General features: G+C 42.1%; 4 protein-coding genes and 2 pseudogenes across 5 annotated transcripts in view; 3 read left to right on the forward strand and 3 right to left on the reverse strand.

Annotated features, from left to right (window-relative positions):
- The first annotated feature begins 10,241 nt into the window (after positions 1-10,241).
- Positions 10,242-12,096, forward strand: LOC136393143 (mitogen-activated protein kinase kinase kinase 3 pseudogene; annotated as a pseudogene).
- A 7,379-nt stretch (positions 12,097-19,475) lies between these two features.
- CCDC184 (coiled-coil domain containing 184) lies at positions 19,476-21,883 on the reverse strand. Its single transcript, XM_066368835.1, has one exon. The coding sequence runs from the start codon at positions 21,278-21,280 to the stop codon at positions 20,690-20,692; it is 591 nt and encodes a 196-aa protein (XP_066224932.1). The 5' UTR covers positions 21,281-21,883; the 3' UTR covers positions 19,476-20,689.
- Positions 21,884-35,869: 13,986 nt separating this feature from the next.
- Positions 35,870-50,500, reverse strand: LOC136391540 (ERO1-like protein alpha; annotated as a pseudogene).
- On the forward strand, positions 50,476-61,169 carry ASB8 (ankyrin repeat and SOCS box containing 8). Of its 2 annotated transcripts, none has more exons than XM_066368838.1 (4): positions 50,476-50,610; positions 54,040-54,203; positions 55,635-55,739; positions 57,907-61,169. In XM_066368838.1, exons 2-4 carry the CDS (start codon positions 54,075-54,077, stop codon positions 58,537-58,539), a joined length of 867 nt encoding a protein of 288 aa, XP_066224935.1. In that variant the 5' UTR covers positions 50,476-50,610; positions 54,040-54,074; the 3' UTR covers positions 58,540-61,169. The 2 variants fall into 2 exon arrangements, with proteins under 2 accessions (XP_066224935.1, XP_066224936.1); XM_066368839.1 differs by having other exon boundaries at positions 50,482-50,610; positions 54,044-54,203.
- On the reverse strand, positions 60,789-86,054 carry PFKM (phosphofructokinase, muscle). The gene is made up of 23 exons (XM_066368837.1): positions 85,924-86,054; positions 82,345-82,437; positions 76,037-76,110; positions 75,138-75,215; positions 72,766-72,955; positions 72,377-72,542; positions 71,592-71,636; positions 71,026-71,134; positions 70,814-70,909; positions 70,479-70,571; positions 69,319-69,444; positions 68,117-68,181; positions 67,562-67,625; positions 66,656-66,805; positions 66,187-66,257; positions 65,745-65,832; positions 65,506-65,658; positions 64,847-65,011; positions 63,751-63,812; positions 63,077-63,188; positions 61,712-61,811; positions 61,527-61,632; positions 60,789-61,289 (listed from the first exon to the last, which is right to left on the reverse strand). The coding sequence occupies exons 2-23, from the start codon at positions 82,427-82,429 to the stop codon at positions 61,145-61,147; spliced, it is 2,343 nt and encodes a 780-aa protein (XP_066224934.1). The 5' UTR covers positions 82,430-82,437; positions 85,924-86,054; the 3' UTR covers positions 60,789-61,144.
- Positions 86,055-104,507: 18,453 nt separating this feature from the next.
- Positions 104,508-144,179, forward strand: part of SENP1 (SUMO specific peptidase 1) — a 60,949-nt gene continuing 21,277 nt past the window's right edge. The window contains exons 1-11 of the mRNA XM_066368836.1: positions 104,508-104,586; positions 108,273-108,320; positions 110,564-110,694; positions 111,908-111,992; positions 117,152-117,311; positions 121,624-121,795; positions 133,398-133,501; positions 133,585-133,868; positions 135,609-135,663; positions 142,797-142,835; positions 143,649-143,733. Of these exons, the coding sequence (XP_066224933.1) occupies positions 108,317-108,320; positions 110,564-110,694; positions 111,908-111,992; positions 117,152-117,311; positions 121,624-121,795; positions 133,398-133,501; positions 133,585-133,868; positions 135,609-135,663; positions 142,797-142,835; positions 143,649-143,733 (1,119 nt within the window). The 5' untranslated portion in view covers positions 104,508-104,586; positions 108,273-108,316. The remainder of the gene's footprint in view (positions 104,587-108,272; positions 108,321-110,563; positions 110,695-111,907; positions 111,993-117,151; positions 117,312-121,623; positions 121,796-133,397; positions 133,502-133,584; positions 133,869-135,608; positions 135,664-142,796; positions 142,836-143,648; positions 143,734-144,179) is intronic.

A 144,179-nucleotide genomic window follows, 5' to 3' on the forward strand; every position in this document is an offset into this window, starting at 1 on the left:
GGCCGAGGCCAGGCAGGTCCACATTGGATTCAGGAAGATGGTAAAGAAACTGTGGAGCCAGAAAGGGTTGGGTTATTCCGTTTAACAGAGTTTCACAATGGCAAACAAGCAAATAGGCAGGGGAAAACCATTCTCAGGCAAACAGCAAGAATGGTCCCTCACAGTGGCAGGTGGGTGGGCAGGCAATTTGCCACCCACAATCCCCCATCTCTCTGGAGCGCAACCACCCACAGCCTTATATATGCCACACACACGTGGTGCAGCCACGCGCTCACACACCAGGCAAAGGTCTTGCAGCCTATACACCAGTGAGCAAGCCTAACACAGCTGCCCCACACCTGGCAACCATTAGTACCATGGGACACCACCCCTCACCATTGCCACAATCAATGCAGCTAAGCTAGATAAATTAAGTCCTCTTTCCTGGGAATTTGGAATTGGTATGCAGTGAGGATAGTCATTTCTGGGCTGAAACAGGCAGACACTCAAGCTGTGGAGCAGTTATCTTTCCCCATGTATGTGAAAAAGCAAAGAAAGTAGGCAGGAAAGAATAGGTTGAGTCAGGACAGAGGGCAGCAGAGATAAAAGACCATACGTATCTCCAAAGAGCCAGAGATAAAGGCTGCCCTGGTTTCAGTGAGTCTCGGAGCCCAGCTGCATTCTTGCTTTTGGGTTCTGTGAGATAACCTTGCAACCTTATAATCAATGGTGGGATTCAGCCAGTTCGCACCAGTTCAGCCGAACCAATACCTAATTTTTTGTTGAGTTCAGCAAACTGGTTGTTGAAATAGCACTTGCAATCCGGGTTCTCTCTAAGGTGGGTGCCTGAACAGCCACCCAACATGGAAATCACAAATTTACATTCCTTAATCTTTTTTAACGTTTATCTGCGCAACAGCACATTCTAAGTGCTCATAGTAATGTTCATTCCATCCATAGGTGAAAAAAATTGCAAGTGAGGATGCCAATCAAGAAGCAATATGGAAATATCTTTTTTTTTATTTTTTTTTAAATTTATTTATTCATTTTAGAGAGGAGAGGGAGAGAAAGAGAGAGAGAGAGAGAGAGAGAGAGAGAGAGAGAGAGGAGAGGGGAGGAGCTAGAAGCATCAACTCCCATATGTGCCTTAACCAGGCAAGCCCAGGGTTTCGAACCAGCGACCTCAGCATTTCCAGGTCGACACTTTATCCACTGCGCCACCACAGGCCAGGCTGGAAATATCTTAAATAACAGTTTTATTGTGTTTTTTGTCAGGTATTATTTAATTTTTTTCAATATTTTTAAACTCTCTTATCTAGTTTTGTGCACCTCTTTTATTGTTCTTATTTAAGTATTAAATGCATGAAATAATAAACTACCTTTCAGTATATCATTCTTTTTATACTTAAAACGGTCATTAGGGCAGAGAATCAATTGTTCAATTATTTGAATCCCACCACTGCTTATAATAAAAAATTTTTACCTCAAAACTATTACAGATGGTTTTTTATTTTTTGAAATCAAACAAGTCTTAACTAAGACAATATCTACCTCAATATCGTTATAAGGACAATGTCATTAAATTAGTGTTTCAAACATCTAAATCAGTGCCTCTGAAAGTGTTACTTTCTCCTTGCCAACTGTAAACAGCAACTTACGTGCCTTGAGCTTCAGATTTTCTGTTCTTTGTACTTTTTATTGGGAATAATCCAATAAGCAAAATAAACCCATTTTGCTGTCAGTATTTTTTTGCAAGTTTTTCCTCATTTCAGTTTTTCCTTTTCTAAGTGCTGTTCATTCTAGGTCAAGGGTCGGGAACCCTTTTGGCAGAGAGAGCCATTAACGCCACATATTTTAAAATGTAATTCCATGAGAGCCATACAACAACCCTTGTACATTACACATTATCCAATAAAAATTTGGTGTTGTCCCAGAGGACAGCTGTGATTGGCTCCAGCCACCCGCAACCATGAACATGAGTGGTAGGAAATGAATGGATTGTAATACATGAGAATGTTTTATATTTTTAATGTTATTATTTTTTTATTAAAGATTTGTCTGCGAGCCAGATGCAGCCATCAAAAGAGCCACATCTGGCTCGCAAGCCATAGGTTCCCAACCTCTGCTCTAGGTGCTGATATATTTGTGTTTGTGTTGCTATGCTTTGTTTTGAAGTTTCTGTTCCTCGAAGGATTGGGTTAATCACACTTCTCAGTTCAGGACACACCATCATTGGTCCCTACAAGAAAGGCCCTCTTGTTTTATGTCTTTTTTTTAATCTTTATACCCTTTATTTCTACTCTCATTACCACTCCCCCCCATAATAGGTAATTTTCTAATGGCATTTAATGTGTTATTTTTGTTTAAATATGTTCTCATAAAATAGTTATTTTGTAGGCATCTATTATTTTCTTCTTTTCCAAGTAAGAGGAGGGGAAATGGACTCCTGCATGCACCCCAACTGGGATCTACCCAGCAATCCCCATCTGGAGCTGATGGTCTGCTCATCTGGCGCCATGCTTGCAACTGAGCTATTTTTAGCACCTGAGGTGGAGGCTCCATGGAGCCATCCTCAGTGCCCGGGCTGATGTGCTTGAACCAATCAATCCATGGCTGTGGGAGGGAAGAGAGAGAGAGCAAAAGGGGAAAGAGAGGGGTGGCGAAGCAGATGGTTGCTTCTCTTGTGTGCCCTGACCGGGAATTGAGCCCAGGACATCCACATGCAGGGCTGATGCTCTACCACTGAGCCACCAGCCAGGGCACAGGCATCTATTTTTTTTTTTGGACAGAGATAGAGAAAGTCGGAGAGAGGGATAGATAGGGACAGACAGACAGAAAGGGAGATGAGAAGCATCAGTTCTTCATTGCGGCACTTTAGTTGTTCACTGCTTTCTCATATGTGCCTTGGCTATGGGGCTGCGGCAGACCGAGTAACCCCTCGCTCAAGCCAACGCCTTTGGGCTCAAGCTAGTGAGATTTGCTCAAACCAAACAAGCCCGTGCTCAAGCAAGTTGGCGACCTCAGGGTTTTGAACCTGGGTCCTCTGCGTCCCAGTTCGACGCTCTATCCACTGTGCCACCTCCTGGTCAGGCAGGCATCTATTTTTAAATGTAGTCTACAGCTACCAACCTATGTCTCATTCTGTCTTAGTTCTTTTAGTAAGCACTGTTTTTCATCTCCGTCCATATTGCCAGCTGCTAACATTTAATCTGTTACTTCACATGATGTCATAGTATTTCATGATGTATATTCATCATGTAGTACCTATCCACTTTTGCAGTGATGAACACACACATTGCCTCCAAATCTGTGCCACTACAAATAACCCTGAAAGAAACATCCTTGTATTAGTCCCTTCTGGACTTGTAAACAATTTGTTTTATATTACTTAAAAGAGGAATTGTTTGGCTATAGTGTATGAATCTATTTAATGTGCTCAAGTAATGCCAGATTGCTTTCCAGCAATGGTATAAGTCTTGCAACAGTGTAATATTCTATATTTCCACATTCCTAACAATATTTGTAATTATCTAGACTTCTAATTTTTGCTGGTTTGATAGGTATAAATTGATATCTCATTGTTGGTTTAATTTGCATTTAATTACTAATGGTTTTGATTAAATTCCATATGCATTTTAGCATTTATCTACTCTATAAATTGCCTGTTGATTATTTGCAACTTTTTTTTCTATTGGGTTAATATCTTTTTCATGTTCAATTGCAGGAGTTCCATGTATATTCTAGGATGATATTGCATCCTTGTCAGTTTTAGACAAAACAAATATCTTCTTCATTCTGCCATGTACCTATTAACATTGTCCTTGCTGCCATTAATAGAACATAAGTCTTTGTTTTGTAATAAAATTCCTCAGTTCTGCCTTACAATTTGTGCTTTTGAAAGTGTTAAAATAGCCTGACCAGGTAGTGGCGCAATGGATAGAACGTCAGACTGGGATGCGAAGGACCCAGGTTCGAGACCCCGAGGTTGCCAGCTTGTGCATAGACTCATCTGGTTTGAGCAAAGCTCACCAGCTTGGACCCAAGGTCGCTGGCTCGAGCAAGGGTTACTTGGTCTGCTGAAGGCCCATGGTCAAGGCACATATGAGAAAGCAATCAATGAACAACTAAGGTGTCGCAATGAAAAACTAATGATGATGCTTCTCATCTCTCTTCGTTCCTGTCTCTATCCCTATCTATCCCTATCTCTGACTCTCTCTCTGTCTCTGTAAAAAATAAATAAATAAATAAATAAATAAATAAAGTGTTAAAATATGTGCACTACTCTCTTAGTTATGCCTACTCTCTGCCTGACATCTCTAGATCTGAGTTCAATGGAGAGGTCCCTGTAGTCATTCCACCTGCTCCTCTTCATTGGGCTCCAAACTAATTGCACGGACTGAATTTGATTCTTAAGAGAATCCCATCTTTTGAGCCTTTTCTCCCATAGAGTCTCAGGCTATGGAAATCATATCTTTTAGCTCTTTGATGTCAGGCTTTTTATAGCCCTCATCTTATCCCTCGGCTATCAGGAAGAACCAAAATGGCATACTAACTTTCTCTCAAGACTTTTCTCACTCCCATTTTATTAATCAATCCCATCTTGTGGGTCAGAAGTAGATCCAGAATTGCAGCTCTGCTCTGCCATCCTCTTCCTTCTGAAGGATTATATTACATTAAATCAATCTTCCCCTTACTCATGGGATCTATAATCTAGTTTATGTTTTGGCACACTCTCATTTTTACAATGATAGCACTACTTTTCTTCTCTTTTATTTTCACAAATAATTCCTTTCTTCTTTCCACTTTCAAGTCTTCCACACAAGATTTCTATCTTCGTGATAAAAAGTGGTACTCTGTTTTTCCTTCTATTATTTTCTTTTGTTTTTTATTTTATTCCTCCCATTTACTTTTGTTTCTTTTTCTTTTATTCCCTTTTTCCTCCTCCTCTTTGAATTGTGGAAATGCTGAGGACAAGGGCTGACTTTGTGTAGATCACAGCAAAGAAGCTACTTCTGTCTCTGAAGCAGGTTCCCACAAATATATGGTGTGTGTCACATGACTGGCAAGTCTTTTCCAGTTGACAGTTCTGTTTCTTTGAAACAATGTACTGCACCTTTCTTCATTGCATGCTTCAGGTGAAGTCCCATCCTTCTAAGTTTCTTTATACCTGTGAGTTTTTATTTTCCTCTTTGTATAAAGGCTCAAGTTCTATTTATGTAGTTCCTGTAGTCTGTGCATTAGTGTAGAGGCCATAAGCGCTTTCCATGCCCCCAACCCCTTTTTACTTACTTTTTCCAGAGAATTACAGGAGACCATCTCTGCTACTGCTTTTCTTACAATGTCATACTTGGTGTAGTGTAAAATTTTGTGGGTTTTCTTAGCATTTTTAAAACTTTCATCTTATCTATTTTCTCTTGTCACCCCCACCTCCTGGCCCCCGTGTGCACACACACACACACCATTCCTATTTTAAAATTAAAGTGGCTTTAATTCAGTTAAAAGTGCTAACAGAAAACAGAATTTACCTTCAATATTCTGAGAAGCACTCTGTCTCAATTCAAGAACATGCCATTCCCTCATCATTAGCTTATGAGCAACTAAGGCGGGTTCATGATTTCTGGGAGTCTGCCCCAGTGCCTAACACCTTTCATGAGATGTAGTAGGCAGTTGGTAAATATTTGCTGGCAGATTGATTCAGTCATGGTTCCCTTCTTGGATGTCTTTTCTCATCATGCTTGTAAGAATTGTCTGCTTTAATAGAAATTTTTGACTTTCTTTATTCCCAAAGCTGAATGCAAGCAACCCTGAGCTTTCCTTAGCATATTGAAACCATTTGTAGCAGAGTAAGGTGTAGTGCCATTTAATGGGGCGGGCACTGATTTATATAATTTAAATGAACAGGGTTCTGGTTCTATTGCTTTTATTAACTATGCAAGCTTGGGCACATCATTCCATCTATTTCTTTTTTTTTTGGTCATTCTGTTTAATCAAGTCTCACAAGTGCATGGCAGGAGAAACTGCCTCTCAGGCTAACAGACAGCAAAATGGCCCCTCAAAGTGGCAAGCAGACAATCCGCATATCCGCAATTCCCCCACCCATCTTGAGCTCAACCACCCATACCCTTACATAGGCTATGCACACGTGCCTCTGCCAGGCACTTACGCACTAATCAAGCAAAGGGCTTGCAGCTGGCACACCAGCGAGCAAGCCTAACACAGCTGCCCTACATTCTACCCCTTTAGGGTTGCTTGCCTCACATTAGGTATGTTACATCCATTCCAAAAATGACAAGTACAAAGGTACCCTTCACAATGTCTCCCTGAGCACTCTGCCCAGGGAGTTAACTGGAGGCCCACCTCCAAGTCCCCACCGCATGGTGCCAACAAGGCCACCCAACTTAGGTGGGGGGTCTGTACATTTTAGGGCCATGTCCATTGAAACAGCAGTGTCCTGGGTGCATCTCTCCACCTGGATAGGAACAGCTACCTGGTGTAGGAAGGCTTCCACAGGTGCCACAGCCCCCCTCCCATCAGGGTCTCTCATACTGTCCAAAGGCAGCATGTCCATCTGCAATGCTGGTGGCCAAGGCCACGCAGGTTCACACTGGATTCAGGCAGATGGCAGAGAAAGTGCAGAGCCGGAAAGGGTTGGGCCATACCTGTATCCTCAGCAGCTGGTTTTGATATTTCAATCCTGACTTCATCTTGATACATTTTGTCCGGAGACTCATCTTCATCGAATGACTCATCCTGTAGCCTCTCCACCATACTTTTTTTCTGAGTGGTGGTTGGTGGTCTATAAAGATCATGAGGACACAGAGGCCTCCGGCTCCAGACACTGCCCGCCTCCATTTCACTTTCTGGAGAGCTTCTTGAGCTTCCTTTTCTCCCTCCTTTGTACAATTTGTAACAGATCACAATGAAACAGAAAAGGAAAAATAATATCGCTGCTGCCACAGAAATGAGTAATGCCACAATGAGGTTTTTGTTGAATAAATACGGTGGAAGTTCTGTTTTTATCTTTTCATTCTTGGAATGGATACTCTTATTTTTCTTTTTCTTTTTTTTTTCTTTTTTTTTAATTTTATTTATTCATTTTTAGAGAGGAGAAAGACAGAGAGGGAGAAGGGGGGAGGAGCTGAAAGCATCAACTCCCATATGTGCCTTGACCAGGCAAGCCCAGGGTTTCGAACCGGCAACCTCAGCATTTCCAGGTCGACGCTTTATCCACTGCGCCACCACAGGTCAGGCAGATACTCTTATTTTTCAAGTGGCCCGTTTCCCACTCTGCATTGGGAACCTCGACTTTCTGCTCCTCCTTGAGAAGCTTCATCACGAGTCTCTTATAGTCTGACAGCATGTTGTCATATGTTTCTGGGGACGTCTTCTCCGGTTCAATAGTCAGCTCAGTGCTGGTGCTTTCTCTACGGCTTCTTACTGCATCTAATAACGCTTTCTTTGCTGTGGACAGTTCTTCATCACAAGGTGTGTTTACCACACATTCAGCTTCACAGTGCAGTTTAATTGTCTTGCTGACAGCCTCAATATCATTTTTCAATTGGCAGAGGCAGCAGGACAAACGGCTGGGTAAGATCAGTTTTTCCAATTTACGGGTCTTCACGATGACAGTCTCAACTGTTTTAAGTGACACCTGTGTTGCTCCCAGGTCTAAGTATTTTAATGCTGGCAATTTAAAAAGATATGGATCTTTGACAGTTTTTAGGCGATTATGATTAAGAATTATTTTCTCTAAAAACTGCATTCTATGCCAGGCCTTTAATGTTCCCAAGCTCAGTTTTTCTAATGAATTGCAGCTCAGATCTAAATGCTCCAGAAAAGGAAGATTTTCAAACACATTTCTCTCAATAAACTGGATTTTATTGCATGATAAGTCTAAATATTTGAGAGATTGCAGTCCTTTAAATGAAAAAATTTTAAATTCTGTTATTTCATTTCCACTGAGAATTAGTTTTTCAATATGGTTATATGAATTCCATGTATTACCATCTAAGGATGATATGGCGCTTCCCCGCAAATCTCGTGGAGGAACCAATCCTAGTGTTGTTCTCTCTCTCTAACGTTAAATTCTCCCAGTAACCGTTGGAGCAGGGCCTGGCTTGTGATTGGCTGAGATAGCATCACGCTCCGACCAATTAGAGCTGAGGCGCTACTTGTATGAAGAAGGGGATGGCGGGCGCGAAGGAATGAAAGGACAGCCATCTATTTCTTTTATTAACTGTAACTCCTCTTAGAAGAAGGCTATTCTATTTATTTATTTATTTATTTATTTATTTATTTATTTATTTATTTATTTTTAGAGAGAGGCAGGGAGAGAAAGACAGAAACATCAAGCTGCTCCTGTGTGTGCCCTGACAGGAGAATAAAACCAGCAACCTCCCCACTCTGGGATGACACTCCAACAAACCAAGCTATCCAGCCAGGGCTTAATTTTTATTGATTTTTTAGAGGAAGGAAGACAGGGGAGGGAAAAGGGAAGCATTTGATGTCCACTCAGTCATGCATTCACTGGTTGCTTCCCATGTGTTCACTGATCTGGGATCAAACCCACAACCTTGTTGTTTCCAGATGATGCTCTTAACTGACTGACCTAACTGGGTAGGGCCGAAGGCCATATTTTTTATAATGTACTTTTTAATATATAAAAAGTACTACTTTCTATAAAGTGGTAGACATAAGATAAATTTTCCCCAATGAGGAGACTAAATGTGAGAAGTTATTTTTCTCAAAGTAAGTAGAGAATTTGTTCATTTTTCTAGAGTAGGCAGGAGGAAGAGAGTGTAGGAAGCATAGGGTGAAGAAGCTTGTGAAAGGCATATATCCTCAGTGGGAACTTTCCTTGCGATCTCTCCCCTATAGTATTTTTTAAATTCAAGTCTACAGTAAAAAGTTTTAAATGTCTAGTAGGGTTATATTCCTTATTGAAACCAGTATGGGCTTTATGTGCCCTAGAGTTGATAAGGAGTTACTTGAGGCAGTGTGCATGGACTCGGTGTGGATACAGAGGGAAGCAAAGCAAAATAAACTTTAGAAACTATATGAAATTCTGCAGAGTTCCAAGGTTTGGGAAATTGAATTTGAGCTAAATTTAATCAGATCTCTGAGATATAGGCAGTCTCTTCAGACATCTGAGTACATATAAAATGGCCATATAAGCATCACTAAGGTTTCTTTCAGCAACAGTATTTTTGAAGATTCTAAGAGATGATGACATTTTTATCCATCACTCTAAAATCCTGTAATTTCTCATTTACATATTTATAACTTAATTAAATAACTATTTTCTGCCAATGAGAAAGGTTCTTTGCTGCTGACTTCACTGATTTCAGACACTGCCTCCCCAACCCAAAACACACATTTTAACATCTCTGAAATAGGATGTGTCTTATAAACAATTATCAACGTCAGTTTACAGTCCCTGTTGGCCAAGGAGCAGTTAAGATATAGTTGTCATTGCCTGTACATGCCTGGGCCTAGTTGTTATTCTAGGTGACATGAGTGGAAATCTATAATTCCTTGATGTTTCATTTAATTAACCACTTAAAGACCCTTTGAAGAAATATTAGACTTGATTCTTGTCTGAACATCTTCCTTGAACACTTTCTGGCAAGACCAAAAAATTCCTAACTTCAAAATTTGCAGAATAGGTGTTGTGGTCCAGAAGAAATTCCCAGAGACAGCAGTGAAGCTCTTTCTAAGAAATTCTGCTTTACTAACACTGTAATAGCCCAGAAAAATATAAGTACATGGAAAATACAGGCATCAACAACTCTGACTCAGTAAGTAATTCAGAAGTGTTGGACTCAGTATGAAGAAATTATAAGACTAGCATGACTTTCAGTTAAATCTGTGTGCATTGTAGCAATACAAAAAAAGTTTTACTTCTAAATAAGTCTTTAAATAAGAGTGAAAATTTAAAATATAAGCGATAATAAAGCATAGTGAGAGGTTCCTGAGCTGGAGAACGGTGGCCGGACGCAGCGACTGCAGGACTGAGGGGCTAGCAGGCGGGCGGGCCGAGCGGAGGAGCGCTGGGGATGTGGCGGGCCACCCTGCTCATGCCACAGAGCCCGGCCGCGGGCGGAGCCAGAGCCGGAGCCTGGGGAGGCGGCGGGGGGCCCCGAGCGCAACCCGTGCCCACCGCGTGGAGCCAGGCCCGCTGCCGTCCCCGCCGCCTGGGCCCCCAGCACGCAGCCCCGGCTGCGGAGGTGACACTCGGGCCGAGCAGCCGCCGCCATCGCACCATGGACGAACAGGAGGCATTGAACTCAATCATGAAGGGTCTGGTGGCCCTCCAGATGAGCCGACGTCCTCGGGTACCTGGATATGAGACCATGAAGAGCATAGATAGGGGCCACCCAAATAGGCAGAGCGACATCAGGATCAAGTTTGAGCACAATGGGGAGAGACGAATGATAGCACTCAGCCGCCTGTAAGATATGAAGATGTGGAGCACAAGGTGACAACAGTGTTTGGGCAGCCTCTTGATCTACATTACATGAACAATGAGCTCTCCATCTTGATGAAGAACCAAGATGATCTTGATAAAGCAATTGACATTTTGGATAGAAGCTCAAGCATGAAAGTCTTAGGATATTGCTGCTGTCCCAGGACAGAAACCATACCAGTTCCTCTCCCCACTCCGGGGTGTCCAGGCAGGTGCGGATCAAAGCTTCCCAGTCTGCAGGAGATATAAATACCATCTACCAGACCCCTGAGCCCAGAAGCAGGCACCTCTCCGTCAGCTCCCAGAACCCTGGCCGAAGCTCTCCTCCCCCTGGCTATGTGCCTGAACGACAGCAGCGCATCGCCCGGCAAAGGTCCTACACCAGCATCAACAGCGAGGGGGAGTCCATTCCAGAGACCAGCAAGCAATGCATGCTGGATCCCCTGGACAGTGCTGAAGATTCCTATCAGGAAGCTGCCAATCCTCGGACAGGTCAGCAGACAGTCCCTCCTTCCGGAAATCACGAATGTCCCGAGCCCAGAGCTTCCCAGACAACAGACAGGAGTTCTCAGATCGGGAAACTCAGCTCTATGACAAAAGGGTCAAAGGTGGAACCTACCCCCGGCGCTACCATGCTTCTATGCACCATAAAGACTACAACGATGGCAGAAGAACATTTCCCCGAATACGACGTCATCAAAGTAACCTGTTCTCCCTGGTGCCCTCCAGCCGCTCCCTGAGCACAAATGGCGAGAACATGGGTCTGGCAGTGCAATATCTGGACCCCCGAGGGCACCTACAGAATGCGGACAGCGAGAACACCCTATCTGTGCAGGAGAGGAATGTGCCAACCAAGTCTCCTAGTGCCCCAATCAGCTGGCGCCGGGGGGAGCTCCTGGGCCAGGGTGCCTTCGGCAGGGTTTATTTGTGTTGTGACGTGGACACAGGACGTGAACTTGCTTCCAAGCTGGTCCAATTTGACCCAGACAGTCCTGAGACAAGCAGGTGAGTGCTCTGGAGTGTGAGTTGCTGAAGAACTTGCAGCACGGCGCATTGTGCAGTACTTGTCATACCGCGCTGACAAGACTCTGACCATCTTCATGGAGTACATGCCAGGGGGCTCAGTGAAGGACCACTTGAAGGCCTATGGAGCTCTGACAGAGAGTGTGACCCGAAAATACACCTGGCAGATCCTGGAGGGCATGTCTTACCTGCACAGCAACATGATCGTTCACCGGGACATCAAGGGAGCCAACATCCTTCAAGACTGCCGGGAATGTGAAGCTGGGGACTTTGGGGCCAGCAAGCGCCTACAGACCATTTGCATGTCGGGCCCAGGCATGTGCTCAGTCACTGGCACATCCTACTGGATGAGCCCTGAGGTGATCAGCTGCGAGGGCTGTGGAGGGAAGGCGGACGTATGGAGCCTGGGCTGCACTGTGGTAGAGATGCTGACAGAGAAACCACCGTGGGCAGAGTATGAAGCCATGGCTGCCATTTTCAAGATTGCCATGCAGCCCACCAATCCTCAGCTGCCCTCCCACATCTCAGAGCACGGCCGGGACTTCCTGAGGCGCATTTTTGTGGAGGCCCGCCGGAGACCTTCGGCCGAGGAGCTGCGCACACACCACTTTGCACAGCTTGTGTACTGAGCTCTCAAAGCCACGCTGCTGCCGGCCGCCCCTGCTCATGGGCAAGGAGCTGCTATAGGACTCAGCAAAATTGCTGCTTCTCCCAGGCAAGGTTGTGGACCATGGAGCAATAGTCCAGCCAGCATTTGTCTGTGCCCCTTCCACCACTGGGGCTCAGAACTAGTCGGATGGCTGTAGCCTCAAGGACTGAAAGCCCCAGCCTGCCAGACCTGAGAGCTCCAACCCCGAAGCTCAGTGTGGAGGGTAAGAGACTAGGAACAGTGTGCCAGGTGCCATGGGCCCCACCCTCATGACTGTGTCCTGACACTGCAATCAGCACCAGAGCTGCCCAGAGGGTCTGGGGACACAAGATGGACACGAGGGTCCCGATAGTGTTAACTTTCATTCAGAGTGTTACTTTGTTTCCCTTCCCCAGGTCTGGAGATCACCAGGGCATCTCTGGGCTGTGTGAGCCCACCCAAGCCTGAGGTAAAGCCCAGCATCCCACAGCCAATGGAAGGCAGAGACCTGGGCTGCACTCTCCCTGGAACCCCCAGGTCAGCTTTGCCAGTCCCTTCACCAAAGATGAAGCAAATGTTATGCTGCCTTATTCAGGGAAGGAGGAGTCAGTTCTGCCTCCCCGTGACCCTGCCTTCCCAAGCAGGGGCCTGAGATGTGGAACTGCCCATCGAGGGGGCAGTTTTATCAATGCAATTGTCTCTGTTTTACAAGTTGGAGTCACTCTAATGCTGTACCCAGTTTCTTAAGTGGAGACTGTGTGCCCTCTGGGCTCTGAGTACCCCTGCTATGGGCTTGGGCCTTGGGCTGGATTGGAAAGAGCTGAAGGTAATGGCCTTTGTGCTCCTGGCCTGGCATCTGTTCCACCACTGCAGCAGACAGGAAAATGGACAGCACACTGAGCCTCTGATCCAGTGGGTCACTCTGACCTGAGCAGGCCACTCAGGCTAGCCAGGAGAGTTATATCAGGCTGTCTGTAAGTATGACCCTGCTAGGCCAGAGCCCTCTCCAACCCCTGTGCTGCCACCATGTCCAAAACCACCAGCTCTGTTCCTCCTTGGCCAGCCTTGCCCATCCCTGTGAGGTCTCAGCCTTTCCCCTCTTGCTCCTCCCTCAGGGGAGGAGTGGCAGCAGGGATCTGGGAGCCTGTATCTCCAAGGAGCTTAGAGTTGGCCTATTTACCTCAGCCTGGGCGCTGGTCCTTTCTTCCGCCCCTCCCCTCCAATGTGCCTATTGCTAGAGCTCCTCCCTCTCAACACCCAGTTTCCTTGGGAGTTGTCATTAAAGGAAAAAAACAAAAAACCAGCGGCCAGGGATGGGTGTCTCCAGGGAGCTGGGGATTAGCGCCAGGCAGCTCATTGCCAGCCATGCCCACTTCCCTGCGGGCACCAGAACAAGCCAAAGCCTTCGTTGTATGTTGACGATGCACTTTTATGAATGTAGTTTCTATCGCTGTTTTTAGCCTTTTCACATCATGTAATGTGAGGCCTTGTACTTGTTAATTTATATCTCAGATCATATTTGATGGTTTCTATATATATCACTTCTAAACTGTTACAGGTGATGGACACCTCAAGAGAAAATGAAAGCAGATTTTGCAGGAATGTGCTGCGCGGTGCCAGTTGGGCCTGGGCCTATTTTCATCCTTTTCCCCCAGGGGTCTGTCAGGCATCCCCAGCCCGGCCCTATCCTGCTTCCACCTCTGCCCTCACCCAGGGTGGGACTGGCCTTTCATCTCGACCAAAGCTGCCTAGTGGCAGCTCGGCCTCTCCATGACCCCGTCCTGATGGCTCCACTACTCTTCTTGGGCTCACACCCTTGACCTGTCCCCACTTCTCAAGAGGAACAGCATGTGTGGTGCCAGAGCTGACAAGATGAGACAACTCTGTGTCCCAGGTTCAGGCTCTCACAGAGCCCCTGCCCACCCCATGCCCCAGGGTCTTAGCTCACAGGGAATGTGATTTTTTTAAAAAATGAACTTACAAGCAAGCCAACAAATCCTGCACTCCAAAAATAAAGACCCTGATTTTTTTGTGCCAAAAACTGTGGACATGCTGGCTCAGCATCCTCAGGACCAAGCTGTTACTTTAATTTATTATTAAATAACCCAGATAAAAAGGCTTAGAACGGTCTGGGCTCAAAGCTTCTGAAGGGCAGTCTCCTAACAGCCCCAGGGTTGTTGTGGGAGGGCCATGTGCCATTTGGTCACCATTCCATGGGGTACGTCAGCTTTGGCCAGCCCAACAGAGGCAAGGGCTGGAGACAGTCTGCCCTCTGACACCCTCCTGCCCCTCCCACCCACCTCAGCTCTGTGTCTGAATTGTGGATCGTGCAGAAGAACCTGCAGCCATAGTTATTTGACTGTATCTTGACTGAGGGCTTGCAGAGCAAAGCCAGGCCAGTGTCGTGCATTACTTAAAATAAAAGGGATCGTTTATACCTGAAAAAAAAAAAAAGCATAGTGATAGTTCAATTGGCAGGTTTTTATCTTAATTTATTTTCTTAAATAATGATGTGGCACACAATCAATGGTGCCTTAAAGTCAATAAAATAAGGTCAATTCTTCAGAGACTATAAAGTGAGAAAGAAGTCCAAGATTTCAAGATATCCATTATCTAGAAGGGGGATTAACAAGCACATAAAGAATAATAGAAGTAAAGAAAAATATAGTAATTGTCCTCAAAGAGGTACAAACAAAAAGATTTGGGCATTTAAAGGAGGAACAGGTCATATTAGGAAAGGCTCTGTGAAGGATGCAGCATTTGAGAAGGGCCTCAAAGAACCAGTAGGATTCCAACTGGCAGAGATGGAATGGAGTAGGAAGAGTAAAGACAATGAGCAAAAAAATCAGATCAGAAAAATAGACATTTCAGGGAAATGGTGAATAGCATATTTGGACTATAGGGTTCGTTAACCTCTTTGACTTTATAGACTTAAGGTTTTGATGAAAGCTATGAGCCCTATTCCTAGAAATCAAAGCACAAATTCATAATAAAAAGCTTTGCATATTGTTTCTGAGGACTTCCCATTTCCAGGTAGCATAAGAGAGGGCAGATGGAAGAGTAGCCTTGCTGGACACCCCAGAAGCTGGTGCACCTGACTGAGGCTGCAGAAAGCCCTTTTCTGGATGAGAGATTTGTTTCTGACTGCACTTGGAAAGAGAAATAAAATGAAGGGCTAGGGGGACTCAACCAGTCCACTCATGCAGATTAAAAGAGCTGGGATACCCTAGAGAATCATTTCTAGCTGGCTGGATGATATGGGCTTCCAATTGATGAGATGATGGCTAGAAAATGTACCTGGGAAATGCAATGTATGGGTAAAAAGTATGCCAGGCCCTACTAGGGAAGGCCTTGACTCTCCCAACCACTGGATTTTATATTTAATTCCAGATGTAAAGGGGACATTATGCAGAGAATGAATGTTCAGAGCTATGGTTTAGGAAGGGTGATCTTCAGGATTACAGGTGTGTAAGAGGCTGGAGGAAACCCGTTAGTTTATTGCAGTTGGTTGTTATAGTCTTCAAATACATTTTATTCAAGTTCTTCTTCTGTTCCAGCCACCCATTACTTGGCAGACAGCCAGGCCTTTGGTAAGCATTTGGTAGTGTTCACTGAATTGAAAGCCATAAATTCGCTTTGAGGGTCTCCTTGTAATGTTCCTGTTCTTCACCAGGTGGCACCATTAAAGCATTTTTTTACAGAACAGGCTTCCTTCTGTAAGCACAGTGCTTCCAAGCAGAGAAAGGTTATGTTTCTCTGAGGGAATTCACCTCTGGAAACATTCTAGAAGGGAATGGGGGTATGGTAACTAGAATAAAAGAGTCAAAAATACTCCTTTTGTCCTTCTATATAATTTATTACTGTAACAGAGTATCTTGGCTGAATTTCTATTTATAGGCATATAGACAGGAAAAGATTAGGAAAACCTGCCTTTTCAAAGATGCAAGCCGTTTTCTGTTAAATGTATTTGGAACAGAACTAGTCTTATTGCTGGGAAAACTACTGGGTAAGCTATTTCATTATACATATCAAGCAGAGACCATACTCTGTGGTGATACTGAGGCTACCTAGAACGGCAGATTTGTGTAGGAGGCCAGTTTGCAACTCTTTAAGGAATAACTATTTCTCTAGAACAGATTTTAGTTGTAGCTAAAGTTGTAGCATATTTCTACCAAGTGGTATGGATTTGTATTTTGAGATTAACAGTTAACAAGAGATATCCCTTAGATCATTGAGAGGCAGGAGTGCCAGAAACTGAAAACTGTGATGAATAACACTCAGTGTTATGTTGGGCCCAGACATGAAGTGCAGCACGAAGCTATGGAGGGATCATCTCTTTCCTCTATATATCAGCAGTGGTCTGGCAGAGTGCAAGTATGAGAAGATCCTTAGCACATTCTAGTGGCTGTCAATAATTTGAATTTGTTGAGTAGGCCTGTTAGTAATCAGATTAATATGAAGATTTCAATTCAGTGGAAATTCTCTGGAGGCCCCAGGAGGCAAGGGCAGATTGCCAGTTCAATACAGTACCAATTCAGGCAGAATTGTTTCTTCTTTGGTATTTTTTAAGTTAAAAATTCTCATTACCCTTGAGCTTGGTGATTCTTTTTTACACAATTTTTTCTTTAAATAATAATCTCTCTAGAGAGAATGTACATACTTACATGATTTTTGCAATCAATTTCAAGAGGCAATGGCCTCCTGAAGTTCAATAGTGATCCCATCCATGAATTCCAGGTTAAGAATCTCACCTTAAACTCACTAATTAGGACCATTCCAAAGGAGAAATGCAAGAGAGGATTGGGGAAAAGGGAGGAAGGAGGAGGTGGGAGACCAACCTGTGCTGGATCCCTATGACATGCTGGGGCAGACAACTGAAGAAAGCTGAAGAGCTGCTGCTTCTGGGAGATTTTATCTATCAGGGCTTGAAAGGAAAAGGTGGACTTCTAGGAGCCTCTGGGCTAACGGACTGATGATACATTTATGACAGTGGGCATAGGAAGGGGAACAAAATGGAGTCAATGTTAAAGGGCTCAATCAGACTCTTTTATAGAGATCAAAGGGCTATGCTGCCTTGGGATTCATGTCAGACTCTGAAGAATCTGAGCTACAAGAACGGGAAAGAGGCACAAGAATAGAACTGTGTCAGGGAGTGTCTGGAAGAATCCTGTTCCTCGCAAGAAGCAGGTCTAAAAGGCCATCTTTTTGGTCCCATTATTGTATCATCATCCACTGGACTCTGAGAAGGGTCACTAACCAAAACCTGAACTGCAATTTTTTGTTCCAGTTGATAAGATTTTTTTAAAAGTGACTAAAATGAACATTATTTCCTTTTCAGGACTCTTATTCTTTTTTGTTAATCTTTTTTAAAAGTTATTTGATTTTGGCCTGACCAGGCAGAGGCGCAGTGGATAGAGCATTGAACTGGGATGCAGAGGACCTAGGTTTGAGACCCCGAGGTCGCCAGCTTGAGCGCGGGCTCATCTGGTTTGAGCAAAGTTCACTAGCTTGGACCCAAGGTTGCTGGCTCTAGCAAGGGGTTACTCAGTCTGCTGTAGCCCCACGGTCAAGGCACATATGAGAAAGCAATCAATGAACAACTAAGATGTCACAACGAAAAACTAATGATTGATGCTTCTCATCTCTCACCGTTCCTGTCTGTCTGTCCCTGTCTATCCTTCTCTCTGACTCTCTCTGTGTCTCTGTATAAAAAGAAAATAAATAAAATAAAATAAAAAATAAAGTTATTTGATTTTAGAGAGGGAGAAAGAGACAGAAACATCCATCTGTTCCTGTATGTGCTCTGATGGGGGATCAAACCCGCAATCTTTGTACACTGGAACAATGCTTTAATCAACTGAGCTATCCGGCCAAGGCACCAGCACTCCTAGACTCTTGATTGGGGGAAGAATAGAGCAATTAGAAGCATGGTTCCGACCTAGGATTCTTTAAGTCAGAAGACAAGGTTTTAAATCCTGGTTTTGCCAAATGCTAGCTGTGTGACCTTGAGTAAGTCTTATAGTCTGTTTCTGGAACTGTTAAGTGAAAATAAAAGCAGTGCCTACTTCATGAGATGACTGGGAGATAAAATTGGGCAGAGTCTGACACACAGTAGGTGCTCAATAGATGATAGCTATCATTGTTGTTGGGGCTAAGTACTGGAACTATAACAGGAACCCACCTCCTAGCCTTTTCCCAGGACCACTTCCCCACTAATATACTTTAGCTGCCTCTTTAAAGACCCTACCTAGCTCATATCCCCAATCACTGCACAACTCAGGGCTTCCTCTGATCATCCTGTGTATAGAGCTGGCCCTGAAGAATTTCTTGGACCATAACTGTTGTGACATTTATGACAAAAAGGTCCATGTCAGCTCGGTAATCTCACCATCCCCCTTTACTTGATTATCCTGAAAGATAAGAGTTCTTTATGTAGGGAAAGATTATATAAACAAGAGAGCTTCTAGAACCTTCCCTAGGTAGTTTTGTTTTCCCAGAGGACTCAGCCATCACCACCACACCCATTCTAAGAGAACTACATATAAGAAAACTAACATTTGCACAAGACTTCCCAGGAGTCTTAGGTAATTTTTCCCAAAAAACTTTTGTCCCCATTTATACACGCAGAAACTAAATCTCAAGCAGTCATTCAGTGTTGGATTCAAGCCCAGATCTGTGACTCTAGGGCTCTTTGCACATCTCCACAGCAACCAGCAGCAAGAAACACACACACACACACACACACACACAGACACTCACACACACTTACACACTCACTCACACACCACTCCAGCTCATTCATCTGTCTTCCACATTTTGTTCGAGGTGGCCTTGGGAAATCCCCAATGCCCAAGGGAGCTGACAAGAGCTGATGTCAGCCTAAGCTCCGGGGGTAAGGCATTCTCTACTAGAGGCCTGAGGCAGTTATTGCAGTTTTCTTTGTGATGTGCCACTCTCGCAGAGCTCCCCAGCAATCCCTCCAAACAATACCCTTCCCGACCCCTTCCCTGGAATAGATGTCATGCCATTCTAGAACTGAGGTTTGGAAACCTCTCTCATGGGCCAGCCACTTCACCGAAAAGAGGTCTCTTGCACATCTGGAATTCTGCCTACTAAAAATCTTTTTGTTAGTTTGGGAATCTCAACACATACTCTGTCCTTTCCCAGTCCAGCTGGAGGTCAAGGTCCAGGAGGGAAGGGAAAGCAGGTAGAGTGGGCAATGCCTGTCCTGACTAGGGCAAGTATGGTCAACTCCTTGGAACTGGAAGCAAGGAGAGAGGAGGGAAGCCATGGTCCCTGCAGCTCCCACTAAGCCCTGGTCCATGCAGTGAGCCAAGAAGTCCAACCCTGACATCCCCCTAGTACCAGTCAGCAAGGAGGGCAGATGATGCCTCTTTATTAAGGTTAACACCAAGAAAAGCATTGAGAAGGAATACACAGAGAAGGATGAAGGGCACACAAAGTCACCACTTTGGATGGGAGGGAGGCACATCAGTTAAGAACCTCAGGACAGCCACATGCTCCATGCCCTGGTTGTGGGGGAAAGAGGGAAGGAGAGAGGAAAGCGCCATGATAGCCTGGGGCTCACAGAAGGGTCTGGAGCCCCCTGAACCTAACACCACAGCCACAAGCCCTGCCCTTCAGGGCTCACACACTACTACACAAGTGGACACACACAACACACACAAGACATGGAGGCAAGACCGAGAAGCAGTGAGCAGGGACTTATTGACAGGAAAAGGAACTGAAGTTAAGCAGGTGTAGCCAGGAGACAGTTTTTGGCTGCGGCCCCCAAGAGTCCCTCAAATGTCCCCTAAATCTGAGCTGTTGTTGAGCACCCCCAAGTCTCTGCCTGTGAACTAGGCTCTTTGTTCTCTAAGTCCCAGTGAGTGGAAAATGCAATTCCAGATGTAGTCAGTGACAAGGCAGGATCCGCTCTGCATGCAAAATCCTAGAGGTTGAGCTATTTTGTCTTCATGCACATTCATAGCCAGCTCCTCCCAGCCCTGGGGCCCTGGGAACCCCATTCTCCCAGATTCCTAGGGCTGCAGTTCCCTCCTCAAGCTTCCTTTACCAATCAGCAGCCGCAAAGATCTGTGAGGGGAGAGGCTTCTGCAGAGCGCTGAATATCTTGGATTTCAGCAGAAGGGGAAATTTTCTGTTGCCAGAACAGAATGCCCCAATTCCTTAATTTTTAGGTAAATCGTTAGAGATTATTTGCCATAGTCCTAGATAAGTCCTTTTTCAGAATAGAAAAGCAGAATTTTATTTACAGAATTCAGGGTTTCTCCTGTTGGCTGGGGAGGGAGAGAGGGCAGGTTAAGGGGTGGAAGGGAGTCCGAAGATGGGCGCTTTCTCTCCCGAAACCTCACCTTTCCGCAGTTTGCTACGTTTCGCATGGTTAGGCAGAAAGAATTCCTGATGCTCCCAAAGTCCTTCACCCTATAAATCCTTCCTCAAGGAGTCTTTCTCTGCCTGACCCACAAAGAGCAGCGGTCGGAGTGAAGCGTGCTGCACCGCGCTGTTGGTCCACTCGCGTCATGCACTCAGAAACCCAGAGCCAACTCAGGAAAGTAGTGCCCCTCGGAGTCCTTTCACAGGGAAGCCTCGCTCTCCAGCTGCAGCAGAGTAATGTCGGGCAGATCGAGGGGCTCCACAAGTGCCCCGTCCCCGCCAAGGAGACCAGCACAGGGGCTCTCAGAGCGCTCACAGTGACTAGTGGGTGTGGAGGAGCGGGGCATTTCCTTCTCTTCTTCATCGTCGTCCTCCTCCTCGTCCTCAGGATCGCGACCCAGGATATCGCTGTCCTCGATCTCAGGCGACGGGGTCTCGGGCTCTTGGGGGGCGCCCGGGAAGCTCCCCTTGCTGCCGACCACGCCCAGGGCGCCCTGGCGGGGCGCCGTGGTCATAATCTGGCACATAGAGACAATGGCCCGCTGGTTGGCGCACACGTCGTCTGAGAGCACCTGGATGTGCGAGGCCTGCTCGTCCAGCGCCCCCCGCATGGCCCTCACATCCTCAAACAGGGCCTGCAGCTGGGCCTTCAGGTGCTCCATCAGTTCCTTCATGCTGCCGTTGTACTCGCCGGAGATCACGTCCCCCACGGCCGGCACAGTGGACACCTCCAGAGGTGCCGGCATGTCGCTGCCGTCCTTGGTCATGATCTCCAGCAGACCGTCCTCCATTGAATGGCAGAAGCGGGCGGTGGCCGCTCTGGGTCCGGTCCAGCCCGGCCTCCTGAACGGGGGAAGCGATGGGGGGAGAGGTCCCCGGAGGGACAGGGAGGAGCCGAGGTAAGAGGAGGCTTCCGAGAGGGGCTGAGAGCCGACGTGAGGAGATTTACCCCCGGCGGAGGGCGCGGCAGGGGCCGGGGAGGCCCGGAAGAGCCTGCGGGACGAGGACCCGACGAGAGTCCCGAGACCGGCGTCTCTCCCGCTCACTCCGGGACGAAAGCGCCCCCTCCTGCCTCGCACCTCGACCCCGTGCAGAGCCGCCCTCTCGGCTCCACGAGCAGCAAGTGCTCCCGACTCCCTGGGTCACAGAAGCGTTTGAGGAGGGGCCCAGGTGGAGCCCAGGGCCGGCAGCCGGTCGGGCTCGGGACTCCCCTTGGCCATTAACCCGCAGCACACGCGAGTGTGGTCGGAGAGGCAGGGGCGGGTCTCCCAGCGCGCCACGGATGCTCCTCTGTTTCCAAGGCGACGCATGGCACGTAAATGACGTGTGTCTCCATGGCAAGCAGGAAGTAGAGACGAAAAGGGAGGACGGCTGGGAAACTGCAGTGAGGCTGTGGTGTCGGAGCTAGCGGGTGGGGCGGGGGGACGGGAACGCCGCAGTGGCCTCAGCTGGGGCTGGAAAGAGCGTGTGGCCGCAATATTTATTAGGAAAGCATGAGAGAATAGTTTGCTGCATAAACCCCCCAGTTAGAGTGCTAGACATTAGACACGACTGCCTTGGAAGGATTTTCACCCCCGCCCGCAATCCTTTCTCAGAAGATGGCGCTAGAGCCGAGTCTTGCTTCTCTGTCCTCTAGCCGTTAGCAGAAAAACAAAAGGGTAGAGAAGCGGACACTAACAATACCAGATTTGAGCTGCGGCGCGGCGGCGCCCTGGAGCCAGCAGGTCCGGCCTTGGAGGTGTAGAGGCGGGCAGAGCACAGCGGCAATTTCCGGCTCTCGGGTTTCTGCAGTAAATTAGCCCGCTCGTAGATAGCACGGGATCTGAGAAAGGATGGGATTCCCTCCCATATGAGACCCAAATAGTTCGACCCAGAGTACTGGGAGTTTCTCCAGGATGGTGAGACAAAGTACTTAAGTTTTGAGAATGAAAGCTCCATAAAGACAGAGAATTTTGTCTCTTCCGCGCTCTCTGTCGCCTTCACGGAATCCCCATCACCTAAAATAGTGCCTAGCACGTAGTAAGTAAAAGCTCAATCCATTTGATGAATGAATAACATGAATCGCTATGTCCCATTCCCTCATCTATAACCCTCCAGTCCACACATAGTGAATTTAGGAGACCTGAATTCAATTTTGCTTCTGCCACTTACTAATTCAGAGACCTTGAATAAATCATTTTCCTGGTTTGTTAAGGGTTGGACTGGATAATTTATAGTATTATTTCTAACTCTGAATAACTCTGCACCAACTGGTGAAAGGGAGAACTGTTGACAGTGTGTTGAAGGGGTGGGTGTGGGGAGGGGGGGTACTATGTGTGAAAATACTTACCCCTGGGCAGGCTCAGTGCCAGATAAAGGCATACACTGCGTGTCTCAACCTTTGTGACAACTCCTTTTCCTTTTTTAGGGGTGGAGGGGAACGGGAGGAGGGGAAAACTTTTTTTAAAAAATTCAATGAGAGGAGGGGAGGCAGAGAGACTCCCACATGCGCCCAACGCGGATCCATCCGGCAAGCCCACTAGAGGGCGATGCTTTGCACATCTGGGACGTTGCTTCGTTGCTCAGCAACTGAGCTCTTCCTGAGGCAAGGCCATGGAGGTATCCTTAGTGGGGGGGGGGGGGCAACTCGTTCCAATCCAGCCTTGGCTGCAGGAGAGGGGGCAGGGAGAGAGAGAGAGAGAGAGAGAAAGAGAGAGAAGTGAGAGAGGGAGGAGGAGGGGTAGAGAAGCAGATGGTTGTTTCTCTTGTGTGCCCTGACCAGGAATCCAATGGGGACATCCACTCCCCCCACACACACACACACACCGTGGAAGCTCTGCCACTGAGCAAACCCGTCAGGGCCAGGGAAAGAAAATTTGAATTTAACATATTGACAAATGACTTCAGATTGAGAAGTGAACAGCATTTGGGCAGCAGCATACTAATTATGACCTTAGTAAATTGGAGAAGCCAAGTGATCAGAAACCAAAAATGATGTTCACAGGAAGAAATAAATCTGGAAAGCAGAAACAAAGTTTTATCACTCTGTAATGGGAAAGAGCTATGTATGGGTGTTTTGTATACTAGTGGTTCAAGGATAGCAAATGTGTTACCTTGAGTTTCAAGTTGCATACTCTAGTGAACAGCAAGGCTGGCCCAGAGGAACTTTTGTGGCACTAAGAGCGATTTGGGCCCTGGCTGCTTGACTCAGTCGATTAAGTGTCAGAGGACATCTGGGGTTTGATCCCCAGTCAGGGCACACATGAGAAGTGACCATCTGCTTCTCTTCTCTTTCCTCTCCCCCTTTTCTCTCTAGTCCCCTCTCACAGCCAGTGGCTTGACTGGTTTGAGCATCAGCTCTGGGCACTGATGATATAGCTTGGTTGGTCCGAGCACCAGCCCTAGGTACTGAGGACAGCTTGGTTGATTGGAGCATTGGCCCCAGAGCATTGGCCCCAGACTGGGGTTGCTGGGTGGATCCTAGTCAGGGCGCATGTGGGAATCTGTCTCATTATCACCCCTCCTCTCATTAAAAAAAAAAAAAAAAAAAAAACTGTTTGGCCCATGCCTGCCTTACTGCTATTAAAATAGAAATAAGTGGGGAAATATCCTAAATAGCAGACTGTTTCATCTAAGGCATTGCTGATATCATAAAGTATTATGCAGCTATTAGAAAGTTGATTTCCCTAAACATATATATGGACAAATGAAAACCCCTACAGTATTGTATTTTTTAAAACAAATGATCCAATCCTATTTGCTTGCTCATTCCTTCCTTACCTCATTCCACAAACTCGTGGTGCTCTTACCTTGGTTATTACTCCTATCTCCACCATGTTTCCATAGGTTATTCCTAAAGCTCAGGAGAAGCAGAAATGCTTCTCCTTGGTTTCCCTAAGCAAGCTAATGTGGCCTGGTGTTTACAAAAAGACTTTACCAAAAACTGTAGAAAAGTAGAAACAGACAAAATGTGTATGCGCGCACCCCCCCCAAAAAAAAAACACACACACATAGCATGTTTCTGATCATATTTATAGCAAGCATATTCTTAGAGCTTATGGGTTGAACCCTGCTGTTCATTCTTCCTTAGACAGCTCTGCTATAGCCAGAAAAGGCTGGCATGATTTGCAGGGTTTTTGTCTGGTCTTTTACTTCACAATCCTTGACCAGCACTTGACATGGATGATTTCATCTTGCCCGCTTCCACACCCTTCAGGTGAGTCCCTGCCTTCTGTCTACAAGGAGCGACCCTGTTCCCAGTATAAGATCTCCCATCTTAGTCTTAACCTTACATTAAACAGCCCCCATACAGTAGGAGCCAGATTATGCCATCATACAAGGTCCTTTGCCAGTATTGTTGAGGATACCATGTATGTCAAGGCTTTCAGCATAAGATCACATCATGCTGCCCAGAGACGCTAGCATGAAGCCCACTGAGAATACAAGGCATCTGAGCCTAGAGGGAGGGAAAATTATTGGAGAAGCATGAAAGAACATGGGAAACAGGTACAGAGATCAAGGGGTACACCTGAACCAGTCAAGTTCCAGGTCAGACATTTGAGAGCCAAGGGTAGGTGGGAGCTGAGGGAGTGGGCTAGTAGTAAGAATTGAAAATATAAGAAAGAGACAATTGGTGCATCAGACTCAGAACAAGATTCTTTTAGGAATTTTGAGTGAAAATGAGACAAGGAAAAATAGAAGAAGGGTCTAGTCTCAGAAAATAAGAGGGACAGGTGCAGAGAGTGAAGCAGAACCTCAATACACTTGCTGGGTTATAGGGCTGGGCCCTCGGGAACCAATACCCTAAGGTTTGTTGAGTGGGTTCATTCCCAAGCAAAAGGAACTGAATGGGTGTAAAGGCCCTAAATAGGAACATAGAGCAGGGACAGAGTTAAGTGCCCTGAGGCAAAGGCCACAGTGGCCTTACTGACAAAGTACTGGACCCAGTACTATGCCGAACACAGCACAACAGGGACAGAATTAGCAAGTCTGATTAGTCAATAGGTGGGGACATTTGAACTACTTCCCTTGCTCTTTAATCTGCTCTAAAGATGTTCCCCTTCCTGACTTCCTCATTCTTGTCCTTCTATTTTGAGTGTATCAATAAATACCCCCATAGGCCCTGGCCGGTTGGCTTAGTGGTAGAGTGTTGGCTCAGTGTGTGGAAGTCTCAGGTTTGATTCCCGGCCAGGGCACACAGGAGAAGCTCTCATCTACTTCTCCACCCTTCCCCCCTCTCCTTTCTCTCTCTCTTCCCCTCCCGCAACCAAGGCTCCTCTGGAGCAAAGTTGGCCCAGGCGCTGAGGATGGCTCCATGGCCTCCACCTCAGGTGCTAGAATGGCTCCAGTTGCAACAGAGACAACACCCCAGATGGGCAGAGCATTGCCCCCTAGTGGGCTTGCCGGGTGAATCCCAGTTGGGCACATGTGGGAATCTGTCTCTCTGCCTCCCCTCTTCTCACTTCAAAAAAATACTAAATAAATACATAAATAAATACCCCCATAAGAATTTGGGGTCGAGACTGTCTCATGTAACCTGTATAGGGGATTGTGAGGCAGTCTCCCTTAGGTCCCTTGGTGCACACCATATGGTCTTCAAGTAGTCATCATCTCTGTGACAAATGGGTATTCTGGCTATGTCACTAAAGTATTCACGCATACAAAGTATGCCATACAGAAAGACAAACACCTCTACATACTCCTCTTCTTCCTGCCTTTTTTCTATCCTTTGGGAATCACCTAACTATTTTATTTCTTTATTCCAGTCTCATAGGCCAAGGAGGGGAAGATATTCCATGCTGCACAGACATAGGTCTCCATCAGGTACACTTAATTCCAAATATAGTATCACATTCTCACTAAAAATATGATTCTTAGTAGTCACTGCCATTTTCCTCTATCTGGTGTCTCATTTACCTCCAGTCTCTATTTTATATAGTTTGTGTACTTTTTGCACTCTAAGTCATGATGAAGATGCTGGCTTGACTCATTTAGATCTACAATGCTGCATCTTAGGCCTACAGTCCCAGCAGTACTCCCAAAGTTCAATTTTTATAATGGTGAGTTGCCCTGTGGCTCATCTCAGCATGATATCTGATTCAAAAGAAACACAGCCAATAGCCAAAAAAGAATTTTAAAAGCAATTTATATTTTTTATTATAGTCTCTGGGGAAATTCTAAAGGGATTTACATTCTTAGTATTGAGGAAAACATTATAAACTGCTCTTCTTCTCTACTCATTTTACACATTACGACATAGCAGTCAGCCGTTCTCTCTCCTTTCTCCCCAGATACCCCCAAACTTCCTCTACAGTCTGACTCTTGCTTTTTCACTCCCTTCTCCTTGCACTTCTTGGGTTCTTTTCTTTCCTTTTTTTTTCAGTGAGCAAGAGGTAGAAAAAAGTTTAATGAATCTTTTTTTTTTTTTTTTTTGGATGTATTCTTTTTCTCTTCTGTAGGAAGAAACTCTTTGTCCTTGTTTCAAGTCTTTTGATTCTGTCCTCAATTCCTCTGATCTGCACAGATGCCAGAGCCCCAGCTGGCAGTGCCAGGGGTCTTTCCTAGAGGGTAAGAAAGATTGAGAGACTAATAATACTCATATTTTATCGCATAGTAGAATAAATTTTCTCTGTATGAGAGGGTGGTTTTGCCAGTCTTCTTAGCTCATCTCCTCCACAATTATAAGTAGAAATGGGCATGGTAGTTTGCAAGAACCCTGAACCCTTATGAGCCTCTGACTGGAGAGGAGGTCCAACTGGCCACACCTTGAAGAGATGCTAGTGTCTCACAGACTTTGCCAGGAGTTGAACCACACAAACATCCCTCCTTACGGCTTGAACTGGTCTTCCAGTTGCTTGCTCTGTGCCTTCAAACTACTTTTAGAAGTCCTAAAGGACACCCTCACCGTCATTTCTTTCTCTTCCATATTAACTTGACTCAGAACAAGAATTTCAGGGAACCTTCCAACGTCTCATGCAGTCTATTTTCCACTGAAAATAGCCTGTCCTTCCAATGAGATCTGTTCTGCTGGTGTTCACCTGTCTTCCCTTTCTGCATTGCCCACTGCAGCAGCAGCTTTTGTGTCAACACTTGCAGAAGCTTTTTGCCCTTTTGGTGCACGTTCAGTCACTTACCTGTGCCACTCTGACTAGTTTCAGTCTCGGGGTTGTTGGGTACTTGGCCACATATATAGGTTTTCAGAGCCCTGGAGAAGGGTTTCATGTACTCTCCATCCTCTTCATGTATTTTCTGCCCCCAGAAAGTTGCCAACAGCTCAAGATGTGGTTTGGCTCTAAGTCAGACTCCTCAGCAGACGTTAATAGTGCTACACCATCTGAGAACACTCATAATTTCTGGTACCATGGGGTAATTTTGGTTGACACATCGCTTCTCCAAGATTATCACTTCAATTTAGAGAAAATTATGTCCTTCTCTGAGCAGGATATGGATTGTGGCATTGCTGCCACAGATCTACTTCCCTTCCATTTAAAAAATTTTAAAGAAATGTAGTGTTATTTTTCTTATTTATTTATTCATTTTAGAGAGGAGAGAGAGAGAAGGGAGGGAGGGAGGAGCAGAAAGCATCAACTCCCATATGTGCCTTGACCGGACAAGCCCAGTGTTCCGAACCAGCGACCTCAGCATTCCAAGTCGACACTTTACCCACTGTGCCACCACAGGCCAGGCAAAATTTAGTGTTTTTCAGTACTAACATATGCTGGCTTCCAGGCCACTTCTCACCTGTCATTTCTTGAGGTAGTCAGTGGTATTTTATTGTAGAAAATCCTACAAAATTGTGTAGGTCTCACTCTAATACATCCACTTATGCTCTCTCCATGCCTCTCAGAGACCCTAAAAATCCCATCAAAAGTGGTTCCTTCCACTTCCTTTGTGCTGGAGGTGCCATCCTCAGGCCAGCAGGCATTGCCAGCTACAGTTCAGCAGCCATGTGAGGCTGCACTGTGGTTTTATTCCACACATTTTGGGCAGAGTCCCCAAAATGTAACGCACATCTGCAAAGTACTGCAAAGTAGTGAGGAAAGGACCCTTTCGCAACTTTTTCACCCAGACCCTGAAGTGCATGTTCTAAGAAGTGTTACATAAAATAGCTCCGTTTCCTGTGGTCAACCACACTTTGAGTTTATAGGCACAATGCCTGCTTTGTTTGCTTATTTGTCTTTCACTTTCCTACCTAAAGGCACAAGTATCACCTTCACTCCAGAACTCTCTAGTCTCTTTGCTTTATTTTTCTCCACAGCAGTTATCAACAACTGGTATACTATATTTTACTTATTTATTTATTGTCTTTTACCTTAAACTAGGGTAGAAGATCCATTAGAGCAGGGATTTGGTTTTGTTCACTGCCATATCTCCAGCACCTAGAATAGTGCCTGGCACAATGGCTCAATAAGTATTTGTTGAATAGGTGAATGAATGAGACCTGAGTCCATAGCTAAAAACAAACAAAACAACAACAAAAAAAAACACCTTCTGTGAGGACATGTAGTCTGCAGAGCTCCCACTCTGCCTTACCTTAGAGAGCAGTTAACTTCTTTAATTTCAACTACCTACTTTGGTGATCGGTGGCTTATGTTCATGAAATTAAATGGTCCCTTTGGTGGCTCTTCTTCAACAAAGGAATACTTCCTGTAAGACACATGAAAGCCTCCACTGCTAGCCAAATAAGAAGTGCATGCTCTCTCCTACCCTCAGTATTGTTTGAGAATGGAGTGATGGCAAGCCTGTATCCCCATCCTGTATGTCAAGAAGAAGAACTCCTGACTTATACTCTTACTCTACTAAAGATAAGCTTTAAAAAAATACCCTGCTGCTGATTATAAAATTAGTAGCTAACTGAGAAGATATATTATAAATAGAACAGTTGCTGTGCTTCCAAGATAGTGTTTCTCTTCCCTTTGAGTTCCTGAACTAGTAGACTAGTAATATAGGGTAAGGTTAGCCAGAATACTTTTTACTGTAATAAAACTGAGGCCTTTTTGTCCCTTGAGTGGTCTTCTCTACTTCTGTTCTAAAACCAGACCAAACAAAAACAAAAATTCTCCACATTGATCAAATATATAACAAAGAAGATATAAAAATCAGTCTTTCCAAGATAGTAGAACCAAATTAAAACCAAACATCAAACATGGATCAGAAAAACAATATTCCAGGAATTGAGGTTAATCTTTAAATAACCTTAGCAGCAGGTCTTCAAGACCTTGCTGTTCTCCACAGTGTTGTCTGGGTATCCAAGAAGCAGAGGGTAATATCAAGTTCACTGGTGATTGCCTAGATCAAATGCATTATACTGGAATTCAGTTCCCCCTGAATTACATCTTCAATCTCTGATTCATCCCAATTTGTCTATTACCATATCACACACCTGCTTCTAGTCACTTATATTATTAAAAATCAGTTCCCTCTTCTTAATGGCATTAGTGGCTTTTGCTGCTCAACAGAACAGTGAATACCATCCAAGACATCTCCAGGTGTGACATAATAAACTGCCCACAATTTCACATTATTAGGACATTGAAACTACTGGTGTTTAAATTATATTGTGGTCTGAAGGACATATGCCTTTCTACTTCAGACTTGTGAACTCTCATTAGTGTTTTGGGGTACATTAACTTCATAGGAAAGAGTGATTGGCCCTGGCTGGTTGGTTCAGTGGATAGAGCATCATTCTGGCATGCAGACATCTCAGGTTTGATCCCCGTTCAGGGCACACGTGAGAAACAATCATCTGCTTCTCTCCCTCTTTCCCCCTTGCAACCAGTGGCTTGACTGGTTCAAGCAGGGCCCAGGGCACTGAAGATAGCTTGCTTGATCCAATCGTCAGCCTCAGAGGCACTGAGGATAGCATCAGCCCGACAGAGGTTGCTGGGTGGATCCTGGTCAGGGCTCATGTGGGAGTCTGTCTTTCTATCTCCCTTCCTCTTACTTAAAAAAAAAAAAAAAAAAAAAGAGTGACTAAGAAGATGGAGATGGAGCATGGAGATAATGTTAAGGCTGGAATTTGAGTCTAAGGAAGAAAGTAAATAATCAATAAGGGTATATGAGGAAAGGAAAACTATAAAAAATTTATCCGTAAATTTTTAGCTCTGAGGCAAACCAGCACAAAATATAGGGAGCAGCAGCATTGCCTGATTCTAGTAGGAGGGCAAGCAGGATCGAGCATGTATATAAGATCACTTAATGGACTTCTAGAGAGTAATGGGTGTGTGGGAAAGAGCCTGAATCTCCTTTTCTGGAGGTCTTGAAAACTGGGAGAGAGTCTTACTTGTTTGAGTTTATCAAGAGAGGAAATAGACTTATTTATCTTCGGACCAGCTTTGTCACATTTCCACCCTCTACTGCCCATGTTTTAACTACAAACCAAAAGTTGAAAGAGTCCTGAAGTGATTGTGTGTTTTTCAAAATAAGAAGATTATCATAATCTCTGATGACCACAGTTACTTCTCTAATCCACTTCCTCTTCCCCATTTCTATGAGGAAGCTTCAGGTCCTTGTGACCTCATGCCTGGAGAACTGTAATAGCTTCTTGTGGGGCAGCTGTGTTAGGCTTGCTCGCTGGTCTACCAGCTGCAAGCACTTTGCTGGATTAGTGCATAAGCACCTGGCAGAGGCACGTGTGCATAGCCTGTACAAGGCTGTGGGTGTTTGTGCTTTAGAGAAATGGGGGATTGTGAGTGGCAGGTTGCCAACCCGCCCACTGTGAGGGGCCATTCTCCTTGTTTGTGTGTCCAAGAAGCAGTTTTCCCTGCCTGTGTGCTTGTCCGCTGTTGTGAGACTTTATTAAAAGGAATGGCCCAACCCTTTCCAGCTCCGCAGTTTCTCTATCATCTGCCCGAATCCAGTGTGGACCTGTCTGGCCTTGGCCACCGGCATTACACTTCTCTTTCAACCTTTCCTCTGCCCCTCCCTTCTCTCTCTCCCTATGCATTCATCTCCTTACAGCAGTCAGAGGAATCTGTTGAAAATTTAGATTTGAGTCTTTTTACAACCCATCTTAAAATGTCTCAAAGGATTCCCATAGCCTCCCCTCATTTTTTCCCACCCCTTTTTGCCTCACTATTTAACTTCTAGATGCACAAATTTACTTATAAACTTCCATACCCCCGCACACTTCCATGCCTCCATACTTATATTCCTTCAGTTCTCTTTGTTTAAAATGCCTTTCTCACTGTTTTCTTTTCTTTTATTGTGAAATATAACACAAATACATAAAAGTAAATAAACATACATGTACATTTGTGATTGTAATTTATTGTTGTTAATGAATAAAGACAATACCTATATAATTACTATCCAGGTCAAGTAACAGAATATTGCAAGCATTTCCTCCTGTCCACCACCTGACGTTCCCCATTCCTTTGCTGGAATCAAAACCTTCTCTCTCCTAGAGTTGATTTGGGGTGGTGAACACAAAATGCTATACGCGGATGATGTATATGTTATAGAATTGTGCCCTTGAAAGCTGCATAATTTTATTAAACAATGTCACCCCAATAAATTCAATAAAAAATTAAACAAAACAAAACTAAACAGAACTTCTCTTTCTATGAGTAAATACCATCTTTTAAAATTATTTTTATACTAATTTCCTTTTTTATAGTTTGTCAATCACATGTTTATACATCCCTAAACAATGTGGAGTAATTTTACCTGTTTTTGAATGTTATACATATAGTATCACAGTGAATTTATTCTTTTGAACTTTATGTGAATGGAATCACAGAATTTATTGTTTTTTGCTTTGTTTCTTTTTCACATATTTGGAAAAGTCATCAGGGTTGTTGGTGTACCTGTGTTTGTACATTTTTATTGTTCTACTGCATTTCTTGCATGAATGTACTGCCATGTGTTTATCTGCACTCCACTGTTGATGGACATTTCAGTTGTTTTCAAATTTAGGCTATTACTAGCACTGCTTCTATAAATATTCTTGTACATGTCTCAGGGTGCAGAAGTTTTTCCAGCGCTTATCTATATGGATGGACTTGCTGAATCATAGGGTATGCTTACCTTCAGCTCTACTAGAGAATATTAAATTGTTTTCAAAAGTGGTTGTAGTAATTTATACTTCACCCAACAGAGTAAACATGTTCATTACTTCACATTCTCTCCAGCACTTGGTATTGTCAGACTTCTAATTATTAATTTATATCTGATATAATCCAAGTGCCTAGATCAATGCCTAGCTCATAATAAGCGTGCATGAAATATTTGTTGAATAAATGAATATTCCTTAATTTCCAAGCATGGAAATTTTTCTAATTGTCTTTTTTTTTTTAGAAAAAAACTTTAAGAATTTTCTGTAATTTAATTTATTCATTTTAGAGAGGGGAGAGGGGGATAGAGAGTGAGAGGGAGAGAGATGGGGGGGGGGGGAGCAGGAAGCATCAACTCCCATATGTGCCTTGACCAGGCAAGCCAGGGGTTTCAAACCAGTGACCTCAGCATTCCAGGTCAACTCTTTATCCACTGTGCCACCACAGGCCAGGAAAAACTGCATTTTTAATTTCCCCTAATTTTAATTGTAATAGCCACATGTGGCAAGTAGCTACTTTATTGGACAATGTAGCTCAAGAGTTTAACAAGATACACCCATAACTTATCACATTCTACCTTCAAGTAGAGTAAGAACCTTACAACATACTTTTATTTCCTCCCTTATGTCCTTTGTGTGTTTGTTGTCACACATATTACTTCTACATATACTAAAATCCCAAGTGCACTTTTATTATTTTTACTTTAGTCATTTATTTTTTTCAAGAGATTACAATGTGAGAAAAATATCTTAATATTTTACCTGCATATTTATCACCTTTCACACTCTCTTTCTTTTATTGATTCAAATTTTCATCAATTATTTTTCTTCTGCTTGAAGAACTTCCTCTATATTGTATCTTTTGGCCTGACCAAGCAGTGGCCCAGTCAATAGAGTGTTGACACAGAGGACCCAGGTTCGAATCCGAGAGGTCGCTGGCTTGAGAGCAGACTCACCAGCTTGAGCGTGAGATCATAGACATGATCCTATGGTTGCTGGCTCAAGCAAGGGGTCAGTGGCTCAGCTGGAGCCCCACTCTGGTCAAGGCATATATGAGAAAGCAATCAATGAACATATATGAGAAAGCAGTCAGAGAATTGGTGCTCTTCATCTCTCTCCATTCCTGTTTCTCTCTCTCTTGCTAAAAAAAAAAAAAAAAAAAAAAAGTTTTATCTTTTGGTTGTTTAAAATAACCTTTATTTCACCTTTATATTTATTTATTTTTTTAGAGAGAGAGAGAAAAGAAGGGAGAGAGATAAGAAGCATTAATTCACAGTTGTGGCACCTTAGTTGTTCATTGATTGCTTCTCATATGTGCCTTGACCGGGAGACTCCAGCTGAACCTGTGAACTCTTGCTCAAGCCAGCAACTCTGGGCTCAAGCCAGCAACCTTGGGCTTCAGGCCAGTGACCGTGGGATCATGTTGATGATCCCACACTCAAGTCGGTGACCTCGGGGTTTTGAACCTGGGACCTCAGTGTCTCAGGTCAACACTCTATCCACTGCACCACCACCAGTCAGGCTCAGTTGATATTTTTATTTAACAGATATTTTTACTGGGTAAAAATTTTTGAGTTGGGCTTGGCTTCTGCCTTCCATACCTTTTTAAAGAAATCTGCTGGCATATCTTCTTTGTCCTTCTATAGCAGGAGATGGCAAACTTTTCTGTAAAGGAACAGATAGTAAATCTTTTAGGCTTTGTAAGCCGTATCGTTTCTGCTGCAACTACTCAACACTGACATCATAGCACAGAAGCAGCCATGGCAAATACACAAATGAACACATGGAGCTGTGTTCCAATTAAACTTTATTTATAGAAACAAGAGGTAAACCAGATTTGACCCATGGGCCATAGTTTGCCCGTTTTGCTCTATATGTAATACATCTTTTTTCATCTGTCTGCTTTTAGAATTTTTTTTTTATCCTTGGTTTGGTAGTTTGATTATGATGTGCCTTGGCATGGCTTTCTTTAAGTTTATTCTGCCTGGATTTCATTGAGTTTTCAAATTTTGGAAAATTTTATTCCATTATTTATTTAAATATGTTTTTAGCCCCAGCTCTTCTGAATCTTCAGTTACATATATGTTAAACTGCTTGATAAGTCTTACAGATAGATCACTTTACTCTGATCCTTTTTTTTTTCCGGTCTTTTTTCTCTCAATGTTTCTGTTTGAATAGTTTCTACTTCTATGTCTTCAAGTTCTATAGTCCTTTTTGTGTATGTGTGACAGAGACAGAGAGAGACAGAAAGAGGGACAGATAGGTACAGACAGACAGGAAGGGAGAGAGATGAGAAGCATCAATTCTTCATTGCGGCACCTTAACTGTTCATTGATTGCTTTCTCATATGTGCCTTGATGGGAGGGGGAGGGGCTTCAGCAGACTGAGTGACCCCTTGCTCAAGCCAGTGAGTGACCTTGGGCTCAAACTGGTGAGCCTTGTTCAAACCAGATGAGCCTGTGCTCAAGCCAGCAAACTTGGGGTTTCAAATCTGGGTCCTCCGCGTCCCAGTCTGACGCTCTATCCACTAGAGCTAGTTCTATAGTCTTTTATTTGTAGTCTATAGTTTGCTACATTTTCCCCATGAAAATATTTAATTTTTTTAATTTGATAATCCTGATTTTATTCAATATTAGACTATTAGCTTTGTGTCACATTATTGAAGTAGTACTTTGACTCACAATATTATACATATTTAAATTCAACTTAATGAGCCTGACCTGTGGTGGTGCAGTGGATTGGGGTCACTGGGTTGAAACCTCGGGCTTGCTCAGTCAAGGCACACATGGGAGTTGATGCTTCCTGCTCCTCCCTTACCCCCTTCTCTCTTTCTCTCTTTAAAATGATTTTTTTGAAAAAAGCATTGCATGCTCTAAAAAAAAGTTTGACTTTAAACTTTCATTGCTATTCTACTCTTTGTCTTCCATTTCTAAAAACAGTCACATTTCAACTATTTTATTTTAAATTTTAATAAGAGGAGGGGATATAGACAGACTCTCGCATGTGCCCTGACTGGGATCCACCCAGCGACTACGTCTGGGGTCGATGCTCTGCCCATCTGGGGCCTATGTTCAAGCTATTTTTAATGCCTGAGTCAGAGGCTCCATGGAGCCATCCTCAAGGCCCAGGCCAATGCACTGGAATCGATCAAGCCATAGCTGTGGGAGGGGAAGAGAGAAGGAGAGAGAGAGAGAGAGAGAGAGAGAGAGAAAGCAAAGGAGGAGAGCGAGGGGTGGAAAAGCAGATGATCACTTCTCCTGTGTGCCCTGACCAGGAATAAACCAGGATTTCCACATGCCCTATGGATGCTCTACCACTGAGCCAACTGGCCAGGACTCAACTAATTTTTTTAATGAATATTTTACAGCAAATTTCTGAACTTTTCCAATTTTTTTACACTTTTGAAATTCTTCCAAATGCATTAAACAATGATACTCTTTCTTGTCCGTTAGATGATATTCATAACTTGGCCCACTTTCTGCATATTTGCTCTCAGTTTCTTTGAAAACAAGACCTTCAAAGCGATGCTCAAACCCTGAGTCTGAATATTTCCCACAGTTGACATTTAAGCTAACCAACACCATCCTAATTTTGGAAAGGTTTCTAAAACACAGCCTAAAGCCTGCCTGTAATTATCTTGCTTCTTTTTCTATGCCAAACAAAAAGTAAATTTCATAAAAATGCAAAAGAAATTATTTGACTTCATAAAATATTTGCAAGAATAACTTTGTTTTCTAAATGTTAAACTTCATTTCCAATGAACGAGTGAAAATCTGGGTGTCCAGAGAATGGTAGTACTTTAGATAAAGGCCTTAACTCTTTTAAGTAGAGAAAATACAAGTTCTCTTGGATTTTCCCCTTCAGTCAAAATTCCATCAAACCCATGGGTGAGCCTGACCAGGTGGTGGTGCAGTGGATAGAGAGTCGGACTGGGATGCAGAAGGACCCAGGTTCGAGACCCCGAGGTTACCAGCTTGAGCGCGGGCTCATCTGGTTTGAGCAAAAAGCTCACCAGCTTGGACCCAAGGTCTCTGGCTCCAGCAAGGGGTTACTTGGTCTGCTGAAGGCCCACGGTCAAGGCACATATAAGAAAGCAATCAACGAGCAACTAAGAAGTCGCGATGCACAATGAAAAACTAATGATTGATGCTTCTCATCTCTCTCTGTTCCTGAATATCTGACCCTGTCTATTTCTGCCTCTGTAAAAAAAAAACAAAAAAAAACACCCCACAGGTGAAATTCTCTAGTATGTCCCCATGTCTTTTCAAAACACATCTTTAAATGCTATCTTGCACTAAATGTACATTAATGCTTGCATGTAGTCCAGATATAAGTCTGGAGAATACCATTTTTGTTTTTACACAGAGACCTCCTAACCGTCAGTGGAAAATGTTCTTTACATTTCCTTTAATCAAAGCCAAAATATCTAAAGGCCTTTTAATTGTGACTTGTAACAATTTTCTTCTCAGAAGATTGTGTTCACTATTTTCTAAGCATCTAGTCCCTTTTAACTGTGTAATGCTTAGAATTATGAACAATCTATATATTCAGTATTGGGGTTCTATAGGTCATCAGCTTCACAAAAGTTTTCTGAGAAAGCATCACATTTAGCCCACTAAAGAATAATCTTCTGTTTTCTTCATTCACAGATTCATCCGTAGCTCCAAATTATTTAGCTTGTTTACATTCTTCAGTGAGATTATTGCCTTCTTCAGAATACCTATAGTTTACAGATTAAATTTAAATTTAAGGCCCTGGCCGGTTGGCTCAGCGGTAGAGCATCGGCCTGGCGAGCGGGGGACCCAGGTTCAATTCCCGGCCAGGGCACATAGGAGAAGCGCCCATTTGCTTCTCCACCCCCCCTCCTTCCTCTCTGTCTCTCTCTTCCCCTCCCGCAGCCAAGGCTCCATTGGAGCAAAGATGGCCCGGGCACTGGGGATGACTCCTTGGCCTTTGCCCCAGGAGCTAGAGTGGCTCTGGTCACTCGCGGCAGAGCGTCGCCCCTGGTGGGCATGCTGGGTGGATCCCGGTCGGGCACATGCGGGAGTCTGTCTGTCTCTCCCCGTTTCCAGCTTCAGAAAAATACAAAAAAATAAATAAATAAAAATAAAAAAATAAAATAAAAATAAATTTAAACACTAAATTTTTTAATTATTTGATTTTACATTTTTATTACTTCTTACATGGAACTTACTTTATCATACTCATAAAACACTTTCAAAATACCAGTATTACTATTAACAATAAAACTACACGCCTGACCTGTGTGGCGCAGTGGATAAAATGTTGACCTGGAAATGCTGAGGTCGCCGGTTCAAAACCCTGGGCTTGCCTGGTCAAGGCACATATGGGAGTTGATGCTTCCAGCTCCTCCCCACTTCTCTCTCTCTGTCTCTCCTCTCTAAAAATGAATAATAATAAAAAAAAACAATAAAACTACACAATGAAGTTAGTTCTTGGCAGTTTGCACAACCAGAGAGATTAGCTCTTTCCTGCTGTATAGTTGCAAATATTTTGTCCAGTGAATTATTTCTCTTTGGTTTTACTTATGGTATTGGGGCCACACAATTTTAAAAAATGTAATAGAATTTATCAGTCTTTTATTGATTCTAGATTTTGAATCATGTAAATGCTTTCCCATTGCCCCATGGTTCTAAATATACTGAAATCTCCGCAATGTTTTTTTTATAGTTTTTAGGGTTTCCATTATTGTTACGTTTAGTTAACTGATCCATGTGAAGTTATCTTGGTGTGCAGTATAAGTTATGGATCAAAGTTTACCTTTTTCCAAAGGATAGTCAGTTGTTTCAACAACATTTATTTAAAACTATATTTTTTCATTGTTTTGTAACATCGTTATTATATATCAAATTTCTTTTTCTTATTTTTTTATTTTTTTTATTAAGTGGGAGATGGGGAGGCAGAGAGACAGACTCCCGGATGCAACTGTTATCCACCTGGCAAGCCCTCTATGGGGTGATGTTCTGTCCATCTGGGGCATTGCTCAGCAACCGAGCCATTTTAGTGCCTGAGGCCAGGCCATGGGGCCACTCTCAGTGCCCAGGACCAATGTGCTCAAACCATTTGATCCATGGCTGCAGGAGGTGGGGAGATGGAGAGAGAGACAGAAAGACAGACAGAGGAGAGGGAGAGGTGGAGAAACCAATGGTTGTTTTTCCTCTGACCAAGAATTGAAGCCTGACCTGTGGTGGCGCAGTGGATAAAGCGTCGACCTGGAAATGCTGAGGTCGCCGGTTCAAAACCCTGGGCTTGCCTGGTCAAGGCACATATGGGAGTTGATGCTTCCAGCTCCTCCCCCCTTCTCTCTCTCTGTCTCTCCTCTCTCTCTCTCTCTGTCTCTCCCTCTCCTCTCTGGAATGAATAAATTAAAAAAAAAAAAAAGCCTGACCTGTGGTGGCGCAGTGGATAAAGCATCGACCTGGAAATGCTGAGGTTGCCGGTTCGAAACCCTGGGCTTGCCTGGTCAAGGCACATATGGGAGTTGATACTTACAGCTCCTCCCCACCTTCTCTCTCTGTCTCTCTCTCTCCCTCTCTGTCTCTCTCTCTCTCTCCTCTAAAATGAATTAAAAAAATAAAATAAAAAAGAGATCTTTAAAATAAAAATAAAAAAATAATTGAATCCAGGACTTCTACATGCTGGGCCGATGCTCTACCACTGAGCCAACCAGCCAGGTACTCAAATTTCTTTATGTACTGGACTGGTGCATAGACTAACAATTATGTTTCATTAGTATGTCTGTCTATTCATGTACCAATTCTACACTGTCTTCATTATGAAAGCTTTATAGTATTTTAGATGTCTGGTAAGACCAATCTCTCCTCATTGCTTTCACTATCGTATTTACTCCCTCTAGTCCTTAAATTTTGTTCAGTTATCATCTATTCTAAAAGTTCTTTTCTGAACCTCTTGGTCTGTGTGAAAGTGCCTCTTTTTCTGGGCTCCTTTTGGACATTGTTCATTCTTGTGTATATACATTATATTGAAGTAATCTATTAATGGTATCATGAATTATTAAAATATAAATCTGTTAGCCAAAAGTTTTTTGTAGATGGGGAACCTGTATTGCCTCCACTATTTTTTAATTAAGTGGAAGTAGGGAAGGCAGATACAGACTTCCACATGAGCCCCAACTGGGATCCACCTGGCAAGCCCCCTACTGGCAAAGGCTACAGGAGGGGAAGAGAGAGAGAGAGAGAGAGAGAGAGAGAGCTGGGAGGAGGGGGGAGAAGCAGATGGGAGCTTCTCCTGTGTGCCCTGACTGGGAATCAAACCCAAGGCATCTACACACCAGGCCAATGCTCTACCACTGAGCCAACCGGCCAGGGCCTGCCTCCACTTTTTTTTTTTTAATTTTCTATTTATTCATTTTAGAAAGGAGAGAGAATGAGAGCAAGAGAGAGAGAGAGAGAAAGGGGGAGGAGCAGGAAGCATCAACTCCTATATGTGCCTTGACCAGACAAGTGCAGGGTTTTGAACTGGCGACCTCAGCGCTCTAGGTCAACGCTTTATCCACTGCGCCACCACAAGTTAGGCCCTGCCTCCACTTTTTAACTGCCAGTGTCTAGTGCCAAATAAATGCCTTCCATATAGTAGGAGTAAATATCTGATTAATCTTTGATCAGATCCTTCCTCCCCTGTGCCCCCTACCCACATTTTTTATCCAGTTTCTATTTTTATAAATGGCTCCTCAGTTTACACAGGAGCTCACAGTAAAAATCTAGGAATCATTCTTGGCAATCTGTACCCCTTCATCTTCAGTTTGTAATAAATAACCAAGTTTTATCAATTCTTACCTTAAAATATTTCAAATTTACCCACTTCTATCCCTTTTATGGCCACTACTCTAGTCTAAGACCCCATTATTTCTTGCATAGATCACCTAATTTCTGTTTTCCCTATTTTAATCCTTGTCTTCCCTTTCTATAATCCATTCTTTATCAGAAAATCAAAGTGATCCTTTAAAACAGTGGTCCCCAAGCCCCGGGCCATTTGGTACCAGTCCACAAAGGAAGAATAAATAACTTACATTATTTCCATTTTATTTATATTTAAGTCTGAATGATGTTTTATTTTTAAAAAATGACCAGATTCCGTCTGTTACATCCGTCTAAGATTCGCTCTTGATGCTTGTCTTGGTCACGTGATACATTTATCCGTCCCACCCTAAAGGCCAGTCCGTGAAAATATTTTCTGACATTAAACTGGCCCATGGCCCAAAAAAGGTTGAGGACCACTGCTTTAAAACATAGATGTGAGCCTGACCAGGCGATGGTGCAGTGAACAGTGTCATACTGGGACACTGAGAACCCAGGTTCAAAACCCCGAAGTTGCCAGCTTGAGTGTGGGGTCATTGGCTTGAGCCAAAGGTCACTGGCTTGAACAATGGGTTACTGGCTTGGCTGGAGCCCCAGTCAAGGCACATATGAGAAAGCAATCAATGAACAACTAAGGTGCTGCAATGAAGAATTGATGTTTCTCATCTCTCTCCCTTCCAGTCTGTCTCTCTCTCTCTCTCTTTCTCGCTAAAAAACAAAACAAACAACCCCCCACAGGTGTGATTATAAAACCTATCAATATGGACAGAATATTAATGGATAAAGTTTAGAATCCTTAACCTGTCCTCCGAGACGCTGCCTGATCTGGAGCATCTATCTCTACCTTTCCAGCCCCAACTTGTCTCCCACCTGCTTAATCTGGCCTCTTTCTCTTTTTCCAACTTCCTAAGCTCTTTCCCTCTTGGAGCCTTTGAATACTCTTTATCACTTGCTGGAAAACCCACTCCCTGCACCTCCGCCACACTTCTGATCTGGTTGTATCTATGCATCTTCCAGGTCTGTGCTCAGAAAAGTTTTCATTGACCTTCTAGTATAATTAAAGTACTCAACTGAATGGCCATATTGCCCGCCAACATTTTTCTTATCTGTACTGTGATTTTTTTAGTCATCCAGAGTTTCTTTATCTAATGTTTATTTTTCACACTAAATTACTATTTCCCTGGAGGCAAGGACCATGTTGATATTCTTTTCAGCTGGATAGATATTATCATCATCTATCATAAAGAACAGCACATTAATAGGATTTAATAAGCATTTCTTGAATGGATGGAATGAATGAATGAATGAATGAATGAATGAAGAATTAATTACTATTGAACCCTGAGCAAGAAACCTGAAGGAACAAATTCTCTATTTCCCCTTTAGGAGGAGACACACTCTTACTAGAAATAGCATGGGACTCAGCCCGCACAAAATTCTGAAATCAACCATAACTTGCTTCTCAAGTACCTGAAATTGATTCAGAGAATCCAGTCATTTCCTTGCTAGTAGGATTCCCCAAGTCGGTCTGGATCACCCACTAGTACCAGGCAAACGGCATTTCCTCTGTTCATTCTCATCTTTCTCTTGAACAATCTTAAAATGTCTCCTGCTAGAGTTTGTCCACTGCTGTCTTGAATTGCTAGGAAAATTCTCTATAAGTGCCTACATTCTTGGAAAAACAGTATCATAAATATGTAATTTAAATACTATTATTAACATTATTATTTGTATTTTTACTATTTTTTTTCCAAAATTCCTCAGACAATCACTATAAAATCTCAAAATCTTTCAAAATTATTTGGATAGTGAAAAGTATGGGTGAACTGTAGGGCCAAAAAATAATAAAAATATTGATGAAAAACTAATTTAAGAACATAATACAGTGATTCATAAATTTCCTGAGCCTTGGGGAAAGTTAAAGGGAAAAAGAAAAAGAGTGAAGTTTGAATATTGAGAGCATGTCTGTCTCTGAGCAGTTTCTGAAAGAAGTCCTTGTTCAATCCTGATGACGTATCTTGGGAGACTACCCCTGCTGCACATTAATGCTGTTCTTTTCTCGGCTGAATTACTTTCTCTAGGACAGGGTTTAAGTGTGTAAAAAATTTTATGTGGCTGACATTATATTTCTCTGAACTTTTTTTTTCATTTCTTTTGCTCTGTTTTTAAAGCGCCCCCCCCCCCCCCCCTTATATGCCTTGACATTCTTTCTCAGAACCTGTACAGAGAAGCATTCCACTATTCCTGTCTTTGGGAAGGCAGCTCACTTTAGTTCAATTCAGTGTGTATTTATCCAATGCCTATTGTGAATTTGGGACTGTGTTATGACAGACAGCTAAGTGCAGGAAATCTAAGTTCCTGTTTTAGAAGTGTTTTCGATGTAACTGGGAAGACGAGGCATTTGGTAACCTTCTTGAACAAATAAAAAAATAATACCAATATGACATAGATTAGAACCAACATTTATATAGGTTCCCAAACCACTCTGCACAGATGTGATCTAAGTTTTGTGGAATTAACCCTTGGGTTACCTGTTGTTACTTTTCTCTTGCCGTACAAATCAGTTAAAGGAAACTTACATAATGTAACTGGCTTAGGTAAAGTAACTAGAGCTACTATTAGAAATGGAACTTTAGTCCTGATGGTGTCCATATAATATTACATTGTTTCTAAAATAAGGAATATGCTATAAGCAGTAGCCCTAAAACTTGAGGAAATTCAAAGAGGAAATACACTATAATATTAGTGAAGGAAAGCTTATTTTTCACCACTAGTCTGTCACTTGGATCTTATTTTTCACCTTACTTTGTTCATTTTGATTGATTTCCTCTCTCTCCTTTGTTCTTAGCATATCTCAAACTTTCTTTTGACTCTTTTCTTTTTCTTTGATGGTGGGAGAACTTATTTGGAAGGAATCACTTCTTTCTTACTTTCTTTAGGAAGGATGTCAGGAAAACTTTGCCATCAACATTAGTCAAGTGGCCCCTGAAGAGGGATAAGGCCTTTTTAGACAGTAGAATGATTAATGAGTTCTGGCCAGAAGCCAGAAAACTGTTGTGAAAAGCTTCCTGTAACCACTTAGAGAGTTGCAAGGCAGAATTCCTTTCCCCCATCCCACTGTGGATTGCACTCAAAATCACAAAAGGGTTAGGAGCCAGCAGGTGAAGAAAGGAGTTTTTCACTCCAAAAAGGCCTGTGGCCACTAGTAGCTACAATGCTTAAAGAACAAGACACCCAGATCTGTAACTAGGACAGCTGGATGGCATCTTCTCACAGAGACTGAATACTGACACAAGTTGAACAGTGATAGCAGCAATAATTACAAGCAAAACATCATTATCAAATTTCTAGTTCATATTTCTGCCAAGTTCTGAAAATAGGAACACTAGTACTGTCGATCAACACTATCTAATGAACCCTTCTTGGGAGCAGCACTGGAATTAGCAGGAGAGAGGAGAAAAAAATAAAGAAAAAAAGTCATGAGAAATATAATGCATTTTTTAAAAACTAAAAACAACTTATGGAATCACTTATAATCAAAAAACAAAGAACAGAAATAAACTAAGATATATCAAGATGGAGTCAAATGTTAAATGCAAGATTCATAGGATGTGATAAAAAAAACTTTACTTTTTGGGTTTTACTATCTTTTAAAAATAGTTATTGTGAGGTGATAATCTTCCCCTGTCCCTGAATGGAAAATTGAGCAGATTCCCTGACCTTTTGGTTCATTCTTCTATAACTGACAGTTGCTTTAAGTAAAAAAAAAAAAAAAAAAAAAGAGTCTTGATTTAGTAAAAAAGAAAAAAAAAAAATGCTTCCAGTCCAGGGTGGTAAGCAAGTACTTCAGTCTTCACTCTAAGGTACTAGTCTAAGACTTCTCCTCCTCCTCCCCTAAACAAGGCCTTCTGGGTCTGGTGGCTGTCTGCCTGCCCAGCTTTCTCCTCAACCTCTCCTCCACGCCCACTAGTGAACTGCTATTTGCTCTGCTGTGTGACAGTGGGAGGAGGCTGGGCAGCTGAGAGGATAAGGTAGCTCTGTTTTGATAGGATGGATCTGTATGACCTGGATCTGACTTTCTTTCTGTATTCAAGTTTCTTTGGAGATTGCCATCATTAGAGACCTCTTATTTGAGTGCTTTTGTCCTAGACAGATACAGATGGTTGCTTGTGACAACCTCTGTAGGTTCTAGGATTTCTAAGTCCATCTCTATTTTCTGGTCACTGGGTCTCTCCACACCTCCAGACAGCCCTTTTGAATAGACCAAAGGCAACCCCGTGCTGTCTTCTGTGTGACCCCTATCAGGCTGAGGGAAACATTTACACATTCGTTATCCCTGTCAAATCTGGGACTACTAGTGGGTCCCAATGCAGCCACCTCTGCTTTGTGGCTGCTGGCTTCTTTAAGTTTGTAGGTAAGCCTGACCAAGTGGTGGTCAGTGGATAGAGCATCGGACTGGGACACAGAGGACCCAGGTTTGAAACCCTGAGGTCGTCAGCTTGACCACAGGCTCATCTGGTTTGAGCAAGGCTCATCAGCTTGAGCCGAAGGTCGCTGGCTTGAGCAAGGGGTCACTCGCTCTGCTGTAGCCCCCCCCCCCCCCCGGTCAAGGCACACATGAGAAAGCAATCAATGAACAACAAAGGTGCCACAACAAAGAATTGATGCTTCTCATCTCTCTCTCTTCCTGTCTGTCTGTACCTATCTGCCCCTCTCTGTGTCTCTTGCTGTCTCTGTCACATACACACAAAAAAGTTTGTAGGTAAGAATTGGTGCAGTTCCCTGTGTTTTATACTTGTAAGGAACAATTTTCAAGCTCTCTAGTCCCACAAAAGCCCTGCTTTCATCTTGAGGAGGAGATACAGCACACATACTGCCTTCCCTCTGGGGATGAGGAGAGTGGGAACTCAACGGCACAAGCAAACTTCTCCCCAAGGAACATCTTCACAGACCCTCCTTCTCGACACTATCTGGACCTCACTGTGAACTAGAACCGTTCTTCAACATTGACCTTGTACATAAACACTTCATTGAAATACTCATCTTTAATTGCAATCAACCATTTGCAAATCTGTCTCCCAGCCCTTGACAGAAAGGGGATGTATTTCCATCTCTATCTTCGCTGCACTGCTCAGCACAGAGCCGAGAACAAAGTAGGTGTTCAGTAAATGTTTGATAAACAGATGAATAAATGGATCTGAACTCGCCTTTGGTTGTTCAGTGGATTCTCAGAAACACTATAAAATAACCTATACAAATAGCCTATTTTATTTATGACTACTCAGGGAACTAATCATTCTTATATTTGTAACATGCTGGGAGTTCCCAAGAATTTATATACCTTAGCATTTATCAGTCAAGATATTTTGAGCAATGAAACAACATAGGAAAAAACTTCATCTTTTTCAAGGAAGAGGTGGATAAATCAACATTAAATAGTTCAGGTTTTTAGAAAAGTTGTGGGATGTCAAATCAAACACATAAAATTCCCCAAAAGAAGTGAGAATTATGGATATTGTTTGAGTAGTTCATTTTGAAATCCTAAAACTGGACAGAACAGCAAAGAAACAAAAATTATATTTAAAATATTTAACAAAATGTTAATGTGTTAAACATAGGTGATGAACATAATGAGTTCATCAGACTGTTGTTTTAGTTTTTTTGTATGATTGCATATTTTATCTTAAAAATGACTTTTAAAAATTGAAGCTAAGATTACCAATGTTTTTACCCTGTTCTAGAAATGAGAAGCCAGAAGAAGCAAAAATGTAACAGAAACTTCATAGACGTGGCCTCAATAATATATTAGTAATATATTAGTATATTATGGCAACCATAATACTAATTTAGACTTCTTATTTGGACTAGGGAGTAAAACTTTTGGAAGAAGGAATTTTTGCTTAGGAATTAGGTAGATTCAGAATTCATAAAAATAGATATTTTAGCCCATGCTCACTTTAGCCCATGCTCTCACTTTACAAATACCCCCTCCCCGCAAATGAAATAATTACCAATCTCACAGCCAGGACAAAAACCTAGCTCTTCTTTGTTATCTTTTATCTTTCTTTCTTTCCTTTCTCCTTTCCTTTCCTTTCCTTTCCTTTCCTTTCCTTTCCTTTCCTTTCCTTTCCTTTCCTTTCCTTTCCTTTCCTTTCCTTTCCTTTCCTTTCCTTTCCTTTCCTTTCCTTTCCTTTCCTTTCCTTTCCTTTCCTTTCCTTTCCTTTCCTTTCCTTTCCTTTCCTTTCCTTTCCTTTCCTTTCCTTTCCTTTCCTTTCCTTTCCTTTCCTTTCCTTTCCTTCCTTCCTTCCTTCCTTCCTTCCTTCCTTCCTTTTCCTTCCTTTCTTTCCTTTCTTTCTTTTCCTTCCTTCCTTCCTTTTTCTTCCTTCCTTCTTTCCTCCCTTCCTCCCTTCCTCCCTTCCTCCCTTCCTTCCTCCCTCCCTCCCTTCCTCCCTCCCTCTCTTCTTCCCTCCCTTACTCCTTCCCTTCTTTTCCTGTAGCATCAGTGAGAAAGAGAGAAGGAGGGCAGGCAGAGAGATGAAAAGCAACCCCTCATGATTGCAGCACTTTGGTTGTTCATTGATTGCTTCTCATATGTGTCTTGACCGGGGATTCGAGCCAGTGACCATGGGATCATGTCAATGATCTCCTGCTCAAGGCAGCAACACCACACTCAAGATGGCGACCTTGTGATTTTTGAGCCTGGGACCTCAGCGTCCCAGTTCGATGCTCTATCCACTGTGCCACCACTGGTCAGACATATGTTTTATGTTTTTTCTTTCTACTATTCTGGTTGGCACATGCTATTGAACAAGAGTTACTAAGGCATGGAACCTCTGAGAAGGAACATATGCCACCCTTCATATATAGTACTTTCTTTTGCTGAGTCGTTTTGACTCTTATCATTTCTATTGCATACAGGTGGGAACTTCCTTTTGTGCAGTGGATTTATGAGCCAGAGCAGTAGTAGACCCACTAGATGAAGGCTGGAGAGGCAATCACCAGCCCCTCAATAGGTCAGTGTGTGAAGCCATCCTCTGCTTTTAGAAAGCTAGGGGTGGCACCAATAAAAGCATCACCTTAAGCCAGAGAGAGGAGACTTAGCAGGCCTGGGTCCCTGGTATTTATTACATTTCTGCCTCTTACCTTATTAATTCCCTGCCAAGTAGGGTCCATGGGGTTTATGGGAGAATATAGAACTGGGCTATTAATGTGAGTCACATAGTTCTAGATACAGCAATGGGAGTTTGAGAGGTACTGACTGAAACAAGGTTAGGTCTGAACAAGATATGTAGATGACTTGATTTTTCTTATCATCTTCCTTGCTGGTGGTCAGAGGAAGGACTAAGGTTCACAGATAAGCTCCTCCATTTTGGACTAGTGCATGCCCCTGTGTTTGGAGGTTTAATGTTCTTTAGGGCCCTAACATAGTTTTCTTGTTTAGAAGCAATGGGCATAGAATCAAACCATTTTCAGTTCACTGATTTGACCAAATGCCTTAGAGTAGTTTAATGAATGAGGGTGAGAAACTCCAGCTTCCACATAATCTCATTCAGGTCCCTTCAAACTTTCCCAAGTAAATCTATGAATTAAAAATAATGTAGTTGGCCCTTGCTGGTTGGCTCCGCATGTGGAAGTCCCAGATTTGATTCCCAGCCAGGCCACACAGAAGAAGTGCCCATCTGCTTCTCTACCCTTCCCCCTTTCCATTCTCTCTATCTCTCTCTCTTCCCCTCCTTCAGCCAAGGCTCCATTGTTGCAAAGGTGGCCCAGGCACTGAGGATGGCTCCATGGCCTCTGCCTCAGGTGCTAGAATGGCTCCGGTTGCAATGGAGCAATGCCCCAGATGGGCAGTGCATCGCACCCCTAGTGGGCTTGCTGGGTTGATCCCAGTTGGGCTCATGCAGGAGTCTGTCTGTCTGCCTCCCTGTTTCTCACTTTAGAAAAATACAAAAAAAAAAAATTTAGCTACAAGCTCCAATCAACTCTCCAGACTCACTTCCCATCAAAGGGCTGCCCCCAGGCCCTGGCCGGTTGGCTCAGTGGTAGAGCATTGGCCTGGCGTGCAGGAGTCCCGGGCTCGATTCCCAGCCAGGGCACACAGGAGAGGCATCCATCTGCTTCTCCACCCCTCCCCCTCTCCTTCCTCTCTGTCTCTCTCTTCCCCTCTCGCAGCCAAAGCTCCACTGGAGCAAAGTTGGCCCAGGCGCTGAGGATGGCTCTGTGGCCTCTGCCTCAGGCGCTAGAATGGCTCTGGTTGCAACAGAGCAACACCCCAAATGGGCAGAGCATTGCCCCCTGGTGGGCATGCTGGGTGGATCCCGGTCAGGCGTATGCGGGAGTCTATCTGACTGCCTCCTCGTTTCCAACTTCAGAAAAATTAAAAAAAAAAAAAAAAAAAGGGGCTGCCCCCAAACCACTCTCCTATAGCGCTGTCAATGACCAGAGCAGCCTTTAATCCAGAGCCTAGAATTGGTGTCTTGCAGGCTGAATGTTACTTGCTTTTAAAAACAATTCTTTTTTTTAAAAAATGTTACCAACATTTGCAATTTGGAAGAATTCACTTTTTAAAAATCTGGATTTCAGCTTCTTTGGAAATAAATTAGACAATCTTACCATAGCAGAGTGGCAGGAGATGGGGGACACATTCCCGCATGGCAAAAATCCTTTGTGTTTGGAACTCAAATGAGGCACACTCAGTGTATGATTTTTTTCAGTTTGCCACCCCCTCACTGATGTACATGAATTGTCTGAGCCCTGCTTTATTTCCAAACTGGTTAATTTTTGTTGCGTAGAGAGCAAGCTTTGGAAAGTGGGTACTGAGGCACTCTACTCTTGGTTAAACAGGCTCTCAGGTAGATCACATAGGTAGTCTGTGTGGGCTGCTTGGCTCTTTACATGCACTGCTATGTGCTACTGGTTTCAAAATGTTTATGCTCTATATCAGTGATTTTTAAAACATGCAATACCTGACTATTTATTCAGGGGTACTGACCTCTTTTCCCTTAGATTGTCAAATAAAAAAATGACAACAGCCAACACAACAATGCCACGCAGTGTGAATGAATCAAAATTATACCTATTTTTTTTCGGGGGTGGTGGTGGTGTCAGGTCAACCAAAAAAATAAAAATAAAATAAATTTATTTTCGGTGTGCTGCAGAATTTTGGTAACTAGTTTATGTGTGCGAGATGAACAAATTTGAAAACTGCTGCTTTATATAGGACAGGGGTCCCCAAACTTTTTACACAGGGGGCCAGTTCACTGTCTCTCAGACCGTTGGAGGGCCAGACTATAAAAAAAACTATGAACAAATTCCTATGCACACTGCACATATCTTATTTTAAAGTAAAAAAACAAAACGGGAACAAATACAATATTTAAAATAAAGAACAAGTAAATTTAAATCAACAAACTGACCAATATTTCAATGGGAACTATGCTCCTCTCACTGACCACCAATGAAAGAGGTGCCCTTCCAGAAGTGCGGCGGGGGCCGGATAAATGGCCTCAGGGGGCCGCATGTGGCCCGCGGCCGTAGTTTGGGGACCCCTGATATAGGAAGTACGTCACAGAGGCGTCGGCATCAAAGGGGACCGCTCTTGTTAGCATGTACCTCTTTTTCAGTATTGAACATTTGGGCTACAACTCCTGGGTGGTTGTTTATCTTTTGTATAGCTCCTTCTGAGGGCGGGCTGACGATATCCAGGAGCATTCCCAGGCGCATAAATGCGTTCCAATATTATGAATTACTCCGGAAGTCTCTTTTATCTGCCAAAGACACTTTTTACTAACAGTTCAGTCTCCTAAGCAACTGAACCAGTGTAGTGACTTTAGGAATACTCTGGGAACCAGGTGTCCAGGCCCGACCTCAGATGGAGACAGTGGGAGGCAGTGTGGGGCATGATGACCCCACTTCAGGTCTGGTCCAGGCAGGTGCAGACCTACAGAACCGTCCCAACAGCCGGGAGAATGAGCCTTGCCCTCGGGCAGCGGCCGGAAAGCACCACACTGCGCCTGCGCGCAAAACCTGTGAGCTAGGCGATCAAGTGACCCGTTAACTAGGCTGGGTAGGACGGCAGATGCTTCACGAATCTGCGCAGGCGCGTCCCGCTTACGGACACTGATCAGTGCGCAGGCGCCCATCCTAGTCGCTTCTGAAGTCCTGTAAACAGAGGGGCCTGCTGCTGACATCTTCTGCTTCCGGGTCACGCCTTGACAGCTGTTCTCACGACCCAGCTCAACCCCACGGTTCGGTGAGTGCGGCCCTCGTTGCGGGAGTGCCTGCATACAGTTTCTCTAACCCGGGGCACCATGCCCTGTAACGCTTTCCCACTCCCCGCTCGGTGTCTGCGAGCCCTCGAGCCTGAGACATCGTCCCGGCCTCGGGGAGATCGGGGCGGTGGTTGGTCTGCCTCTGGGGCTCCCGCGGCGCATTTGGACGACCCTGTCAAAGTACCAGCTCCAGAAGACCTGCCGGGATGGCTGCAGTCTTTGGGAAACCAATGCAGAAAGTGACACCACGCATCCTTGCATTTCATGCCCTTACCCTCTGCCCCCCTAGCCTCGGCTAGACCAGGCTGCTGCGAGCTCTCCCCCAACAAATGTGGGGTTGGGGCGCCTCTGGCTGGGCCGAGGGTCTCCCCGTCACGGCGGGAGCGGTGACCTCACTAGCACCAGAGCTTTGAACGCCGCCTCTCCTCTCTCCCACTTTGCTTCTAGCTTCGCAATATAAACCCCTTGGTGTTTCCTCTGCATCCAAAATGAAAGAAAACGGGGGAGAGAGGGCTTTCAGCTCCAGCCAAGGAAAGGAGCCACTTGGGGGTAAAATCTTGCACGGATGCTGCCCAGAGATAGGTCGAATTTAGATTTCCTTGACCCTTTCTAACAGTGAATGTTGTGTATATACCCCAGAGTTGCACTCTTCACCAGGAACTTGGAGGCAACAGCAGAGGGCTACTGGTCATATTCTGAGTTAGGAGTTCCAAGAGCGTCCTCAAACTAATTACAGGTGATTTAACATCTTCAGATTATCACAGCCCAGAATCGGTTATCAGAGCCACTTCAATCTTTAGATGCTCTGTCTTCTACCCCATTCTTGGAATCGCTTAGAATGCATCTCTGCTTTTTCCCTTTTTCTTGCAACAAGGAAGTATGAGATACAGACCTTTGTGTCTGAGGAGTTTAGCAGTTGTTGCAGAGATTATACCAATCCTAAATTATCTAGAAAATTTCAGAGACACATAAACAGGTATGTAAGCTGATAATAAAATAGGGGGAAAGAATTTTCTATTTGAATCATTGGTACGTATGAACTGAATATTTTTACTTTGCATTCTATTAATTAGTACTGTATATATTTTAAACAGATAAATGGCTACTGATTAGCAAAATAGAAACAATTAGAGTTTATAGTATGTTACATAATGTATGAGGTGATACTCTATTACAAAAAGCAAAAATTACATTGTATGAAATGACCAAAGTAATTTTAGGCTTTTTCTCTTAGTGATCAACACATGCATAACGTGTTTAATTATAAGTCTTGAATTTTTTTTCTTCTTCTCCAATTGAGAGGAGGGGAGTTAGACTCCTGCTTGCGCCCCGACTGGGATCCACTGGCAACCCCATCTGGGCTGATGCTCTGCCCATCTGGGGCCATGCTCACAACTGAGCTATTTTTAGCACCTGAGGTGGAGGCTCCACAGAGCCATCCTCAGTGGTTGGACGATATGCTTGAATCAGTCAATCGAGCCACTGGTTGTAGAAGGGGGAGAGAGAAAGACAGAGAGAGAGTCAGAGAAGGGGGAAGGGGAGGGGTAGAGAAGCAGATGGTTGTCACTCCTGTATGCCCTGACTGGAATCGAACCTGAGACATCCACATGCCTCACTGATTCTCTACCACTGAGCCTACTTGCCAGGGCCAAGGCTTGAATTTTTTAAGATCCAAAATAATAAGCTTTTACATTGTTTCAAAAAATATTTATTGAGAACATGCCATGTGCCAGGCACTATTGAAAATAGCACTATATTTACCCCCAAGGAACTTATAGTTTAATAAGAACATGTACTCTAAACAGTTAAACATAGAGAGCTGATATTGCATACTATATTTTCTCTATAATTTTCGATACATGCTTTCTCATTGAAATGCTTCACCTTGTCTGCTGTAATTTAAATGTTTCCCAGCTAGTATACGGCCAAACTTTTATCATAGTTGAATTTAAGTATATTGCATTATTTTCTCCTTCCATTCTAGAACCCTCTGTCAGGTGATTTTAACATAAATTGCCCAAATCTATTTCTCAGTTGTCACAAATGGCCAGTTATTAAAGTTTTTCATTCATTTTGCACTGAAATCTGCTTATTTCCCTACAACTGCAACCATTGGTGTGAACATTGAAATATTTTCTGATTTTATATAGATGATTCCAGAGTTGTTATTCTTTTGCATTCCTTCCTTATTTTATAATATTACTTCAAATAGTTTCCATTTCATCTTTGCTGAAAACATTCAAAACTGTTTCATAGATGTCTGGTCATTAAAAATAAGTATTTGTTCCATAGCCTTTTCCCTCTTTTCTCACACTAACAGTCTCTTCCATGTCCTTTAGTCAGTCAATTAACCAATATTTATTAAATACCTACTTTTTGTGAGACACTGCGGATGGGCTGAAACCTTTTGTGAGACCTTACATGGGCCAAAAAAAAAAAAATAAAATAAAAGGAAGACAAGGACCTTGCCTTCCAATTGATTACCGTGAGAAACCATATGAATATAACTACTGCAAGGCCAATTACAACAAATAACCTAAAGGGGTGCTGATAATAATAAGGACCACAAAATACAGAGAAGAAAGATGTTTTATGGCATCTTCAACCTTTAAAATATCCTGTTCCACCTGACCTGTGGTGGCGCAGTGGATAAAGCGTTGACCTGGAAATGCTGAGGTCGCCGGTTCGAAACCCTGGGCTTGCCTGGTCAAGGCACATATGGGAGTTGATGCTTCCAGCTCCTCCCCCGTCTCTCTCTCCTCTCTCTCTCTCTCTCCCCCCCCTCCTCTCTAAAATGAATAAAAATAAATAAATAAAAATAAAAAATAAAATATCCTGTTCCTTATATGATTCCATACATAGGTGGGACATAAAAATGAGACTCAGAGACATGGACAAGAGTATGGGGGTTACAGGGTGGGGAGAGGAGAGGAAGGGGGTTGGGGGAGGGGAGGGGCACAAAGAAAATCAATTAGAAGGTGACGGAAGACAATTGGACTTTGGGCGATGGGAATGCAGTATAATCAAATGTCAAAATAACCTAGAGATGTTTTCTCTGAACATATGTACCCTGATTTACCAATGTCACCCCATTAAAATTAATAATAAAAAAAATCCCATTCCTTGTGTACTCTTGCTTTAAACCACACAGAACTCCATGGAGGCCTTGGGGCTTCTTGGGAAATCTTGTGCTAAACTAGATCTGAGTAAAGGTTCAGGTCATTTGTGGCCGGGTTTACCCAACTCCTTAACCATCATCAATCTTTTCCTTATGATTAAGAGAAAATTATATTAATTAATCACTGATCTGTTTGAAATCTGCTTTTAGTATTGGGAAGGCCTCAGAGGACTCCAACCCCTGAGGACAATGCACTCAGTGCTATTGTGTTCCTAAAACGTCTCTGTTTCAGGCAGTTTGGAGCATGTGAACATACCCTGAGCCTTGATGAGTTCCAGTATGTGGTATATTATGCAGAGCATTCAGAGCAAATACTCTCTCTCAGAGCGCTTAATCCGAACGATCGCTGCCATCCGTTCCTTCCCACATGATAATGTAGAGGACCTCATCAGAGGGGTGAGTGTGCTGTTATTGACATCAAGTCCTTGGGAGGTGAAGTGGGAAAGCTCCTGGGGAATCCTAGTAGATTACAGATTTGCAGCTCTGACTCAGATCAAGATTACAAAGAGTTTTTACAATATTCTTCAATGTATTAACGTGACCATTGAAATACATTTTCTCTATGCTTTGCTTCTTTTCCCCTCTCCTTTTTGCTTTTAGCATCTGATATTTTCCTTTTAGAAACATATTGTAGATAACCCTGGTCTCATGTTCTTAGTAAAATCTGTCTGGTTATGGTGCATATGGGATCCAGCAAGTTCAAAGTCTTCTACACATGTTGTAGTAAGGGAGGAAGGAGACCAGCAAAGCAGAAGTGGTTTTCAAATCCTTGTGGTTTGTAATGATTACATGGAGAGATATCACCTGCCTTCTATCTTAACAACAGCTACCACTTCTAGTTCTGTAGAGAATAGTATCAGCCCCTAAAATGCATGGTGATTTTTGAATTAAGAAAACACTTTAATATCTGATACTTAACCATTGCTGTTTAGTAATTATTACTTAACTAGCGTCTCCTAGAAAGTCTTTGATACCTTTTTCTGTGTATTATTCCTGTTGAAGAGAAAAGTTACAGGGTAATCGTTTGATCACTAGAAAATACATCCAGATGGTTACTTCTGTACATTCTTTTTAACAACTTTAAAATTCTTATTTACAGCCTAGAGCTCTGTAGCTTAGAGTTGCGTGGCACAGCTGTGAGAAGAAAAACTCATACAGCGTTAGCTTGTTCTCAGCAAAAGTGGTATCAGAAGGCTCAGCAGCAGAAATTTTGTCACGTTCTAATTCTAGCTCTGCTGCTGAGTCACTCAGTGACTTTGGTCTGACTGTGGTGTCTCCATCTCCTTGATCAGATTTGAAAAGGAAGTATCAGCAGAGGGTGGGTGGGAGAGAATGCTGATACTAAGAGGCTACTTTGAAAATGTTTATAAACAAAAAGATAACATTAAAATGACTTTACTATTAACGATGGTCACCTGTTGAATGGCAAAAAGAGTGTGCCAGTTCTCCTGGCTTCAGCCTGACTTTTTCAGAGCATGATGGCCATGAAACGCTTTTCCAGCTTTCGGGCCTGATGATAAAGGTTCCCACTGCTTTTACTTAGTAGGTTATGTCCTCAGTGATATGTAAATGACCTCATGGCAGACTATTTTGTGGAGAAAATAACATGCTTTAAGGAATCAATAGTCCCTTTTCTTCATCTTTAGTGTTTCGCTTGGTTTGCATGTTAGCATCATATCATTTAATTAATGGGAATAGAAACTGGGACCACTAGTCTGTTGACAGTGCTGAGTTAGCACCCTCCTCCCCTCGGACTCAGTTCTGAGTTTTATCCTGCTAGAAGAGCCAGAGCTGCGCACACTGATGGGAGTGTCCTTCTGCCCACAGGGAGCGGATGTGAACTGCACCCACGGCACACTGAAGCCCTTGCACTGTGCCTGCATGGTGTCAGATGCTGACTGTGTGGAGTTACTCCTGGAAAAAGGAGCTGAGGTAATAATGTTTTTAACACTGTCATATTAATGACTCACTAAAACTTGAACTTCACATTTTCTTAACATTTCTTTCTTCTCCCGTCTCTTACCACCTTTCAGCTTATGGTAACATCGGCATAGCCAGTATTAAAGCAAAATGTAATGGCAAATATATAAAATCGTCCTAAGGATTTCATTCCTTTGCCTTTCTTTTGTGAGTTGTCCATGGCACCAAGAAGAGGGTCTCTCCGGGCCTTCCTTTTGGGTTGGTTTATATTTCCATTTAATCCTCTGATTGCCTTTTGACTGTCCAGGAGCTGTAAGTGCAGTGGTCCCTCAGCTCTGATTAAATCTACAGCATGTGAGACCTGCTACCAGATGTGCGCTGTTAATGCCGCCCTCGCTGGGGGACATGTATCATTTGACAATCCCTTCTTCTGAACTGGCCTACTTGTGCCGTTTCTGCTCACTAATTTTTTTTCTGTTTTAGTGTATCTTGCTTCTGTCTTCTTTCTGATATGAGTATCTTAACATAAACACCATCATTAATTTATGTTGACATTTTAAAGCAGCAGCATAGTAGTACAATGAGTGATTAACAGACTAGAATATGAAGCTAGACTTCATGGATTTGAATTCCAGCTGTCACTTCTAGCTGTGTAACCTTGACCTTGAACAAGTTACTTAACCTTTCTTTGCCTTGGTTTCCCTGTCTGTAAAATGGGGACGATAATGGTACCTTCTTTGTAGGACTGTAAATTGTTTAGAACACTAGCATGTGGTAATTGCTAACTGCTTGTTAAATTAGTATATTGGCTCTTGGTGAGCAGTCTTGAACATGCACGTGCAGAGGCACTGATTTGAATCAGACTTGCTATGAAGGTGGCATGCAGGCCCCACATACCAGGCAGTGAGCCTGAGGGGGGCCCCCGCTTCGCACCTCCACACAGCTTATTCTCTACCGTCATTATCTGCTCCACAACTGAGAATGACCCTGAACTGAACGCCGGTGATTAGTGTCAATGATGAAAGTGAAAATACCTCAGGGGAAAAAGGACAGTTTTAAGTTAAATAGAAGGTTGAAGGTTGAACTCAGTTAAATATTTCAGTTTTTCTTTATTGCATTTTATGGGGGAAGATAATATATATATGTTTGGGTTTTAAAGTCTTTGTAGGCCCTGGCTGGTTGGCTCAGTGGTAGAGCGTCGGCCTGGCGTGCAGAAGTCCCGGGTTCGATTCCCGGCCAGGGCACACAGAAGCGCCCATCTGCTTCTCCACCACTCCCCCTCTCCTTCCTCTCTGTCTCTCTTCCCCTCCCGCAGCCAAGGCTCCATTGGAGCGAAGATGGCCTGGGCGCTGGGGATGGCTCCTTGGCCTCTGCCCCAGGCGCTAGAGTGGCTCTGGTCGCGACAGAGCGACGCCCCCTGGTGGGCGTGCCGGGTGGATCCCGGTCGGGCGCATGCGGGAGTCTGTCTGACTGTCTCTCCCTGTTTCCAGCTTCAGAAAAATACAAAATAAATAAATAAATAAATAAAATAGTCTTTGTAGCCTTCAAAAATTATAGATGATGCTGAGTTTTAGCAAGCCAGCTGCTTTTCCAGCACTGGGGATTTGTCTCTTTCCTCCAGGTTCTCTGTGAGTCCACAGCATGTTTGCAGGGCGCTCCTCTGTGTGGCCGAAGAGCACAGCAGAGCTGCACGACAGAGCTGCCTGGCAGAGCTCTGCGTGGCCTCATTATTTCTCAGTCTGGTTGCCCTTAGCCACGGGATAGAGTGAGTCATGAGAAGTAAAATAATCCAAAACCTTTACTCTGGATGATACATTCAAGGTGCTTTCCAATAAACACCTTTCAGAGTAGTTACAAGGACTTAGACTTCATCTTTCTTTAGCCCTTACTCTATGGTAGAGATTCTAGTGAATAATAAATAAGAACAGCAGCAAACACCTAAATAACGGAGGCCAGCCAGTCAATTCACATAATACTGTTGGTTGTTTGGGGACAGTGCTTTTCCTATTTGTTCCTAAGCTCCCGTCCTATCTCCACCTTGATCGTCAAGGTCCCCTGGGAATTGCTTGTTGACTCTTGTTCTGAACATTACAAGCAAAGGTAGAGGGTAAACATGCAAGCTTCTTTGCCCATCGTCCTAAGTAGTCTGTTTACTGTAATACAGTTCCTCCCTCCACAGGTGAACGCCCTGGATGGTTACAATCGGACAGCCCTCCACTATGCCGCAGAGAAGGATGAGGCTTGCGTGGAGGTCCTACTGGAGTATGGTGCAAACCCCAATGCACTGGATGGCAACCGAGACACCCCACTTCACTGGGCAGCCTTTAAGAACAATGCTGAATGTGTGCGGGCCCTCCTAGAGAGTGGGGCCTCAGTCAATGCCCTGGATTACAACAATGATACCCCGCTCAGCTGGGCTGCCATGAAGGGAAACCTTGAGAGCATCAGCATCCTTCTTGATTATGGGGCAGAGGTCAGAGTCATCAACCTAAAAGGCCAGACACCCATCTCCCGCCTGGTGGCTCTGCTAGTCAGGGGCCTTGGAACTGAGAAAGAGGACTCTTGCTTTGAGCTCCTCCACAGAGCTGTTGGACACTTTGAATTAAGGAAAAATGGTACCATGCCACGAGAAGTGGCCAGAGACCAGCAGCTGTGTGAGAAACTGACTGTTCTGTGCTCCGCCCCAGGCACTCTAAAAACACTCTCTCGCTATGCCGTGCGCCGTAGCCTGGGACTCCAGTATCTGCCCGATGCAGTGAAGGGCCTTCCACTGCCAGCTTCTCTGAAGGAATACCTGCTACTTGTAGAATAGCCCAGAGGAGACATTCACACCATCACACGGGCAACTCTGGGTGAGGATTTCCCTGCACTACTGTCTCTTTGTCTTGGAACACAGGAAAAGCAGCTGTTCCTGTTGTGTGGTTTATATTTTGAGGCAACAGGTCACAACAGTAACCTCCACACCACCTCCTCTCCCCAAACCAAGCAAACAAACAAAAAAACATATCTCCTACTTTTGTTTTTCATTTACTTGGCTTTTTATATTGAACCCTGCAATGAAGAGGTCTCCCCCCTTCCCCCCTCCCCTCCTCTTTAGGGAAAAAGTCAACAGTGCAACTAAATTTCTCTAGGAAGATGAAAAGTACAAAGTACTTAAGGAATGTGTTTGGGTTTCCTTTGAGGACATAGTAACCCTTCAGAAGAATCCTCTAGAAGCATTTTAATTGATCTCTGAAGAAGTTTAAGAGAACAGCCCAAAGAGAAAGGTACTACAACCTCATATAGTGTGCAGATTGAGAATAGGGCTGGATGGTATCCCTCGAATGTCGCATCATGGAGCATTCAGAAGGGACTGGTCCCCTTTCTCATCATCAAAACAAACAGCTGTTTCTGCTGCTTTTCCATGGTTGCCCCTGAGGATTACAATAATTCAGCAATATTATTTCGGAAAGATTGTCTTGCTGCTTCCCACATAGTAGGAGAGAGAAGCAGGTTCTGAGCAGTGCTAAGAACTTTCTTCTAATGAAGTTCTTTCTCTCCCCGAAAGCCAGTTTCTCAGATGGCTTAGCAGGCATTTCTTGCACCATAGACACAGGTGTTGGCTCTAGTAGGGGAGGATTTGGGCTGCCTTTTCCCGTGGGTCTTCCTCATTCCCTATGTGAAGCTCACTCTGCTAACGGCTTGGAATTATTTCTCTTTCAGTTGTTTTGGAAAATTTGCCCTCTACTGATCTATACAAAACACTGGTGGAGGGGACGGAGTTGGGGGCCTGGGGAAGAGCACTATAAGAGCTCCTTTTGAGATGGCCTGCTTGCCCAAAAGAGATCTGTTTTAATGTACATGCTCCTTTTTATGTTCCTAAACTAGATCAAGTTATTATTGATCTTAAATGATCTGTATGCAAATTTCAGAAACCAATTGGGAACTACAAATCTGCTGACACAGTTAATTTGAAAAAGTATGTCTGCTTTTGCCCTTTTGCTATTGGTGTTTTTGCATACTTAAAAAAAAATAAACAGTTCTAAAAGCAACTTTGGCAATTTCTGTTGTTCCTGCTTTTCTCCACATTATTTAATCATCCTGAGCTCCATTCTTCCCTCTGTCACCACCCAGCCTTATTGGCTGTTTTGAGGATTCAGTGATAACAGTACTTGATAGTTATTGTTAATTCCTGTACAAAGAGCATTTGGTTGCTTTAATTCTGGACTCTGACAAGCCTTCTCAGTCACTACATTTCGATCTCTTTTTAGAGTATAGCAGTAATACTTTGGACAGCCAGCAGAAGTAATGTACTAGAGATAATCCCTTCTTCTACCCCTTGTGAGCCGGAACATTCTTGCTTCATCAAGCAAGTGAGGAAACTGAGCTGGGAGGACTATGTGTGCCTATGCCGAGAGCTAGACCTGGTTTTTGGAGGCAAAGCTTAAACCTGGCATTGACAGGGCACTACCCTGACCATTCTGTATATAATTTGTGGTCCCAATCCTGAAGACCAACTGCATTACACGGGCACTTGGCTAATGAGGAGGAAGAAGCCTCCTCATTATAGAACAGAAAACAACTTAAGCTGAATAAGAACTGTCATCTTTCCAAAACAGTACTTCAACCAAACTAGGACCCAGACTGGGTGTCTCAATTTCCCAAGCCTTTCAAATGTACATGTCTCCCCACAAATGGAGTCTGGCTTTCATCCAGGAAGGAGCAGAGGGGAATAGTTGAGAAGGGAGAACCCTGGGCTGTCAGTGGAGGAGTCGAGATCAGGAGACGGCTGGGAAAAACATGACTCAAGGTGACGGGCATGTGCTCAAGGGGTGAGACACAGCTTTAGCTTAAGGGAGACGGCAGCATCACACCGGCTGCAGAGGATGCAGGGGTGACTTACGCAGGATGAGGGGGAGGACCAGTGTGCCATGCATGTTCTAGGACCCTGTGTACAGAGCCCAGGGATGCTGCAGAAGCCCATGGGGTGAGTATGTGGGCTGCGTTTTCCCGGGTGTTGTCTGGGCAGAGTCTGGTTGTACTACATTCTACTTGAGAAGATGATAACAGGAGATCCCCAAGCACAGTGACCAGTTGGCATTTATTAGTGTAGTTATTGTTTGTCACTGTAGCAAAAGCAGTAGAGGAACCAGGACTTTGTTATCACAAAGAAATAAATAAACCTTATTTTTAGGAAAGTTCTAACCGAGTAACTGAAATCTAGCTGTCCCAGCACTAGATGAGCCCAGCCTGTGTGATGAATGAAGCTGGGGCAGAAGTCATGATACATTCTACCTAAATGGAGCTTTCACTCACTCACTGCCCCCTAGCCAGAGCTAATCTTGGCTGCAGTTACAGAATAAAAGGAAACCTAATGAAAAATGAGCTAAAACACTTGAGACTATATGAACAATCTGTTCCCCTCACTCCAAAGACATTTAGACAGGAGCTTCTACAGGCCGCTTCTGACTGATGTGTTCCAGGTGCGCGTGCTCTGAGGTATCCAAGTCAATCTCGTATTTGGCTAGGATTTTGAGGATGGGCCTCAGCTTCAGCCACCACTGTTCCTTGGGGATGCGGTGCCTACAAAGGAATGAGGTAGTTGATGATGTAATCTCTCAGCAGCACAATCAACTTCTATCAAAGGCTCACAGGAAGAAGTTGAGCAAAAGAGGTTGGATTTAGGGCACAGGCATCAGATTTTAAGTAAGTGCGACTACAGGTGTTACTGCTAAGGGAAGGACTGAGGACAGCAGGTTGGGGAAAGTAGAACTTGAAACTGCCAGGGAGGGAACCACCCTAGGAAGTAGATGCACTCACTCAAAATCGGTCTGCTCCTTCAGCTCAGTCACTGGTTGAAAGACCAGGGCCCTCTTCCGCATGCCTAGAACGCAGCCCGAGTCCGGAGTATTGGCAAAGATCCGCCCTGCAATAAGGGACAGTCAGTCAGCTTCTGTACTGGAGACCCAGCCTCTGTGGAGGGGCTTCACCCATACCCCACCTACCATTACGGTAACTCTCTTTGATTTTCCCGGTCATCCAGGTCATAGCCTTGGCGCCCATCTTAGTGGCAAAATTCCTGTCAAATGGAGTTGGGCTCCCACCCTAGAAAAAGAGTCATAAAAATTACAGAAGGAAGGACTTCCAAGTATCAGAGATATCTGAAAACACAGAGAGAAAGGGAGGAATGGGCCCCAAGTTTATAGCCAAAAACAGGAATACAGAAATTCTGAAATAGTTCAGGAAACTGGGGTGAGCTAGCCCGGCCTATTTGGCCATTTGTAGGTGTAAGAATTAGTAATTAGCTAAAGAGATGACTGGTCTCACAATGGCCTCTTCTAGCCCCACAGCTGCCAGATCCTCTTCACGTATTTCTAGTCTTATTGGCCACCAGTCACTTCCCTACCCTCTTTAACCTAGCAGCTTTCTCAGTCATCATCACTGATGACATCAATGTGTTCCAGTCTGGATCCCTTGGTGGCAAGCACCTCAGAATAATATAAAACATGTAGATTCTTTTCTGAACTGAAAGAAAGTAGGTGGTAAAGTAGGAAGGAAAAAAAAATCTAGGGCTTTAATATAATAGTACCCCATTCCTGCTGGGGCTAATATACTCATTCAAACTGAGACACTGGGAATTCATTTGTGGGGAGAGAAAGTTCAAAGGTCAATGCTTAAGTAGCACCAGCTGGGGACGCCTGGGATGGCTGCATTAGTGAGTGAGGCCTATCTTGGGTGGGAAGAACGCTGGGACTGGATGGGAATGGTGGAAAGTTCTGTTCCCCGTGAGCCCCATCAGTGGCGCGAGGCGCCCGCACTAATTCCGCGGCTTCTGTATGAGACCGTGTGGTGGAAGGACAATGGACTAGGCTCATTCTGGCTCTCATCCAAGCTTAATGAAAGGCCCTGAACAACTTATGTCTCCTCTTTGGGGCTCATTTCTCACTGCAATTAGTGCTTCTCAAATGGAGACAATTTTGCCTTCCAGGGCATATTTGCAATATCTGGAGACATTTTTTTTACTTATTACAACTCAGGGTAGAGGTGCTACTAGCATCTCATGGGTAGAGTCCAGGGATACTGCTAACCTCTTGCACAGAACAGCCACCGCAGCAAAGAATTATCCTGCCTGAAGCGGCAGCAGTGCCGCAGTTGGTCGAGAAGCCCCGCCCTACATGAAGAAGATGGGCCACACAACCTCTAAAGCCGTTTCCAGGAGACAGACATCTGGTGCTGCGACTATAAAAGACCGCAGGCCCACGCTCTGTGGCCACACTGACAGCCTCCAGCAGATCCGAGGCCGGGGGAGCTGCGATGGCCGGTGGGGGCCATGGCCGTCTGGTAACGGGCGTGACCGGGCGTCCCCATACCTGCTGCATGTGGCCAAGCACATTCTTCCTGCTGTCAAAGATGCCTTTCCCCTCCTCAGAGTACAGGTTGAAAATGAAGTCTGTGGTATAGTTCTCGTTGCACTTCTCATTCCTGCCAAGAACAGACCAAAAGCCGGTCACTGGTTGTCTCCCCACCTCCTCCCTACCCTCCCTCTGTTGGCTCTGTTCTGCCCGTTCCTATCTCCTCCGTGGTTCAAGTTTTCTCCCTTTGTATCTGCAGATTCCTGTGTCCCAACCGTGGATCCATTCTACAGGCTAGGGCAGGGGTCCCCAAACTTTTTTCACAGGGGGCCAGTTCACTGTGCCTCAGACCGTTGGAGGGCCGGAGTATAAAAAAAACTATGAACAAATCCCTATGCACACTGCACATATCTTATTTTAAAGTAAAAAGACAAAACTGAAATAAATACAATATTTAAAATAAAGAACAAGTAAATTTAAATCAACAAACTGACCAGTATTTCAATGGTAACTATGCTCCTCTCACTGACCACCAATGAAAGAGGTGCCCTTCCAGAAGTGCGGCGGGGGCCGGATAAATGGCCTCAGGGGGCCGCATGTGGCCCGCGGGCCGTAGTTTGGGGACCCCTGGGCTAAGGCCAAAGCCCAACGATTTTCTCTCTTCATTTAGGAACAAGCCATGAGTGAGGTACCTTAACACCAAGCCTCTTTTCACAGTTGTTTTCATCTTTTGCACCAGATGGTCAACATTCGCCTGAAAGTGAAACAGTAAATCCTAAGCCTGGCTGGGTGTGGGCACGGTCGGTCGGGCAGGCGCGGAGATCTCCTCTTCCCCGGCCAGCCTCTCCCAGAGGCAGAAGGACAGGGAAGAGGGCTGTTTACACTCCTGGGCCCGAACTGTGCCTGATCCTTTTATGAAGTTCAGTGCTGACTGAAATTTAAATGAAGACTCTAAACGAGACGGGCAGAACTGCAAGGAGGAACGCTGTGGGGACTGTCAGCTCTCAGCCCCCTTTCACACCCCCTCAACTTCCCTTTCAAGGGCTTTCTGCTTCCCTCGGAGGGCTGACTCTCCTCTCGGTGTCAGGCTGTAAATGCCTGTATGTACAGCAGTGAGTCACCTGGGAGGAACCAGTTCCTTCACGTGGGCTTTAAGTTATGGGTGGGAGAGAACAAGTCCTCCTCCCACTCCGGGCAGGGGCTGGCTGGGTTCGGGATTAGGGAGCTCCTCAGCCTGCCGTCCCCTCCACTGTGTGGCTTTTTTCCTTCAGTGAACTGGGATCTTGGAAAATAAGGACCAAATGGTCTCTCTGTGACATGGGAGTCAGACCCTCACCCTGGAGTTGAAAGGGTATGCCCTCCTCAAAAAGGAATGAGAGGAGTCCACTTTGGTAGCAAGGGACACTGGGAAGGGTGGCGTGATATAGTAGAAAGATCACCAACTTTCTCAATCAGTTATGAGTTCAGGAAAGGTTTTAACCTCTCTAAGCCTTTCTTATCTGTAATAGGAAGGTAATATCTGCCTTGCATGTCTGTTGTGAAGATAAAATGAAAAACACACAGAAAGGGCTGAGCAGCAAGCCGCCCTTCAAAATGAATGCGCCCACAGCAGGTGCTTTGGTCATCTATGTGAGGTCTCCCCAAGGAATGCCTGCTCAGTGCTGTCCGGTCTCCCCACAGGACTCCAGACCGATCAGCTCTGTCCTCTCACAGCTCAGGTTGCTGTGGGAACAGTGGGGACAGACGGGCAGGGGAGAGCTACCCAGCAAACTCTAGGTGGCTATCTACCTGCAGGTCTCGAATGGTGAAGGGCTCCTCATAAATGTAGGCAGCATCGGCCCCAGCTGCCAGTCCTGCCATGGTGGCCAGGTAGCCGCAGTAGCCGCCCATAGTTTCAATGATGAATACCCGACGCTTGGTGCCCGCTGCTGACTGCTTGATGCGGTCACAGGTCTGCAGAGACAAAGGGTCACAGAAAGGCAGGGTCAGGGGCCTGACTCTTGTCACTTCCATGGCTCTTGTCATAACCCAACTCGGGCACTCTCTTCTCCCCGGGCCAGCAGAGCCCCTACACCTCCAGTCCTTGCCTTCAGGAACAACAAGCACATTTGTCAAGCACCTGCGGAACTTCTCCTCTGGGAAGGAAGATGCACCTACCCTTTCTGTTGCTCAGAGTGTGGAACTTAGGCCGTATGACCTCAGCAAGGAGAAAACATTTGGTAGGCAGAGTCCTACTAAATGTGCGTTTCCCGGTTAGAGGACTCAGGGGAGGAGGAGAAACACCGTATGTGTGGTTGAAGTCTGTGTAAATGCCTGGGCCTCAAGAAGCACTTTTCAAACAACGCTGCTTGATGGGTACAAAAATTGCACCTCACTTTCCAGGACCAGATTCAGACCAGGGCCTATCATCCTGGCCAGAGGCATGGGCGGGGGTAGGGGGCTCTCACCGTGCAAATCGTATTGAGTGCCGTGTCAGCCCCCACGCTGAAGTCTGAGCCAGGGACGTTGTTGGAGACCGTAGCAGGGATGACCACAAACGGGATGCAGAGCTCATCATACTGCTTCCTGCCCTCCATCAGCTCTAGGCCCCCTGTGTAGGCCTGAGGAGAGCAGCCGGGGAGGAATGAGCGGAGGAGGGAAGGCGGGCGGGTGGGAGGGGGAGGGGAAGGAACAGAGGGGCACTCACCTCAAAGCCTCCAATGATGACAAGGCCCTGAATGTTAAACTTAGTGATGTTGGCACTGATCTGTTCTAAGCTCTTCTTGGGCAGAGTCCTAGTTGATTGAGGGGTGGGTGGGGAGGGAGGATAATGAAATTTGGGGGAGAGACAGCAAAATTGAGAGGAAAAGTTGTTAGAGTTAGAGGACACTTATAGTATCTTGCTTGGTGCCCTCTTCCCTACCCCACCCTGTCCGAGGACACACACTGGGGCTCTTAACTGCCAGAGCTGCTCTGCAGTGGTGGATGGACACGTCTGCCCTCCCCGGAGCAACTGTGAGCGTAGCACATAGAAGCCCCAGGTAACCGCAGAGCTCCAAGCAGACCCTGACCTGATGAACGGACGCCCACATTCCAAGGGACACCTTTAAGGGGCGACTAGGAGGAGGTACTCCTGCAATGCCACTTACCTTTTAGTCCCAAGTTTAGAGCCACCTTGGCCAGTCCAGCCCCCGACGTAGCTCCAGCCAGCTTCCTCGATCTGCAGGGAAGGGTTACACAGGTCTGCATCGTGGACTGGCACCCCCATAAGTTCTAACCCCTCCCCAACACCTCTCTGGTTGGAAGAAGAATCAGGGATTGGTTTTCCCCCAGCTCACTAAACTTCTACCACCCCTTATTGCTCATTCACAAATAACGAGCACCTACTTAAGCCAGGCACCGTGCTGAGCTTTGGGATAAAGAATGAAATAAGATATGTTGCTTGCAAAGGGTTCATTTTAGTGGCCCTTGCCTGTTCCTACTGTGCTGAAATTAAATATCTACTTCTGCTTGAACCCTGAGAGAGGAAGGTAGTGAGAGGGTAAGAAGAGAGAACAGACAGGTCACCCCTGCTACACTTATCCCACATGACTGCTCCTTTCCCTTCAGTCCCCATACCTGGCCCTTGGCCAGGCCCTCGAAGCCGTCATGCACAACCAGGACTCGGTTGCCCTGGATGAGGGCGATTCTCACAGTAGAGCGAACAGCGGCGTTCATGCCTGCGGCCGGGGCGCCCACGTTCATCACGGCCACGGTGTGCAAGCAGCTCTGAGGAGAAGGAAGCAGAGAGGGAGCAGGGGAGGGGCGATGGGTCAGTGAGGAAGCTGACTGAGTCCCTCATGGTCCTAGGGTCAGAGCATCTGCCTGACAGCACACAGCCCTCCCTCAGGGAATGCCCACACAGCTTGCTCCCTCATACTATTGAAGCAAAGTTCTATATTGCAAATCAATAAATAAAGCTGCTGTCCCTGATCCTGGATATCGTTACATAGTGAATAACAGACCTCAGAGCAGCACTGCCCAAAGTGTGATCCTTGGACCACATGCATCAGAGTCCACCTCAGGAGTTCGTTAAAGCTGTGTCTTCCTGGGCCCCACCCCACGTCTGAATGCCGCACTCGGGGAATGGCCAGGAACCTGCATAAGCACCCAGATGACCCTGATATACACTAAATATGGAACACTACTCCACTGGAAGAGGTGGCTTCAATATACTTAGATGTGACTATTCCCAGACTGGCCCAGAGAAAATGCTACACAAGCCCTCTTTCCCATTCCTCGCATGCTATCTTGTCAGCCCTGAATTGGACACGGGTCTTGAGTCAGAGATAGCCAGCGCACACTAAGCACACAGGGCTGCTATGTGGGTGGCTAACGGAAAATTGTCTTAGCAGAGTCAGGGACTCAGCACTGAAAGTGACAATGGGGCAAAGAAGCTGGCAAGGCTGCAGGTGGTGGGAACTGGGAGAAGCAATTCATAAAGGGAGATGGGGGCAGCAGAGGGTCAAGTGGCCAGTAGAGTACCTTAGATACTGGGGGTCTGACATGAGCCAGAAGCTTGTACACCTCCCAGTTGTTCATGAAACTCCTGTAAAAAGTACAAAGAGGGATACAGGTGTCTTCAGTCCATGTCCCAGGCCAGCAGACTAAGGGGACCTGGTCTGAAGTTTTGCTCCCAATGTGAAGTTCCACAGGGCAAACCTTTAAGGACATAGGGGGATAAGAGCAGGGACTGGGCAGGGCTGCAGAGGGGGCACTAATTCTTCAAACACTCCTGAGCACTCTTCTCCTGGGCTCAGCATGGGAGATTGCCCTTTGCCTACAGAAACTTATAATCTAGCTGGGGTCCACACACAGAAATATTATAATATTTATAAAAGGCCAATCTCAGGGAGGGCATCCTTGGGATGAACGGAGCCTCCTGGTCACCTTACAACTAGTTCTCTTGGGGAAGAAAGTGTGCAGAGACAGTAAGAGGAAGAGGCAGAAGCTCTTATTTTGGGTCTGAAGCTTTGTTGACTTCTGGTCTCATTTGGCAGCTCATTTCTATAGCTAGTGAGCTTCCAGGCATTTCCTCACCGGCCTCTCAGTTTCATGGCTTCATCAAATTTCTTGTTGTTCATGGCGTTGGTCACTTCCTTGGTCTGAGGGAGGAGCACAGCAACAGTCACGACCCCAGGGCAGGCTCCACACAGCGGCATCTCCGTCCACAGAGACTGCCCATCCCTGGGTTGGGGACCAGATCCTGCCTAACCTGTGCCCCACTTTGTCTATGCCCCCCAAACTTTCACAGAAGTATTGTTTTCCCCTGAATTTTCTGAGTAATAAGCAGCAATAGAAGAAGCTGCTTCAGTGCTCTATTTGTTAGAATACGGGCAGAGTGGAACCGCACTTACAGATAAAATGGCATCTTTCTCCATTCCACACTCAGGGCCCAGCCTCAAAGGAGCCTCTAAACTAGTCAGTGTGTGAAGATCCAGCAGATAACCCAGTCAGGGAGATAGGCTGATCCCAGCATGTGCCTCCCAGCTACTGATTTCTGTGCTGGGAGACAGTGCTTTAGCTTTGAGGCTTTTAGAGATACAGTTCCAAGCAAGGCTGGAGGCTGTCTGGGCTGTAGGTCACTGAGAAGCCGGCCAAAGGTGGGAGCCAGCCCTGAGCACACAGGCCAGACACCTTAGCCCTCAGCCACAGTATTCGCCCTGAGCACACAGGCCAGACACCTTAGCCCTCAGCCACAGTATTCGCCCTGAGCACACAGGCCAGACACCTTAGCCCTCAGCCACAGTATTCGCCCTGTGGTGACAGAGTGACTGCTCTATAAAAGCCACATAGTTTCCTAAGCCCTCAGCGGTTTCCAGGCACTGCATCATATCCTTCACATATCTGCTCTCCAATCCCTGAGACAACCCTCAAGGTGTGTATTAGTTCTCATGTTGATTCAGAGAATCATACTACAGGTAGATATCAGAGAAAAATATAAGCTACCTAGCTAGACCTTAATAATATTCCCATTTTTAATAAAGTAGGATTTGAGGTTAGATAGTAAGAGATAATGGGTCTTATTACTAGGTGAGATAGAAAGTACCATCTTCTTCAGAAACATTTCACAGATGGGGAAACTGAGGCTCAGAGACAGGGCACGACCACATTCTTTCCCCGTGCTCCCCTTCCCTCCGATCCTGTCCCAGTGGCCTTGGAAGTTGGTCTCTTTCCCCATGAGCTCCAGCTCAGAGATGGGTCTGGGGCTGTTAGGAAGGGGCAATGGGGTCAGCACTTACCACCTGGACACATTCCATGAGAGGCAGGCGCACAGCCTGGTTACCCGAGAGGCTCACTACACAGGCAGGGGTGTCTGGGGTGCCCTCCAATAGTGCCATCACGGCTTCCACACCCATCCTGCTGCCCTGCAAGAACCCAAGGGACAAAGACAGTCTGGCTCAGGCCTCCCCAGCTTGGCTGGGCCTGGGGAACCAGGACACTCAAAGCCCTTTCCGACTCCCAGGGTTGAGCCCCACACTTAGGGACTATCGCCAGGAACTTATTGGGCTTTACTTCCCTACCCAGATTTCACCCAAAGCTTCATGACTCTTCATCTTCTTGTAATCAGAACCCCAAGGATTCTACCTGATTCCAGAGAAACATGTCCACTATTGTAGTCAAGGGGATCAATGAGCCTTAATAATATTCCCTTCTTTTTTTTTTTTTTTTTTTTTTTTGTATTTTCTGAAGTTGGAAATGGGAAGGCAGTCAGACTCCCACATGCGCCCAACCGGGATCCACCCGGCATGCCCACCAGGGGGTGATGCTCTGCCCATCTGGGGCGTTGCTCTGTTGCAACCAGAGCCATTCTAGCGCCTGAGGCAGAGGCTACAGAGCCATCCTCAGCGCCCGGGCCAACTTTGCTCCAATGGAGCCTTGGCTGTGAGAGGGGAAGAGAGAGAGAGAGAGAGAGAGGAAGGAGAGGGGGAGGGGTGGAGAAGCAGATGGGCGCTTCTCCTGTGTGCCCTGGCCGGGAATCGAACCCAGGACTCCTGCACGCCAGGCTGACGCTCTACCACTGAGCCAACCGGCCAGGGTCATACTCCCTTCTTATTGATAAAACAAGGAAGGATACTTCCTTTCTCTGCCAGTGAAAGTAGGATAAGAGGGTTCAAACTGAGTGTAGGAGGTTAGATCTTAACAACCTCACTAATGCTCATGGCTCCAAGATACGAGACCTCACCCCTGGGGAAGCATATAGTTTCCCATCATTTTCTGCAACAGAAAGGAATTCTTGAGTGTATGGGAATAGGTCAAGGCCACGGACTGCAGAGGCTGGTGGCGAGATGGCATGACCATGGTCACGCATCACCCTGTGCTGGTGCAGTACAGTCTGGCAGGGGAAGGACAGCAAGTGGAGGGTTCTGAGGCAGGAGGGCCGTCGAGCCCCACGACTCACCAGGATCCGGTCAAAGGCTGATGGTGTCCCACCCCGTTGCACGTGCCCCAGGACAGTGACCCGGGTGTCATATCCCAGACGCTTTACCACCAGCTGAAGAGACCAAGAGAGGAACAGAGAAAGAGATACGGAATCAAAGAGAGAAAACAGAGATGTAGATAAATCATGGACAACTTATCCTCTCATCTTGTACTACTTCCTGGGTGGGAGGAAACTAGGGGGCAGGAAACCTGGGGTGAGGTGTGCAGGAAGTCTAAGGGGAGACTCAAATCACTGGGGAATGGGGTCGGGGTGGGTAAGGTGTCCAAGACAGCTCTGACTTCACTCATACTAACGTTCTTGACGTCTTCTGAGGTAATCGGTTTCCCATTCTTGTCGATTGCACCCTCAGCCACAATGATGATGTTGAGGCGAGAACCACGGGTCCTTGTCTGGTCAAGCACATGGAGAAGCGTGGTCAGTGCAGTGAAACCGATGAAAGGGAAGTGGATCATCAGTGAAACAGGGGGAGGGTTTTTTTTTAAGGGCAAAGGAAAAGTGCCAGTACGTCGCTGAGTCGGCGACAAAGGTGCTCCTCCCAGTCATCATCGGGTGGACATTCAGGAATAAAAACCCAGTCGGCGCCACAGGAGAGAGAGGTGACAAGAGCCAGGTATCTGAGACGAGAACCAGAAGCATCACACTAGGAGCTGCACCCCATAAACAGCATCACCTGCGCCCAGCAAGGTCGCCAGTCCCCAGGCTGGTGAAAGAACTTGAGGACCCTCAACTGCATTCTTGGGGTGAGGGTAAGAGCACCCTTGAGGTGGCTTCTCAATGAGATTCTGTCCCTGAAGAGCACTTCCTAGTCATTTCACCTCCTGCAGTGGCTTCCTGTCTCAGAGCACTGTCTGTTCTTTCACACTGAGTGTGCCTGTGCACATACACACATGCACACACATGCACATGTAGGTCTCTATGGTCGGTGGAGTGGAGACAGGGAAAAGGACCACACCAAGAGGAGCATGTGACCTCCAGGTCTGCTGCCACTGGGAGATCTCTCTGGACCCCATGGGAAGAGGAAGGCGCTATTGCTGGGCCCACAGAATAAATGAGTCCCCAAGGGGGTCTTACCCGCAGTGCCGGCCCATCACTTCTAGCACAAACGTCCTCTGGTGGCTGCAAGAGATAGACACTTTATAAAGTCCAAGTGTCCCTATGACCAAGATTAAGCTGCCATCCACATTTAGGCCAATTAGCCTCTCTGGGAAATGTATTTATGCTGCTAGGCCCCCCAGCAGGTTTCTTGAGAGAACAGGAAAAGCTAGGGGAAACACTTTAGCCACAGGGTGTCTGTCCTTCCTAGGCTGAGAAAATACAGCAGTAAAAGGGGCCAGTACTGAGGCTCCGTTCCAGGAAGAGATGAGGCCCAGGAAGAGAAGGGGAGAAAGGGAAAAGACATGAAGAGAGAGGACGCCACTAGCCTGGACCCTCTAGGATCCCCGGGGTGAACTGTTATCCTTGCACGCTCCCATTCTCCCACCTTGTCTCCAAGTCCCCTGACCTCTGAGTGGTGGTTGTAATGGCCTCTACAGTCTCTAGGATGTGGTTGGAAAGGGCGGCTCAGGTTCCAGGCTCCCTGGATTCATCTCAGTCTGCACACTGATCATTTAGGAGACCTCACAGGTATTAAAGACCACAGAGATACATTTTTGGACAGAGGGCTAGATAGTGGCCAGGCAAATCTTAGAGTATTTTGAGAGCTGTGCAATTTCAGTGCTCTAGGGATAATGTGTTCTAGCCTCAGAAAACTAGTCATTATTGTCACCATAGCTCAGACACTTTAATCTCTCTAGCCTGTCACCCTTCAGCCTGTCCCAGCTGCCATCCTCCTGTGTTGCCCACCTCCACCCCCTTACCTCTGAGCAGTAGTGGTGATGGCGTCTACAATCTCGATGATCCGGTGCAGGGCAGAGTCAGTTCCAATGGTCATATCGGTACCACAAAAGTCATTGTCAATTGAGCCAACCAGGCCCACAATGTTCAGGTAGCTAGACTTTGTAGCCTCCTCAGCTGTGATCTTACCTGGCGATGAAAAGCAAACCAAGAGCCCCTGGATGAGGTGACTGGCAGGCCAAAGAGCAGATGACCAAGGAGAAAGGGAACTGTAGCCAGTGGGAATTATAAGCAATGGCAGAAAAAGGAGGACAAAGACAGCCTAGTTTGTTTGGGTAACAACTTCCTCCAATGGGAGGTAAGGGGTGCGTGTCTGCGCACACAAACAGTACTGATGAGAACAATGTCTCACCTGCTTTCTGGAGGTCACTCAACAAGTCACTCCACTCGGAACGGAAGGTGTCAGCCCCAGTGAGGCTGCCGTCACCTCCTATGACACACAGATTGGTGATCCCACGCTTTACCAGGTTGTGGGCAGCTCGGAGTCGCCCCTCTCGTTCCCGAAAGTCCTTGCACCGGGCACTTCCAATCACTGTGCCTCCCTTTGGGGGAGAGGTAGAAGTCAGCTCACCAGATAACACAGCCACATTTGGGCTCAACATGCTAAGATTTCCCCTATTCCAACACTGGGATGGGCTGACATAACCATGTGGCTCCCTAGGAAGTTTCCTGACATCTTTAAGACTCATTGTCCCAGCCCTGGCCGGTTGGCTCAGTGGTAGAGCGTCGGCCTGGCGTGCAGGGGACCCGGGTTCGATTCCCGGCCAGGGCACACAGGAGAAGCGCCCATTTGCTTCTCCACCCTCCCCCTCCTTCCTCTCTGTCTCTCTCTTCCCCTCCCGCAGCCAAGGTTCCATTGGAGCAAAGATGGCCCGGGCGCTGGGGATGGCTCCTTGGCCTTTGCCCCAGGCGCTAGAGTGGCTCTGGTCTCGGCAGAGCGACCCCTGGAGGGGCAGAGCATCGCCCCCTGGTGGGCAGAGCGTTGCCCCTGGTGGGCGTGCCGGGTGGATCCCGGTCGGGCGCATGCGGGAGTCTGTCTGACTGTCTCTCCCCATTTCCAGCTTCAGAAAAATACAAAAAAAAAAAAAAAAAAAAAGACTCATTGTCCCTTCTAAAGGAAAGGGAAATAATGCTGGCTGGGGGGGAGGGATTCCAGTGTCATTCCTATATTCTGCTACACCTCTTGGAAGGCTGCTAAGATCAACCCACTTCCTTGAAGGCTTTGTAAAAAAGTAATTTTCAGCAAAGAGAACAAGGGAATACACAAACACTTGTTGGCTTTTGAAATAATCTCCAACGTTCAGATTTTTGTTTGTTTGTTTGTATTTTTCTGAAGTTGGAAACCGGGAGGTAGTCAGACTCCCGCATGCACCCAACAGGGATCCACCCAGCATGCCCACCAGGGGGCGATGCTCTGCCCATCTGGGGCATTGCTCTGTTGCTACCCAAGCCATTCTAGTGCCTGAGGCAGAGGCCATGGAGCCATCCCCAGCGCCCGGGCCAACTTTGCTGCAATGGAGCCTTGGCTGCGGGAGGGGAAGAGAGAGACAGAGAGGAAGGGGGGGGGGGTGGAGAAGCAGATGGGTGCCTCTCCTGTGTGCCCTGGCCGGGAATCGAACCCGGGACTCCTGCACGCCAGGCCGACGCTCTACCACTGAGCCAACCGGCCAGGGCCCAGATCTTTTTAAAAGTGTAAGAAGTAGCAGTGACTTCAATTTTTGGAAGTTCTCCCTACTGGCCTGATATTACTGGACCGTGTTCATCCCAACTGTGCTCGGTAGCACTTCTCCCTCTCTAGCACATGGGATTTCCCATTGGAACGAGGCACCACCAATCTTTTCCTTTTGCTCCTTGGGATCCAAGGCGCTAGTGGAAAGAGCCACAAAACCCAGGTATTCACAGGAAAAACAGTTTTGGGCATAGAAAAGCTTAGATTTCCAGGGGCTTACAGATATCCTAAGAGGGGTAAATTTCTTATTTTGAAAAATCATATAAGCTGACTGTCCAGGGCTTTGGGGGCACTGGGGGAGAACCTGGCTCACTCTCAGACCACTTTGTGGCAGGCACCATCATCCGAAGAGAATGGTCGCTAAGCACTGCGCGTTAAATTTCTTTTCACAGATTTGTAGGGGATTGAGGTAAAGAATGGGGATATTAACGTGGTTTGTAGATTTTTCAGTAAACCAGAAAATGGGTATAAAATGACTTCAAGAATATAGCAAAAAGGGTCATGGCTAAAATCAAGGCAGTTTTAGGGTGTTTTATTAAAAAAAAAAAAACTCTGTAAGGCTGTTTGGGTTCCTTCCTCCCTTAAATGGTCTGGTTTCAGGTCACCTCATCACCGTCACATGAGGACTGGCATATTTCAGCACTACTTCTGGCTCTGGCTCCAGTCCCCTGGTAAGGTTATTTTCAGGGCCAGACCTTCCCCGTGACCCCAGGGCAGGACTTGATTACATGTCAGTTACCCAAGTCATGACTATGACCTTTATATTAAGAGCAGACCGTCCTGTGATCGCAGCCCCCACACGCTATCCTGCTCCAGGAAACCAGGGTGATATTTTCAAATGCAAAGAGTAAAGGGAAAACACAGCCCCTGCCTTGTCACCGAGTCCCCCCTCATCAAACCACCTGACAGGGAATTCGGGAAACCATGAGCCCAAAGCAGAACAGAGGTGAGACAAGGACAGCACAAACATGGGACAGGCATCCTCTAGAACATACCAGCTGAAGCATCATTGAAACGCTCTCCCAGGTGGCTTCCCTGATGTGATCGCCACCGTCCACCAGGCCTTGATAACCCTGTGGGGCAGAGCATACCCATTCAGTCTCTGCTAGGCTTCCCCCTGAGCTCCCAGGATCAAGACAGGCTCTCTGGGAAGAGGTTCTCAGAGAATCAAGTCACCCACCCCCCTTATAGATTTTTGGATACTTGTGAGACTACCGTAATTTAACAGTCCAAGGAAGGTGAAGTTAACTTTTTCAATACCCTTTCTAGTTTCTCCCATTCTTGATGTCCTTCCTAATATTTAATTGTAATTCCTCTTCTTCTTGGCTCATCCCATTTCCTCCAATCTGCTTCCCAGGGGAACTACATAACAGATGGTTTTATTAACAACAGAGGAAGGGGAAAGGAAATGTTGGAGGGAAGGAGAGGAATGTGACTTGAAAAGACAAAAGACTATAAAATTTAAGAGAAGAAAGGCAGCTAGACCTTACCTCAAGAAGAGTGGGCAAAGAACAAGAGCAAACAAAAGGAAGGGAAACAGGAATTAGAACCTCCGAAGGTTGGCAGACCACAGAAATCTAGTGAGACTCCCGTCTCCTGAGGCTCTGTCCCTAGATAGACTCAGTGTGCTGTGCAATACTAGCCCACTTCAGCTTCTCTCTCTCTGTTCTGGGGGAGGTGGAGGGAATCTACTTACTTCTTCCTTTGAATGAACAGGCAGCATGAGGACCCACCTGCAGAGCCCTGGGACTTATCATCATTACTGAAGTCAAAGTGGGGAGGAGTGACTCAGGTAGGCAGGGAGCCAAGAGAAATCAGACATTGCAATGTAACTGGGAGGTAAGGAAGGAGGAAGTGGGGAGAGAGAGGGCGTAGAACAAAGTAGAGAACCAACCTCATGGACAAAGAAGACACGGGCACCAGTAAATATACCAACTCGGACCACAGCCCTGACAGCAGCATTCATTCCTGCAAAGAGGAAAGAAAGAAGTTAGAAAAGCAGCCCTGGAATCCAAGATATGAGACAGTCTTTTTCTTAGGCTTTTCTATGAATCTAGAATACTCCTCTCACCCAAGTCTTCCGGCTTCCCCATTAACATTTTGTATTCAATGTTAATTGAATACCCCCCTTCATCTCTCCTTCCTTTCCTAAGACCTTTCCTTGCCCGGGCAATCTGGGGAATAATAATCTTGAATGCTTATTGTATTAGACACTGCTAAACATCATCTCAATTAATCCTATCCACAACCCTGGAGTTGCCTCCATTTTACAGATTTTTGAAACTAAAGTTCCAAGAAGTTAAGATCACAGAGCTGGTACTCTTCCAAAGCTCAGGTTTGAATCCAAGTCATACAATTCTTAAACCAACACTAGTGGCCTCCGTGCCGGGCCCTCCCAATTCCAATGGCTGTACTATGTTTTTCCTTGCCTTCTGTACTGAACCTAGACATATGCCCAGCTTTGGTAGGGTAGGTTTTTCAGGACAAACACTTAACTCTCTGTGGCTCAGTGACCTGTGTCGGTACACATACATAGCTTTTTAGTGTCATTTGAATTGTGTGTATTCCAATATGTACCACCCAGTTTGGATTCTCTGACTTATCATGTGAAGAGGGACTCATGGTGATATTCTAGAAATCATAGTGCCATAGACATCAACTTCTTGTAAATATTTCAGGTATTTCAGTACATATTTTTGTTTCAATCTAAAATCTATTCCCACGGACCTTAACCCTACTTGGGGAAATATTATATACCAGTAAACACTAGAGAAGGCGGTGATTGGAAAAATCTGCAGTGCCAGACTGAAATCCATCACAAACTACTGCATAATCCAAAGCTATCTAGAAAGGAAAAGAATTAAAAAGACCACAATATCTGTTTTCTTTGTTTGTTTTTTTCAAACTGACAAACGTTGGTATTACATGGCTATAAGCTTCAAATCAAATTGGAGGTCCATTCAATCATTGAACAAATAAATATTTAGTGAATCCCTATCATGCTCCTGGCACTATGTAGACACTGGGGAGACAGCAGAGAATTTTGAGTCTGGGGATACAGAGATAAAGGACTTGGCAATGGTCCTCAAGACCTGTGAAGAATTATAATATGGTGACAACACGGATCCCCATGATGGTGATTTGTACAAAGTGCAGTGGGAACGAAGAGAAGGAGCAGCTCTGCTGCCAGGAGGAAGCCTGGGAAGGCTGCACAGAAAAGACAGCATTTATTCTGAGACCTCAAGGACAATTTCCTTTTCATCTTTTTGTCAGGTGGACAATTTGGGGGGAAAGTGTTCTAGGCAGGGAGAATAACACAAATAAAGGTGAGTTTCAAGAAATAACCTTAGGTAACTCGGTATTATAAAGAATAAAATACAAGATAGGAAGTGGGGAGTGACGAAGTTACACGGGTGGGCAGGCACCTGCATGCCACTGGAGGAAGTCTGGTGTTTATTCTGTGGGCCAGTGTTTGGCTAAGGACCCATGGTGATGGTTTTAAGGGCATGGGAATCTAAGGCCACAGCTTATATTTGATTCTTTAAAGGGTCTGTGACCAAAAATAAATATATAAATAAAGTTGCAGACTAAGGAGAACCGTTGAAGAATTTTGAGAGTTGAATCTACATATCAGAAGATCACTCTGGCAGCAGTGTGGAGGGCAGACCGAAAGGGGCGACACTAGGATTAGATGGCTCTCAGGCAGCTGAAACAAAAAGTATGAGGTCTTCGACTGGGAAAGTGACATTTGTTGTAAAACAGAGATACCAGACAGGAGATACCCTAGAAACAGAAGCAACTGAATTTACATCTAATTAGCAATGTGATTAAATTTCAAAGTATTAGAGAGGAGGAAGGAAATACCATGACTGACTTTCGCAAAGGGTAATATTAATGAACTGAGCAGAGGCAGGCTTTGATTTGGAAAGACAGGGGTGAGGTGGATACAGTCACATTTGGATAGGTTGAGTTGCGTTCCTGTGGGACATCAGTGTGGACCCGGAAAAGACTGTCTCAACAAATATGTGGAATTAGAAGGGAAAAGGGCAAGGAATGGGCCCCTGAGGAAAACCAACACTAAAGGAATGGGCGGGGCAAGAAGGAATCCATGAAGTCAACTATAAGGAGCAACCAGAAAGACAGAAGGAGACAAACTCGGCAATGCCTTCAAAGCCAGGGGGAACAGTTTTAAGAAGTAAGAAGTGTCAAATGCTTCTGATAATTAAAATAAGAAATGCAAGGTTGGGCTTGCCAATAGGAGGTCATTGGTGAGCACCGATACCAAAGTTTATTTATGACAACACTGAAGCAAAGTCTCATGAAGACTAGAAGTCTAAGTTTACATTCTCAAACTGAAAGAATCAAAACTGAAAAATCCATCAACCTGGAATGCTGAGGTCTGCCGGTTCAAATCCCTGGGCTTGCCGGGTCAAGGCACGTACGGGAAAACAACTACTACCTACTATGAGTAGATGCCTCCTGCTTTTCCTCCCCTTCTCACTCTCCCACTCTCCCTCTCTCTCTCTCTCTCTCTCTCTCTGCCTCCTCTTTCCAAAAATCAATAAATAAAATCTAAACAACAAACAAACAAAACCCTGAAAATTCTGTGAAGGAAGGGGGCTTCTCAGAAGCTAGAAAAGCCTGTGTGGACGAAAAAAACAAGGTCAGAATCAACGTATAGCCATCGCTGCTTTCGGATAAAGGTAACTCAATAAGATCACAACAGATATAAAACTATTGTTTATTTTCACAAGGTCTAGAGGCTTCTCTATTGAATACCTAGAGTTCTGGGGTACAAATCTGTAATCTTAAGAAATAAGGAAAAACATTCTTCTGAAATGTATAGCTTGGAATGCTATTTCCTGCTCTTGAGCTGAGTAAGAGTAGGGAAGAAAAGTTTAAGAAAAACAAACAACCTAAAAGGTTTTAAGTATAAAGCAAACAACAGATAGTGAACACAAAATATCCAAGTCTATTGGGCAGAATAAAAATCCCACAAGAAAAGAAGATTCTTTCTCTTCTTCCTCGCCTTCCTCTTACCTCAACCCTACCAACCTCTAAAGGTCATCCTTCCTGCCTCTAAACTGAATATCCAAGTGGTTGCCTAGAAATCAAGTTTTAGGACCCTCTTTACGTCCCTGGACCTGTGTCTCAAACACCTAGTTCTCTAGAAATCACAGACCAGAATAAACGAATAGTTTATACTAGGAGAGTCTCATTAATTCTTTGGGCTCTCCTGTACAACCTCATTGGCCTATTCTGGCCCTAGACCAGTCCTGGCCAGTCTCTCCTTGGCTGCTCCATGTTACCCTAAATAACCCTCTATGAGCAGCTGTCTGACATATTAGAAGCAAGACAAAGGATAAAATTACAAGCACCATCCAGGGGGTATTCTGGATATAGCTAGGAGAGGCTCTGGAGAACATCAGAAGCATGTAACCTGTAGCCTCCAATTACAGCCTGTTGGAAAGAGGCTTTGGGGAGAAGAGCTATGGGTGATGGTTCTCTACGAGATGAGATGGAAGAAAAACTAATAAATGACTTGGTGACTATCTTTTTGAAAGCAATGCTGAAAAGTTTCTTTCTACTTTAATGAACTTTGAATTTAAAAATATATTTCATTCCAATTACGAGGAATAAATGTTAGATGTGAAATACACTTTCTGACGGATATGTCATTGAAAATTATAACTCCTGGAATAGTGGTCAGATAATAGAATTCCTATTCCTGTAAACTTGTAAAAATGGGGTGAACATGCATTTAAAATGGACGCCCTGTCTGAAGACAGAAGACTAGAGCAGATGACTGAGGTCCTTTCTGACAGAATATGCTGATTTCATAAGGCCAAATGTGGCATGTTTTAGGGAGACTGGGGCTGAACAGGGGAATTAGGATTTGCTATCTAGTCAGCCCAGCATGTGAGCTCAGGATGTCTCACTCCTGGCCACTCTTCTACTTTAAGAGGCTATTAGCTTTGCTAAGGTTCAGGGAATGACAGCTTTGCTAAGCTGCCATTTCTGTGGATCTTACAGACTCCAGCTCCATTTTCCCATATGGCCCCAGCCTCCAGAGAAAACACATTTCTGTGCTCTCTCCCTGGGAGAACTAGGAACTTATCTCTGGGCAGGCCACTTCTGTATTTGAGCTGCTCCATCAGCTGAGCTGGGACCTCTCAGCTCTGCTTTGAGTTTTCTGCTTTGCTTTGTTGCCTCTTAGAATTGTATCCTCTACCACTCTCAGTCCCTACTGCCATAAATCTGTGAGGTTTGGACTCACAGTGGGATATCTCCCTGGGTACACTGATTCTGCAATAGAATCCCCTGGGCTTGTCCTAGGTGGGCTCTCCAGAAGTCAGCTTGTCAATAGCCCCCGCCTCCATGGAAGATGATCCTTCCCTTAAAGGCGGTGATGGTTGTCTCTAGAATAACAGGGTCTCTGCTCAGGATCAGATGCTGCTCTCAGACCCAACTTCAATCCTAAGCCTTTCTTTTTCTCCTTCTTCTTCTTCTGCTTCTTCTTCCTCTTTTTTTTTTTTTTTAACTTTTTCTCTCTCCAGAGAGCTCTTCTTTTTCATAATTTTATAAATGTATATGGCTCACTTAGATTTTTTTTAGCAGGTCCTTGCTTCCCAAAATCTGACAATCCAATTCCAGAGGCCATCCTACCAAGGTTTTAGGATCAACACTCAAAGTTTATGTTGAAGAACGCAGTATTGGCATGGGATCCTTTCCAGGAGAGAAGAAAGAAGCCTCAGAAGCCAGGTCAACAGTCTCTATAGCCTCAGCACTCCTCACACGGTCGTCATTCTTAACCTTGGGCCTTCTAAGCTGTGCCCGCCTTCCTCTGCTTCCTTGTTCTAGCATTCTCCTACTCATAGTATATATCACAATTGTGATTAAGTACACATTAGTTTAAAAATGAGCAAAGACAATATGTGACTTTTCCATCAATGTATCCTTAGTGCTTAGCATACTGCATGGCACACAGCAGATGCTCCATTATTCACTTTTTATTAAACAGTAATACATTTATTGAGGACTTACTATATACTAGGCACTGTTCTAAGCACTTTAGCTGTTGAAGAGTTCAGTTTCTTGAAATCTATCTTCTTTGTGACATTTTCCCCAGTTAATCCAACCAGGGTCTATCATTCCATTACATAAGTAGATTCTACTTGGTTTGAGGCACACTTTATTATTGTTTTTACGTGCCCTATATAAGAATTCTAGTGATGTATATCTTTTTCCATTAGTTTGTAAGTTCCCTAAGGAAACCACCTTCTTTACAACATGTGAGACAGGGCTCTACAAAAAGTGGGTGCTTAATACAAAGTCTAGGAAAGCCTAGGGAGAGTGGAGCAGAGGAAGGGGGAATCAGCTGACATCTTTTCTTTCTCATCACAGTCTCCATGTCCTGGTATCCCTTTCAAAGAAATTCTCTCTTCAATGTGTTAAGTTGGAATATACAAGATCATCAAAGGAGAAAAAAGTAAAATAGATTTAATTTTACATCCCATATCTCCCACTTCATTTTTCTGACTCCCAGGTTTCTTAGACACAACCCAGAAAAGGGTTCTCTCTGGCTTTCTGCCCACCAGCCCACCCCATTATGGATCTACACTGACTAACTGCTGCTGTTCTGTGTGTTTAAGGGTTAAAGGGATGGAAGTGGAGGGAAGGCCAGAGAAAACAGAGAACGAAGCAGAGCTGTGCCTAGTGGAAGGACACGTGCTGTGAGAGCGAGGTGCCTGACCCTGGTCAGTGCAGGAATTCTGTACACATCAGAGTCGATACTGAAGCTTTAGCTGGAGCCCCCAAATACCGATTCTGGGTGTCCCCCTTTCCCCATCATTTCCAGTGTAGTTGAAGTGAATCCACCTACTGTCTTCTCAATCATTTTATATTGTCAGTCTCTCTCTTTCTAATGCTGTGGGAGAAAACACCAGTCTTTTAGGTACCAAAGGACTAAATTGGAACCACATCTTCAGAGAAGTTTTATGAAGATTTAGGTAAATAAAAGTAGAGAAAATAGAATCCAAAACACTTGAGGACTTAGACCTGACAGATTTTTAGGAAAGCCCAAGATACCAGTGTGAATAATAAGGAGGGCCATTCCTTTTACAGGCGAAGGGGAGTAAGAAATGCAAGGGGCCCTATCAGCTATGGTTTTTGTGTCTAACCAAGCAGGGCCCTCCTCCTTACCTTGGGCATCTCCTCCAGAAGTTAACACAGCTATGGCTTTGCCAATCCCCAGGGTTCTGGCTGCATGATGCTCTTCATGGGTCATGATCCAATCTAGAATTCAAGACAGTGATCAGATAAGACAGAGCTGGATGCAGGTGCTACGAGCTTTGGAAATGGGTGTTAGACTGGAGAGAACCACTTCAGTCAGGCTCTCCCACTGTACTAAGTCTGGACTTTGCAGCCTGAGAGCTTGAACTTCTTCCAAAAGACAGCCACACCCCTGCAGAGTGACAAGCTGAAATGTCACAGTAATCAAGCCTGAGACTGAAAAAGTCCTGGCTAATCCCTCCAATTGGAGCCTATTTGGAGAATAAGCAAAGGTCAAGGAGAAGAGCGGGTGACTGAACAGAAATTAGAAAGGAAGGAGAAACTTAAGTTAGCCTGAGGTGACCAACTTTTTTACAATGAAAAGGAGGACAAAAATAAATTGAAGAAAACAATATCATAAATAAAAGAAACATTTTATTCATCGCAACAATACACTATAATATGACAAATGCATAATAAAAACATTTGTAATATTTTATATTGTAATTATGCTTACATGTCCATTAATTTTTAATAATTATAAGAAAAAAGTACTCATTTAGATATAAATGTCACATCACATGCAATGGATCGACTCTGCATCAATCCAATATGGACATTTACAGATTAGTCTTCCAATATCAAAAAGGAGGACATGTAGGAGGACACTTTTCAAGGGAGGACAGAACTTACAAAAGGACTGTCCTCCCTAAAGGAGGATGATTGGTCACCTTAGTTAGCCTTGAAGGAGTCCTTCCTTTTAATGAAGGAAAGGGCTGTTGCAGAGAAGGGGAATCAGATGAGAACCAGCAAAGTGGAAGCGGAAAAGTGAGGGTAGCTTGGGCTATAGTTAAGATCTGGGCTGGGTGCTATAGAACTGGGCTAAGCTGGAACTGGAGTTTGAGGGTCAAAGGCACATTACAGCTTGCTTGGGCAAGTTAGTGGTGTCAGGCTCAGGAGCGGTCGGAGACTTTCTTTGTTTTTCCTCCTGACATCTCTGGATCCTGAGCATCTCTTGAGAGGCCTTGCCCCTCATACTACATACTATCAAATGAGAAGAGTAACTCACAATCACTGTTACACATACACAGATGTATACACATGATAATGTGAACACCTTCATAGTTTTGTCTTTGGGGCTTATCTCTCCAAAGAAACACATAAGACATACTTCTGTATCCATAACATGCCAATGGGATCATCACTTTCTCAGTTATCCAGACTAAAATATTTTATTTTTAAATTTACCTCCTCCTTACTCTCAGACCAGATCCTATTATTCTGCCTTCTTATTATCACCCGTCTCTTCAATCCTCACTGCCTCTTTCCACCTGAATTGCCTACCGCCATAGCTGGTCTCCGCTGCCTTGTGTTTCCCTTCTCCACTCTATTAGAGACACAAAAATAAACCTCCACAGGCCCCTGAGGCCTCAGTGGAGAGAGAATTCATTCACACAAACAGGGGTTGATGACCTCTAAGCATAGACCATGTTTCTGCTGTGAGTGTGGGAAAACAGGGGTAGCTGCTGATAAAGACATAGGTCACATAAACACACATATCCACACACATGCCAACAAAGTGCATGCAATGTACACTCATGAAGACATACACACACAAACACAGAGTGTTATTAAGAGACAGATTCATAGACATACTTCATATGAGCAGTAAAGTCCAAGCTTCTTGGGTTGTCATTCAAAGCTCCTATGATCTAGCCCTTGCCCACAGCTTCAACCTTTGCTCCCATGAATTGTTTCATCATCACCTGCACATTACTTTGCTCCTCTGCAGTTCTGTGCCTGGGCATACTGTATTCATTTTCCAGAAGGCTATTCAGTTCCTTACTGATCTGTGGGTCTTTTCCACAGATCAATATCCTGCTCCATCATTTAAGACCAGTCTTAGTCACAGCCTATTCAAACCTACTGAGCCTTTACTGATTGCCCCAGGTCAAGGAGGGCTTCTTTTTGGACATCCTCTAATAACATATTGTCTGGAATGGGATCATTCATGTAGCACTCAATTACTACTTTGTGCAGTAGTTTAATTGCTTATTATGTATTGAAAAGAAAGTTAGACTAGATCAGGGGTCAGCAAATTATAGCACACAGCCCAAATCTCGCCCTTCTCATGTTTTTGCATGGCAGCAAACTATGAAAGGCTTTCACATTTTTAAATGGTTGACAAAACAATTTCATGATATGTGAAAATGACATGAAATTGAAATTCCAGTGTCCATACCACTCTCATTCTTTCACATAGTATCTGTGGCTGCACCTGTGTAACAGCCAATTGAGACCTGTTGTAACAGGGTTGATTATTGCAACACAGACTGGATGGTCTGAAAAGCCTAAAATATTTATCGTTTGGCCTTTTACAGAAAAAGCTTGCAGACCCCTGGACTAGATGATTACTAGCCATTTTCTTTAACTCGACTGAAAACTCCCCCACGGAGGGATCATGTCCATTTTTTTTAAAACTCTCACACAGCCTACCAAAGCCTATGCAACATAACAAGAGTTCATTAAGTACTTGTTGAAAGCATTAGTGAACTGATGAGCAACACAAAATGCACACAAATATATGACAAATATAAATATATGTAGGTCCAGATACAGCTTCATATTCTCTGTACTCTTAACACATACAGATACAAAGAGGACCTAAGAAAGCATATAGCGCCAGTTACAGAAAGAACTATAAACACACATGGATAGAGGCACTCTCCTATTTAACCAGTGTGTGTGTCCAAATTTCTACTGTTCTCAAAAAAGGAAAGACTAAGTGGCTGGTGCAAACTGGAAGGCAAAAATTTGGAAAGAAAGGAACAAGACATGAATATGCTGATCTCTTTCTCCCTGAGTGTTTTCTTTCTCATTCATTCTGGGAGCTCATCGCTGATGGAAACCCGCACTTGGAGGCTTCTGCCACTGCTGGCGGCTTCACTGAGGGAGAGAATTCACCATAGCAAGGATAAGGTTAGTAGTGCTGACTAGGGCTCAGATTCTTCTGCACATCTAAGATATTTACACAGACACAGGACACAGAAACGCAAGCAGATTCAAATAGAAGCATCCTTTATAGATCCACAGTGACAGATTCGTAGAAATAAAGATATACTAAAACCTAAACAAAAAATCACGTGTGTAGAGAAGCAAGACGAAGGGAGAAAACACAGAGGCAGCATCACAGGGGCACTGATTTGAACTGCATGAGTGCCAGGATTGGAGCCGGGCAGCCAAGGGCAGCTAGGTCCGAGCACCACCCACCCATCCCTGATTCCCAGGGAACGGGGCTGTGCGTGCAAGCCGAGAGACGCCAGTATAGGGGCTAGGGTTCTTCACGACTGCTCTACCCATCCCCCCTCTCTGCTCTTCATTCTGATGCCACACCACCTCTTCTTTTCCCTGCTGCTCCTTTCAGCTCTCCCCGCCGCCTCCTCCCAGAACGCTCGTTTGCACGTTGCTCTCAGCTTTCCCCCTTGCTCGTTACCCTCGGGCCCCTCTTGCCTTTTTGTTTTAGCTCTTCTTGTAGGCGGCTTTCTTGCACACTGTCCTTGGAGAAGGGGGGAGGAGAGCTTGGCGAACATGGGGAGGAGCCAGGTGGAGGCAAAGGGGAGGGGAGAGAGGAGAGGCCTCTCAACCTCAGGCAGCTGCTCGCCAAGAGGCTCCGCCTCCTCCTGCTCGCCTTTCTACTCCTCTCCCTCTCCCGCCTCCCTCCCCGGGCCCTTAAGAACGCAGCTAAAATGTAGCATTGACTTAATTTCCTCAATCTCCAGAGGGTTCTCGGGTTCCCATATCTATCTCGGGATCTCCCGTATACAGTGGGAACCAGAAATTATTTAGTTGCTTTCCTTGTCAGCTGAGACATCTTTTTTCCCAGCCCAGACTCCCGTAGACTCCTTGAAGTCAAGCATCCTCAGCAACTACTGTACCCATAACCTCTCCCACTGGCCCAATGCACTGCCTCCCACCTCTATCACTCTTTGGGTTTTTTTTTTTTTGTTGTTGTTGTTGTTTTTGTTTGGGGTTTTTTTTGTTTGTTTGTTTGTTTTTGTATTTTTCTGAAGCTGGAAACGGGGAGAGACAGTCAGACAGACTCCCGCATGCGCCCGACCGGGATCCACCCGGCACACCCACCAGGGACGATGCTTTGCCCACCAGGGGGCGATGCTCTGCCCCTCCGGGGCGTCGCTCTGTTGCGACCAGAGCCACTCTAGCGCCTGGGGCAGAGGCCAAGGAGCCACCCCCAGCGCCCGGGCCATCTTTGCTCCAATGGAGCTTTGGCTGCGGGAGGGGAAGAGAGAGACAGAGAGGAAGGAGAGGGGGAGGGGTGGAGAAGTAGATGGGCGCTTCTCCTGTGTGCCCTGGCCAGGAATCGAACCCAGGACTTCTGCACGCCAGGCCGACGCTCTACCACTGAGCCAACCGGCCAGGGCTCTATCACTCTTTGAACACCCTTATTGGGAAGGCTGTGTGCCAGGTTTTAGGTTAAAAAACAAATGAAAGAGTCCCTGCCCTTGATGACCATGCAACAATAGAGGAACCTAAAATAATTCTTTTGCATGTACATTACCTTTCTCAGAGAAATACAGAAAAGTTAGCTCGGGATGGGAATACCAAGAGGCAAGATCCCTGTCACAATAACCCCGTCTCAAGTCTGCCGTAGAAGAGGGTGCAGGATTCTGATGGTGAAGCCAGCACATCTGTTGGGCTACAAAGCAGACAGAATCCACCCTGGGAACTTTGGTCAGGTACTCCCAGAGCAAGAGGTGCATCCTTTACTGACATCCTCTTTACCCCTTCCTCTCCTCTACCCATGTTTTTGCTTCAATGCCTCACCACAATGGTCTCTCTTGCTGTCTCTGCTGCCCTTGCTCTTGCTTACTTTGGTTTCTGCCCCTGCATCCTCTGCTCACCAATGACAGGAATGCAACTGATTAGGGGATAAACCCATGACTACACAAAATTAAGTTTTGTGCTGCAAATGTTACCATAAAAAAATTGAAACAACAACCCATAGAATGAGAGAAAACTTTTGCAAATCATTTATCTGATAAAGGAATGATCAACATCCAGTATATATAAATAACTCTTGCAACTCAATAATAAAGAGACTTATTAATAAACCAATTTTAAAATGAGCAAAATATTTGAGCAAATATCTCATCAAAGAAGATATAAAGATGCCAAATAAGCATATGAAATTATGCTCAATATCATATGTCATTAGGGAACTGCAAATTAAAACAGCGCGATACCACTATAACCTATTAGAATGGCTAAAAAACAAATGAACAAAGAATGTGGAGGAGCAACAAGAACTCTCATTCTTTGTTGGTGGAAATGCAAAATGATGCAGTCACATTAAAAGATTGTTTGTCGGTTTCTTATAAAGCTAAATGTAGTCTTACCACATGATCCAGTGATTGCACTCCTAAGTATTTACCCAAATGAGTTGAAAACTACATTCATGCAAAAACCTGCACACAAATGTTTATAACAGCTTTATTCATAATTGCAAAAAACAAACAAACTATAAGCAACCAAAATGTTCCTCAAAAAAAATGGGTGCATCCATACAATGAAATATTCAGCAATAGAAAGAGAAAATACAGGGCCCTGGCCAGTTGGCTCAGTGGTAGAGCGTCAGCCTGGTGTGCAGGAGTCCCGGGTTCGATTCCCAGCCAGAGCACACAGGAGAAGCGTCCATCTGCTTCTCCACCCCTCCCCCTCTCCTTCCTCTCTTCCCCTCCCACAGCCAAGGCTCCATTGGAGCAAAGTTGGCCCGGGCGCTGAGGATGGCTCTGTGGCCTCTGCCTCAGGCGCTAGAATGGCTCTGGTTGCAACAGAGCGATGCCCCAGATGGGCAGAGCATCGCCCCCCTGGTGGGTGTGCCGGGTGAACCCCGGTCGGGCGCATGCAGGAGTCTGACTGCCTCCCGGTTTCCAACTTCAGAAAAATACAAAAAAGAAAAAGAAAGAGAAAATACAGAAGATCTAACTAGGAATGGGAGTACCAAGATCAAGATCTCCACCATGATATGATGCATCAAGCCAAGAAAAGACATGAAGGAAACTTAAATACATATTGCTTAGTAAAAAGAGCCAATCTGAAAAGACTACATACTGTATGATTCCAACTATAAGACATTTTGGAAAAGGCAAAAACTATAGAGAGTAAAAGGATTGGTGGTTGCCAAGGGCTTGGAGTGCAGAGGGAGGCATCAGTAGGTGCAGCACAGGTGATTTTTAGAGCAGTGAAACTATTCTGTATGATGTTATAATGATGATTACATGACATTATGCTTTTGTCAAAACAGAACTGTACATTACAAAGAGTAAACTATGGACTTTAGTTAATAATAATGTATCAATATTGGTTCATCAATTAAAACAAATGTACCACAGCAGTGCAAGATGTTAATAATAGGGGAAACTGAGCAAACAAGAAAGAGGATACATAGAAACTCGGTACAATCTGCCCATTTTCTGTAAGCCTAAAACTGCTCTAACACATAAAGTACATTAATCTAAAAAGTATATTCTGTTCAATGAAATATTAAAAATTCATGATATTAAAAACAAAATAAATGGATTTGAATAGATATTTCTCTTAAGATATACATATAAACACAGAAAGGTTCTCAACGTCACTAACTGTTGGGGTAATGCAAATCAAAACCACAATGAGATTCCCTTTTACATATATTAGGATGTCTATTATAAAATTTTAAAAAAAGGAAAATAGATGTTGGAGGACATGTGGAGAAGCCAATGTATATTAGCCAATGTAGAAAACAAGTTGGCAGTTTCTCAGAATGTTAAACATAGAGTTATGTTCATAGCAGCTTTATTTATAAAGTGTGGCAACAGTCCAAATATGCATCAAATGATGAATGGATAAATAAAATGTGTCATATCTGTACAATAGAATGTTAATTTGCAATTAAAATAATGAAGTACTAATAAATGCTGCAACATGGATAAACCTCTCCTGTGTGCCCTGACCAGGAATCGAACTCAAGACTTCCACTGAACCAACCGGCTGGAGGCTTATTTTATTTTTAAAATTATATATTTATTGATTTTGGAGAAAGAGGGAGAGAGAGAGAGAGATCAATCTGTTATTGCACTTATTTATGCATCATTGGTTGACTCTTATATGTGCCCTAACCACAGAAGCGGATTTAACAGCGGGCACACCAGGCACACACCCCGGGCCCCGATTTCTGAAGGGCCTCGCAAAACCCCAACTTTACACTTTTTTATAATGACATCAAGTTTGGTTTCATATGTGCAATTTTAACATAAATAGTACATATTTTTTTATCTATTTTTAAATATGGTTAACATGTATTTTCATTTTCCCTGTCTCTCTTTTTTTTAAGGAACCCAATATTTTCTTCTGCACCTGGGGCCTCAGCCGATTTAGTAATTCGCCTCTACCTAACCAGGGATCAAACCTGCTGTCTTGGCACATTGAGACAACACTCTAATCAACTGAGCTACCTGGCCAGGGCCTGGTATTATGTTTTTAATTTATAATTCTACTTATTCATTGTTGATATATAGGAAAACAGTTGACTTTTGCATATTAACCTATTGTACAAGCTTGCTACAAATTTTCTACATAGATTATCATATCATCTGTGAACAAAGACAATTTTTTCTTCCCAATGTGTATACTTTTCATTTCCTTTTCTTGCCTTATTTAATTAGCAAGGACTTCCAGTAAAATATTGAAAAGGAGTGATGAGAGGAACATCCTTGTCTTCTACCTCATCTTAGTGGGAAAGCTTTAAGTTTTTCACCATTAAGTATGGTGTTAGCTGTAGGTCTTTTTGTAGTCTTTACCAAGTCAAGACAGTCCTCCTATATTCCCAGTTTATTGAGAATGTTTTTATTAACATGAATGGGGATTGAATTTCAGTCAAATGCCTTTTCTGCATCTATTAATAGGATCATGTGATTTTTCTATTTTGGTTTGTTTCTGTGATGGATTATACTAATTGACTTTTGAATGTTTAACCAGCCTTGCATACTTGAGATAAATCCCTTTGGTCATGGTGTATAATTCTTATTATACTTTTTTGTATTTGATTTGCCAATATTTTGAGGATTTTTGCATGTATGTTCATAAGAGATATTGACCCATAGTTTTCTTTTCTTGTAATGTATTTGTCTGGTTTTGGTATTATGTTCATGCTGGCCTCATAAACTGAGTTAGGAAGTATTCCTTCTGTTTCTATCTTCTGAAAGAGACTGTAGAAAATTGATAAAATTTCTTCCTTAAATGTTTGGTAAAATTTACCATTAAACCTATCCAGGCCTAATGCTTTATTTATTTGGAAGGTAATTACTTAGTGATTCAATTTCTTTAATAAATATAGGTCTATTCATATTGTCCATTTCTCCTTGTGTGAGTTTTGGCAGGTTGTGTATTTCAAGGAATTGATCCATTTTACCTAGGTTACAAAATTTGTGGACATAGAGTTAGTTATTCATAGTATTCCTTTATTATCCTATTAACTTTCATGAGATCAGTAGTGATATCATTTCTTTTATTTTCTAATTACTGATACTAGTAATTTGTGTTCTCACCTTTTTTCTTAGCCTGGCTAAAGGCATAAAAGTTTATTGTTCTTTTTAAAGAATCAGCTTTTGGTTTCACTGATTTTCTCTATTAATTTCCTGTTTTAAATTTTATTGATTTTTGTTCTGATTCTTATTATTTCTTTCCTTCTGCTTACTTTGGGTTTAATTTACCCTTTTTTTTCTGTTTTTTCTAAGGTGGGAACTTAGATTATAAATTTTATATCTTTATTCTTTCCTAACATATGTATTAAATGCTACAAATTTCCCTCTAAGCACTGCTTCTTTTGCAACCCACAAATTTTGATAAATTGTGTTTTCATTTTCATTTAATTCAAAATATTTTTAAATTTCTCTTGAGATTTTTTTCACTCATGTATTATTTAGAAGCATGTTGTTTAATCCTCACATGTTTAAGGATTTTCTAGTTATCTTTCTTTATTGATTTTTAGTTTAACTTCACTGTGGTCTGAGAGTAGGCATTGTATAATTTCTGTCCTTTTAAATTTACTAAGGCATGTTTCATAGTCCAGAATGTGGTCTATCTTGGTGAATGTTCATGTGAGCTTGAGAAAAATGTATATTCTGCTATTGTTGGGTGAATTGTTGATGTCAGTCATATCCAGTTGATTGATGGTGCTATTGAGTTCAACTATGTTCTTACTGATTTGCTGTCTGCTTGATCTATTTCTGAAAGAGGAGTGTCGAAGTCTCCCATTCTGATAATGGATTCATCTCTTTATCCTTGCAATGATACCAGTTTTGTGGGGTTTTTTGGTTTTTTTTTAGTGAGAGAGAGAGAGAGAAAGAGAGATAGGAAGAGAGATGAAAAGCATCAACTTGTAGTTGTGTTTCTTTATTTGTTCATTGATTCTTTCTCATATGTGGCTTGACTGGGGGGTGAGCCAGTGATCTCGTGCTCAAGCCAGAGCCTTGGGCTCAAGCCAGTAATCACGGGATCATTTCAATGATCCTATGCTCAAGCCAGAGACCTTGGCATCCCAGGTCGATGCTCTATTTACCGTACTACCACTGATCAGGCTGCTCTATCAGTTTTTGCCTTGCATAGTTTGATGTTGTGTTGTGTTGTTTGGTACATACATATTAAGAATTGCTATGTCTTCTTGGAGAATTGACCCTTTTATAATTATGTAATGCCCTTCTATGCCCCTGGTAATTTTCCTTACTTTGAAGTTTCCCCTGTCTAAAATTAACATAGCTACTCCTGCTTTCCTTTGATTAGTGTAAGCATGGTATGTTTATCCCTGTCCATGTACTTTTTAAAAAATATTTATTGATTGAATTTAAAGAGAAAGGGAGATAGACAGACAAAAACATCGATCTGTTCCTGTATGTGCCCTGACCAGGGATCAAACCCACAACCTTTGTGTATTGAGATGATGCTCATTAACCAGCCAAGCTATCTGGCCAGGGTTCTATACATTTACTTTTAATCTGTATGTCTTTATATTTAAAGTGGATTTCTTGAAGATAACATATAGTTGGATTACATTTTTGATCCACTCTGACAATCTAAATTTTAATTAGTGCATTTAGACTTTACATTCAAAGGTATTATTAAAATAGAATCAATATCTACCATACTCATTACTGTTTCCTATTTGATGCCTTTGTTCTTTGTGTCTAGTTTTGCTTTCCATTCTTTTTCTGCCTTTGTGGTTTTATCTGAACATTTTATAGAATTCCATTTTTTACCCGGAAGGTTGAGGTCACCAGTTCAAAACCATAGGCTTGCCGGGTCAACAGTGGCTTAGCAAAAATAACTGGTGCCCAGGGCACGACACTTTATTGGCGCCCTTCTTCCCTTCTACTACGCTTTTCTTGTTTGTCTTGGAGATCATTTGGCACCCCTCTGTGAGTGGCGCCTGGGGCATGATAGACCCCCTTGCCACCCCCACCCCCGCTACCCTACTGCCAGTCAAGGCACATAAAGGAAGCAATTACCACCAGTTGATGCTTTCTTCTTCTTCTCCTCCTCCTCCTCCTCCTCCTCCTCCTCCTCCTCCTCCTCCTCCTCCTCCTCCTCCTCCTTCTTCTTCTCATTCTTCTCCTTCTCCTTCTTCTCCTCCTTCTTCCTCTTCTTCTTCTTTCTCCTTCTCCTTCTTCTCTCTCTCTCTCATTAAAAATCAATCAATAGGCCCTGGCCGGTTGGCTCAGCGGTAGAGCGTCGGCCTGGCGTGCAGAAGTCCCGGGTTCGATTCCCGGCCAGGGCACATAGGAGAAGCGCCCATTTGCTTCTCCACCCCCCCCCCTTCCTCTCTGTCTCTCTATTCCCCTCCCGCAGCCAAGGCTCCATTGGAGCAAAGATGGCCCGGGCGCTGGGGGTGGCTCCTTGGCCTCTGCCCCAGGCGCTAGAGTGGCTCTGGTCGCGGCAGAGCGACGCCCCGGAGGGGCAGAGCATTGCCCCCTGGTGGGCAGAGCATCGCCCCTGGTGGGCGTGCCAGGTGGATCCCGGTCGGGCGCATGTGGGAGTCTGTCTGACTGTCTCTCCCCATTTCCAGCTTCAGAAAAATACAAAAAAAAAAAAAAAAAATCAATCAATAAAATCTTAAAAACAATTCCATTTTCTCTCCTTTCTTAGCATATCAGTAATACTTGTTTACTGTTTTTAGTGGTTTCCTTAGAGTTTAAAATGTACATTTACAGCTAATGCAAGTTCACTTTCAAATAACACCATACCACTTCACAGGCAGTGTACCTTGTAACAACAAAATAATCCCAAATCTTTCCTCTTGTTCCTTATTGCTGTCATTCATTTCACGTATATATAAATAAACATAAGCATATGTATATAATATATAAATGAGTATACATAGTCAAATATCAGTACATTATTTTTATTTTGAATAATGTTATCTATTAGGTCAATTAAGAATAAGAAAAATAAAAACATTCATATTATATTTACTTATTCTATTTCTGCTCTTCTTTTATTTATGTAGATCCAAGATTTTTACCCATATTATTTTCCTTCTCTCTAAAATATCTCTTTTTACATTTCTTGCAAAGCAGGTCTACTGGCAACGAATTACCTCAATTCGTGTTTGGCTGAGAAAGTGTTTTTTGCTCACTTTTGAAGGAAAAATTTGCAAGGTGCAGAAGTATAGGTATTTTTTCTCTCAACATTTTAAGTATTTCATGCCACTCTCTTCTTGCTTGCATGGTTTCTGAGGGGAAGTTAGATGTAATTTTTATTTTTGTTCCTCCATAGGAAGGAAAGAATATTTTCCCTCTTCTGGCTTTTTTTAAGCATTTTTCTTTATCTTCAATTTTCTGTAATTTGGAAATGGTATGAATAGGTATAGTTTTTGGAGAATTTATCTTGTTTGATGTTTTCTGAGCTTCCTGGATCGGTGGTTTGAGATTTCTGACATTAATTTGGGGGAAATTCTCATCATTACTGTGTCAAATATTGTTTCTTCTCTTTTCTTTCTTTCTTCTCCTTCTGGTATTCCCATTACATGTATATTATGTCTGTTGTAGTTGTCCCACAGTCCTTGGATGATTTATTCTGTTCCTTTTCAGCCTTTGTCCTCTTTGATTTTTGGCTTTGAAGATTGTATTAATATATTCTCCAGCTCAATGATTCTTTCCTCAACCAATTTTAGTCTACTAATAAGCCCATCAAAGGCATTCTTCATTTCTGTGGTAATATTTTTTATCTCTAGCATTTTTTTGTTCTTCTTCTTTCTTAGGATTTCCATTTCTCTGTTTACATTGCTCATCTGTTCTTGCATGATGTCAATTTTATCCATTAAAGCCCTTAGCATATCAATCATAGATGTTTTAAAATTCCATATCTGATAATTCCAACATCCCTGCCATGTCTAGTTCTGATGCTTGCTCTGTCTCTTCAAATTGTGTTTTTGCCTTTTTATATATGCTTTGTAATTTTTTCTTGCTAGCCAGACATGATGTACTGGGTAAAAGGAGTACTGCAAACAGATCTTTAGCAATGTGGTTGTAAAGTGTGGGGGGAAGCATTCTATAGTTCTATGATTAGGTCTCTGTCTTCCCATGAGCCTATACCTCTAGACTGTGAACTTCACACAAGTGTTACTCAGATTTTTTTTCTCTTCCCATTAGGTGGAACACAATGGCTAAAGTGAGCTGGACTTGGATATTTCCCTTCCGTGGGTCAGTTTGTCTCTAATAATACCTCAGCAAGTTAGGCTCTGATTAATACTTTTCCTAAAGAGACAGAGAGTTCTGGGATATTTCAAAATGGCTCCTTTTCTCCACCCCCTGCCAGAGACCTGAGAAGATTCTTTTCTGATATTTACTGTAGGAATCTGGTCAGGCTCCTGGAAGAAAATCTTATAGTATTTTGGAGACCTCCCTTTGACTGAGTCTCCCAGATTTTAATTCCCAGAATTGTCCAGACTGAGCCTCCAACAATTTATCAATTACAGTTGAGGTTTTCCTGCCCCATCACCGGTTCCTACAGTGGTTTCTGCTGGTGGGTCTCTGCTTCAGTCTGTTGTAATGAATTGCATTTGCCTGTAGGTCTCTCCAGTTGTGGGATCAGCAGTTTGCCCTGTTGTCCCCCTCTTTCTTATGGATCCAGGAGGAGTTGTTAATTTTTTTGTCTTTTTTACTTTTGCTTATGAAAATGCAGTGGTGACTTCTACGATCCTTACAGGGAAAAATAGAATTCCAAATTATACCTCCCCTCCTTGTTTTTGTGACAGACACACAGAGAGAGACAGAGAGAGAGGGACAGATAGGGACAGACAGGCAGGAAGGAAGAGAAAAGAGAAGCATCAATTTTTCATTGCAGCTCCTTAGTTGTTCATTGATTGCTTTCTCATATCTGCCTTGACCAGGGGGCTCCAGCCAGTCAGTGACCCCTTGCTCAAGCCAGTGACCTTGGGGTCAAGCCAGTGACCTTTGGCCTCAAGCCAGTGACCATGGGGTCATATCTGTGATCCCACGCTCAAGCCAACAACCTCATGCTCAATCTAGTGAGCCTGTGCTCAAGCCAGCAACCTCGGGGTTTCGAACCTGGGTCCTCAGTGTCCAAGGCCAACACTCTATCCACTGTGCCACTGCCTGGTCAGGCCCAAATCATACCCTTTAAATAAGAATGTTTAAAAATTTTGGAAAAGGTTGAAATTGAAGAGGCACTCCATCTCATCCTCCCTTTTCCCACTAAAACTCCTGTGTCTTCATTGAAAGTGTTCCTAATGAATTAGGAGTCTAATTCATTAATAAGTCTGCCTTAATGAGGTGAAGGCAGGGAAATGTCATTCAGTTACTCATAGCCTTATCCCCAAGACACATGATTCTTTAGATCCTTTTTTCTGTCTAGGATAAATCATCCCTATGAGTTCCTGGAAAACTAAATGAGCACAAATCAAGTGTATATCATCTCAAAAGTCACCTCTGGAACCTCTAAGAGTTAAACTAGTAAGACCCAACACAAAATAAAGAATAGTTCATAGAAGAAATATGCGACATTAAGACATGGATGTAAATGTCTTCCTGGTAAGAATCTTGAGAAATCTCTATTCATTGGTAATTCATTCATACATTTAACAAATACTTATTGAGGACTCGTTAGAGCCAGCCACTGTGCCAAGTATTAAGGCATAATAAGTTTTCATGGAATTTATAATCTAGAAGGACTATCAAAGGTTCACAGGAAGTTTGTATTTCATTGGACCTGGGATATAATTGAAGAACTCAACAACCAAATTAACAGTTGTAATGTATTAAGTTCTTATGACACAATTATGTTAGTTGAGGGTAAATGGAGTAGAAAAATTGAACCTGGATAGTATACATTTGGTTGTGCTTATTTAGTACCCTTTGAGACAGATAAGGGTAACACACAAATATTCCATGATTATTTTCATTGCTGGTATAGTTTAATAGAGCTGTAAAAGGACACTCTGAATCCTTCCTCCAGAGGAGAAAGCTGAAATGTCCTGGGTTTGCACTGGAAAAAAAACACGGAGCCTTCTGATAAGCCTCTCGCAGGCATCCCCAAACTACGGCCCCGCGGGCTGCATGTGGCCCCCTGAGGCCATTTATCCGGCCCCCCGCCGCACTTCCAGAAGGGGCACCTGTTTCATTGGTGGTCAGTGAGAGGAGCACTGTATGTGGCGGCCCTCCAACCATTTGAGGGACAGTGAACTGGCCCCTTGTGTAAAAAGTTTGGGGACCCCTGCGAGTACTCACATCCATTCTAATGTCTCAAGCATGGGAATTAGCTAGGGTATGGCTGAAAATCTAGAACTTTGTCACATAAATAATCTGCTTTCTTCAGTTAGTGAGGTTGGTAGCTAGAATTCAGGGTTTAGGGAGCTTGGCAGAGAGTGAGGGGGAAAAAGGACTGAACCACAAGGTGGTCAGATGGACCCAGAAGGCCATGTGGTTCAAGTGGACCATTTCTTCTATCTTGTACTAGCTGTTGGTGTTCTTCTTGTTTTCAGAATTTAAGGTAAAGCCAATGTGCACAAAGAAGAGCCAAATGCTATTCCACCTTATATGTCATACCATGGCACCCAGCAATGAAAGGCATAGTCTTTATATTGATTCTCAGTGTACAGGAAGGCACTTAGAAGGTTCTCTTAAGCTTCTCAGAGTACTCTATGAGTGAGTCATCTATTAGAATGTTGACATGAAGTCCAGGCAAACAGTAGGGCAAAAATTATATTATAAAAGATGGCATTTTGGAGGAGAAAAGCATAAGAATACGTTTCAAGAGAATTCAGCAGCCAGAGAGTAAACTAGCTGAGATATTCTCAAGTACCTGGTTCATACGCTCTGACCATTAGCCTGTAACTAGTGGGTAGGTAAATAAAGATGTAGAGAGCTTTGGAAAGTATTCTGCAAACCAGGTTAGCACTAGACATTACTGCCAGGCAGTTGAGTAGTTCATGAGGACAGGAGATCTCTTTGATAATGATCACCAAAGGCTGGCATAGATGGGGGGCAATAAAGAGCATGTGGTATGCCATACTCATGAGTCAATTCACTACCACTAGGATGGCATAATAACTATGGATAGGTCCAGATCTATATTTAAACCATTGGATGAGAAGATGAAGATGATGTTGATTATGAGCACATCTTACATGTTAGGCACTATGCTAGACTCAAGATGATTCGGGATTGCAAAAAAACAACCCCCCCAAAAAAAAACAATCCCTAAAACAAAAAATGATCTGTTCTCAAGGAGTTTACATTCTAGTGAGGAAAGCAGATAATAAACAAATTAGTCAGTAGTATTAGTGATAAGTACTCTAAAGAAACCAAAACAGGACAAAAAAAGCTGTGGCACAGAAGGCAGTTGGGTGTAGTACTACCTTGGCATAATCCTCCATTTGCAGCCCAGTATGAAGCAGTCTCAGGAGTCACAGGTTACCAACCAAGGCCAGTTGCTCATCAGTTAACAGGAGAGGTTTATGCACAGCAGAGACTTTTGATAGCAGGTGGGTCTGCTGGTCCAGAGCCTGGCCCACAAACCTGCCCCTGAGCCTTTGAACTGGAGGTATTCATCCCTCCCGTGGCTTTCTGGGAATGCTACCCACCTTTCTTTACAAAGGTTAAAGGCCTAGATGACTCAGTCCCTTGTTGCCTTGCAATGCCCCAGTGCAGGACTAAATGGCTTCTTTATGTTGGGAGTTGCTTCTCTATAGGCCAGAAATACACACACACAGCCTGCCTAATCACAGTGCAGGCAGAGCTGTCTATATGAATTGGCAGAGAGTTGGAGAAAATAGCAACTGTAGCTGCTTCCCTGCCAGATGTGCAACTAGAAACAAAATGTATTCCATTTTTCTTGAGGACTAGGGCTGAGAATCTCCACATACAGCATCACTTGCAGTGGTCAGCAAACTCATTAGTCAACAGCCAAATATCAACAGTATGACGACTGAAATTTCTTTTAGAGCCAAATTTTTTAAACTTAAACTATATAGGTAGGTACATTCCTTATCGAGATAGTGCCAGCATGTGGTATTTTGTGGAAGAGCCACACTCAAGGGGCCAAAGAGCTGCATGTGGCTCACGAGCCGCAGTTTGCCAACCAGGGACTTAGAGCGAGGAACAGAACACCCTGGAGGGAGTCCCTATAATTATTTCAGGCTGGCAACAGCAGCAGAGGAACATTAGGTCAGGATTTGGGGGTGTTTTGGTGTCAGTAGCTCTGGGTTCACCTCTGCCAAAAGAACTGTGTTGCCTAGGTATGAGAAATGGAGCAAGGCGGTGGCATTATCCATCCCACCCCTTCCAATCCACCCAGGAGGCAAAATGATCTTTTAAAAATACATATATCGGCCCTGGCCGGTTGGCTCAGCGGTAGAGCGTCGGCCTGGTGTGCGGGGGACCCGGGTTCGATTCCCGGCCAGGGCACACAGGAGAAGTGCCCATTTGCTTCTCCACCCCCCCTCCTTCCTCTCTGTCTCTCTCTTCCCCTCCCGCAGCCAAGGCTCCATTGGAGCAAAGATGGCCCGGGCACTGGGGATGGCTCCTTGGCCTCTGCCCCAGGCGCTAGAGTGGCTCTGGTCGCGGCAGAGCTACGCCCCGGAGGGGCAGAGCATCGCCCCTTGGTGGGCAGAGCTTCGCCCCTGGTGGGCAGAGCTTCGCCCCTGGTGGGCGTGCCGGGTGGATCCCGGTCGGGCGCATGTGGGAGTCTGTCTGACTGTCTCTCCCCATTTCCAGCTTCAGAGAAATACAAAATAAATAAAAATAAATAAAAATAAATAAAAATAAATAAAAATAAAAATACATATATCCTGTCAGTCTTTAGTGATTCCCCATAGCTTGGGAATGGTAAGACCTAGAAGGTATACCATGATCTGGCTCTAGTACAATTTTTATAGTTCACTCTCTAGCTATTCTTCCCCTCACTCAAGTCAAACGAGACTTCTCTACTCCTCCAATGAGCCCAGCTCCTTCTCATTTCGGGGCCTACTGTCCATTTTTTTCAGAAAGCTCTTCTTCCCTGTTGCTTGTGCAATGCTTACTCATCTCTCAGGTCTTTCTGAGAAAAGACTTCTCTGGCTTCTCAGGCCAGATCAGGCCCCATTTTACACTCTGATTACATGGTAGGTATTGTTTTCCTTCATTGTACTAGCACTATTCCAATTATCTAACTGTGTGTTACGAGATTACTATCTTATTCCCACAAGACTATAAACATCACGGGGACAGGCAATGTACCTATTTTGTTTATTGAACCTGCCATAGTTTGTACAATTTTTCTTAGAAGGAACAAAAAGAAGGAGGGAAAATAGGAAGGAGGTAAGAAGGAAAGAAGGAGAAAATAGGGAAGCAGGCAGGGAGAAGGCAGAAAAGGAGGAATGGAGATCCCAATGGGGCTAATTGGGAAGATATTTGATTCTTCATCTCCAGTGGGAAAGCTGGAAGAGTTAAATGTAGCTCTTACCCGAGGCCTCAATGTTTAAAGGCAGAAGTTGAACATCAGAATTTTTTCCATGGGATAATGCTGAGTTCAAACCACAGAAGTAGATCCAAATAGGTCAACAGAGCAAAGGGGGTCTGAGGTGAGTATTAGGTATAGAGCAAAATGAGAATGGGAAAGGCAGGGAAGATGAGGACAAATGAGAAATATCCTGGCAAAGTAGCTCAGGTGGTTAGAGCAGTGTCCTGATACACCAAGGTTGTGGGTTCAGTCCTTGGTTAGGGCACATGCAAGATTCAACCAAAGAATGGATAAATCAGAGGAACAGATCAATGTTTCTCTCTCTCTCTCCCTCCTCTATGTAGAAAAAAAAATCAATAAATTAAAAAAAGAAATAATCTATACAAATTCAAGAAACTGAATGACAAGGCCACCAGCTGGGCCTATTTCTTATACCTAGTGACTTTCTATGCATAGGCAAAGCAAATCTGATTAAAGGGACATGGACCCACACATACTTGCCATATGTGGACAAAAAAAGAGTCCACATACTAACCTTGACAAGCTCAAGGGAGGCCAGCAGGGCAGGTCCTACAAACTCAGAGACAAAGTAACCACACAGGATGGTTTGAACATAAAAGTTCCCAACTAAAACAGGTTCATGGCAGGTAGTTATATTCTAGGCCTGTAGCTTCCTTGACAAAGGTCAATCTTCACTGAAATAAAGTATTGTCTTTTTGCATCTGAGATGACATTCCTCTGGTTTGTCCGAGTAATCTCCTTTACAGAGCCCTCAGGGCACACCCACAGCAGCAGAGCAGAGACCACAGAACTGCTCATGGTTACGTTGTTTCAGGAATACCGTCTCTATGTGCTGTTAACTAACTTATACTCACCAGTGCAAAAGAAGTATGTCTTGGTTTTATTCTTTATCCAGTCTTTGACATTCTCCCCATCCTTGCTTTGCTTTCTTCTGCTTCCCTAACCTACCACCAACAAATTTCATGTAACCCCTTTATGGCTCCTCCTTTTAATTCAAATGTATAAAATAAGCAGCAAAACTGCAATTCTTCAGGGTATTTTCTCAATATGTTGAGATTTTGCTTCCTGGCAACTGTGGTATCCTCTTGAAAATCAACATTTTGAACCAAAGTAATCAAGCTTTTAGCTTACCCATTGTCTCCTATTATTTCCCTTCTTAAGTGGCAGTTCCCAGGGGACAGGGAGTGTCTAGTTCATTTTCTCATCTCCTACAAAGCCTAGTACAATGACTTTAAATAGTAAATGATCAAAAATTATTGAATAAATAGTGCTATGTAGTTCATAGGTGCTGGGAGTGATTATTCCAAAAAATTTAACTTCTTCAGGAAAACCTTTTTAGACCTGAATTCCTCCTGAAAATATAGAGTTGGACTAAATAATCTCTAAGGAATTGTGAAAATGTAAACTACTGGGACAATGACAAGGTGGCAACCTGTCTATAATTTCTAGTATATTACTGACATACAGTGGGAACTCAATAAATGTATGCAGTGAACCGACTCTAATACAAACATTTAAATTGAGAAGAAACCAGAGAAGTGTTTCTGAAGTTTCATATAAATTGCTTATGAGTTGAACAATACTTAAAATATACAAGAGAAATTTGTTATTAAATGGATTCCTAAGGTGAATATTTTTTCCAATATTTGGAATCACTCTGTAATATATTAACTCCTTAATTTAATCAATTTCAAGTTTCCCATTTTTACATATCAAGATTGCTTGATAATAGGATAAATCAGATTGGTAACTAACAATTATGCGGGCACCAACTGACTTGACTAAAGCCAGCTATTCTTCAGAAAGAATTGACCTTCTTTCTACAGATTCTCAGATGACCCCCCCTCCTCCAATACCTCCAACACACACAGAGTTTCTCTCTGTATGTGTTTTAATTCATATTTCAAATTTGGCAGGTCTATCCTAACTTATAATGCTATGCATAGACTTTTCACTTTCCAGTATTCCTTTCCACATTCCTCTCCACATTCCTCCCCTTTGTTTAACCACATGCCTCACCATATTCCAAAATAGGTATGTCATCCATGCTGTCTGGGTCATCTAGATGCTTCAAAACATCTGTCTTAGGTGGTGGCTTTTGTATGAGCATGCTGGAAGTTGATGCTTCCCCAGCTGAGAAACAATATCTTTAGGTCACTCTCAAGGTAGGAGTCAGGAAAGGGAATGCTTCTTATTTACTTTCATTTTCTCTATGCCTCTTGGCTGTCCAGGGCCTTTTCTTCATAAATCCAGTAAAAAATTAGAGAAGTGATGACTCTTCTCAATAACTATCTAACCTCAAAAATGTTCAACTCCTTTGACATAAATGGGGAAAAGCAGAATACATAACTAAATTCTTTGAGATTGGGGTAGAAGAGAAAGCCAGTTTTCTTTGGGACTCTTTACTTTTGGAGTATCAATTACAATGGCAACAAGGACTCCTGTATATGAGTCCAGAAAGATTGAAATAATTCACAAAAGACAAGAAATCAAATACCAGCTCATGTACTATAAATCTCATTCTTCCTCAATTCCAAGTCCTTTTAATCTGCCTAGGACTAACCCCACATATCAGACCAAAGCCTCACCTGCTACTTGTAGTAGGAAAAAACATGATTGAGTAGCAAATATTTTATCATAATGGGAATGGAATAAACAAGGTCAGTTGACCCCTAAAGCCAGCATTGATAGTGGTGAGTCTCACATCCTGTACTGAGACTCCTTTCAAGAGAATCCATTCTGTAACTGGTATACTATCAGAAGACAATGGTACCTGTTCTCTGAGGAGTCCTGACTAACTGGCGAGATTGAATGACACACATGAAAAATTTCAGATGCAATTCCTCTTTACGCATGGCTGTCTCCTAGAAATAGAGAGAGTTTAATCCAAATGAACAGATTTGTGAAATTATTTAGACGGACAAAAGTGACACAGACCAAGTATGCTCAACACAAATAGGCCTCAAGACCTGATAGTCTAAAATTCAGCATATGAAGTGATATAGTCTACTTTTGTATGTTTGACACAGTAAGATTCTCTAAACTCAGCAAGCATCTCCTTTACCCCGCTAAGAGCAGCTAAAATGCTGAGGGCCTCCGGGGGCTTCCATTCATCAAGTCTGAGCTCAGACGGTGACTGTCATCTGGGTACCTACTCAGAAACATTTCTCCTAGACTTCTAGACAGAGCTGGGTCAAGGCCCAATGAGTTGAAGGGCTTGTTAAAAGTTTGAATGAATATATTTCTTCCCATTATTTTCTCTTTAAAAAGTATGGCAAAGATTACACGTTAATCAATTCAGCCACAGGAACAACACCAAGGCCATTTAGTTCTTCAGAAAAGTTTGTCTGGTGGACCCCCAATAGCTTTCCTCACACCTATACCGGTGTTTCAAACTCCTCCATAGTTCTGAAATATTCTACATGTTTAGAGTCTAATCTATGCCAATCCCAAACTCCCCTCCTTCAACTTTTTCTTTTCCAGAATGGCCAATCAAGCATGATATGGTGCAAAGAATACAGGACTGAAAGTTAAGAAACTTGTTTCCTAATCCCAGATATGCTATGCTTTTTATAACTTTGGGAAATGACCTCACTTCTCTGAAACTACTAGACTAAACTATCTCCAAAACCCTCTATAAGCACTAACGTTCTGCGATTCGTAATAAAAATCCGGCCTGAGTTCGATCTAGCTCTCAGGTCTACATCTGCCAAGGTGGTCACAGGTTCCAGCAGATGAATGGCCACAGAGAAAGCTGCCATGGAAACCAGAGCTGTAAGCAAAAAAATTGCCTAGCGGAACCAGAAGACAGCGGATAAGGGGGTCAGGGGAACAAAGAAAAGCGAAGGACGAAAGGCACTAACAGTATTCCAAGAACAAGAAATAGCGCAAACCGAAAGAGGGACAGGGAAATTATGACTACAGCCTTAGATGCTTCCTTAGTTTCTGAGGCCTCGCCATACTGCGCAGGCGTTCCCCGGGTCCTTAACTGCGCTCTTTGACCTCCCGCCCAACCCCCTTCCTCCGCAGCCACCGAGCGGCTCTTCCGGTGTTGTGGAGGCGGTTCCGGTTCGCGGCCGTTCCCGGGTTTTGCGTTCCGCGCCCGGCCGGAAACCCCTTCGTATAGCAGCCGGTTCCGGTTCGGTGAGTGGCGGCGGGAAGCTGGGGGAGGGGTGAGGATGGAGGGATCCTGGGCCAGGAGGCAACGCTCCTCCGGACCCGGCAACCTGGGCTGGGCTGGGCGGAAGCCAGGACGGCTGTGGGGACGGCGCTTTTCCCTCTGCCCCGCCCCCTGAGACCACCTCCCCTCCCCCTGCTGTCCGCCCGCCGGGATCTGGCCGGTGGCCGTTAGCGAGGCGCCTCGAGGCCGTTCCTTCAGGCCTTTTTGGGGGGAGCGGTGGGAAGGCGGTCTCCTTGCCGTTACGGCAGCCCTCATCTCAGCGCCCAGCTCTCCTTGTGGGAGAACTGGCCGGTCGGGCTTTCGGGGTTTTCCCGCCAGACCAGGGTCATCTCTCAAAGGAAAGCTGTTTTCCCCGGGAAGCTCCGCTTTCTGTTACACCTGCCTCGTCTCCCGCCTTCCTTGAGACCTGCTGGTCCTCTCGACTACTTCTGCGTCTCCCGTAAACATTTCTCCATTCTCCAACTCTTTTACTCTGTGGTGTCTCCCTGAGATGGGATACCGCTAGTGCCACCACCAGAAAGAAGCGTCTGGACCCTCCTGCCCAGGTTATGAAAATTCCCTTAACTGCCAGTTCGCTTACCTGGCTCATCGCCTTCTGGTAATTCCCTCGAACCGTCTGTCTTGAACGTGGTCTCTGAATGTATGCCCAGTTTCTCTTGAGCTTGGTGATTTCTGTTTATCGGTGTCTTTGCAGTATTTGCACTATCTTGTGGGCAATAACTTGCTCCTTTATCACTTTCAAGTCAGCCTTGTTAAAGTCATTTCATTCACGTCTGGTACACTTAGTGTATTTGGGGTGGTGGTGATTCTTATAAAATTTGTGTAAAGCCTTTTATAGGCTACCAACTATTTGACTTAGGGTTCTTGTTCTAATTGGATATTTTGGAATAGACTGAATCATCTCCTCAGTTTTTATTCTTTATAAAAGATAATTTGTGTTAAACACCTGTATTGAAAAAGAAATTACACTAAATTTGAAATTAGTTACAGTGAAACCTTAAGCATCTCTTTGAACATGATTTTTTAAACTTTTTTCCATTATAGCAATTTCCTTCCTATTCCCCCTGCCCCCTTTTAGTTCCATTTTGGAAGCCTCATTCATTTTTACCTGATTCCAAGTAATTATCCCAACTGAAAGATAGTTTTCATATTACCCATCTGATGAATTAAATCTAGAGGGAGCAGATAGATTAAAAAACAGGTTCTGCTACTTCAGGTTAAGGTGATGTAACTCTTGACTACTGCTTTGGAAGTCTTTCCTTTTCTTTACCTGACTCCCACACCCACCAGTTGCACCAGCTTTATTGTCTTGCTGTTAGTATCTGTTTATGAATCTGACTTCCCCTTACAGTGAGCTTCTCAGCAGCAGGGGCCAGTTCTTACTCTTTTTATCCCCAGTACCTTGTATGTAATTGGTGTGCAGTAAATGTGTGTGAGTTGAGAGAAGCTGAATACTTAGTATTTAAGGTGCTGGAGGGTTAAAGTGTTTTGGGCATTAGAGTCTAATTGGGAAAGAATACATTTAAAAATATCAAAAACAAAAACATGGTGATATATTGTAGTACAAACTATAATTTAGAAAGTTTTCCAGAGATCACATGACCATTTCCACACCCTTTTCATACCATAAATTGTTCTAACCACATCTTAGTCCTGGATAAAGCTAATTGTACAGTGGTTCTCTACAGTATAAACTTTCTAGTAACTTCATAGCTCTAAACATTCTTTTATAATCACTTCTTTGCTTATAAATGTTTTATCATACTTGCTATATTCTGTTACTCTCAGAATTTTGCTGTCTTTTGTTTTTTAGATTTCCTTTTCAGTTACTAACTTGACTTCACCTATCTGTAACTGCTTATGTATTTTCAGTAAAGTCAATGACCAATGTGAACTAGGTAATGAGTTATTAGAATGCTTTTCTTGAAAGGAAAAAAAATTTATGCTTGCAAGAATGGTGGCATCAAAGTTTTCAGATCCAGCATTTCATGTGGAATTTTGTTTGTTAAATAATAATTCTCCCAATGTAACTGCAAAGTGGCAAAAAGAAAGTACCATCAGCACACTAAAGAAGCTGCATATGTTTGTATTAAAATGATATTTGCGGCTTTAATTATTAAAATCACAAAACAGCATGGACTCCCCAGAATTAGGTAGGGATTACTTTTAATCTTGCTAAAGTGTGTGAATCCTTAAATGAGGAAACGTTAAAGGATATGAAGTTTTGTGATGTTTGTTGAAAGCACGTTTGTTTGGCAGTCAGGATGCTTGGATTTTTGTTTTCCCTTTGCTCCACCTTTGTGATTTTAGGTAAGTCACTTAACCTCTCTGGACATAATCTTTAAAATTCTTTGATTTCTTGTTTGCTTCCTTTTTCACATCTATCTCAGCAGCGCAAAAGAAGTTAACATGGAATTGTTCTGCTGGGTACCAGGCTTTTAAGTTGGCATTCTTCTTAATACAACCAAAGACATAACTCTGACAGTTATGAAATGGCCTGATTGAGTGCAATGTGGAAAAGCTACTGCTAGTTTACTAGCTGATGGGCTTTTCCCCTCTTGGTCTGAGGCCCAGGCAATTCTGCTGTATTAAAAAAGAAGAAAGGAGAAAGAGTAATGGGGAGAATTTCTAGGTAGAAGCCTTTTGTTAAGTTGAGAATTTGCAAATACATATATTTTAAGCCTAAATCTAAGGCTTAAAATATTTGGGAACCCTCCCTGACAAGACTAGGTAATCAGATGATTACTCTGCTTAGTCTGCAGCTAGCCAAGAAAAGCTGAAGCAGCCTGTCTTTGTGTGTGCACTTAGTTATTGTGACCATAAAGAATACCTTTATGTTCAGTGTCCTTGGTAGATTGAAGCCCCGATACTGCTATGCAACTGATGAGTACTTAGTCCTTTTAAAAATATAAGATTATGAATAATATAAGTGTGACAATTATCATCCCTCGTCTCCTCTTGGAAATCTGCCAAGAAGCATGTCTGCCAAGGGTATTTTTATTAACCAAATTCCAAGCAGTTGGGCTTTTAACTTCCTTTTTCTGGGAAAATTAGATCTATCAGAGGAGAAAGTAATTTCATATAGGCAAAGGGGCTTTGGTTTTTAGCAGTTTGAATGATGGACAAGAAAGTATATATTTAGTACAATTGCAAAATATTCCTTGTCTGTCCTCAGAGTATCAATAGCTTTATGTTTGGCTACTGAGTAAGATGGATATGGAAGACAAATCTTAATAGGACCACCACAAAAATCTATCACTTGCTTATGAAATGGTTAGCATGAAGTAAAAGAGCAATGGCTTGGGAATAATTTCTAGGTTTTAATTTTAGTGTAGTCACTAACCAACTCTATCACCATATACAAATCAATCTCCAAAGAGATTGATCTCCCAACTTCTTGCTGGAGTAATCTGTGATTCTGTGGATGGTCCATAATTGTTATTAGTATAACACAGGTTACAGAAATGTTTGGAACTACCGCAGACCGTTTCAGTTCTCATTCTCTTCCCATCAAGTCAACTCTCCCTTCCCACCTTATGTTTTTCTCCACTAAAAACACAGATGTTACTTCTGAGTGGCTTCCTGCTTTGTAATTAAATGAAGAAGATATTTCAGTATGTAACTTTCTGTTCTCTATCTTCTTTTATAGGACTTTGGATCTCTGCTAACGTCAGTAATGTGCAAAGACTTGACATGGGTAAGACTGATTATGAAGTAGTCATTCAGCCCTTCTAGTTATTCTGGTTAATTAAGCTGGAGTGAAAGAATGGGTTTTCCTAACATTTAATATTTGCATTTTTGTGCTTAGTAAGTTTAAGGGAGATCTCATACTAATTATATAGTATACGAAACAATTTTCTTTTGGTTGAGTCATTGTTTATACATTGTTTGGAAGCATTTTCTCATTCATTGTATTGAAAAAGCCAGACACACGCTAGCAGACATTTACTATGTGCCAGGCCCTGTTCTAAGTGCTTAAAATATATTCACTTATTTTTTTACAATCACCTTACAAGGGTACCTATAGTATGTACAAAATTGGTACTATTATTATCCCCATTATATCAACAAGGAAACTGAGACACAGAAGTTAAGCAACTTGCCTAGGATTACACAACTATAGTATAACTGGCAGAGCCAGGATTTAAACTCAGGCAGCCTGGTTCCAGAGTCCTTGTTCTTTAGTACTGTGTTATACTTCCTCCTATATGATAAATAATTTGGTTTAGGTAAATTTTAAGTTTTATTTAGCTAGTGGCACTGACAGTTGTGACTGGAACATTTTCCACTATTCATACTACTTTATGTCTGTAAAGGGGATCAGTATAAGATCAGGACGAGTAGCCAAATTAAGAATAGGTTGAGCCTGACCAGGCGGTGGCGCAGTGGGTAAAGCGTCGGATTGGGATGTGGAAGACCCAGGTTCAAGACCCCGAGGTTGCCAGCTTGAGCGCGGGCTCATCTGGTTTGAGCAAAGCTTGGACCCAAGGTCACTGTCTCGAGCAAGGGGTCACTTGATCTGCTGAGGGCCCAACGTCAAGGCACATATGAGAAAGCAATCAATGAACAACTAAGGTGTTGCAACACGCAACAAAAAACTGATGATTGATGCTTCTCATCTCTCCATTCCTGTCTGTCTGTCCCTGTCTATCCCTCTCTCTAACTCTCTCTCTCTGTAAAAGAAAAAATAAAAAAGAGTAGGTTGAAAATCTGTACGGTTAGATCTTATAACATGCATCTGCTCCTTTTAAATTCACTTTAGTCTTTTCTCTAGTTTCTTGTTTTTCATTTTACTCTGTCTGCCTTCTCTGTCTCAGTCATTTGTTTCCCTTTTTCTCATTGCTGATACTATGTCATTGAGTTCCCTTACTCTCATTTGTTCCTGTTTGGTTTTTTTATAACAAAGTAACAAAGGTCTCAAAAATGGTTTTAAAGGAAGATTCTGCTATAATATTACAGTGATTGTGCTGATGTCTATTAACAGCCATATGAATAAATGTTGCTTTCTGCAGAAAAAAATTTTTAGGTCGATTAATTTTAATTTTTTTGTTTGTTTGTTTGGTTTTTTTTTTTGTTTTTTTTTTTTTTTTTTTACAGGGACAGAGTCAGAGAGAGGGATAGACAGACAGGAACGGAGGGAGATGAGAAGCATCAATCATCAGTTTTCCCTTGCGACACCTTAGTTGTTCATTGATTGCTCTCTCATACATGCCTTGACCATGGGCCTTCAGCAGACCGAGTAACCTCTTGCTTGAGCCAATGACCTTGGGTCCAAGCTGGTGAGCTTTTTGCTCAAGCCAGATGAGCCCGCGCTCAAGCTGGCTACCTCGGGGTCTCGAACCTGGGTCTTCCGCATCCCAGTCCAACGCTCTGTCCACTGCGCCACCGCCTGGTCAGGCAGGTCGATTAATTTTTAAAGCACTTTATTGTTGTTGTTGTTAAAACAGAAGAAATAAACCAGTGTTAACAAGTGTTTGTTTTTTGAACAATACAAATTTTTTCCCCATACTTTTATACTTAAAATTTTTTCTACAGTTTAAAACATTCAAAAATTTCTTTTGGAAAAATTTTATTATTTTTAAAACTTGAAATTTAGCTCTTGTTATACTTGTACAACTTTTGAACTATTCAGTAGATGATCTCAATTAATGCCAAATGAGCCAGTTTCTGGACCTGGTCCTCTTTTTGACAGTTTTGAGATTTCATCCCAGTGCTTATGTATGAAGGAAGGATTTTATTTACCTTTAGGGTTGGTCTTTGGGAATCATTTTTATCAGGTGAAAAGATTTTTATCAGGTGGAATGTAGTTATTCAAGAATTATGTGCATGCAGGAGTCTGTCTGACTGTCTCTCCCCGTTTCCAGCTTCAGAAAAATACAAAAAAAAAAAAAAAAAAAAAAAGAATTATGTGACTTGAACTAATCCGGACTCTTTCCCCAGATGATATTGCTGATAGGATGAGGATGGATGCTGGAGAAGTAACTTTAGTGAACCACAACTCTGTATTCAAAACCCATCTCCTATCACAAACAGGTTTTCCAGAGGACCAGCTTTCACTTTCTAACCACCAGGTTAGGAATAATTTTCTTCCTTTGATTAATGAATTATTTTGGCTTAAGTTTTCCTCTGATGTAGTTTAAATGGCAAACTCAGAAGTCCAAATGATAACTTTTTAGAATCAATTATTTCCTTGTTTGGAATACTGTTTGATATAATACCATTAAGACAAGAACCAGGCTATGTTGTTCTTTTACAACAGTACCTTTGAGAAAATTCTTTGTTATTTTTCTGAATGTAGCAATTAGGAATACCCAGATCTGTGTTGTTTTAAACTGGTGTCTTAAAATTGCTGGGCATTGCCCTTGCCGATTGTCTCAGTGGATAGAGTATGGCCCAACATACAGACATCCCGGGTTCAATTTCTGGTCAGGGCACACAGGAGAAGCAACCATCTGCTTCTCTTCCCCTCTCTCTCTCCCCCTTCTCTCTCTCTTCCCCTCCTGTAGCCAGTGGCTTGATTGGTTCAAGCATTTGCTTGGGTGCTGTGGATAGCTCGGTTGGTTGGTCCCAGCTGCAGCCTCAGGTGCTAAAAATAGCTCAGTTCATTCGAGCATCTAATGCAGAATCTCAGGTTTCACCCAGAACTACTGAATCAGAATCTGCATTTTAAAAAGCTCCAGCTGATTTATATGCACATTAAAGGTTGAGGAGCAATATTAATAAAAGTCTTTCTCAGTAAGAAAGCCATTATAATTTGAATGAGGTGATTCTTTGCAGTGTGAATCTAGCCTGAGCATAACAGAATATTTAGCATCCTTGATTCCTGTGTACTAAATACCTGTAGCATCTGCCCCCAATTATTTTAATAACTGAACATGTATATTCACATATTTCTAGATCTATACAGGAGTGTAGCACCACCCCTGATTAAAAACTCTGTAAAGTTTTCAAAAGAATCAAAACCAGGTTGATATTTTCTGCCTTTTGATATATGATACAACTGGCTTTCAGAACAGGATATATTTAAATGCATATTTACCTCCTGATGAGCATTTTTTGATTTAACTTGAATAATAAATTTTGCCCATTTTTCCCCTTGAAGCCTCAGTCATTTCATCAGATTGTGTGTTTTCCTTTCTTATTTGTGTATTGTTTAATTTATAAGATATATAAATATAATTCTGAAATATCATAATCTTGTTTAATGATACATTTTTTCTAGTATAGTTTTTTTCCATTTTATTGTCAAAATATGATTTAAGAAAAATCTTCTGCTTTATTTAGATATTACCTTCCAGGCAAGGAAATTTGGACCGATCTTATACATATTCTACAAGAAGTTCAGCTTATAGTCCAAATTATTATTCAGGTATGATACATTACTTGGAATCAAGACATTTATATCTCTTAGATTTCTTCCTAGCATATCATGTGTGTTTACCATCTTTAAAAGTATGAAAGCATTGTGAAAAGCAAAATAGCATTTTCTCCACTAAATCATTGTTTTCAAAAGCATTTTAATAAACTATGTGTGTATATGTGTGTATGTGGTTGCTGTGATACTTCACTGATCTAGTCTCAACTAAATATGTTTTAATGGAAAAGTTTTGCAATCCATTTTCCTACTTGTTCATTATGCCATTGTAAAAAGCACTATAGCTTTTTTGTTTGAGATATGCATATGTGATATAAAGGATATTTGTTTTGTATTGATTTAAAAGCTCAAAGCTAGCCTATTTCTATTCTGCTTGAAACCATGAATTCTGAAAATTTGTTTCTGCCCAAGTTTATCCCTCCATCAGGGCAGGAAATGTTAACTACCTGTCTCTATCTAGCACCTGCCACAGCCATGCTTGCATATTCAAGGGCTTGCCTGTTCAACTTGTGATCCATGACAGAAGTCAGCATTCTCTAGGCTATTCTACTACCTGGTCTGCTTGACTTTTCATCTTCCCTTCCTAAGATTTGGACTTGCAAAGGTCTTCTGGCTCTCTCTTGGAGAAATGAAGAGTTTTTGATCATTAGCCTTCTGGCAGTATGACCCAGGAAGATTATAGTGTCTTATGTCTTTTCACTCCTCCTGCCTCAATCTCCTCACTTTACCACAAATACGGAAATATTTCTAATAAAATTATCTGCCTCAATGGGATGTTTATTAGGATAAATTGAGATAAATATGAAATGCAAATAATAATTATTGTTATTTGGCTTCCTCAGGATTCTTTCTCAGCAAGATGAGATCTCCTCCCCTAAAAAGATGTTAGTATGATGCTCTTTTAGATTTATATTATATTTAAATGTCATTTAGGTGGGTGGTAATTTATCTCGGGCACTGGGTTTTTTCTCCTTGAATGGGAAATGGTCTCCACAGAGTATGTGCATAATTTATATAGAAAAATCAGTTAATTTTGCTCCGAAAGTAACTTTGCCATCATTATTGAAAAATCCTTCTTGATGAGTAGAGAACCTGAAATCTGGTTTGACAGCTCACTATTAATCCTAGGGGAAGGACAGTTGACTGGATAATGAAATCATATCATTAGTATTTCCATTTGAACTCAGGTTGTATTTTCTTGTAATTTCATCTGATTTACCATTAAACAGAATATTTGCTTTTAGTTATAAATAATTGCTCAGTAATCAACAGTTATACAGAGAGAAAATTATATTCAAAATCTGACCATAATTCAACTCTTCCTTATCTCTGTTGCGTTTTCTGATTTTTACCTGTGTGTACAGGCATAGTATATACATTGTATGATTTGATACTTATAATCTTTTTTTAGCTCAATATTTTTATTTTTACTTTCTATCTGTTTACATATGATTCTTCATATTTACCTTTTTCTGTTGATTTCTAATAATTCATGGAATTGATATGCACATTCACAATTTTTTATGTGCAATTTTAAATTCAAAAGGCTCTGAAAACCCAAATTTTTTTCATAATTTATTTGGCCTCGAAACTTGACTTGAATTTATTTCTTGGCAAAAATACGTGAACCATGAAACTATTTATATTTTGTCTTTTATCTTTGTAAATATGAGTATTTATACATATTATGCAAAAAATCAATATGTTTGGATCCAGAGTACTGCTTCAGATTATACTTGGAAATGTTACATAGTATATTCCAGGTTTTCCTAAAATTTCAAAATTTTTAACTTAGAAACAACTGAACCCAAGGGCCTATGATTTAGGATGATAGGCAGTGCCTTCATTTGCTTTACTGTTTTCCCTCTGGTTTAGGTCCCTTTCACCCCTGCCACTTTCAGCTATTATAAGTCTCATGACTTCTCTATACATATAGCATTTTTTCTTTTAAATTCCAGGAGACTCCAGAAACTCACTAAGAATATATCTGAGGTCATCTCAAATTGTAATGTTCTTGACTATGTTGATATTTGACCAAATTGCTGGCTTTCTTTTCAGTTACGTGATTCTTGAGAGTTATATTTTTTTCCTATATTTGTCCTTATACCACAATTTGATCCCTGTATTAAAATCTTAATTACTCTGACATTTTATCTCTTATTTAAAGGCCATCTTTTTGGAAAAAGAAAAAAATTATAATAGTTATGGTATACATGGTGGTGAATAGCAAATAACAATAATGAGTAGTAAAGTCACATTGAAATACAGATGCTGAGCTATTAGATCTAGTCTCTATCTAAATCACAGCCAGAGGCAATTTGAGTCCACCAGATTTCATCTAGTCCCTAACAAAACAAACATGGCATGTCACAGCCTTTAATGTCACTCCCTAACAATCAGAATTTAAATCTTGAATGCCAAGAGTCTGTATACCTCTTTCTTACAATTAAGTCTGATTCAGATCTGCTTTTTACTGTGTACTTTTTAAGACTTTGTTTCTTTGCCTTACCCATTCTAACTCATTGCATGTCTTGCAGAATTTTGTCTCTGCTATCTCTTGGATGTATTCTTTCCTGATAATCCCCACATTGATTTCTGAGGTCATCCCCTTGAGACTTACCTCTTGATTGGTCTAGACATGGGTGGTTTCAAGTTTACGTGCCTTAGTTTTCTCATTTAGATTTTATTGATGTTTGTCTCCTCTCTCATCTTGCTATGAAATAAAAACAAAACAAAATGAAGATAAACACAAGAAAGCCCTGAACTTTAGAATCTGGAAGCTTCCTGTTTACTGCTTTCCTGGATCTGTCCCTTGCCTTCTCAATGCCATGAGACAGGGAGGCATATCAAGCTTTTAAAAATTTTGCTTCTTAATCCACTGAAGATTAGACTATTAAAAAAATTGATTTAAAAGTTTTTTAGAAAGCAGAGAAAATGCAACATTTGACTTTAATAACTTAGTGCTGGTCAGACGTCAAGACCTCTTGATTTTATTAAGAGTACAATTTGAAAAGAAAATTAAAACATTTTAAATCCTAAACAAAGAAAAGTAGAGTAAAAGGAAATGATTTCACTCATGCTTAAAATCTTCATCAATGTCTTCTTTTTGGAAAAGATGTTAAATTAGGTTGCCAAACTGACATTTAATAGGTAAGGTGATTTAAAGCATCCTGCTATTTATAATAACTAAATAAATCCTAATGTTAACAGGAGTTACTGTTAGTTTCCTTCATAGAAAGTGATTGGCTCATACACGTTTTTTAAGATACAAAGTTTATTTTATTATGTCTCTATAAGTATTACCTGTTCTTGCTGAAAATTAATAGAGAAAAGTAGAAAAGTACCCATCATTTTATTATTGGAACACAAAATAAAATTTTGGGGGTATTTCTTTATAGTTTTACGTGTATTTATATGTACGTGATAAGTAATCTTATTTGTGGCATAGGCAGTCTCATTTCTTAATGATGACAGGATATTGGCTAAATCATCACCAGAAAATGAGCGTCTGCAGTTTCCTGTTGGTGCCTCTCTTGCTTGATCACATCAGCAATAGAGGACTGTTTAGTGATTTCATTGAGTAGGGATGCAACCACCTTATTTTGGTTAAATAGACTGCTTGATCCTGTGCCTTTCCCTTGCATTTTAAAGCTGAAGTCTCTGTCACGTGCCATTGAGAAAGCTACTCCAGTTTATCCTTAGTCTTAAATTTCACACATGTCAGGGTAGTTTTAATTTTTTGGTGGACATCTCTAGTTAGATCATTCCCTAATCAAATTTTAGCAAAATTGTAAGAGACAAAAAACTTCTATTTTTATTTGCACTTATTTTAAAGATAATTTTCTGGTCCTTTAAAGAGACTCATTTTCATTATCCTCATGTTGCTCTCCTTAAAGTAATGGTAGTAGATGCTAAACATAGGTAATGATTACATAGGGAAAAGTTTATAATTCATTTTGAAAGTAAATTTAAATATTAGATTAGGTTCATTCACTGGTGAATCAGCTGGTACGAATACCACCCCTACTGTTGCTTTTTAAAATATTTTATTTACCCTGAATCCTGATAATTCTGATCAACTGAGACAACAACAGTAATAACACCACAATACAAAACATATTTTTTTTGGCTGCCTAACTTTTTGGAAGGAGTATCAAAAGCTACATTAACCATTTTAAATAACATATAATGTGCAGAGTTCTATAATAATATGCTTTGAAAGAGGATCTTCAAAGTGATGTTGACAGACCAAAATTTAGGATGTAGAGAATTATTCTCGTTTTTCCATGTGGTGATCCTCAGAGTTCCATAGCCTAACATCTGAAGTTATAGTATTTTGCAGCTGTTGTTTTAAATTGTCCAGTCCTGTTGATTAGGAGAGAAAGGTACAGAAATTATTCTACTCTTAGCTGAAACTTGGAAATTTTTATCACCATGCTTGTAAGCCACAAGTGAGAAAATTCGGATAATAAATAATTCTCACTTAGTCTGATTATAGCCTCAAGCAGTCAAGTATTGATATGTCTGTTGATTACAGCCTGAAGGATACCATAACTGATTAAAGGATACCATAACTGATTAACTGATAAGCAATAACTGATTAAGTGACCAAAGGAGACCATATCAGAACCAGATGCATAAGCTGGCCAGAATAAGCAGCAATTAGGTTATCTCTGCTTGTAGAGAGAGTCTCTGAGTTGTGAACATGGTAATTAAAAACAGGAGACACCAGCTGCTTTTTAAGCAATAACTGTTGTTCATTTGAATTACAATTCTTCTTGGCCCTCCACCTGCTTTCTTACTGGTCTGGCCTACCTTCTTTCAGGCCCAGGCCTGGGAGTGCTTGCAAGATATAGTTGGGGTAAAATGTTGACTTTTGGTGGACACCACGGAGTCACATTGATGCAGATAAGGCACATGGCTGTGGCAGGATTCAGCTCCTTCAACAATTTTCAGGTTAGTATGGCTGAATCAATTATAGTTTGTAGAAGTTCCCTTACTGCACACTTTACTGGCAGTTGAGACTGGGATCTTCCATGAGAGACATGGTAATATGCCACATTACTTTGGAATACAATGTTGGACATGGTTGCAGTCATATGGTGAACCACTGTAGGTATTTGTTTAATTTATTCAAACTTTTATTCCTTTAGATAACCCTTCCTCCGATAGTTTTCTTGGCTCAGGAGACTTAAGAACCTTTGGCCAGAGTGCAAATGGCCAGTGGAGCAATTCCACTGCAGTATCAGATTCAGCTTCACAAAAATCAAGGAACAGCCGAAGTCTTTACCTCGAAACCCGAAAGACCTCAAGGTAGGTATTTTGGTTGCTTAGTTCATAAGCCCTTCCGGAGAATTAAGAGAAAATGGCTATAAGATAGTTGTCACGGGAGGAGGAAAAAAAAAAAAAAAGAAAAGATAGTTGTCATATTGGTGTTTTCAAAGAGTAACACCATTTTAAAACTTTAAACCATAGAGACATGGACAAGTCCATTTGAAAATTTCAACTTTTAATTTACTTGGTGTTAAATTCTGGTGACAGCCTGACCAGGCGGTGGCGCAGTGGATGGAGTGTCGGTCTGGGATGCGGAGGACCCAGGTTCGAGACCCCGAGGTCACCAGCTTGCGGGCGGGCTCATCTGGTTTGAGCAGAAAGCTCACCAGCTTGGACCTAGGGTCGCTGGCTCGAGCAAAGGGTTGCTTGGTCCGCTGAAGGCCCGCGGTCAGGGCACATGTGAGGAGGCAATCAATGAACAACTAAGGTGTTGCAATGAAAAGCTGATGGTTGATGCTTCTCATCTCTCTCTGTTCCTGTCTGTCCCTGTCTGTCCCTCTCTCTGACTCTCTCTCTGTCCCTGTAGAAATAAATAAATAATTAATTAATTACAAAAAAATTCTGGTGACAGCCAAATCTTATTAGAGGAGAGAGTTTTAAGGGCAGTCTTGGTGGATATGAGTATATTGGGATGCTTCAGGATCTATAGAACTATTATAAATCTCAAAGTGAAAATCAATTTCTACAACTTCAGTAGCAAAGAAATTAGCACATTTTGTGGGCTCTCACATAACAGAGACCTGACTTAAACCAAGACAGCTGTGCACCCCATGGCCTTAGTCAGCTAGACCTAAGCTACTTCTGTTAGAAAATAGAGTCACAAAGAACTGTCCTATTTAGCCCAATTTTGTAAGCCCTGCCTATTCCCTCACCAAGCTCTATTGATTATTAAAGGCAGATGAAATCTGGCTTAGAAACTTTTCCATCAAATGCTTTATTATAAGTAAAATACTTCCTCTTAGGAATAGTATTTATGACTTCTTAAATTTTACTGTGGTGATCAGTTTTAGGAATGTGATGTCATTTAACTTTGGCTTAGTCAAGGCTAAGCTTTCTGGTGTTGATTGAAACCAATAAAATTTTATTTTATTTTATGATTATCAGCACATGGACTTAGGAAATGTGTCAGTATTCCCAGGGGTCATCTTCCCACTTCTTAGTATTTTCAAAAATTATACCAGAATTTATTAACACATTCACATTGTAAAAATTAAAACATTGCTGAGAAAGCCAAAGATCCTGTGACCACCGTCCACAGTTTTTTCTCCTTCCCTTGGTGTGTTTCCTTCTAAACCGTTTTTCCTGTGCTTGTTGTTCTTTTACTCTCTTATTCAGAGATAGCATAGTATATATGCCACGTATACTATGAAATGTGTAATAGTATTTTGTCTTCATTAAAGATATCCTATATGCATTGCTTGTCAGGTTGCTTTTTACACTCAACAATTCCATACTGTTATTTTTTTAATGTAAGATTACAAAAACAGTACATGTGCTTTGTAAAAAATTGGAAAATAAAGATAAGCAAAAATAAGAAGCAGAAACTTTGCATTCCCACCAGTCAGATATCACCTTTGTGATATCTTAGTATGTATCCTTCCAGATATTTTTCTCTGCATTTACACACTTTTTTTTCCCAAAAATGAGTTCATACTGTGCATACTCTTTTGTAATCTGCTTTTTCAGTTATCTCCTTTTTTTATTTAGTAATTTTTATTTGGTACTCTAACTAAATTATATTTAAATTATATATTAAATTTTTCTAGTTGACCCAAAAGTATCCTTTATAGCTAATTTGTTCAAACCAGTATCCAATCTAGGATTGCATCTGGTGTCCCTTTTTCTAACAACATGACTTTTTTCTGCATGATAGTTCATTTTTTGGATTTGATAGAGTTCTTCCTTATAGTATCATTATTTTGTCCTCTATCCTCTATATTTTTTGTAAACTAGACTTTTGACTTGTTGAATAGAATACTGATGCTGTCTTGATTATCACATTAGGAAATCTACAATATCTGGTTCGCTTATCATTAGTGATTCTGGATGAACCTCTGGATTAGGGAGGTAGCAGTCTGGTCTTTAAATGTGCAGTTAGATTTCTATTCCCCTTGTGACTACGATGTAATCTAAATCAGTGATTTTCAACTGCTAGTCTCTGGACTGGTGCCAGCCTACCAGAAATTTCATGTTGGTCCGCGAAAGCGTTAACCACCCTGATGTATGAAGATTACAGAGTCTATAATCATTGATTGAAATGATCTTTTGGTTGAAAAATGCTGATCTAAATGATGTTACTTGGGCATTATATGAATGAACAGTTTCACATTACCCTAATAGTTATTAATCTCAATTGCTAGCCCTTATCTGGTAATAATTCTTTTTAAATTGAGGTATAATTGACATATGACATATTAGTTTCAGATGTACAGCATAATGATTTGATATTTGTATATATTGTGAAATGATCACCACAATATATCTAGTTAACATCTATCACCATAAATCATTACAAAAATTTTTTGTGTGTGCTGAGAACTTTTAAGTTTTAATTTTAGCAGCTTTCAAATATGCACTACAGTATTAACTATATTCACCATGCTGTGCATTACATCCCTATGACACTTATTAATAACAGGAAGTTTGTACCTTTGGGCCCCCTCTGAGCTTATAATATGTAATTGTAATGGAGTTAATGAATTAATACTTTTCTAATTTTATCATTTTTTCCTACATTTATTAATTGGCACTCTGCTATAAAGGAGAGCTCTTTTTCCTCCTGACCTGGAGCTATTTGGTTACCCTGAAATACATATTCTACTGGGAAGGCAGGATATATGACTAAATCTTTCTTTTTTTATTACCAATTTTCAAAATAAGTTTTTTACAATAGGTACTTCATGCACTTGAAGTTAATTTGTTTTTTAGTGTCATTATGAGCTTATTGTGTTTCAGTCCACTACAATCATTTTTTTTAACGCTCACATTCTCACAACTTTAGCTAGTGGAAGCTCAAGCTTACTTCTGTGTCTGACCCAACCTTGTTAATTGTTGGTAGCTCCCTTGCTTTCTGGCATTACAGGATGCCCTCATACTGTTTCTTTAGAAAAAAGAATTGTTTTCATTAAAAACACAAATACAATATACTCTCCAGGGAAGCATAAATACAAAAGACATCTCGGGGAATTATTATATCTTAACCAAATTCTATTGCCCTTGCCATCTTTTCCTTGCTGCATCCACCCACCCTAAGAAAATAAGCCCTTTCCTGAAATTCTGAGTTCTTGCTTCTTTATCCACTCTAACACAATGGAAACCATTAGAATTTGAAAAGTTAGAATATCTATGTTTTTTTCCTTCAGACCTAGTCTGATTCATCTGGACCCAGATCACATGTACTGATTTAAAGAGTTGATTTGATTGAATTCAGTTTAATCAGCGATGTATCTCCATTTTGCAACCTCAGCCAAAAAAAAAAAAAAAAAAAAAAGATAGAAAATTTGCTATGTTGATAGCAAGGACCTCATACTTGCTTGGTAATGATAGATGAGAAAGAACACATAGAAAATAAACTTGAAATTATTTACCTGTCTTTAAAGATAAGACTGGGTTTGAGTTTACAAAAATATTTTCCCTGCCAATTTTTCCCATTTGGGGTGCAAATAATACAAAGAAACAAAAACAAAATTCTCCCCTTCAGAGGAAATAAACAGTGAGGCCAGGAGAGTACCCAATGGCACAGCCTAGGAAAAAGCCTCTGGCTGCTTTCATGAAGGATGGAGCCCTCTATTGGCATCTTAGGAAATTTTAAAATTCAGTTTAAAAGCTTAATTGAGAGACTTCAGTTTGGTTTGTCTCTGCATATTTAATTTTAAAATAATTTTTCCAAAGGGCTTGGGACAGGGGGCTCTGGGAAGTGAAAAGGAAGTATATTGTATATGCGAGCATACCTAGAACTCAGGTTTGCTAAAGACTAATGTGATATGCTTTCTGTCATACCACACAGATCTATGGTTCCTGACGAAAAGAACTCATAGATTATGAAGCTAAGACATACGATTTTAGGTGTTGGGTAATTATACATAGTTTGGCAGTCTAAGACCTCTTAAGTGGCAGAACCTGATGCAGCAACCCATGTATCATTTCTTACATATTACCTTGAAGTGGTGCATCTATTATTCCACCTGTGAATTTTTTTGGTTTTGTTATTTCTTGAAAGTGAAAGTAATCACTGGTTTAGATTCTTCTTACTGTGCTGTTCTTATCTTTTCTTACAAACTTTTTTTTTTAGTGGATTATCAAACGCTTTTACGGGAAAGTCAAATCATCACTGCCATGTGTCTGCATATGAAAAATCTTTTCCTATTAAATCTGTTCCAAGTCCATCTTGGAGTGGTTTATGTCGTCGAAACCTTTTGAGCCCCAAGAAAATTCAGAGGCGACATGTTAGTACAGCAGAAGAGGTAAGGAGAACCTGCAATGAAAGCTGCGGTTAGAACCTTCCCTGCATTCAGCCGTTCATGCCCTCCAACTTAGATGTTTATTAACCATTCTATTTACTTGATATTTTCTGTGTTTTTTCTTTCTTACTCTTTTTGAGTGCTATCAACTGTTCTAAAAAAATTAAAGGTATATTTTAGCATAGGATTTTATTATTTTTCTTATCATTTTCTATTCCTTTGGGACAGTAGACTTAATCTTTATTATTGCCTGAATAGCTTTTCATACATCAAACTATATCTCTCCTCTCTTTTTTGAACCTTTTATAAACTCTTGTTTCATGTGGCAAAATTGTTAACCTTGCTGGATTTGATAAAATACCCCCCTTACTTCTTACTAGAACAGTGTGTTTCCTCGATATAGAAGAAAAACCAAGAAGCCAGCTAAATACTTGACATTCTTTCATTATGAATAAGATCTTTGAGATCATTGATTTTCCCCAAAAGAAAAACGTTCTCTTGACACTTAGGTTGTTGTACTCATTCAGGAAACCTAAAGGAAAAAATAAATTCTGTAAATATAATACAACATGTAATTTACATAATAGGAAATGTGGTTATACCTGTTCAGTTAAATGCTTATTATGCATCTAGTCCACTTTGGACTGCTTGCTGTGGAGATACAATGAATAACAATGACCTTACATTTATATAGCATTAGAATTCCCAGGATGCTTTCCACATGTATTACTGTTTTGAATCCTTTTAACTCTGTGGTAGAGGTAGAAAATGAAGTAATATCTACACTTTACAGATTTGAAAGGTAAAGCTCAGAGGACATACTACTAATAATTGGTCAGCCTACAACCCAGGTCCTTTGAAGGAGTCTATTCCTGTGTGCTTTCTGGTATATAACCTGGTGATGTGGTTCCTGTCCATTGGAGCTTACAGATCGTGGAGTCAAGAATAATTATATAATTTGGTATTGAAGATCTCTTAGGTGGCAGAACTTGATTGTTTGTGACTTAGTAAAAATGCTGTTCGAAGTTTGTATGGAATCTAAAATATTCAAGCAGAGGATGGCAGAACTAGTAAATCATATTTAGTAGGAAAAAGGATAGACAAGAAACTGTTAAGAGCTAGTGATAAGAGCTGAGCAATAGTTATGAAAGGGACTTGTTTTTCACTGTACCTTTTGAACTGTAATTTAGTACCATGTATATATTAATTATTTCATACATGATTTTTTTTTTTAATTACTGGGGATGTGGGAATTATGCTTCTGCTGGCACCTTGTCAACCTATGGAGTAAAAGAGGCCATGAAGAAAGAGACAGTAACATCACAGCAACTGGATACAGGCCTTCCAACACTCCCTGCCCTGTGTGACTTGTGACTGCCCCTGGGATCAGCGGGATCCTTTAGACCAGCGGTTCTCAACCTGTGGGTCGCGACCCTGGCGGGGGTCGAACGACCAAAACATAGGGGTCGCCTAAAGCCAACTTATTTTATATGTTAATTTTATATGTATAATAAATATGTATTTTCCGATGGCTTTAGGCGACCCCTGTGTTTTGGTCGTTCGACCCCCGCCAGAGTCGCGACCCACAGGTTGAGAACCGCTGCTTTAGACTATCAGTGTTCATTGCAAGCTCACCAGTCACTCATGAGCCAACCAGTCCTTTGGACCACTCAGCCCCTTCTCCTTTTGCCTCCACTTCTCACCTAAGGACTTGGGCTGGCTGGGCCATGGGCTGAGATAATGGAGGACATGAAGCTAGGGTTCCTCTTCCTTCTCCTATGTCGGAAGATGCCAGGGATTGAACCTGTCCTATGAAATAAGTGATAAAGGAAATTTTGCCTCATTTTTAGGTTTATATTCTGCTATGAAAAACAGTACAGAAACCTGGAATAACTCATATAATATGAATAAGACAAAATGTTGGGCCAAACTTTCAACAGATTATTGAGATATTTAGTCTTGGATATTATGGATAATTCAGATTAAAATATAGTACTTTTTTCCCCCAGTACTAAATAATTTATTGATCAGAGCTCACATACCAGAGGAAAAATTCTTTTCCATGGACATTAGAATCTGCAAAAGAGATGCAGTTGCTTATCCTAAAGAAGGAAAAATTATGTACTAATCTTACTACTGGATTTGTTCATCACCTTCAGGAATATGAAGCCGTCTACAAGATTAACATGATTTCACCACTGCACTTCAGTTACACAATAGGGGTTTGAGGATGCATGAAAAAGAATTAGGAAATGTGTAAGTGGTGGCTATGCTACCATGTGGCTGATGCTGACTCGCGGCACCATTAAAACCTGTATTACCCACTAGGGTGACCATTAGCCATATCTGCTATTTAAACTAATTCAAATTAAATAAAATAAAAATTTAGTTTCTAAGTTACATTAGCTACAGTTTCAGGTATTCATTAGCCACGTGGACAGTGCAGATAGAAAACATTTCCATTATCTCAGAAGATTCTTTTAGTGTGGTTAAAAAGGATGAATTTCTGTTTAGGAAATAGAAAATCTAAGAGACAATAAAAATGTTAAATGGTAAGTACACAAGCAGTTTCTTTTCAATTATGTGTTGCTTCCAGACATGCTTTTCTGTATCATATTCAGCAACATTGTTTTTGGGGTTTTTTTTGACAGAGACAGAGAGTGAGTCAGAGTAATAGACAGGAAGGGAGAGAGATGAGAAGCATCAATTCTTTGTTGCAGTTCCTTAGTTGTTCATTGATTGCTTTTTTGTATGTGCCTTGACGGGTGGGGGGTTGGGGCTACAGCAGAGCAACTGACCCCTTGCTCAAGCCAGCAAACTTGGGCTCAAGCCAGCAACCTTGGACTTCAAGCCAGCAACCTTTGGGCTCAAGCCAGTGATCATGGGGTCATATTTAGAATCCCCGTGCTCAAGTCAGATGAGCCCACACTCAAGCTGGTGACCTCAGGGTTTTGAACCTGGGTCATCTGCATTCCAGTCTGACATTCTGTCTACTGCGCCACCACCAGGTCAGGCTTCAGCAACATTTTAAAAAAATTAAATTTATTGGGGTGACATTGGTTAATAGAATCACATAGGTCTCAAGTGTACATTTGATACACGATCTATATATTGCATTGTGTGACCACCACCCAAAGTCAAACCATCTTCCATCACTATTTATGTGGCTCCATTTACACCACCCCCTTCCCTCTATTAACTACCATACTGTTGTCTGTATCTGTGAGTTTCAGTTTTATATCTCAGATATGGTGAAAAATATAGCTCTTTGCTTTTTCTGACTTATTTCTCTTAGCATAATATTCTCAAGGTCCATTCATGTTGTCGAAAATGGAAGAATTTCAGTTTTTCTTATGTTTGAGTAGTATTCTATAGTATATAAGTACCGAATCTTTTTTATCTAATCCTCTATCAAAGGTCGCTTTGGTTGTTTCCATGTCTTAGTCACTGTGAATAATGCTGAAAGGAATATACAGGTGCATACATTTTAAGGTGGTAGACTTTCTTTAAAGATGACTATGTGCGTGTGTATGTGTATGTATGTATATATATATATATATTTAATTAATTTTATTTTTTTTAATACTTTATGGCCCTAGCCAGTTAGCTCAGTTGGTTAGAGCAGGGGTCGGGAACCTATGGCTCGCAAGCCAGATGTCGCTCTTTTGATGGCTGCATCTGGCTCATAGACAAATCTTTAATAAAATAATAATAACGTTAAAAATATAAAACATTCTCATGTATTACAATCCATTCATTTCCTACCACTCATGTTCATGGTTGCGGGAGGCTGGAGACAATCACAGCTGTCCTCCGGACAACACCAAATTTTTATTGGATAATGCATAAATACATGGGTCATTGTGAGGTCAGGAAGTAAACTTTTAATCAAGTAGTCAGCTAGCTAATTGCAGAAACCCTTTTGACAAAGAAGATGGCTAAAAGAAAAAAAGATGAGGAGTATCGTACTTTTCAGCAGGAATGGACAGAGGAATTTGCCTTTGTGGAGAGAGCAGGTTCTGCAGTGTGTCTAATATACAGTGAAAAAATTGCATCGATGAAACGGTCAAATATAAAGCGGTACTTTGACATACGTCATATTACATTTCCATTGAAATATCCAGCGAGGGACAGCAGGAAGAAAGCATGTCAAGAGTTACTGTGCAGAGTGCAAGCTAGTCAGCAGCAACTCTGTGTTTGGACCCAACATGGTGACTGGAATTCGGCTAGCTTTGCTGGTGCTTTATCAATTGTGAGAAACGGAAAGCCATTCACAGATGGGGAGTATGCCAAAACATTCATGCTTGATGTTGCCAGTGAACTTTTTGACGACTTTTCGGATAAAGACAAGATAATCAAATGAATAAAAGACATGCCTCTGTCGGCAAGAACTGTTCACGATTGTACCATCATGATGGCAAATCAAACTGAGGCAACACAAGTGAAGGACATAAATGCAGCACCATTCTTTTCTCTCGTTTTGAATGAGTCAACAGACGTAAGCCATTTATTCCAGTTCAGCCTGATTGCAAGGTATGCTGTCGGTGACACACTACGTGAGGAAAGTCTTGCTGTTTTGCCTATGAAAGAGACAACAAGAGGGGAGGATTTATTCAAGTCTTTCACTGAGTTCACTAAAGAAAACAATCTACCGATGGATAAACTTATTTTGGTGTGTACTGATGGTACTCCATGCATGGTGGGGAAAAACAGAGGATTCGTAGCGCTTCTTCGTGAACATGAAAAGAGACCCATCCTAGGTTTTCACTGCATCCTACATCAGGAAGCGCTTTGTGTGGCGAGCAGCTTGGTGAGGTGATATCGCTGGTCATTCAGGTGGTCAACTTTATTGTTGCCCGAGCTTTAAATGATCGCCAGTTTAAAACATTGCTGGATGAAGTTGGGAATAATTATCCTGGTCTGCTTCTGCATAACAATGTGCATTGGTTGTCAAGAGAGAAGGTGCTCAGCTGTTTTGCAGCTTGTCTGAGCGAAATCCGGACTTTTCTTGAAATGAAAAACATCGAGCATCCTGAGTTAGCTAACACTGAGTAGCTCCTGAAGTTCTACTACCTCATGGACATGACTGAACATCTGAACCAGCTCAATGTGAAAATGCAAGGCGTTGGAAATACAGTGATATCCCTTCAACAAGCAGTGTTTGCATTTGCAAACAAGCTGGAACTCTTCATCGCCGACAATGAAACAGGTCGTTTACTACACTTTGAAAAACTGGGAGAGTTTAAAGATGTATGCACAGCAAGTGACCCTGCTCAACATCTTGATCTCCAGCAGCTAGCGGGCTTCACATCTAATCCCCTGTAGTCATTCAAAGTGCGCTTTGGAGAATTTTGTGAGCGCACTTGTCTTTTTAAGTTCATCACCCATCCACATGAGTGTGCAGTGGACAGTGCCAACCTGAGTTACATCCCCGGTGTCTCCGTCAGAGATTTTGAGCTACAAGCTGCTGACCTGAAGGCCTCAGACATGTAGGTGAATAAGTTTAAGTCACTGAATGAAGATTTGGAAAGACTTGCATGACAGCAAGCAGAGTTGGCGAGCAAACACAAGTGGGGAGAAATGAAAAAACTTCAACCCGCGGACCAGCTGATTGTCAAAACTTGGAACGCGCTTCCCGTCACATACCACACACTGCAGCATGTGAGTATTGCTGTACTGACAATGTTTGGCTCTATGTATGCATGTGAGCAGTCTTTCTCACATCTAAAGAACGTTAAGTCCAACCTACAATCACATTTAACGGATGGAAGTCTCAACACCTGCATGAAGGTTAACCTCACCACGTGTCAACCAGACTACAAAGCCATCAGCAAACCCATGCAGCACCAGAAATCGCATTAATGGTAAGAAGTACTTTATTCATCATTGGTTAGCAACAGCATAACAACGTTATTGAAAAGAATTCAGAGACTTATTGTACTTTAAAAGTCTTACACAAAATGCACACATTTACTTGTATTTAGTGTTAAACATATTGTATGGCTCTCACAGAATTACATTTTAAAATATGTGGCGTTCATGGCTGTCTCAGCCAAAAAGGTCCCCAACTCCTGGGTTAGAGCATCGTCCCAAAATGACAAGGTTGAGGTTTGATCCCCGGTCAGGGCACAAATGGGAAGCAATCAGTGAATGCATAACAAAGTGGAACAAATGATTGCTTTCCTTCCCCCTCCCCTCTCCCTGTCTCTCTCTAAAAAACAAAACAAAATAAAAACTTTATAATAGTTTTATAAACCAAGAATGTTGGACTTAAAAATAGAAAGTTACTGAATTATGCACCTTTCATTTTTGGAATTTATATAGTTTAAAAACTATTACTTTAAACAAAATCAAACTTGGAATTTATGAAGTTATTTGGGTAATTTATAACAAAAGGATTCACTGGCTTGCTAACATTTATTTTGTGTTCTTAAAGTTAAACTTTTATAATTTTACAATTCATTTTTATGATGGAGCCAGTTACAGTAGCATCTAACTGCAAGAACCTGCCACATTTTTTTCTAAGTAGAATTCAGCATTTTACCCTTATACTCTTTTAAATTTTCTTTAGTTCTTTTTTAGGTTTAAAACATAACAGCCGCCTTTCTTTCTTTCTTTCTTTCTTTCTTTCTTTCTTTCTTTCTTTCTTTCTTTCTTTCTTTCTTTTTTTAGGTGAGAGATGGAGAGATAGTGAGGCAGACTCCTGCATGTGCTCCAACTGGGATCTACCCAGCAAACCCATCAGGGGCAGGTGCTTGAGTACCAAGCTATTTTTAGCACCTGAGGCTAATGCACTCCATTGGAGCTGTCCTCAGTGCTCAGGGCCACGCTTGAACCAGTTAAACCACTGGCTGTGGGAGGGAAAGATAGAGAGAAGGGGGAGAGGGAGGGTGGGAGAAGTAGATGGTCACTTCTCCTGTGTGCCCTGACCAGGAATCAAACCCGGGACATCCATACTTCGGGCCGACTCTCTATCTGCTGAGCCACCAGCCAGAGCCCAACTTTCTTTACTTTAACGTATTGTCCAATTATTGCTTCCTTTCCATTTAATTTTTAAATTTTCTTAATAGAAAACAGTTTAATAAATAATATACAGAGAAAGATGTTTTCTTTTACTTTATAATACCTGATGGTCCAAAAAAGGATTGTGTTTTCAGTTTTAAGTGACTTACCTCCTCACAGTTTCTTTTGGTGAAGCCAAATATTATATATATTCTTTTGAGAGTTGCCTAGATATCTTTGTCTGAAATAGTTTTAAATGAAATATTATACCCAATGCTTTTTGTTTTAATGAAGCCAAAAAAAGAAAAGAATTACCTTGCATCATTAAAAAAAAATTCTTGTGATCTCCAAATTAACATGTAGAACAATGAAAAGTTCTTAACTTTTTCCTGTATTTTTTTAAGTCGTAAATTAGTTTAAACTGAAAGCAAGAGGCACTTTGAATACTCAGATAAGTATTTGGAATATGGAACCTTTTATTTCTGTTTATTTTATGTTATCTAATGACTGTAAGGTTGTTTGGGCTCAGAGATGCTTTTCTTTGAAGATGTATTTATTGGGGAAAATGATTTGGGGGGAACTTTTGTGTGTGTTAAATTGATTTTTAAAAATCAATTCTTTACATTGAATTTAGATTTCTCATAATTTGAATTATCTTAATCACTTAATGACACATTGGTTTTTCCTGTTTTATCTGTAAGTGTAAATTTATTCAAAGGAAAGATTTTGCTATTTGATGTGAGGGAGGCAGGAAGTGTTTTTAACTTTTTACAGTTGAAATCTTTACCACAAAGGTCCTTTCTGTCTCACTGTTCTCAGTATTCTCTTGAGGTCTTTATATGATACTATTTCTTTAAATCCCCTTTGTATGCAGAGTAACCTGTTAAAATGGTTTATCTGCTCTTCTTGTCCTCCCTAAGATGTGATAATGCAGTCAAAGCTTTTAAAAATCGAGTTTGGTGGGAAAGTGGAAATAAACTAAAATGACTGGTTAATTAAGAGTTAATGTCTCTTACAAGCTACAGACTATCTACTTAAAGAATCATCACAGAGCAAGTTTAATTATGGATTTTAAATTAGTTTCTCAAATACTCATATCCTCTCTAGTAGAACAGCCATTGGGGGAGGGATTCAGTCGGTTCCCATCGGTTTGGCAGAATTAATACCTAATTTTTTGTTGCGTTCAGTGAACCAGCTGTTAAAATGGCACTTGTAATCAGGGTTCTCTCTAAGGTGGACACCTGGGCAGCCGTCCAATGTGAAAATCACAAATTTACATTCCTCACTCTTTTTTAACATTCAGCTGCACAACAGTGTATTCTAAGTACCTATAGTAATGTTCATTCCGTCTATAGCTGAAAAATATTTGATGGAACTATGCTTGTAATATTTATTTCATAAAACTCATACCTTTGATGAAATACTACATTTTAATTCTCTCACATTTGTTACTTCAGTAAACAAACATATAACATAAAGAGAAAAAGAAAAAGTGCCAAACAACTAGGGAGTGACAAGCTGTCTTTGGAAATATCTTAAATAACAGTTTTATTGGTTTTTGTCAGGTATTATTTGATATTTTTTCATTAACATTTTAAACCTCTTATAACATCTAATTTTGTATATCTCTTATTTAAGTATTAAATGCATGAAATAATAAACTACCTTTCATTATATTGGTTTTTTATACTTAAAACGGTCATTAGGGAAGAGAACTGGTTGTTAAATTATTTGAATTCCACCATTGAGAATAGCCAAAAACTACAGATTTAGTCATTGATATTAATTTATACCTGGTGATTGTCTTTTCTAACCATTATAATTTTTGTGCTGTCACCGATCATCGCAAATACTAGAAAAGAGGACTGCCATCATTGTGAATACAATATTAATCTCTACCTGACCTGTGGTGGCGCAGTGGATAAAGCGTCGACCTGGAAATGCTGAGGTTGAGGTTGCCGGTTCGAAACCCTGGGCTTGCCTGGTCAAGGCACATATGGGAGTTGATGCTTCCAGCTCCTCCCCCCCTTTCTCTCTGTCTCTCCCTCTCCTCCCTAAAATGAATAAATAAAAAAAAATTTTTTTTAAGTTAATTATAAATGTTAATCTCTAAGTGATAAAATAATGGGGTTTATTTTCTTCATAGAGAATGTTACAAGTTTTTTTTTCTCTTGAGTATGTTTTTTCACCAAATCATCTCACCTATTTCTCCCTTGTCTTATCACTCAACTATTCAAAGGTAAGGATAGCTTGCTCTCTTTAGGAATTGTCATGCCTTACATTTCAGATTGTATCTTGTTAGATTAGTAACATTAACTAACAATGTAATTGAAAGTTAGTATGTAGCAAAAAATGGATCAAGAAGAAAAATAATTAGCCTCTTTACCTTTGCATTGATCATTGCAGTCCATTCTGCCTTTAACAAACATTTTTATCTGAATAAAATGCTTAAGTGCCTATTGAAGTGGCACAGTGCAAGATACTGGTAGCCCTGGCACAAAGCATCATAATTATTTTGTAAAGATTGGTGGTTGTATTAAACCGTATATAAGTTTTAAAGGAAAAAAGTACTGAGCGTATGAGTGAATGCAGCCCATTGCTTTAGGACAGCAATTTTTAACCAGTGTGCCACAAGAATTTTTAAAACATGCAATACCTTACTGTTTATCAGGGGCCCTGACCTCTTTTCCTTTAGATTGTCAACTAAAAAAATAGCAACAGCCAACATGACAATAGCCATCCTGTATGAATGCCCTGTCTTAAACCATAAATATAATAGAATTGCATCTTATTGGTCATATTGTATAATAAGATTGTGTCTGATTGATTAATTCTTGGTACTAGAGATCTCTATATGCAAGTATAGGCTCTTGATTTTTTTAAAAAGTCACTTTGGAGCAAAAAAGATAGGTAATTGCTGTTATATTTTTTGTAAATCAGTCAGAATTACACCTAATATTTTTGTCAGATTGGCAAAAAATATGTATGTTCTTGGTATGCTGAAAAATTTTAGTAATTCATTAACATGTGTCATGAGATGAAAATGGTTGAAAATTACTGCTTTAGGGAATATGTATAGAGTAGATGCTTTACTATGGTTACAAGTCCTTATGTAATCTGGTTTTCTGCTAAGTGACATCATTTCTTACTACTGTTCTGATTCACAATGACCTTACTATTTGTTGGACACATCAAAGCACATTCCTGCCTCAGGGCTTTTGTGTTTGCTGTTCCTTTGTCTGGAATACTTTTATAAATTTCTTTGACTTCTTCCCTTGAATTAGGTTTCTATTGAAATATCACCATTTAAGAGAGGTCTTGTTCTCATTATTGCCCCTCCATCACTTTCTCTTTTTTTTTATTTTTAATTTTGTTCATGCTACCTGACGAGTTGTTTTGTTTTTCAATCCTTTAACTGTAAATTAAGCACCACAAGGGCAGGAACTTTATCTTACTCAATGCTGTAACTTCAGTGACTGCAGCATAGTTAGTATTTATCTCAATAAATGAGTGAATGGATCTTATGGAGCCTGTGCTTGCCCCGAAGTTCAGCATTAGGAGTTAAGAAAAATAAATAAATATGTGTTGAAGATGAAAACCATCTCTGGGAAGTACACTCTTAAAAATCTAATAGAAGCGGTAGAGCGTCGGCCTGGCATGCGGGGGACCCGGGTTCGATTCCCGGCCAGGGCACATAGGAGAAGCGCCCATTTGCTTCTCCACCCCCTCCCCTCCTTCCTCTCTGTCTCTCTCTTCCCCTCCCGCAGCCAAGGCTCCATTGGAGCAAAGATGGCCCGGGTGCTGGGGATGGCTCCTTGGCCTCTGCCCCAGGCGCTAGAGTGGCTCTGGTCGCTGCAGAGCGACGCCCCTGAGGGGCAGAGCATCGCCCCCTGGTGGGCAGAGCGTGGCCCCTGGTGGGCGTGCCGGGTGGATCCCGGTCGGGCGCATGCGGGAGTCTGTCTGACTGTCTCTCCCCGTTTCCAGCTTCAGAAAAAAAAAAAAAATCTAATAGAGCCTGACCTGTGGTGGCGCAGTGGATAAAGTGTCGACCTGGAACGCTGAGGTCGCCTGGTCAAGGCACATATGGGAGATGATGCTTCCTGCTCCTCCCTTCTCTCTCTCTCTCTCTCTCTCTCATTCTCTCTCCTCTCTAAAAATTAATAAAAGAAAAATTTTAAAGAAATTAAAAAGAATCTAATAGAATGTTCTTTTACTTCCTTGTGATTTTTCTAACAGGTATCCAGAATCAAGGGTTTTTTGGAATCTTAATTTAGAGGTCTGAAAATGTTTTATTTCTGGGACTCTATCAGTTGAGTCAGAAATGGTTGCCTGTTGGTCTTTGGGTTTCATATCCTATAGCTTCTCTGCACTATCATTTATTCACTACATATATGCCCCATAATTTTCCAGAATATATTGTCTGGTTTTTACTTCACCAAACTCATATATACTTTGTAATTTTCTAGCATATCCTTAATGAACCATGATTCTTAATTATCTTGAGGACTCTGTGCTTTGGCAGGGTTCCTGGGAATCTTGATGCTATTGTACAAAATACATGACTCATTGGATGTGTTTAAATTTTTTTTTCTTTCTTTTATAGACAGTTCAAGAAGAAGAAAAAGAGATTTACAGACAGCTGCTACAGATGGTCACAGGGAAACAGTTTTATATAGCCAAACCCACCACACATTTTCCTTTACACCTGTGAGTCACAGAAACATATTTTAAGTGAATTTAATTTAATACACTAGTTATATGATACTGAAACTATGTTATTCTCTTGCTAGATCTCGGTGTCTTAGTTCCAGTAAGACTACTTTGAAAGACCCTCTGTTTAAAAATGGAAACTCTTGTGCAGCTCAGCTTATTGGCTCTGATAGTTCATCATCTGGATCTGCCAGCGTTTTAACTCCCCAGGAACAACTGTCTCACAGGGTGTATTCCTTATCGTCTTATACTCCAGATGTTTCATCTGGATCCAAAGATTCTGATCCTCTCCATCAACTCCATCACCACCACACTCTTCCACATCAGCCAAATAACTTGTCAGCTTCAAATACACAATCCAAAGGTAAAAATGGTATTATATAACTATGCATTTCAATATAATTTAACTATATTGCCTAATAGCTAATTTATTGGATCTTTGTGAATTTTAACTCAAGGTTGTAGTGCATATGTAACTTAATTAACATAAATAACTTAAATACATATAATTCACTTAGCAATGCCACTAGTAAACCTATAAGTAACTTTTTTCTTACATGGAATGTATATGATTTTATATAGTATTTAAAAGATTGACTTTCTAAGCAGAGTCTAGAGTCAAAGTACATTAAGCCCAATTATTTCAGTACTTTCTTTGTTTCTAGTACTTTATAGTGAAAACTACAATGGAATCTTGAACAATACAGAGGTCAGGTGACACTGATCACCCCTACCTCGTCCAGTCAAAACAGTCGATTAATACGTATTTTACATGTTATGAGTATTACATACTGTGTTCTTACAATAAAGTAAGCTATAGGAAAATATATTAAAATCATAGAGAAGATACATGTACAATATTTATTAAAAGAATCAGCATATAAGTGGACTTGTGAAGTTCAAACCCATGTTTTTGAAGTGTCATATGGATTCTGTACTCTGATGTTCTAGGAGTTTTGGAACATCAAGTATTGAAGTAAAAGTTCTTAATCAGGTAATAATAACAAAACCTGTATAATGGGTGTATTCATTTTGGAATGGTCATCAGCAAGTTTTGGAAATAACAGTTTTCTATCTAACTTTCAGCTAATGGAAATACTGCATCTCTTAGCATTCCTAATAATTAGATTTTGCTGTGATAATTTTTCTCTTTGCTTAGTTTCCCCTACTTTAGGTATGTGTTTGTGTGCATCTATGGTATGTGTTTTGGTATGTAACTTAAAACAAGTTTTAGGTTAAGTGGTTTGACATTTGGGATCTTTGATAAATCTATCTCAAAGGCTCTCCTTCCTCAAGCCATTTGACTTTTTTTTTTTAATCCTTACTTTCTTAAAATTCTCACTGGGGGATTAAAATTGTTGGTGGCATTATTATATAGCTGCACATATTCATGAAAACTTGTATTAGATTTTGTGAGATGATTTACTGAGAACTATCGTTTTTTTAAAAAAGCGTTTAGCCTCAGAAACATACATTGTATGACAGATGCTTAGATAAAGCCAAACTGGAACAAGTGTGCTACATCAAACTGTTCAGTTACTGTCCTTGTACTATTTAATTATATTCTAAATAAGGCGTTAGTCATAGTGCTGCTTTAGAAGGACATTATTTTTGCCTTTGTCACACAGAAGGCAAGTGCTAGAATTTGTACTTTTTGACTCTGTTACTTCTCCTAGAGCTGTGTCTGTTTTCCCTTCCCTTCTGCTCTCCCTCCCCTTCTCCTTCACCTCTTCCTTCCCCTTTGTTTTCCACTTTATTCAGTTTCATGATAGTCTTGAACTAAAGGCTTTTGAGATATCTTGGCATTTTCTTGTTCCCCAGGAACAGAAAGAAGAAGCCCAGGGAGGAAGCGCAGCCCAGGAGCAGAGGCTGAAGCCGCGTGTACTTGTATTGCAGTGACTGCTTTATTTGTGAGGCTGTCTTCACTATTCTTGGCTCAGTGAAAATGGACATGCCTCTCTTTCTCTTCCATTTTATCTTTATTGTTATGCTCTGCTACTTTTATGGAAGTAGAACATAAAGTGTGGGAACTTAAACTACAGACATCTAGAATGTGTAACTGGATTTTATCAGTAATGAAATGCTCTTGTGTTTCTTTGTTTAGGATCAGACTCTGTGATATTACTGAAAGTGCAAGATTCCCAGACGCCAACCCCCAGGTAAACTTGGGAAAAAGGACATTATTAACATATTTTTTCCTTTCTCTTTAATTAGTTTCTTCACTAAGAGTTACATAATATGAAACTAAAACTATCTCAGTTCAGAGCTCTCTCATGTGTTTGAATTATTTCAATAGCTTTCTAAGTAGTCTTCCTTTCTCCAGCCTCCATGTAGTTCTTCATTCCATTTTCCACCATGTTCTCTAATTCAGTCTTTGCATTGTTCCTTAGTCCATCTTTCATTCTGCAACCAGAAAAAAAAAGCATAACTGATGATTCACTAAACTCCCTCAAGAGTGGCTTATCAGACAGAGAATCAAGCCCCAACTTCTTAGTATGGTATACAGAGCAATTTCTTCATAAACTTCACTTTCTATCACACATTCTTTCCTTTACCAAATACTTATTAATAGCCTGCTGTGTGCTGTCTGCTGGTACAGATATTGGGGATAACAGCAGCAAACAAAATGAAATCTCTTCTCTCAAGCAGTTTATATTCATGTGTTCTAAGTTGATCCAGTTCCCCTTGATCTTTACCCTTTAGCTTGTAGAAAATTTGACTCATCCAAATCTAGAATATTTCCAGGAATGAGGCCGGGGTAGGGTGAACTGGGGGTTAGAATGGGTGACTTGAAATCTATACACTTGCATTTAATTGAAAAGTGTGCAGCTCAAGTTAGTGGGCTGCAAATATTGAATATGAATTATCAGAGAAAACACTTTCTGGTATAAAGAAACCAACCAGTTTTATTTTTGTGGTACATTAAAGTCAAATTCAGATTAAAATGTTAAATTATAATAAAGCCAGAATAACCATTTGATAGCTATGTATAAATCTTTTAGAGATGTACAAGAGCAAGTTGATTTAGGCTACTTTTTCTCTAATACAAATAATTCAGAGTGCTGCAAATATTCAAGTACATGTAACATAATTAAAATATTGGAATATATTTTGAAAATAATTAAGTAGTTAGAAGTATCCAATACTAATTCAAATGGTGATATTCATATGGTGATTATATGATATGGGTTACCCAGTACTTTTGCTTTAAATTACACTAATAAAATTTGCATTTAATAAGGAAAAAAGGAGCTTGCATTCTTGTTGTAAGGTGTGTAAGGGAGGGGTGGGGGACAAGAGTGAACAAATAAACAAACGTATATGCCTGATGGTGATAAGTGTGGTGAAAAAAATATAGACTGGGAAGTATTATTTATCTAGGATGGTCAAGGCAAGTCTCTGATAAGATGACAGTTGAGAGTCATGTTGGAGGTGAGAGGAGGCATATGGAAATAATAGAACTCTCCCATGTGTTTATTATGCTGAACTCTAATATGGTATGTGTTTTCTTACCTTCACATTTGATGTTCTTTCTGCTGGTATGTCCTTCCTATCTCAGCTTGTATATGTGGCAGTATTTGCTTTCTTAGCTCTTAAATCTCAATTCAGATGCGATCTTCTATATGAAACTTGACTCTTATGGGAGGTATGGAGTATTTCTTCTTCTATAATCCAATAGGTTACTACTTAGATTGCTATGCCTGCAATATATGGCCTTAGCGATTTAATTGCTAGAGTGGTAATATATAGTATCAGTTTTTCATTGAGAAGATTAGGGATAATAAAATGTTCTTTCTCATCTCTGTACCTCTACTTCTTTGCAGCTCCCCTCTGTGTTCTAAACTTTAGATCCTTAACAAAGTTCTCTATTTGTTATAGTTTCTCAAGCAGACTTTACAGTTTGGATTCTTCAGTCTTCATACTGTTTTTTGAGTCACGCCTGGGTTCTGATTTTGTCTTTTCCAGGCTTCACATAACTTTGGAAAAGTTACTCTTTTGAATTTTAGTTTCCGTATAAATAAAAAGTTGGTATTAATACCTTACTGTTGAATCGTTGTGAAGATTAATTTACAGATAAAGCACTTATAAAACTGTTCCACATGTAGTACACAAATGTAGGTATTTTTTCTTGGGAAAGAGTTGTTCTCTTTTAAAGAGTGCTTTCAGTTCTGTAATGGTTCTTTACTGTGTCTGCCTTCCCTTTGTGGAGGATTTCTAGTGAAAACTGAAGAATGAGATGGAACAAATAGTATATTGGGCGAAACTGATTGGATAATGCTCTTTATCAAAATTGGAATTTACTCTCACACACTTGGTTGATTGACTCTTTATTTTTAATTTCTACCAGCAATGAAAATTTGTCCTTATTTCCCAGAATATGCCATGTCATTTCATGCTTCTGTGATCCTGGAATTCCCTTTCCCTCCTTATCTACTTGTTAAACTCTTAGTTTGCTTTTTAAAATCTGACTAAGGTATTATTTTTTCTCTGACTTCTCCAGATAACGTTATTCTTTCCCTCAAGCACTTGTATCCCTGTACCTTGTTGGTTACTAACACCTTTGCATTTATCACCCGGTGCCTGACTCATGATGGGAATTTAGTAAATAAATCTTTGTTAAATAAATGAATTTCCTAGAAAGCCTTCAATGCTATCTTGAGTAGCTCAAGTACTCATCAGCTTCATTTTGTTTTAATGCTTTGGTTTATTAAAAGTCATTTTAGCCTGACCAGGCTGTGGCACAGTGGATAGAGCATCGGACTGGGATGCGGAGGACCCAGGTTCAAGACCCCAACATCGCCAGCTTGGCGCGGGGTCATCTGGTTTGAGCAAAGCTCACCAGCTTGGACCCAAGGTCACTGGCTTGAGCAAAGGGTTACTTGATCTGCTGAAGGCCCACGGTCAAGGCACGTATGAGAAAGCAATCAATGAACAACTAAGGTGTCGCAACAAAAAACTGATGATTGATGCTTCTCATCTCTCTCCATTCCTGTCTGTCTGTCCCTATCTATCCCTCTCTCTGACTCTCTCTCTGTCTCTGTAAAAAAAAAAAAAGTCATTTTATACTAAGAGAAAGAACACAGTAGTCTTTGGACTTGGACAGACATAGTTTCGAATTCTGACTCTTCCAAGACAAATTATCCTTCTCAACCTCAATTTCTCTTTCCATATAATGTGAGTAATAATTCTTTGTTACCTATTATTGAGGTTTAATTAATGTATGAGGATTATCGTGAGATTTAACTAATGTGTAGTACACCTAGAGCAGTTTTACACATAGAACATTAAGTAGGTGTCCAGTAATTAGTTGCAGTTATTATTACTGTATGCTTCAATTATATAAGAAATAATATATAATGTCACAGAGACAGTGACTACTTGGAGACCACATGGCTTGCACCAAGGGACCTAGGGGAGACTGCCTCACAATCCCCTATACAGGTTCCATGAGACGGCCCAGACCCCCAGTCCTTACAGGTATCTATTGATACACACAAAAAAGACGCAGGGATAAGAATGATGAGGAAGTCAGGAAGGGGAACTTCTTTAGAGCAGAATAAAAGACAAGTGAAATCGCTCAAATGTTTCCACTTATTGATTAATCAGACTCGCTAATTCTGTCCCTGTTGTGCTGTGTTCATTACATACTGCGTTCAGTACTTTGTCAGTAAAACCACTGTGGCCTTTGCCTCAGGGCACTGAACTCTGTCCCTGTTCTATGTTCCTATTCAAGGCCTCTACAGTACAATCTCTATGAAAAGCAAATAGGTTTGCTTTTCCCCTGCATTTTGCTTTCCTAAGCCATGAGATACCATATTTTCCCAGGTAAGATGCACCTTTCCCTGAAAAATTTGCGGTCTAAAAACTGGGTGCATCTTATACAGTGGTTGTAGATTTTTTACTTGCATTTCCCACTTTTTCGTGCTTGTTTTGCACTCGTTGAAAACTGATTTGTCATCAGACACAGATGAGGACAAGTTAATGGATGGAAGTTTTGACCATGATGAGGAGTTGTATGAATTTTATGATGAATAAAACTTGAGATACTAACTTTATGTAATACATTTTTTTCAAACTTCGGGCCCCAAAATTAAGGTGTGTCTTATACATAAGAGAGTCTTATACATGAGGAAATATGACCTCGATTCATTGAAGAAAAGTGCTTGTTCCTTACGTTATTCATTTGTTCAATGAATACTAAGAGCCTGCTATGTGTCAGGCACTCTTCTTGGTGCAGAGGATACAGTAGTAAATTAAAAGACATATTTTGTCTTCATTAAGTTTATATCCTAATATGGGAAAGTAGACAAATTTGAATTCTGGGTGATTTTTGTCAACACTTGATATTGTGCAATAAATATGTTCTTATGTTTTTAGTATCATATACTAAGTAACCCCTCACTGCTACCACTGGTCTCTGTGGATTTCTGTGTTGTTGTCAGTTGTTTACTGTACCAAGGAGCCACCTCTCTTATGTCCTCCCTTTATTAACCTGAGTGATGGTGGGGAGGCAGTAGAATAGCATTTGCATTGCCAAACCCCAGCCTAAGGATGATTAGGAATAATGGTTCTCAAAAGTTAGGCTAAGGAGCAAGAGATACCCTCTAAGCCCTTGTTCTTGCCTTCACTAGGACAGATTATAGAGATTTAAAAACTAAACTGGACTCTCCAGATTTTACAAGTCCTAAAACTAAGTCTCATGGAAATGACTTGCTCAAAGTTGCAAAATCTAATCAGAGACAGCTCCAGGCATTCCAGGTCTTTTAACTCCCAACTTAATTCTCTGTTTACTTGTTCTATATATCTAAAAGATTTTTTTGGAAAAGAGTTCATTCCATTTGTTTTTGTGAGAGATCCTTCAGTTAGAGCTTGGCAAGGAGATGAGGAAGTTTGGGAAGAGCAAGAGGCCCTAGGACGTGGAGTTAACATGCCTGTGACTCTGCTAAGTATTATTCACTCAGGTTTTCAGCAAGAGCGACATTGAATAGAATTGATCTCTTATATTTGGAATGGAGTTGTGTTGCTGATTCCCCTCTTTGGTTCATTCATTGACTCATTAGCTGTTTGATATGGACTTGTTTGGAGGGGATTTTCTATTACTACTTTAACTTGGTTGATAATATATATAAATATATATATTTTGTTGTTGTTGTGGTTCCAAATATATTTTTTCTTCAATGTCAAGCTGCTTTTTTTTAGTTGCAGTTGACATTCAATATTATATTAGTTTCAGGTGTACCGCATAGCAGTTAGACATTTATATAACTTATGAAGTGATTTACCCTGTTAAATCTAGTTACCCTCTTGACATTATACAGTTATTACAATATTATTGACTCTATTTCCTATGCTATACTTTACATATCCATGACTATATTGTAATTGCCAATTTATATTTCTTAATCCCTTCATCTTTTCCACTCATCCCCCAACCCCCCCCCCCATACCTGAACAGAAACAGTTTGTTTTCTGTACCTATGTGTTTGTTTTGTTAGTTGGTTGAATTTTTTTTTTAATTTTATTTATTGATTTTAGAGAGAAGAGAGAGAGAAGGCAGAGGAGCAGGAAGCATCAACTTATAGTAGTTGCTACTCATACATACATGCCTTGACCAGGCAAGCCCAGGGTTTTGAACTAGCAACCTCAGCATTCTAGGTTGACACTTTAACCACTGTGCCACCACAGATCAGGTGGTTGAATGTATTTTGATTCAAGCAAACAAGAAGAAGTCCAAGAACCTATAAGATTGGATTAAATCATTAATATAACTGTCAATCTGAACCATTTAGGAAGAGTAATATTCAAGCTTAATGCATTATCTTAAGTGATGTACCCTTTTACATAATGTTGGTCTCTCATGCAAGTAAGGAGCTATACTAAACTTAATTTCTCTGCTGAACTTTGGCTCATCTTTTTAAACTATAGTACAGCTGTTAAAGAAAATTGAAAAGTAAGAAACAATAATATGACAATTACATTTAGAAGGGTTTCTTGACTGGAGAGTATCCAAGTACAAAAACAGTTTTGCTGAAATTAGTAGGCTGCAACACAAGAGAGGTGGCTTTACATATCGGAATATCTCCTGATGCAAAACCCAGAGCTGGCAAAGAGCATGGGTCATAAGTAGTTTCTCAGACATGACAGGAAACCTGTCCTTTGGATCTGACCTCATCTGTTTAGGAATTCCTCTTCACTCTGATGCCCAGGAGCAGGACACATTTGTCAAGCATGTTACTGCTATGTTCTTGCTTAGAAGAGCTGCATTTTAAGCAAATATGAAAATGTACCTGAATATCATATTGGTGCTCCTGCATTAAAGCAGGGATATAACCAGTCACCTATCTTTGCAAGTTCAGAAAACTTACACCTATTCAGTAGTGGGCCAGCGCTCATAAGAGTAATTGTTAAATTTGTAGGAATTTTTTGAGAGCTAGTTATTCAACAGCCATTATTTCAAAACTAAATTATATAAACTATATTGAAAACAAAGGTAATAAATATTCAAAAGTCATCATTTTCTACTCATTTTATATATTGTATCTATATGGTGGAAATACTATAGAATGATATGCTACCGCACATCTCCACCCAACTCCACATTCAGGGATGTCATGTTGGTAGGCTGAAATGGGCCATTTACATCATGGAAAATTCCCACACCACAAATCAGTGCATGGCTTATTATTTTGTTGGTGGACTAGTGATAGAGGAAAAAAAAAGTGACAGAGAAAATATCAATAATGTTGATTAAACGTGTGTCATATCTACAGTAGTTACATTGTAAATAGCACAAAAGATTGAAGATAAATTCTTCCAATATTCAAAAACTATATTTTTGATTCTACAAAGAAGCTGCTCACATTATTATTAACAAATGACTGAAGTGAAGTTACGACATATGTCCTTGTTGTTTCACTTTCATCTTTCTTGTTAACATAAATGAAACTATCCACCTCCGTGCATGTTGGACCTACACTTATTTGTCAGTTGCCACCAAAGGTTGCTATGGATATAGTAGGTGACAAAAATCAAGGAATAATACATTTTATGAGAATGCATTGTAATGCAATCAATAAAGAATATTTTATTATTAAAAATATGTGTTCAAAAGACTTGTTTGTATTTCTTTAGTTCCCAATTACAATTTTGTGTAATTTAGGTCCTTGTATTATCCCATGCTTGTAAAGCATTCTTGCAAATTATTTAAATTATTGGTTTTCTTGGTGACAATATTTGAATTTTTTCATAGGCCTTCTGCTCATTTATCCTATTTTTCTTTCTCCACCCCCAGTCCTACATTTTTCCAGGCAGAGCTGTGGATCAAAGAATTGTAAGTTACTCTTTTTGGTATCATTTTTTTCTTCTCTATCACTTCCTAATTTCGGTTAGAAGAAATCAATTAGCCAGTCATCCTACCTATGGTTAGTCAGTAAAAGCTCCCTATTTATAGCTACTTAGAAACAACTTTTAAGTTATTGAGTTTTTAAATTTTGTTGGTGTTAAGGTATTTCTCTGCTCGGATTTATTAAATCTATAACAATTGTTGAAGCTAACTTGAATTGGAAAAATATTTCAAAATTAGCATTATAGAAAGGAAAATAAATTTACTGACTAATTTCCATTTCTGGAGTTTGCAAATCACTAAAAACTTTTAGTCTAGGATTTTAAGCTTAAGTTATCTAAAACCCCTGGTCTTGATTTAAAAAAAAAAAAATAAACCTTTTTTTTTTTGGTTCATAAAACAACATTTGAATTAAAAACTCAATGATATTTTATATTATTTTCGTCTTTTGGGATTCAGTCTCATTTTTGGATTTCAAAATAAAGCTTCATTTTCTTCATAATCTTCAAAATATGTTGAAAAGAGAATTCCACATTTACAAATATCCTCAAAAGTTACATTTTCACATTTGGCAACAAACTAATCATTTTCATTATTTCAATAAAAATTGCAGGATAATTTCGATGACACCATGTGGTTTCACTTTGTCTTAAAATATAGGTAAAATATCGGTATAGTGATGGGTTAGCTTAAGGATTTTAAATGTTGTATATGAAGGTTTTATATTTAATGCTCAATGTACATCAACAGTGGGCTGATGTTAAGAGAGTGGTCTGTATTTGTGTCACATTCCTTTTCTAGAACTAGTGTTTATGATTCTCGAGCACGGGAGAGATTGCGCCAAATTGAAGAGCAAAAAGCACTGGCATTACAGCTTCAAAACGAGGTAAAAAAAATTGGGCTAAGATTTAAGTAAACAGCATATCCAAGTAGAAACTAATTTGGAAGGCTATCTGTATTTGGGGTCAGAGCTGTTGTAATTTCAAGCTGGTATGGTACCATAGCAGTGTATGATGAGTGGAAATGCTCAGGGTCTGTCCAGCACAGTTTACGTAGAAAGAGAGCATATTTCTTTTTTTTTTTGAAGGTGGAAACGGGGAGAGACAGTCAGACAGACTCCCGCATGCGCCTGACCGGGATCCACCCGGCGCGCCCACCAGGGGCGATGCTCTGCCCCTCCGGGGCGTCGCTCTGCTGTGACCAGAGCCACTCTAGCGCCTGGGGCAGAGGCCAAGGAGCCATCCCCAGCGCCCGGGCCATCCTTGCTCCAATGGAGCCTTGGTTGCGGGAGGGGAAGAGAGAGACAGAGGGAGGGGGGTGAAGAAGCAAATG

The sequence above is a fragment of the Saccopteryx leptura genome, chromosome 2 (genome assembly GCF_036850995.1).
Source record: "Saccopteryx leptura isolate mSacLep1 chromosome 2, mSacLep1_pri_phased_curated, whole genome shotgun sequence".
NCBI classification, from domain to species: Eukaryota; Metazoa; Chordata; class Mammalia; order Chiroptera; family Emballonuridae; genus Saccopteryx; species Saccopteryx leptura.

Bases quoted from the DNA above. Each gene is read 5' to 3' on its own strand.
- CCDC184 (XM_066368835.1), bottom strand. From the start codon at position 21,280: ATGGAGGACGGTCTGCTGGAGATCATGACCAAGGACGGCAGCGACATG.
- ASB8 (XM_066368838.1), top strand. From the start codon at position 54,075: ATGAGTTCCAGTATGTGGTATATTATGCAGAGCATTCAGAGCAAATAC. The intron at 54,204-55,634 runs GTGAGTGTGCTG...TTCTGCCCACAG, and splicing joins TAGAGGACCTCATCAGAGGG to GGAGCGGATGTGAACTGCAC. The intron at 55,740-57,906 runs GTAATAATGTTT...CTCCCTCCACAG, and splicing joins TCCTGGAAAAAGGAGCTGAG to GTGAACGCCCTGGATGGTTA.
- PFKM (XM_066368837.1), bottom strand. From the start codon at position 82,429: ATGACCCATGAAGAGCATCATGCAGCCAGAACCCTGGGGATTGGCAAA. The intron at 72,543-72,765 runs GTGAGACATTGT...TTTCATCGCCAG, and splicing joins GAGTGACCTCCAGAAAGCAG to GTAAGATCACAGCTGAGGAG. The intron at 71,135-71,591 runs GTAAGACCCCCT...TTCTCGTCTCAG, and splicing joins GTGATGGGCCGGCACTGCGG to ATACCTGGCTCTTGTCACCT.